The 144179-nt window shown below is 41.9% G+C and overlaps 5 protein-coding genes across 10 annotated transcripts in view; 2 read left to right on the top strand and 3 right to left on the bottom strand.

The window, feature by feature from the left end:
• Window positions 1-37499, bottom strand: part of LATS2 (large tumor suppressor kinase 2) — a 50510-nt gene extending 13011 nt beyond the window's left edge. The window contains exons 1-3 of one of the 3 annotated variants that reach the window (XM_054825489.1): window positions 37325-37499; window positions 32335-32912; window positions 581-713 (exon numbers count right to left, since the gene is read on the bottom strand). In XM_054825489.1, the coding sequence (XP_054681464.1) occupies window positions 581-713; window positions 32335-32673 (472 nt within the window). In that variant the 5' untranslated portion in view covers window positions 32674-32912; window positions 37325-37499. Of the gene's footprint in view, window positions 1-580; window positions 714-26303; window positions 26394-32334; window positions 32913-37324 lie in introns of those variants that run through there. The other 2 variants (XM_054825496.1, XM_054825504.1) reach the window with 2 other exon arrangements.
• Window positions 37500-63373: 25874 nt separating this feature from the next.
• On the top strand, window positions 63374-66823 carry SAP18 (Sin3A associated protein 18). The gene is made up of 4 exons (XM_054812649.1): window positions 63374-63494; window positions 63690-63799; window positions 65492-65614; window positions 66331-66823. Exons 1-4 carry the CDS (start codon window positions 63423-63425, stop codon window positions 66485-66487), a joined length of 462 nt encoding a protein of 153 aa, XP_054668624.1. The 5' UTR covers window positions 63374-63422; the 3' UTR covers window positions 66488-66823.
• Window positions 66824-76172: 9349 nt separating this feature from the next.
• SKA3 (spindle and kinetochore associated complex subunit 3) lies at window positions 76173-88781 on the bottom strand. Of its 3 annotated transcripts, none has more exons than XM_054812472.1 (9): window positions 88521-88781; window positions 87322-87386; window positions 86239-86404; window positions 84756-85176; window positions 81777-81871; window positions 80825-81009; window positions 80413-80625; window positions 80107-80225; window positions 76173-79235 (listed from the first exon to the last, which is right to left on the bottom strand). In XM_054812472.1, exons 1-9 carry the CDS (start codon window positions 88621-88623, stop codon window positions 79202-79204), a joined length of 1401 nt encoding a protein of 466 aa, XP_054668447.1. In that variant the 5' UTR covers window positions 88624-88781; the 3' UTR covers window positions 76173-79201. The 3 variants fall into 3 exon arrangements, with proteins under 3 accessions (XP_054668447.1, XP_054668466.1, XP_054668456.1); XM_054812491.1 differs by having other exon boundaries at window positions 80413-80622; XM_054812481.1 differs by having other exon boundaries at window positions 80825-81006.
• Window positions 88782-88970: 189 nt separating this feature from the next.
• Window positions 88971-90850, top strand: MRPL57 (mitochondrial ribosomal protein L57). 2 transcript variants are annotated; one of them, XM_054825529.1, is made up of 2 exons: window positions 88971-89066; window positions 90378-90850. In XM_054825529.1, the coding sequence occupies exon 2, from the start codon at window positions 90383-90385 to the stop codon at window positions 90692-90694; it is 312 nt and encodes a 103-aa protein (XP_054681504.1). In that variant the 5' UTR covers window positions 88971-89066; window positions 90378-90382; the 3' UTR covers window positions 90695-90850. The 2 variants fall into 2 exon arrangements, with proteins under 2 accessions (XP_054681504.1, XP_054681513.1); XM_054825538.1 differs by lacking the exon at window positions 88971-89066 and adding an exon at window positions 89078-89598.
• Window positions 90851-91621: 771 nt separating this feature from the next.
• On the bottom strand, window positions 91622-142416 carry ZDHHC20 (zinc finger DHHC-type palmitoyltransferase 20). Its single transcript, XM_054825516.1, has 13 exons — window positions 142178-142416; window positions 122072-122098; window positions 117626-117720; window positions 113940-114060; window positions 112531-112600; window positions 111336-111368; window positions 110377-110497; window positions 104033-104165; window positions 102318-102444; window positions 100973-101062; window positions 99711-99826; window positions 99232-99309; window positions 91622-97003 (listed from the first exon to the last, which is right to left on the bottom strand). Exons 1-12 carry the CDS (start codon window positions 142293-142295, stop codon window positions 99272-99274), a joined length of 1089 nt encoding a protein of 362 aa, XP_054681491.1. The 5' UTR covers window positions 142296-142416; the 3' UTR covers window positions 91622-97003; window positions 99232-99271.
• Between the last annotated feature and the right edge of the window lie 1763 nt (window positions 142417-144179).

Here is a 144179-nt window from a genome sequence, read left to right as displayed (position 1 = left end):
TCACAGATCAAAAGCATTCTGCAGTGCCCTAAGTGCTAATACCTGAATGGAAACAACTCTTACAAGGCCTTTTGTCAGCTGTGGTCTGATGTTTGCTGATGAGGTACATGCAGGGCCCAAATCCTCTCATTTGCTAATTCACATGAAACAGAGCTGAAGCAGCCTAGCAAGGATGAGTGGAAATGCTTCTGTTATCTGGGCTCAAGCTATTTCTGCAGTGTACTTACAAGGATGTTAACATGAATTAATTCCTGGGAAGTGAGCTATCTCACAACTCCATAGCAATTACTTACGTGCAAGATTTCACTTTGTGACAAACTCGAGATGACTGAGGTGATTTGCACTGAAGGATAAATAGCTTTATAAGAAGGGGGACTACGAACATGCTCTTGCAAAGCAGGTGAGTTGTGTTCAGCTTCCAGCCCAGCTCACTTCGCAGGGCCATGTTCACATCACTGTGTCCTTCAAGAGTACTACTGAATACTGCCAATCCACTAGTTCTCACCAGTAACGGCTGTACTTTAAAAAATAGCTTATTGCAAGAAAGAAGAACAGAATTTTTAAAAAAGTTCATGCTTACCTGGTGAGGTCTGCTTAATTACACGTACTATCTGTTCATTTCTAGGATCCAAGTAGCTCATCTTACTGATATACTCCAGAGCCGCTTCAATACTTCTGCTACCCGTCTGCTTCAGTGCTCGGACAGCCATCTCCTATATAAAGCAAACAAGAATTGAATCACATTGAGACAAAACCCAAGTACCATACTGCAGGCTAGAAAGCAGTAAGCATTCTTATATTTATAGAAATATTTTGTAAGTCACACCAGATCACAACTGCCTGAAGCCAAATGAACTCATACTTTGAAAACATTTGCATGGCTTATACAACTCAAAAATTAAAAGAAAATAAGAAAACAAACAACCTACCCAAACTCTGGCAATTAAAGAAGCATCAAATTGAAATGTGTACTTTAAGATTCCTTAAAATAAACTTTGAGTCAAATCTGGAAAAGGCAGCATAGTTTGACATAGGATGAAATAGAGCAAAGTATTTAGCTTTTGGTATTTAAGAGCATGTCTCTGTTAGTGTTACACCTGTACACAGTAAAAGTTTTAAGGTTTCACAGATGCCACAAGAAGCTAATTAGGCAGGGACTGATTTCTGCTGGGCAAATCCTGGCCCCACTAGAGTCAATGGGGAAGAAAGATTGCTGTTTCAGTACAGCTGGGATGTCATTCACTATCTGTTTGGAAAATGACTAGCACACCAAACTGCATTTCACATTGTTAGTCTTTTTTGTGGTATTTTATTGGGCACACATCCATCACTGAGAAGTTAATATGGGTGCCAGACACACAACCTGAAAACTGGAACTGGGGTAAATATGAATACTCTAGTTAAACTACTCCAACACAACCACGGTTAGCATCCCCTGGTCTACAGCCAGCAAGTCATATTCTTCTGGAGTTTGTTTATACATTTACTTATAGCTCAAGTATATAGAATACCTTTCAATAATAGCTCTAGCCTCTGGTTGCAAAGCAAAATTCACAAATCCTTGAAAGGCTGCATGGTCTTTTCTGAAATGATGGAGAGACTGAAATCCAGAGCTTTAATGCTGAATTCACATCGCTGAACTTCAGCCATCAAAAAGTTACTTAGTCGAAAGTAGTTGCTGAGAATCTTTCTATTATCACCTCCAAAAGGCAAATCATAAAATAGATGTAACAGGAGATAAACTGACCTTTGGTGACAGAAGATTAGAGGACTAATTTGGAGTCATAGCTCTCAGATGGCTAAAGTTGGATGAAATTAATGTCACCATCAAGGACTTGCGTGAAAATGTATCTTATTATCTTGCCACTGTAGTGCCATTTTTAGGGAAATTCTGTCATCACAATCTGCCCACCGAGCGCTGAATCAGATGGAGTTTGGTGCCTTCTTGGCTTGGCTTGGCTTACAGACTGCAGATGTGATGGCTGGGTTGGCACAAGCGCACTGCTCTCCCACAGGGCAGCTCTGTGCACTGGCTAGCAGTCAGGTAACCTCAACACGTACGCCCCTTTCCTGTATCATCTGGAGCAAAGAGCGACTTTGCTGGACTGAACTGCAAGTACATGTAACATACTAATTGTTTACTTAGCAAGGGAGGATCATCTCCAATGACACTAATTCACACTTAGCACAGAGCCACACGCTGGCACTTGGCATTTTGCTTCTCTTAGCTCAGTCCCCTCCTACTCCCCCAAAATGGCAGCATTTTCTCCATTACTCAGAGGTTCTGCTTGGGGAATAGCTATAGCAAGTTTTAATATTTTTCACACAATTTATGACTCATAATTCATAGAAAGGCAGTAGTTAGTTTCACATTTCCTATAGCTGAAGTATTTCACTGGCATCAACACATTACTAAGGGCAATTTTATATCAACAGAAAACTATTATGTATGAAGGAAAGAATTTCCCACAATGTTTTTTTCTTCTTCTGGATACATTTCTAAAGTATTAGCAAATTCGCATCCTAGTGCTCAGCATTCTCATCATCCAGGGACTCTGGGCTTTACAGCCCAGCTCCACAGGCCTGATAACACACTCTGCCCATTTACAGCAGCTGGATCTAGCCTTAGATCATAAGTCTTAAAGTTTCCTAAATCAAATGTGCTCAATATGCAAGACTGAAAGATCTTTGGGCTGGCTTGGATGTTGGGGCTTTTTAGTTTTGTCTGCAATAGAGTACAAAAGAATAAATGCTTTGAAAGCAATTATCTGAACGATTAACAGCCCGTATAATCCACTTCTCCCTCTCTTAGCTATGTTGGCTGTATACAATTCAGAGGGGCTAAAATAGATTAGTTTTTTAATCACCAGCATAGTAATATCATCTCTGAAAACAATCCCTTCCCCCTTATACTGTGGCACTACTTTCTCCTCTTTTGCCATTGCCTATGTCAGAAAAGCAGAGTAAACATGACACTGGTCTATTGGAAGCTGCATGTTCTACCTTCAGCAGATATGTTAGGGGATTCGTATTTAAACTTCAGTGGGAATAACGGGAGGGGAAAAGCCCAATACATTTCACTGTGGACTGCATGATAACCTAAGAGGGCCAGCAAGAGCTTGGGACCGACAGATGTGTCACTAGCAATCTCAGCCCTTTAAGCCCCCAGTGCAGCAGCAGCCCTGTGCTCCACCTCACCACCTCTCATCTTTCATTAGGTCAGCTCCCACCCTCCAAAGGGTTTGCTCATTACATACCCTGTTTGCTTAGCATTTACATTACTGCTGGAAAAAATGAAGTAAGTTGTTTCATGGTTCAAAAGAACACCTGTGATTCCCCTGTACACCATCCCATAGCTTTGGCCCTTTCTCCCATAGCTATCATGAGACACAAATAGCCCCAGTTTCTGATGCTGGTTCACAAAAGCCTTGCATCATCTCCAAGCAAACAGAGAGCGACCAATAAAAAATAAACATTCCACATACAAAAGGAAAGTGCTTCTCTCAGAGGCAGATCACATATAATCATAATTCTCCACCCAGGAGACAAATCCTTCTGGGGGCATGCAATACTGCAGGAGAGTGGAGGGCAACAAGAAGCTCCAGCACTGCTATAGCTGGCCTTTGGCCTCCTCTGCACTGGTTTTCCCATCGCCATCCTCCATGTCCACAGCGCTCTCCTCTCTGGCAGCCACCTGAAGATGGCTCCGCTCATTCTAGCATCTTTTCATTAGGGATGAGGGACAAGCTGATGCATGGCTGAGGTTCACAGAGGGTCTGCGCTGTGCCCAAGGTGGCTGCTGGCTAATAGGGCACAGCGGCCCTCTCCTTCCTATACACAACAGAGCAATGAGTTCTGCTGAGCAAGGGAGTGTGGCTGGGATGAGGGGGCGAAGGGCTGGCCTCCAGGAGCCTGCTGAAGGGTAAGCTGGCTCCCTGCTGGTGGCAGGGGCCAGAGCCTGGGCTGCATTTTCTGGAAATCAATATAAGGATTGATTAGAAATATGGTAAGAAGAGCAGAAGATAGATTAAGCAATGTCAGGAATTACACTTGTTAGAGAGCAGAGGCGTAAGTGAGAGGGAGGGTGTTTGTGAGAAGCAGCAAAATGGCTCAAGAAAGGGACAAATCAATGCCAAAATCTTGCAAACTGATACTGTAGACAGTAAAAGGGCTGAGGAAACAAGAGGACAGACACTGGACGAGGATAAAAGTGCACAGCTACACTGACACAGATAGAGCTGTCTTGATTTTACACCACTCTAAGGTAAGTATGTTTTAGAAAGAGAAGGGAAAAAAGATCAGAAATGAGACATGGCAAAAAAATCCGCTTGGAGCCGTATCCAATGCCAAAACATTCAAGTAGGCACAGGATCAAATCCAGCTCCCACTGAGGTCAACAAAGATTTCCATTAACTGCAAGGTACACTGCATCAGGCCCTCCACTTCGGATCGTTTCCTTTTCACCAGGCCAAACACTTTCAGCCATAGTACGGTTTGAGAAACATGGTCGCTGGCTGCATTCTGCTAACCCCACAGCCAGCTGTCAAGGCTGCAAGGAGAAACACAAGCCACTGGCAGCGCACACATAAACCGCAAGGGAACAGAGCAGTCCCGGCCCCAACTCATTCTTTGCATTCTGTGTATTCCCTTTGGAGGATTCAAACATCTCTCCATGCAGGGCTTTTATGCACCTTTTTACTTCCAGACATCACTAGCTGTTGGTGAAAAAATAAACCAGAAAAAGGTGAAAAGCTACAAGGGGAAAATGTACTTTTACAATTAACTCTAATGATTTTGCAATTAATGTTACAGCTGCAATACTAAAATGAGGTTTCAGTGGTCAGCTGTGGTTCTGGACAGATCAAATGGAAAACCAAAGTCAGACCATGAACCACGAAGCAGACTGAGGCAACTCTGCAGGTTCCCAAATTTGTGGGTTCATAGAGAAAAATAAGGAGAGGGGTGTTTCCCAGCTAGTTCCTACAGTGGGCTACCCAAACCAGACAGCTGCATGGTCAACATGCTCTCCGTTATTTCCCATCTCGTGCTGGTAGAAGGCAGCTTTCCAACAGATTTCAAGATTTTGCTAGAAGGAAGGCCACCTTTGAGCTCAGATGCTCAACAGGGAAAATCCTTGTTTGATGGTAAACAGATATTTGGATGTGTGCATATACAGACTTCATCTCACTCTGTGCTCCGCAGGCAATGTGAAAGGCTTTCCCCATTTTACCCTCCTGCCTGGCTGTACTCCACTAGCATTGGCAGAGGCTTGCGTTCTTGCTGTACTACAGGGTTGTCCAGCAACATTTTTCATTCAGAAAGCTCCTAGTTGCCAAGATGTATTTATCATCCAAGTGAAGATTGCACAAGAGGTTACAATAAGTTAAGACTTTTTCCCAAGAACATTGTGTCTGAAGGAGACAATAGGTCCTCCAAGATTTGGCAAGGGTAATTAATTGCTAACAACAACAAAAAAATTAATTACTTGCTTTCCATTCACAAAGAAGGATGGGTGACAGATGCAGGAAACAGATACAGGTTCCCTGAGGAAGGGAAAAAACTAAAGCTCATGCCAGAAGAGATGATCCAGAATTGATTACGAACCTTTCTGCGATAGCCCACCATTGTAGGAATTTTCATTCATGATTTTAAACATGCAAAACCTAAGAAATTCAGGAAACAATGTGTACAATATGCTCTGTCAGGATTGCTGCAGCCCCATGGAACAGGAAACCTTATTTTGTAATATTCTCAACCCATAATTATTCTCTGGTTGGATGCTTCATCCAATTTTGTAGTCTACTTTTGTTTTCCCTGTCTTCAGCTTGCTAACACCAGGGGCTACATTTTGCCCACAAATTCCCAAGCCTAACTATAGCCCTGATTAAAATATTCTAGCCACATAACTAAGAAACTATCCTGAGAATCATTAGTACTCTTCAGTTTTAGTGTATCAAAAAAGCAGGAGGAAATCAGCACTGGCAGAAACCTACTGAGTGCCCACTTGTTTGTCACAGGATCACTCAGTCCATTCATAAACCTCATAACCCATTCAGAAACTAACGGAGATCTACCCCACAGCTAGTTAAGAATTTTCTGGCCCCACCGCTCCTGTTATAAAGCTCCTCCAAAGCTCTACTGCTTTGGCAGTGATAAACTTCCCTCTTAATTTCAGCCTAAATTACGCAGGGTCAGTTTATTCGCTCTGCCTTTAGTTTCAATTGTCTTTTAACTTCAGCAGCTCTGCTGTTATGTACAGAGAGCAAGCCACCTTCATCCTAAGGGATGCTTGCAGCTTGGCCTCCTGGGCTAAACAAACCACATTGTTTTAGTTTTCTCTTGTAAAACAGGCTCTTCATTCTCTTTATTGCTGTAGTAGCTCATCTCTGTATCAAGAAAGATCAGACTGGGACACCGTTTTGATAAGAGCTGCACACGCTGTTCTTGATGATGTGCAAACAGTGGTGGAAAAGTTATCCTCGTGGTAAAGTCATTCCTTTCTTTTGTTGATTTCAGTGGAGGAAGTTTGAGTTTGGGGCTTTAATCCCAGCTTTTAGTCCTTGCTCGCAACATTTCTACCCTTTGTGTTCCTGAATTTATTTTTGGTTCTGGTAGCACTGTAGCCTTTAAGGTCATCCATTATTTTGGTCAGATGCTCCAGCCCTGCTTTGCACTGACTATGCATTCCACTTCACGCTGTCAGAGTGCTTTCCTTTTTTTTTTTTTTTTAAAATACTAGAGTTATTAATGGAAAAAAGTATGCAGAAGAGATACCCCATAGTACATGAAGTTGGGGCAGACAAAAAAAGAATATGGACAGGTAATGAAATTTAAGACTCACTAAGTTAAATCACATCAACATAGGAAAGAAAATAACTGGGTCTAAATTAGGAAGGGGGAATTACAGGTGAGAAACAACTTTAACCCGAAGGTTTTTATAAAACATTTTCAAGGGATATTTGAAGAACTAACAAAGGAGTATGCCCAAAAGATAAAAGGAGGATTTTGGAAATGATACAATGCCCTGGTAAACGTCCTACCAGAAGGAAAATAACTAAAAATAAAACTAACGTGATAATTTGCTGCTACGCCACCGTTCATTCTTCTTGCCTTCAAACTCTTTTAGTGTTGATTTAGACAAGGTAGGCACTTTTACTATTCTGTGTTTGTGCAGCATCCAGTACAATGGCATCCTGCTATTGTTGTATTTATGGCAGTATGACAACTTATTATTAAAGTGAGGTAATTAAGTCCAGCACAAAATATTCAGCTTGGAGTAGTAGGCAAAAAGATCTTGGAGGACTGAAGTGTCAATTCTTCTGGGTCCCAGGATAGAAACCCTGGTGGTGTTACCACCAGAAACCAACCCTGAAATAAGATTACCTTAATACTCTAAACTACAGGACATGGCACGCTTCCTACAGCTATGGAAGGAATGAAGTAAAATAAAACAAAAGTAACTAGAGATTGAGAAGCATCTTTTGATGATCAAGATTATAACTGTTCAAAATATTTCCAGTATTTTTTCAGATTTAAAACAGCTCTAGATGATAAAAAGCAAGGAAATGAACCAGACAAATGAAACCAACATTTGAAATTTTATCATGGTAATTTTTGCATTTTACTAGCCCTAGAGCAAATACAAAGTTCTATCAGAAGTATCACCAAAAAAAAAAAAAAATCAAAATAAAAGGGCCATCATGGCACTTCTCTACTGTTTTTTCCCAGTTGTTTTTCCTTAAGTTCATAACTTATGAAAGCTATTTAAGTTTTTCCAAGAGAAGAAAAAATACTCTATAAACTCAGCAGCAGGGTACTTCTAAAAAACAACCACTGTAACACCTTCACCAACTTGAAAAGGGCAAGAGAGAAAAAAAACAAGAGCTGAGAACAGTAACTGGAAATATGACATAGCTCCTTAGCAGGTGTCTCAAAAGGCACCAGTTACATCAAAATGCTTTTTCACACTATGCAATTTATATCAAGTAGCAGCATATAACTTGTTTTTTGTTGGGTACCCAACAAGTAGCTCCTTGTAAGACATACTGTGTTTGGCCATGGGTGTTTCACGGAGGACACCTGCCATTTTACACTACAGTCCTTGTGTTCCATGAGTTGTTCAAATATGGCTCTTTGCATGAAAAGGAGAGATACAAACTTCAGGCTAAAAGCCAATCCAAGGTCCTAAAGTTAAGACATTTGGAAATAAACCAAGCATGGCTGCTCAACATATTTCCAGATAAATGCTTGTAAAATGAAGGGAGTATTTATACCAAGGCATCTCCAGACAAAGAGCGTGTATGTAAACAGTTCAAGAAGCTCTGATGAACTATTCAAGAGATGCAATCTGTTTAAAGAAAAAACACACATGCACTGCAATGCTAGTTTTCAAATCCAATCAGAACATTTAATCAGACAGCTCCTGTTGATGTCCCAGAGAGTACCTGTGTGTACGTACAGACACGCATGTAGATATTACATAATGTGTGCATGTCTGTGTATGTGATTTTGTTGAAATTAATCTAATATCAAGTAAGCCTGTGAGCCCTTTGGAAGCAATGTATTGAAAAAGACATGACACCTTCTTTCATGAAGAAATCAGGCTCTTATTTGTGTCATCAATCAGACAAGACAAGCAATTTCATTACATATATTTATATATACATTTATTATAGCATTTCTGGAAGCACGTCAGGGACTCTGGAAAGGATTTGGAAAGGGAAGGCCTGCAGGAAGCTGGAAGAGGTTCTGTCCCAGGCAACAAACCTGCACTCTGCATGAAGCTCAAGTGTCATGAAAGAACAATTACAAACAGGCAAGAAAGAGAGGCCACGGCATTAACAACAATAATGGAAAGGGAGTGAAAATAGCCAAAAGCCATCATGAATACCACTTTTTTTTCCCCTTTCTGCTGGGAAGCAAGAACAGAACTGAGCTGTCCCAAGCAAGACACAGGCACGAGAGGAAGGGGAGCAGAGTGCAGAGCCCCATCACAGAGGCAAGCTGAATGGATAGCTGACAAAGAGCCTGTTTTCCCTGTCACTCCCAGCCTTGGAAAAAGCATATCTGTGGCTGAAGAGCTGGCAGTAGAATCCTAGTTTCCCTAGATATTTGGTGGAGAGAGCGACGCTGTTTGCACCCAAGATACGCCGTGACTTGCTGCCTACCTCAGAGGCTCTAACATCCCTTTCTGAATGCACCCACTCTTTCCCCCAACTTTTGAAGGAGCACAGGCTCCTGATTTACCAATCAAACTTGGCCAACAGTAATAGGCAGCAGTAATATCTCCCTGAGTACAGAAAGTCCCCATTCTGGAAAATGCACACTTTGCTTCAGGTCCCACATCAGAACAGAGGTGTAAGGAGTGAGCACACAGCATTCAGTTCTGAACACATGTAGTACTCCAGGACTATCTATATGCCAAAATTCACAGGCCAGGTTTGCATTAATGGTAAAATAAAGGAGAGGCAAAAGTGTGTATTTGTACATCTTCACTGCTCAACGTATCTCCTAGCTGCACAAAATCGTTTCTGCTGTGATGGCGCTCGAAGCCTTCTGCACTGCACTGAGCCCTACACAGACACAAGGGAAGAATCCCGTTCTAAAAAGGATTTCTAATTTAAAACAGAACAAACAATTGTATATACAGCCATAACTGTTCCTCATTACTCTCTAAGTCTGCTCATTGGAGAGCTATTTAAACTATTTAGAGTTCAGTCTAACGAAATGACCCATGGCGGATGCATCAACAGACAGAAAGTTGTACAAATCTCTCCTAATCTTTCCTCAGCAGTGGAGCAGAGGGAACTCAAATCAGGAGCACTCATGTGCGAATTCAGAAATCTTATACTGAGGCCAAATCATGTTATATAAACAGCTTTTATAAATCACTGCATTGCTAGGTTTATATTATAGAACAGCATGGAAGAGCTTTGCTTACTTCACACATGTGTGACTGCACATGCATACACATTCAAGGGCATACATAGCTCCTTTCCAAAGGTGCTATTTTACTTCCCCAAAATCCCCTCGCTTTGGTTACTGGAACAGGGAACTTCCCACCCTCTGGACACAGTCCATAGCAGGTTCAGCCTCGGCTCCAGTTCCCTCCTGTCCCTCTCGACTGGCAGCCACTGTGGTGACCTGTACTCTCACACAGTGCCTCAGCCATATGCCTTGCATTAACCAGTGAGGCTTAAGAGTTTCCCCTGTTCCTACAAGTCAAGCCAAGGCAAGCCATGGCACTATTCATCAACACTTTTAATAGTACAAAGGTAACATAACATCCTAGAGCTTTTGAACTCTAAAGAAAAGGACAGTTAGAAAACAAATTCAAGTATAAAAAATTTAGTTGTCCCAAACCAAGAAGCATCATCGTCATCTTGTAATGTTCACTGAAAACACCTTCCAGGTTCCTGTTCACATTTTCTAATAATTAGAGGTGTTACCAAACACACTATCCCCTTTCCATACCAAGCCCAACACCGGGCAAGCTCTAAGGCTTACAGCTGTAACTCAAAGAATGAGTCTCGCCCATGTGGTAGTCCAAATCAAATCCTTTCTACACAGCAGAGGAGTCCAAGCCAGTGAAGAACTTGTTACCAAGCCTCTGTATTTTGGTTCAAGTTTCTAAAGCAACACCTCCCATCTCCCTGTCTTCTACTTTCTTTATCCTAACAGTAAAGCAGTCAAGTTGATGCAGAGAGCAGTGAATCCTTTCAGCAGCAGCACTGAGTAGCAGGGTTTGCCAAAAGCTATTAGCAGACAATATCAGGTGTTACAGCCTTTAGGAGGAAGAGATGCATGGGGCAAGAATCTTCAAATAGTCACCATTTGGTTTGAAGCCTTCCTCTGGATTGGTATGACTTACATTCAGCATGCAATAATGGATCCAGACACTCAATTTAAAGACAGAATTCAGCTTGAAAAGACAAGAAGAACAGGAAGCATTTTCCTATCGCTTCTTCATAAGGTGTACTGAAATCCTTAGGAGAGCAGGAGAGGTGCTGTGCTTTTCACCAATGCCATCAGAAAGTTTTCCCACCCAAGACAATGGGCAGACTTCAGCCAGACTAATTCCTCCTTAGTCCACTTCTGCCCTTGTCTGACTCGGCCTAATGAAACATGCAAATTTGACCAATAGTGCTGACATTAATACCAATACAAGTATTAAAGGCCAATTTGAGAATACTAATAAACACTGCAGCACCCAGCAAAGAAGCAATACAAGTTCCTGAGGAAAAAATCTTAGCAAGTTGCCTTCGGGAATTTATCTATTCCACTGAAATCTCACAAACTCTCAACACACATAGAACATGGTAAAGAGCCTTGTACAGAAGGCATGTTCAAAATTGAGGTAGAATTGGACCCAACCTTGAGGGAAAGGTGCACCACACTGCAGAACAGCACTGTTGTGCTCCAGTACAGCTGCATTTCCAGTTGTGTACCAGGATCCTCATGCATGGAATCCAGCCATGAATAAAAAACGGCATCTGCTACTCTGTACTCTGGGGGTCCAAGTGAGTGTCCCTAAGCTCAAGGTGTGCAATCTTAAAAAATACCAAAACACAACCTACTCCAAACATAATGCATCTTAAATTACTAAATATATTTAGATGGCAGTTCCAGCAAAATCAACACCTTGCTGTATAAAGCCCAGCTGCCATTTAAAAAGCACTAAACTCTTAAGTATTCTCTTGGAATCAGGTTCTTTCTCTCACAGAATCCCAGAATGGCCTGGGTTGGAAGGGACCTTAAAGATCATCTAGTTCCAACCCCCCTGCCATGGGCAGGGACACCCTCCACTAGACCAGGTTGCCCAAAGCCCCATCCAACCTGGCCTTGAACACTTCCAGGGAGGGGGCATCCACAACTTCTCTGGGCAACCTGTTCCAGTGCCCCATCACCCTCACAGTAAAGAATTTCTTCCTAACATCTAATCTAAATCTACCTTGCTTCAGCTTAAGGCCATCACCCCTTCTCCTATCACTACATGCCCTTGTAAAAAGCGTCTCTCCAGCTTTTCTCAGGTGGGATGTTTTGTTGTCTTAGCATTTTACACTTATTAGTAACCAGGGCACATTTGCTGCAAGAGCAGCAGACCATCCCTTCTCTCCTTCAGACCTGCTTTTCACATAGCGAGCTGTCAGAATGATAGCATGACTCCTTCCTACTAGCGCCCACATCCTCCCCCCCTCCCTTTTTTCGAGACAGCAGTTTCTTACTCTATCAGGGCAAGTAAATCAAGCTGGATAGAATAGCAGTTCAGTCAAGGTTTCATGATGAGCTTGTTCCTCTTCATTAGCAGCAAGTGATGCGTTTGCTAATTTTATTGCTCACACGTTAGCCAAAAAAGCATTTTGCTGGCATTACATTTACAATAATGTTATTTGTGTATCAAAGCATTTCTTTTCAGTGGCCACAGAAACTAAGACGAGTGCTTCCCATTGCTCTTCCTTCTAATATAAGGATACATACATACTGAGTTATGTATAACAGATGATTTTTTACAAATATTCACAGAGCTTGCAAATGATTTCTTAGCCAAACTGGATACAAGGGACTTGTAAACTGGGTATTCAGATTCAGCAAGATGCATTATGAGGTTTGTTGTCCAGGAATAAAGCCCCAAAGCACAGGAAAGAATTGTGTCAAAGACTAGAAGAGCTTTTTGCACTGCCAAAGTCAGCTGTTCCCCAGAAAGTCACACAGTGCTGCAAATTTGCAATGCTTTAGTACTGTTTATTGCATTTCTCCATATCCAACTCTCCAAACTGGATTTTGCATCTATTCCTATTAACAGTGCCTCCGTCACTTTTACTGAGTACTGCCTACTTAAGGCATTACAAGTTTTCTTATACTTCATCAGATTTTAACATTTTAACATTTAACAGGATTCCTGTCCTTCCTTTTCTTGTAACTTTATATGTTTGGGGTTTTTTTCCCGGTTTTAAACCACTAGAATATTCAAGTGTTGTTTTAAAACCTCTTCTCCAAGGCAATAAAAATTAAAGGAAAGACAGTAAAATTAAGTCACCCATTCATATTCAAGGTCAAATACTAACATAATTTTTCAAACAAGGTTCAAGCATATTCCTGATATGGTGTTTAGAAGTTTAGGAGAGTTTTGTTCCCCTTAATTTTTCTTTTGGGAGTACTTTAATAGAACTATAAAACCTCCAGGATATCTGGCTGGAACACATTACCACTGAACCGTTCTCTCCTTTGAGGATTTATACAACAATGGGACCCCAACTGACATCAAGCAGTAATGCACAGTCAAAAAGAAAAAAATATATATATCTGAGAAATATAGCTCCATTGTGAGACAAATGAAGGCTACTTCTCTCTCAGCCTCACAGTCCAAAGCAGCATGTCTCACATGACTGAAGAAACATCTGGGTTTTATCTTCAGATTTCTAATATTTTTCAGTACAGACACATACACATGCAGAATGCAAGTGTGCTGGGCAAGACTACTTGGTATATTTATTGTTCAAAGAGTAGGAAGATGTAGTATTTTTACATACAATATTATTTTGTAAAAATTTGTTGGCATTTTTGAATTTCATGTATTAATTGTAATGCTGTCTTTTTTAAAATTCTCAAAAATACAAAAAAGGCATTCAGCTTTTAACATTTTAAAATCAATATGCTTAACCTTGTAATACAATATACTCAAACTCTGCAGCATTAGGGATCTCATTAGACATTTTCCAGAAGTCTCCATGCAGCACTTAGTTTCATTAATTCTATCAAATGCACATGTATAACTACAAGTCCAAAAATAAGAATTGCTAACCATCACTGACTGCCACTTAGTGATTTTTAAGATTACAAAAAATACCCCTTTGTATTAAACGCTTTATACAACTGCTAATCACTGCAGCTTTCTGTAGTTGCAAGATAAAACTCTCAACTCTACCAGTGCTAGAGTCAAAAAAGAAAAAAAGAAAGAAAAAAACCCAGCTGGATAAAATATCTTAAGGTCAGGCTTTTTACATGTAAAGCAGCCACAGTAAAATTATTCACATTCTTAGCACATAGCTGACCGGGACAAGATTCCACGGAGAGGCAAACAATTCCCCCAAGAAAGCAGCTGCATCTTCCTCAGCTCAGGAGCTACTAGTGGGAGGGAGAAATGCCCACCGGCATCCCCAAAACTGACCAAGAGCAGGAAGAAAAATGAAAGGCTGCTTCTGCTCCATGGTAATGCTTCACACAACCGCTCCTTTTCTGTGTTCAGTGAGAATAGAGAAGTGTAAAAATAAATAAATAAATAAATAATAAAGCCAGTTGGTAACACACACTTTGATCAATGTCCTTCAAGCAGGCACCCAAGTCTAGTTAAACATAGAAGAGATGGGGGGAAATATTAGATAATATTGAACAGAACACCTGAAAGGAATCCAGTCATCCCGCTTTGCTTTTGCTGCATAATTCTTTTCAGAACTATCTTTTGAAAGTATAAAACAATAACTTTCCAGGTTTCCACAACAACTCTCTTAAATTGTCCTTTTTTATCTGGTATTTCCTTAGCAGTACCTTCACTCAGTTCACCTCAGCGTTATTTCTGTTGGCTACTGGCCAAGTGGCACACTTTAATAGCCAAGACACACAGTACTGAAGAAGCATCTTTCTCACCACTCCATTTATGTGTAAAAGCTGTGATATGTATTTTAGGTTATTGTAAGAAAATAAATCCTCTTACAAGATCCTTCTCAATGCAATCCCCTTAACATTAGTGTATCCTCACGAACTTGCCATTAGCCATCAACAAAATCAGCCCCAGCAACGTGAAAAATGACCATACCACTACTTTCAGCATTCATAACTTAGCATTCACATATTATCTTCCAGCTGCAAGTGTGTCGGCAGAAAACTACTCCCACCTTGTCCCTGCTGCCTGGCACTGCTCCCCATGGCCAAGGTTATTATCTGCTTCCCTCTTGCCTGACCACACTGCAGTCTGCTTGCCACCAGAGACAGATGGGTTAGCACAGTCCTATGATTTAGCTGCTGAAGCTAACTCAGCTCATTTTGACCCAAGCGAGCTAGGGTTAACTCCAGCAGCAGCTCAGCTGGGGCAGTAAGACCTGGGTGAGAGGAGGGGTAAGAAGAGACAGCACTGAGCAGATGGCTGTCTCTGGAGCACAGCTGGAAGGAGAAGAGCACATGAGCACAGGCTGAGCTTTCTCTTGGCATTTCCTCTGACGGTGGTTGACAGCCAAGGCAGCTGTCACTGCTCTCAACTTCTCTGCTCCTTTCTGTGCCCCCTGCCATACCCCACAATTGTGCTCGTGTCCTTCCCACCATCCCCAAAAAGTTATTTTTAACCTGGATCAGTTCCCTGATCAGCCACTGCTCAGCTCTGTAAACACTGTGCTGGCACTGCTTGCGGGAATGAACCAGGGAGGAACAAGCGGGAAGATGGGCAGCTCTGGCAGCACCACTGAAAGCTGCCCTCCTGGAGCCCCAGCCTAGGAGTCTCCTCTCCTTCCTTCACACCAACCTACAAACTTCCCAGGTGAATGGAATATGCTTGTGATATCTCAGACCATAAGGTTTTTGGTTCCCCCCCCCCCCCCGCTGCCTTAAGAAAGTTTTTAATTGCAGTATTTTGTGTGTTGGTGTCATATTAGGTTTAACAAGCTAATCCCTCTCTTAGTTGTGCAGTTATCACCTAATATTTCAAGGCAACAACAGGACATTCTTCAGAAATACATTTGATCATCTTAAAAAGATACAGCCAAGGGGAAACAGTCTTACATGACAGGCTATAAATCAACATGTTAGACAAGTAATTTTAAACCACAGGAGGAAGAAAAAAAATCTCACTGTATCAAGCCAATAAAAACCCTGTAACAGTGACTCTAGAAAATACTGGACCTATTCCATAACAACTATATTTCTTAGGAAAATACAGTATTTTGAACTCTAAGTAAAGAAGTCTGAACTTGATTAGACTGAAACAAAGGAGAGGGAGGAAAGCAGAGGACATGATTCCCCTCATCCTTCCTCTACAGTTGAAGTATGAGGAGGAAGCTCGAGATGGCTCAAGTAGATAAAGAAATCGTTCCCTTGACCAAGTCACTCAGTGGGTGAATGATCCTCACCTCCCTCCTTCAATCATTTACTCCAACTCTTAGGACACCATTGTTTTCCAATGTTTTGGAAAACATTTGATAGCAGAACAAATGGCAATTGTTTTTCAGGCTTCATTACATTATTATTAATAATAATAATTATGACAGCATATGCTCAGTTGCATGAATAATACTCGGAGACTGCAACGTTTCTTCTGAGATCTTTAAGGGTGCAAAACATTAAGAAACCAACAAGAGACAAATAATCACTTTTCTTCCTTGAGGAAACATATTCTTAAAAGTGAGATCTACAGCAAAATCATGCTGTGCAAAATTCTTCTCGAATATTTCAGACGCAGAATGAAACCTGGTCTGTGCTTTGGCAGGATAACACTAGCAGTAACAAGCACAATGCTACATGGCATGGAAGGGAGGCTTCATAACACAGCATCCCAGAAAATAAGGCTCAAAAATGTGCACTAGTGCACTGGTGAACATCTCAGTTTCTGGATGAAGTAAAAAGAAAAAGAAGTTTCCATGCACCTGTTCTACAAAGCTGCCAAAGGTAAGGATATATGTCTGGTTAGGCAATCAAGTTCTAAGTTCCTAAATTTCCCCTACGAGAATTCGGTGGAGACAGTACTCCTACTGGTTTCTAACCTGCGTGCATGTTGCCAAGTACTGTTAAATAGATGTCAGTGCATCACACCACACTGCAGGTTCATGAGAAGATCTGTGCTCATATTCCTTGAGCATGCCAAGTCCAAAACAAAGCTAAGCCTCCATGGTAATGATACATGGAGACAGTCTCTGTATTTTGATGATCGAATTCAAGCTTTTCAGTATCTGTCACTACCTTTAGAGAGTAACCACAGAGGTCAATGACAAGCAAGCTTACAAGTATGTGTGTGTATATATACATGTATAGAAGTATGTGTGAAAATCTGAATTTAGGCATTTTTTTTTTCCACAACTGAAATTCACAGGATTTATGTTCCAGAACATGCAATATCTGAGATGTTGGAACTATATGAAGTACTCTTATGCAAAGAAACCAGTAATATAGCAGTTCCATATGCAGTCCATTACTTGAATTACTATGATAATTCTTGTATCTTAATTTTAATAGTTTTCAACTTCCAGCTTGGCTCAGCTAAGAATCTAGTTACTACCCTAACCTGTAATAATCTGACAGCCTACATCTTAAATAGGATCTATATCCTAAATGCAAATGAGCTTTCAATGAGTATTACAATGCTCCTATCCAAGCGATCTGCCAAGCAACTTCTGCATTCTTTCTAACCTGAAATATACAGGCTGGGACATCCCACCAGCTGACTACTCATTTACTCCTGCTCTGAACATCTACCCATGTTTTCAATACAACCTCAAGCTCTCCTCTTGAAAAGCATTAAATAAGCAGACAGTAAGAATGACAGAGATATCTATGTGAACAATAAAAACACTAAATATCATTATCCTTTTATCTCCTCTGTGTTGCAACCTTCCTACATCCCTACCCTAGAAACATCAATTCAGGTTGTAACATCTTCTGGGTAGAGGCCTCATTTTTCACAATGATGTTACACCATACAGCTTTTCTGCCATGCTAATGTAACCAGTGGCTTTGTGTTTGATTATAGCTGTAATAGAGCAATGCAAATGTGAAATCCAAGGTGAACAGTAAAACTCTTGTTAATGATTTACACTGGTAACATGATCCATACCATACCAAGCTTTTCCCAATTTCTAACGCACAGGTCATACACCAAAGATCCTGTTCCGCCAGGAAAGGTACTGTGTTTTCTTATAATGTCATTACCAATGCTTAGAAAACTCTGTGGACGCCAACATCATAATTTAGAGAAGAAAGAAGGAAAATACAGGTACACTTCAAATTACATGAATATCTTAACTGGTTATTAATTATCACATATAGCTGGATTTAAATCATCCATGTAATCTGAAATCCAAGCTACCAATATGAAATGGATTTGAACAGATTTCCATTTAAGGCCAAAATCTGTGCCAAAACCTAAGTCTAAGTAAATGGACTTAGCATGTGTGTGTACTGGTGGAACAGGAGGACTCTTTTACTGCTCAAAATAGGCAGCAAAACTCTGGTCTGATGAAATCAATAGGAATTTTACTGCTGATTTCAACAAGGACAGAATTTCAGCCAAAGAATCTTCATCTTCCAGCATGGTGGGGCTATATCCCATAGCCTCACTCTAGAAATGCACAGTCGATCTGCAATCCCAAACACACTACTCTTCCCGACCTTCCCATCTCACTACACTCTGCACAGCAGTGCTCAGAGAACAGAGCCAAGTTCTACCAGAAATTCAGATCATGCAGGCTCTTCACATTTTGTCTTCTGACCCAAGCATCCAAGGGACCCTCTGTTGTTGCAGGTGGGGTCTGAGGAAGGAGAACACTGTTACTCAGTAGCTGATGAAATGAAAAGGCCTCCCCACCCCCCCAAGCACTTCCTGCAATGCTCCATACACTAAAGTCATATACCACTACAAGCTGGATCGCAGCTCAGTGCATTCCACTGCACTTTGTCACGCTTCCCTGACCAATACTATGCCAAAAATGACTAGCTTTAACAGTTCTCTGGTGAATAAAAGAGCTTTTGCAACTGTGAAACAGAGCTGAGTTTTTAATTCATGTTAAATCTGCTTTTCTGTTCTGAAGGAACATTTTTAATGCTGCCTATAATTCCCCTTCTGTGCTTTTTTTCTTACTTCTGTAGTAACTTTTGTGAAGATAAAGGGAAAATTCAAGCTGACTAGCTTTTAAAAGCCTTAAAGAGACCTCTAAAATATGCCTGAAGGAAGTAAAAATATGAACTAGCAAAATATGAAGATGAAAAAGATCCACATCATGTTCATATAAATGTAGAAATACACGGAATGAGCCAGAAGACTCGCAAGATAGCTACCATAGAGAACAAAATCCAAAGTACAGCTGGACTATCTAAACAAGCATAGAGCAACATTACCCAAGATTTGCACATTTACTGTTTATTTACTCAGTACCCAACTGAGCACAATCTTGTGGAATAATACTGATTGCTCCTGCAAACATCCCTTCTACTCACTAAGTACTTGTAGTTATAGACTATGCCCTAAGAAACTTTCCTTTGTAATCTTTTATTCAAACCCATGCCTACAATTACCAAAAGAACATGATTATGAGAAAACTGTAAAACTAACATGAGTACTTTACTCTGTTAAGTGTTCATTATGTCAATGCTTGGCTCCCCTCCATAGCAGAATAATACCAGCATGTTGCACGTGCACCCAAAAAAGGGATGCCACTTCTCTCCAAGCCAGTTCGCTTTGCTCAACACATCAAGAACTGTTGCCGGTCGCAGCCCATTTTTGGGACAGAGGATTTCACTATCCAACCCCATCTCCAGGCTGACCTGGAAATATGCCTGCCCCAATTGCTACTCATGTATGGAAATAATAAAGCTATTTTTATATGAAAAGCAAATCCTTTATTTTCCCAAAAGCAAGAACAACCATTGCAACAAGCATAGAAGCCAGGCGTTTAAAATAGAGGAGGGTGTTACCTAAAAGTAAAAAAACCCAATTAAACCTTGTAAGCAGAGCATGTGGGCAGGATGAGGAGTTTAGCATGACTTTATACAGCAAGCACACAAAAAACACCAAAAAGAGGGAAGTGGAGAGGAGGAAAGCAAAGCAACCTGGAGCTTTTAAATTCAATAGGCTGGGAAGGCGGGGAAGACGCCTCTCCTCCCCTGCAGTGCCTGCCAGCTAGAGCAAGCAGCAGTCACCCATTGTGCAGGGCACTGCTGGGAACCCCACACTGCTTTCTGTGTTGTGCAGGGAGCAGTTCTGGGTCAGGCTGCTGTTTCTTCCACAGTGCAGAGCTGAAGAAAAGGACTTTCCTAATGCCTGAGCCCAAGCCCTCGCTGAACATGTGCTGGCTTCGATTGTGCAGGTGGCTTGGGAGCTGAGAGACCAAAACAGCACTTCAGTGTGTATGATTAGGATTTTCATCCTCAAAAGCTACATCCAATTTTCAAGGCAGACACTTAATTAGCGCTAATGTTCCTCCAGTTAAAACAACCAGTCTGCTACTAGTGGCTGAACTCAGCGCTATGAGCTCTGTGACTCAATTGCCCTCCTCCCCAAGTAAATGCCAAACATCATCCTCTCTGTTCACACATCCAGTGCCTGCTTTTTAGCAGGGGCTCCATCCTCGTTATGCTTCCCATGTGCCCTCATGATTGTCGGTTATCACTCTTCTGTCAGCATGTAAACCTCAGCAGTAATACCTCCTCTATCCATTAACTGCCATGATCTGCAGGTCAAAAAAAAAAAAAAAAAGAGCGGGGAAGTAAAAATTAGTTCAATTGAGCCTCTTCCCAGACTGGGAAACCACAAAACTACTATGTGAATGTAGCAAACCAAACCAGATCTATGGTCTAGTGGCAGCGTTTTCCCCAAATTCATGGGCTCAGAAGTTTGCGTGCAAGGAGGGTTGGTGGTGCCCTGCTAGTTTGACTCAGGGTTTTGTCTAGTGCTGGGCAATGGTCCTGTTTCAAGGTAACGGCAGAGAGGAAGAGAAGGAAGTTTTATGCGTAGCTGAAAATAAGACACCTGGCCTTGCCTAGATGCTGTGCTAATGCTACAGCTGGCTGTGGTACCAGCAGTAGACAGCGTCTACCACAGTAGACAGTGACAAGCTTGGGAGCACAAACCCTCCTCCACGAGGCAAGAGGAAGAAAATGGCTCTTTGCAAAGACCCAAGGAATCCTGTTAATCACGTAGTGCTGCTATTTGCCCAAAATAGCGTTCCTGGAGATACTGAACACATAGCAGGACGTTCTGACCTTCCCAGGAATCTGGGAGAAGGCAGCTCTGCCTCCAACATGGGAGCTCTGCCACAGACTATGCTGCAGCTCGGACTCTTCTTTGCCTCGCAAGAAGAGGTGTTCCAGGCTCAGGAGGCAACAGCTTCTCCCTGGCAGTAAATCTGAGCACCCTTTTCTGCGTTAAGTGTAGAGCAGGGCCTGCAACAGCAAGTTCTCAACCTCCAGCAGTTTGTAACACTTAGAAACCACAAGGAAGTTCCTGGAAAAGTGGCACTGATTTGTTATAGAAGGTTTTACAGCACCAAAGTAGTACTGAAAAATACTTTTTCTAGGTTACTTTCATGTGGCTAAAACCCCTGAAGGTTCACTTCTCAGTAAACAGAGAGATGGGGGGCAGGTGGAGGAACACCAACACAAATGAAAATTCTTGTGGCTTGCTTTTGAATTTGCTGGCACTTCCCAGTGAGGTCCTGCTTTTGTAGTACGGGGAGCTGGCAGAAACTGATGACTTTTGCCTGCTTATAAACTCCTTCTAGGCTCTAGGTCTTCAATTTGCACTGTTGAGCACTGCAGCAACATCATCTCTCCATCATTTGTGTAACTGCAACACCACAGATGCGTTTCACAGGTTCTTCATAACACACCTTCAAGAAAGCACTCAATGAACTTAGGGCTTGCATTAGAGAGCATAATTAAAAGTTTTTCAGAATGGGAGGGATAGCAAAGGTGCAAGAAATGATCACACAAAGCAAAAGGAAGTGAGTTTCCAGCATAGCGACTTCTGGAGCACTTGAAAGAAAAAGAGGAATTCCACCCTGCTCCAGCACACAGACAGCTGGTCGCTACCATGTCCGGGCAGCACACATCACACAGGCGATGAGGGGATCATCTAAAGGCACAATCAAGAAACTGTGCTGGACAATCAGAAAAGAAAAAAAAAAAGGCTCCAGCAAGGTGGAATGCATGTGTCTGGAGAAAGTTATTCAGCACTCATTTGGACGCAGGACAAAAACAGCCCAAAATTGGAGTGGATTTGTCTTGAAACAGAGATGTCTCTCATATGGCCACAATGTTTTATATTTTTAATTGGGACAGCCAGAGATTTTTTTGGTTTGTTTTTGTAAACAAGGATACTCTGCACATATTAATATTTCCAGGGTTCCAGTGACCTTAGTTAAATTAGGTTTTACACACCTTTACCAGGGTGACACCTAGCAGGAAGGTGGAATGAACACAGTGACCGTGGCAAAGCTGGAAGAAAAGCATTAATGGGACAGATGGCCAGTTTAAGCACAGACTATGGAGTCCTGACACTGAATGGAAGATGCAGACATTAAAATATATGGACCATGCTGTCAAATTCACATTACAGTTGCATTTATAATTCTTTAGGATGTCACATCAAATCTAAAAAATTAGGTTGAAGTCTATAGAAGAGTTTTCTTAATAGTTTGCAGTCATAAAAAAAATAATTAATTTAGGGTATTCAGAGGCACATGGAGAATAGCCTGTAGGAGGTGTTGAATATTAGTCACTCAACCCAACGGAAAAAAAAAATGCAATAGGACAACAGGTAAAGGAAGGTATAGACTTGAACAGCCTTGAAGATATTTAAGAGTTGATACAGTGGAAGAACAAAATGAACAGGGAAAGAGGGAAGCTGCAGAGCAGAAACGATGATCTCTGAGTCGGTACTGACAATGTCTTCTGCTTTGAAATAACCCACATCCAATGGATTCATAAATGGTGGATAAAATCCAAACCTAACCATATAGACTTATATAGGAGTAATTTTACACTGCAGTCAATTTCTTTGCAATACAAAAACTTAACTGTATTATCACCTAGGATCAGTAGTCTTCCTTCTAGCATTTTATGTATGTGAGGAGTAATACACTGCATCTTTGCATGCTTCAGCTGAAATGAGTAATTTACAAATCATGCATTAGGGTAACGAAGGATATAGAAAACAGTTGCAAAATGCTTGGTCATTCAAGCAATCTATGTTTAAATCTCAATGTTTTTCCATTTACATTGCATCTATATTTCTCTAAACGCATGGAAGACAACAGGTGTCACAGTAAGTGTTTCACATATGCGCACATACACTGGTAACAACTAAAGACAAAGCAGCACAGAACATAGTTATTTTCACAGGCTGTCCCTGCCATAGCTGTTACTTGATTCGCAAAGCTATGGGTACACAGCGTTCTTTGGCTTCAGCCTTTTGAAAATTAACTGACCTAGATATAATTTTTTTTAAAAGTATTTTCATATCCTCTCCTGTTCTCTTCATCCTTTGCCTCCCTGGAGAAATATTTTTAATTGCTTGGATTCAGTTAAAATGAAGAGCACAAGTTTCTCATCAGGAAAAATCCATCTCTTACACTGCAGGGAAGCAGAACACAGCCTCAAACATTAGAATCTTGTTTACTTAGACTGAAAAAGAAATCTTCAGCGCAGTACCAAATCCTATGGATTAAGTTCTTCACAAACAGCTGGTACCATGCAAACACTGCAGTTGTCATAATACATATACCCACACACGCATCTCTTCAGTGAAACCTATGTGTAAATTTGTATATGAGAAGTTTCTCGTGAACTGCCAGTGACAGTCCAGATAGCAGAAGACGACTATTAGAACAAAAGCAGTTTTGCTATGCTGCAACCATAGCTGGGTGACCCCATCAAGATCAGAGCTGACAGAACCACCTCAGCAGAAGCCACATGGTATCAGGGAAGACACATCAGCTGCCGAGTAACATGAAGCAGAAAATACTCCAGCAGCAACAGCATTTTGGGTGAGCAGCAGCAGACGTGTAGAGGCGGCAAACAGCAAGAGTTTGACTGGTTGACTTTCACTAGGCTTTTATTTAAAAAATTATCTTCTGAAGTTGGGAAATTGGGATCACTCTCAAGTCTGGACAATATGAACCTGCTGCTGCTGCTACGGGAGGATAACACCAGAGACCACAATGCCACAGCAACTTCAGCCTCTATCTTGGTAATAAGAAGCATTTTTAAATTTAATTTTACTTTTTTCAAAAAAGTTAGGGAATGATGAAAACCTAGAAATAAGGACCAGCATTTTCCACTCCAAGCAACACAAAAATGCTAGATCTAAGCTACACTCACAAGTACATTATGGACATAAGCAGAAAGAGTGAAAAAAGTGGAATGTATTTCACATGCTGTACACATGACTTATGTAAGGATAAGGTCCAAATTAACACAAACATCTGTAGCTTTAAGCAAACAGACAGGATGTCTGCCACTCCTAGAATTTACTAGTGCAAACTGCATTTGTTCCAGCAGTACTTGATTGTAAAATATCTACTCTAGAGTAGCTATATCCATACTGAGGCAGCTTGCAATCAAGCTAGAATTCTTTCTTAAGTCAAATAAAGGAAAACCGAAAACCTGGGCCTGCCCAGCTCTTAAGAGATATTTAAAAAAAAAAAAAAAGGTGGGGAATTAATGGACATAACAAATGAGAAAAACATCAGCTGCCATCACCAAGAAAACTCGACTTGAAGGTCCTTTCACGTCTCTCCTCGCCTATTTTAGACAGCATTGCATACATGCATTTGCAAGTCACAGAGACAGCCAGTACCCAAGGAACAAAGAATATATGTACTGGAACCTGATTTATGGTAGGTTGGGGGGACACACAGACAACACACATGGGACATGGACATTATATAGGAGTCACCACCACCACAAGCAGTGGCTGAGCAGGATTTGAACGCTGTGCCCAAGGGAACACCAACAAGCTGTGGTCTGCTCAAAAGTGACATGATCAACCTCACAACCAAAAAGCACTTCTGCTGCATTTTGTAGCACATAACTGTTCACCTTCAGAGCAACAGCAGTGTAATCCTCAGTCCCTACCTTCTGGGCACGATCATGCTGGTCACTGTTTCTCCTTCCAAGAGTGGTCTGATAAGAATTCAGCCAGTATCTTGAATATTTCCAGAAAACAGACACACAGTTGTAATACTACCATGCTTTCAGAAAATGCAGTCACAGTAACTTCATTCTGTCCTTGGGCAAATATGACAATATCTGGCAATAATATTTTATAAATAAAATGGACAAAAAAGTATTTTAGTTCCCTTCGGTTTACTGGATTATATTATGCAATTGAATGCCTGGCTACACTCTTGTAATTTAAATTACTATAAGCTCACATACCTGGTGACAGTATTTCTACACAGGGTACAGATGAAATTCCCCATTTTTTTTTTTATTTCCTGTTAACATAGCTGCAGCTCTGCTGATCAACTAATTTCAAAATGTCTGCAAAATAATTTATCCTAAGGGTACAGCACAAAAAAAAAAAAAAGAGTGAGGAAAAAGGATTGCTATTGTAAGCTACTCTGTATATTTGGCCATGCTTTAAGATAAAAAAATAAAGATCACTCCACACAAGCATGGCACATACCTGTACATCACATATGAAGTAGTCATGGACTTTTATTTGCATTCTTCTGGTTCAATCAGCAGCTTTAACATAAACTTTTATTTAGTTTAGCAACTATCAGAAAAGCATTCCTAGGCTGAATTAAATGAGTTCCAAATGCACATCTTGGATTACCTCTAAGGACTGTAGCATGCAAAAGCCTTACATCCAGTTCTTCTACTGAAATCTCCCTAAGTTTAAAAGTGTCATTCCATTTTTCTGAGAAAGAAAAAGAAAACAACCACAAACACAACCAAAAAAAATACTGAAAAATAGTGTCTCTCTGTGAGGGAGTGTATCAACATGAAATGACATTGGTTCCTCTCAGATACAAGCTGAAAAGAACAGCAGAGATTTAAGCTGAGAACAACAACAAAAAAAAAACAAACAAAAAAGCAAACAAAAAGCAAAAGGAACAGTTACACCCTACTACTATTGTGATATCAACTTCCTGTTATAATAACGGCAATCTTTACTTTTGGTCACAAGGGCTTTTCTTATTCAGAGACTGAAGTTAATGCTTATGCAGAATTTTTAGTGACTGTGATGATGCGATTTCCTTTTTTATTAAAAAATAAAATGCATAGCTCAACCTTCTGCTGGCAATTAAATTTTAATAAATACAATTTAAGTATCCAATGCAAGTTAATCCTGCACCCTGTTACAGCAATATATAGACTTTTATATTAACTCCCAAGCTTCTAGAATGATTATCTGACATGAGGAATAGGGAAGCATTAGTTTAACATAACTCAAGATTCACGCTTATCTGCAGTTGAAGTCTGGCATCCAATTCCTGGTCTGTCATTTCAAACATAATCCTACTACCAAGTTGCAATTTATTCTATAGTTTGCCAAAGAAGAAAGCAGACTAACAATAAAGGGCAGAGTTTAAAACACATACTGCAGTCTTGTTCAGTGCCATATTACTGCCCAGTTGCCAAGAAGCCACATCTCATCACGTGAAGGGGCATGCCAAGGAGTACTTCCACCACTGCAAAAAATGCAAGGGAAAAGACAAAATTCTTTTTCTCCCTTCTGCAGGACAAGAATATACTTTAAGCAACACTCACAGAAAACAAAGCCAAGAGCCCCTTCCTATATGTATTGCAGGAACTGCATCACAATGCAGAGGATTTAAGTATATTCACTAAGACTGTGTCATGAAGAAGTGACAGAAACATAGGAAGACTGGAAACAAGACAGAGGTGTCAGCAGGTATCAGCTGGTATCAGCTCAAGAGCAATCCTTGCCTCTTGCTTTCAGCCCCTGGAAAGCTATGACTGACTTTTTCTGAAGCAGCTAAAAACTGAAATGACTGAAGGGGCTAACTTCAGGCATATTGGTGGGAAAACACATTCCCTCACATGCTTTGATGGAATAACGCTGGACAACACTGGAAACTTCTCAGAAATGAGAAAAAGGTTGAAACCAAAAAGAGAGGTTAGAAAGAAAAAAGTATAGAAAAAAGGTTATGAAACAAGCTCTGAAAAAAAAAAAAACCAAAGAGGATACAGACTTAACAACTTACCTTCAAATGAGGGAGGCAAACGAACACACAAGAGACTGCTGGCCTGAATTATCAAATCTACTTTGGTTACTAAAATAAAATCCTTCCCCTCCATTCAGCAATGAGTGGCCTCATTTGAAGGCCTCTTTCTTCCTCTTTGTAACCCAGGAATACTTATTTCCTCCTGACCTGCAATATACCTTGTAATGACTCTTGCCACCTTTAACATATGTCTCACAGAATAACCTAGGCAATCTTACCACAGCTCATTCTTCAGTCATTTTTCATTAACAAAGCAATCTGCACCCAAAACACCCAAAAGATGACTAAGATGTTCATCCTGGAGGTTTTGGCAAATAGCTGGTCAAGCAGAACTCTTAACACAGGGAAAGTTTACTCAAGCAGAAGACAAAATTTTGTTACAGGATAGGCCAATGTGATGAAATTAATTCCCCTGTTTGCTCAGGGTTATTACAAAATTTGCTGCCCTTCACCTTGAAGGCAAACTGTCTTTTTAGACATGTCCTCTTAACAAATACATCGTAACAGATACTTTTAACTACAAGCAAAACTCCAGCCATGCATTGTCTGTTACCAAAACGAAACTTTGCATTGTATCTGCCTCCTCTCATTGCTCCAATGATACGATAAAAAGTCATACTGCTCAGTAAAACACTGCTAGATGGCACAGGGATTATATGTGAACAAGCATGACCTAAAACCCTATATAGAAAAGAAAAAAAAAAAGAATACTAAATCCTTGTGTAAAACCAAAAGGACTTTCTACCCAAGCTCTACCTGGCATAGTAGAATTTCCCTCACTTAAAGAAGTGCAAATATTTGTTCAAATTGAGAGAAATACCGTATTCCCCATTCTCAAAGTTTCCCAAAAGCAAGCGTTAGTTCCCAAATCAGGGTGGAATCTTTGCCAAATGGGTTAAATAGAAAGGATGCAATCCATGATGAAGAGATCAAAAGAATCCTGGAATGCAAGAAGGAGAATTTAAAAAAAAAAAACAAACCACCACCACCCCACTTCTACAAAGTGAATTCATGAACTCAGTGTAACACAGATGACAAGATGGTCAGCTTGATATTCTTAGATACATTACAGTACCCACAAACACCATTCCAGTTCCTTGAAAGACACTATAATTAGTGTTCAAAGGACAGATCTTACCCTTTGAAATGTTCTGATATTGGCACAGGTGGGGCATACATGGTTTATTACAGAGATATTTATAAAAGCCTCTGGAAAAAAATGAAGCATCAGGATTTCCCCGCTTCACATATTCACGTAGTTATTCAGTGTACAGTGCATGATGCATGTTACTGGAGGTACGTAGCCTGTAAAAAAAATCCTAAACCATAATTTTTTCTTAAAAACAGCTGCCCAAACTATGTCTAGAAATCTTCACCCAGAAAAGGCACCCTTGCTCAAAGAAAAGTTTGCTTACAAGGAGGGGGAAGGAGGAAAAAAAAAAAAGTGAAAAGTGTGTAACGTTCCACAGTTCATCTAGAACTGCTGCAGCCCACTCTAAATTACAATGTTAGTGGCTGTTTATGCTCTAAGGAAGTACAGTAAGTACAGTACAGCCCATTCAGGTTGCTGGAATGTCACTGATCTTATGCTCAATTGCATCTATTCATTAGAAAAATTCAATCCACAACAGCAGCTGCATTTACCACCACACCCCAAACGCCATCCAGTTGCCCCAGGTGATTCCAGCGGTTTACCAGCCCAAGGACAGACGCTCCATACTCTTGTCCCTCTGCAGTGACTGCAAGTTACACTTCCAAGCCCAAGGAGTTTTATTTACTAAAGAACAGTATATTAGCAGTGCTTTTGGCTTCAAGCTTTTGCAACAAAAAAGGTTCGGCCTTTTGCAGTCATGTTCTACAAGTTTCAAAACTGTTTATGCTGCACTAATTATTTTTGATTTAAACTTGCTAAATAATTACTGTTGAAAAGATGACTTAAGCAAACAACGGACAATTTATTCCATTTGAGAAGAACTATGACTAATTATATGTGTAATTTTGGTTTGTATCTCTTAAAAAAAAAAAAGTGTGTAATTCTGACTTCTTTCAGGTCAACAGCAAAGTCCCCATTAAGTTTTGGGGGCCAGATTTCACTACAAAATCCTAAGTTACACAATGACTGAAAAAAAATCGTTCTGAAAGAACGTGGGTCATTAAGCAGTACACTGGTAACTTCCTAATCAATTTAAAAAAAAAAAATAGTGTTTTCACATGTAACACCTATGACAACTAACTGAAAGACACAAGAATTTTGCATTTACTTCATGAATTACATGGCATTTTATATACTTGTTAAGTTTACCAACCAGCTTATAACCAATTTCCTGTCTGTGTGGGTCTTTCAGAGAGCAAGAATAAAATAATAAAATGTTATGATGTTTCCTATTTAATTAAACCCATTTCAATTTCATCTTAAAACTTAGAGTCACTTATGCAGAACAGGGAGCTACAAACCCTACCTTCATGTTACCTGGTAGGCAACATCTCTCGTAGTATGTAAAATGGTTGTTGTTAAAATCTAACCATGCTACAGATATGCTAGATGAGTGGAGCTAGTAAGAGTAATAAATAGAAGTATCCTTTCCCCAGCCTCTAAAATGTATACTCCTTTCCTCTTAATTGTCACTGCTCCCCTTCACCCTTCCAAAAATCCTTCTTGTGGCCCAATAAACAGACTGAAGAAGAATCCCTATCCTTGTGTGGTGTCCCCCGGAACAGATTATCCACAAGGTTAGGATTACTTTCCAGTGCTCCATCAAGAACACCAAAAAGCATCAGCCCAAACCCAGCTTGAAAATGGAGTTCACATAAGATCAAACTGAATAATGTTACAGCCATCTATTCATTCTTCACAACTTCCTACAATGCTCATGATTAGAGCTTCTTATGACAAGCAGCCAAATTCAGGACACTTGCAGACGTTAAACAACTGATTAGTGTACCATGTAGCAGGATCAGGAGGTGTAAGACTTTGTTGTCTACAGGCTGGCTGCAGGGGAAGTAGCTATTCATGGAATTAAATCCTTAACCTATGAACATTTGCTCCTGGCATTTTGGTGAGGGGGCTTCAATACCCATTTACCAACCTCACACTAGCATTGGGTCCAGGGGTAACTAAAATCAGCCCCAAAGAAACTGAAGCTGACTTCACTGCTCTGTTAAATCAGAGATCTGTTAGCTGCCTGGAGGACTACAGATGATGTCCACGCAGTAGGCATTTAAAGGCTTTGATTCACAAGCAGGAACAGGGTAGCTTGGGATGGCTGATTTACTACACATCATGCTCTGAAACAGTTCAGCATTTGATTCAAAATGCTCAGCACCAGGAAGAAAGGAAGACTCTAGAGGCAGTAATCAAGTCTGTCACCATACACCACGCCATCCCCAGGGCCAGATACCATTCACATCATCTCAAGAAGCTCCATTCATTCACAACCCTCCAGGACAGCCAACCTTCATATGGCCTGGACCCACATTAGGAAACCAAGCATTTTTAGCCACAAGACTCCAGTTTTGGAACCCCTATGTGGACTCTAGCCAAATGTGATTCTGCTTATGCTTAGGTTAAAATGCCAAACACACCTAAGGGATAGGGCAAATAATGCTGTCTCCAGGCAACAAGTCACAGCTAGGGAGAAAAGCTAAATGCGAGGGTGGAAGGATCATGGCCAGTGAGGTGAAAAAAACCAAACCCACAACCAAAAACGTGCAGACAAATTTAAGGAGGTAGAAAAAACATCCACACCAGAGTCAGAACTGGGCTCATTCTCAGTACTCTATAAGAAGTAATACCATTGTATGAACGTTGAAGTCAAAATAGCTAAAGATACTAAAAACTTTACATATATAGTGCATTACACTGCCTTTAATACCAAGACATTTTAACAGGTGCTCAGGTATTTTTGTTTTATATATTGGCTTAACATTTCTGTGCTGTAGTGTGCTCAAAGTACTTTCCAAGATTTCTGTCCAACAAGCCTGTTCTGTGTGTGAATTATTTGTCCATGAAACCTACCAAATGCACATTTCCAATCCAGAATCCAGCTGTGCTCATTTAACCTTGGCTCATACTCACAGGGAGTGTTCTCATCCTAAACAGCTAGGGAAATTTAGAGGGTAGAGTTCTAAAAAACACTGTGTTTTCATGGCATGCTTAAGATCAGCGAAAATCCTTGGTTCCTCCAGTTAAATAATTCAGTACAGCATCTTGGTTCACTAGACTAGAAACTGTTTAGTTGTACTGCAGCACTTCTCATTGGATCTGCAATCTACTCTAGCTCTGATTATCTCATATAGCATAAACTCTTTGGAATAGAAACAGCCCTAATTAACATCTATACAGCTCCAGAACAATGCAGACTGTTTGTAACGCCTGATGTTAGTTTTGTTATACAGATGCAGAATGTGGTCTAGGAGAGTCAAGAAACTCACACTCTGCCATGAGTGAATGGAGGTTAAGTTCTGAAATCAAGGAAATACCACTGAAAGCACTTCAGTTTTAAATTTCTCCAGTTTATATCAAGGACTATAAATGGAAATGTTTCAGCTTGTCAACAACTGCCATTCAATCACACAGGGAAAAACAGCTGTTTCCACAACAATCAGAATCAGAACCCAAAACAGCACTTCATTTCTAAAAAGCAAAACATTGAACTATTCCTGGACAGAGGTGAAACTCAATACTAACACTGGAAACACATGCAAGATGAATACAGCTCAACACAACAAGACCATGTTCTGCACCAGGTGAACGGTCTTTGAATTAAGAATACAGTTTAGCATCGACCTCAGAATGACAAAAGCAAGCGTCTCTGTGCCAAGTCCCTTATCTGAGACAGGGCTACCACCTCTTGACAGAAGCAGAGAAGATGAGGAAGAAAAGGTGTGCACCCAATGCTGCTTGAACATCCAGCCAGTTCCACCTGCTTCTGGCACACAGCAAGTGAGCTTCTTCAAAGACCATATACTGTCTCTGTGATTTCTTCTAGTTGCCTCTGACAGTGAGCCGAGCTTAGATGTGCTAGACAAAATTCCACCCTAATACAGCTAAGGCTTGTTCCAGTATTGAGAGGAAAAAAGAAGGAGGGGAAAAAAAAAACCCGAACACAAAAGTAAAAACCACAAGCTACACTGTTCAGTCTTATACATTGGAGAAATCATAAGACAATCCTAGAGGTCACCATGACCACCTTTAACATGAATTAACCCTACACTATGCAAGCCCATCTACTCTGCTAGTCATACATCAACATGACTGCCAGAAGAATTGGTGCATTTTGTCATCCAGCAAGCTTGATAACTTCCATCAAAATCCTTTCCTTAGTCCTGACTATAAACTTGTTTTCAAGGCAGTGACAATCCCCCCCTCCAAACTCATACGTACCTGATCACAACCTGCATTCACCAGTTCCTGGAGCATCTGCCTATTTACTTCAACAGTTGCTGTAGTGCTCGACTCATTAGCAAAAGGCAGCAAAGAATATCTAATTTCTCGCAGAGCTTTCTGATACGGTCCAAACTTGGGCGTTTGTCTCATCTGCTGCTGCCTTGCAGCATCCTTCCCTATTAAAATCTTAGGGTCCAGAGAAGTTTCACCGCCTGGTCCAATAGGTAGTCCCTGACCTGAAGATTTGGATGGTTGCTTTAAACCTTCTCGAATCTCTTGTAACCTTTGTCTGCTGTTTCCAGAATATGTCGTAGCAGGAAAAGTCTTTGGCCTCATTGTTAATCCAGTTTTCTCTGAGCATAAATACAGCTTTTTTCTTAGGGTTTTTTTTAAACTACTTTATTTTGAAACAGTGTTGCTTGATGGTATCAATTTCTTGTAAACATAATCCTTCAAAGAGAAAAAGGCAAAGTTCTCAAGAAATTTCTGCCAAAGTTTTACTTCAGCTCACAATCTTCATGTTTCCTACAGAAAATGAAATTCCTTGGAATCATCATTTTGCAGACTGACAGTGTCTGAAACAAAAGAAAATAGAAAGTACATGCAATTAAGTTGATATTGTAAATGCCTCTGAAGGGACAGCATGACAATTAATCACGTGAAAGTGAATCAGTTTAACCTATTAAGCTGTCACAGCTGGATTCCCTTTAATGATTTTCACTTTATCTGTTTTCAAGAATAGGATTCCAAAAGGCTTTCAACATAATCAATAATCCATTTTTCTTTAAAGTTTCATTTTCAAAATAAATGAAAATAAAACTCTTAAAAACTACAACATTTAAGAATTTTACAGTACCTGTGGCAAGTTTCCCACACAACACAGGACAAGCCTATCCTATTTCATAATTAGGGAAGAGTATGCTCATTAAATGTTTTTCCCCCCACTTAAGATTTCATTTGTTTTACACTAGCTGAGCTCAGTTTCAGAAGTTTATGAAAAAGATTTATAATGGAAATATTGATCACTCTAACCAGAGCAACTTCTGGTATTTCAATAACAAAGTGAATAACAGAAAGACAAGATATTTTGCCTTTCTACGTTAATATCTTAGCAAATCCTGAAGGTAAGAATTCTCCCCAGAACTGGAAGGAGGAGGAGGAAAAAAAAGTGGTGGTGGGGGGTACAGGACATTTCATTAGCTGTGCCTTATAGGGAAGAAAGGGGTAGACAGAGCTACTCAGTAACAGCAGAGGAAGCAGAACCAGCTCAGTTGGCATCCCAACACAGAAAAAAAGAGACTTGGAGAGAGATTTCTGTACCTCTTCTGACATACAGCAGAGAACAAGCATGTAGTGCAGCTGAGCTACTGTGCAACTTGCGATCTCTGTGCAGCATGAAGTTAAGGTAGGATTCTTGGTGTAACTAAGTCTTCATGGCATCACCATAATAGAAACATTAAATAATGGTACATTTGGAAGATGATTAAAAAGACAGCTTAATCAGAAATGTCATCTCACTATTGATGCTGCTTGCGCAAGTTTGCTTCTGCTGATGATACTAGCACTTGCAAAGTGACACCTGAATGGTGCTCAAACCTCTTTGTTCAGAAGGTCAGAATTTTGCTCGGTTGTTTTCAAATTGCAAATACAGAAGATGGTAACGCACTGTATGTTCCTCTCTGTCACTCAGAAGTTGATTGGATTTTTTTTTTAAAGGTGCTTCACTTCTGATCATAGCACATTTATCATTGGAAGAGGTTTCTCCAGAAAGTATTGTTCTTTATTTTCACATGCTCATACTAAAACTCAACTCATTGCAACAACTCTTCCTGTGATAGCTGTAGCATTTCCCAAGAAAAAAAACATTTCCATACATTTACCATCACTCCTCACTGCCAAGCAAACAGCTTACTACTGTGAAGGCCAAGAGAATCTGGATGCATCCACCTCTGAAGCCCATCACCACTTCCTCATCAGTAGAGTCCACTTCAAGCTTTCCTCTACAACCAAAGACTGAAATGTAACAGTGAAGTCAGACTCTAGACTCTTTTGTGATGGTTCACCAGTTTGAAATGCAGGAACACAGATTAATCACTTGAGATCTGGTCTACGTGTTATGTTCTTAGAATGCATGCCATATACTCCTCTAATGGGAAATTTCTGTACAGTCTAACATCAGTCCAGATCCACATCTTAGCTGAAAGGTGGTAGAGCTCTACACTGAAAGCTCTAGGATCAAACTACTTGAGAACACACAATGAAGGGCACTCACATCAGCCCCTTTTGCCTAGATATAAGTGCTCGGTTAACTAGAAGACACCTATAATGTATTTGAGGTCTTGAGCTCCTCCACTCAGTACTCTTTAAGGATATCCTGCAACCCTAACTCACATACAGGACCAAGAGACATAAATACCCACATGCACATTGGACAGGGTTTGCCACTTGTCTTAAGGGAAGTGCTAAAGCTGTTCATCTAGATTTTGATATTTCCACAAACAACAAATCAGCTATTAGTCAACAACAGATCAAGTTTTCATTGCTCTCAGTGAAGAAAAAAGCAACTGAAGAATCCCAGGAACAGATTTTTGTCTACTTAGAATATAGCAAAAGATAATACATAGACTTGTTAAAAAAACAAACAAACAAAACAATAGTATTGCAGCCTTTTTAGGATTACATCATAACTAGCTAGTGCTTAAAAGATACAGAGCAATTAATTGGTCTATAACTGTCTTTTCCTGACAGCAGCAGGCACCATATGGCTGGGTTTAGGAATCTGGGTTGTTCTTCCTTTTCAGTCCCTGTGCCAATCCTCAGGCTTGGGACACGCTGGAAAAGCTTGCAACCCCCCACCTTTTTGCAGCAAAGAACTGCTTTCCCGCTTACACACATGCTTCACATAAAGAACTTTTGTGACCTTTAGCCTTAAGCTCAAGTCTAATAATGCTGGGTCAAGCCAGCTGGCAACTTCCTTAGCTTACTTTTACAATACTGCTAAACCAGAAGGAAACATTGATCGTTTAGACAGTATGAATGAGAACAGCAACGACAGTAAGTACTGGAGCTTACTGCAAACGTGTTTCATATTTTGCAGAAGGGTTTTTTAACTAAATATGTAAGGTAAGCCAAGAAATTGGAACAATAAATATTACAGATGATTTACAAAGACAGACAAGCTGCCTGCTTTTTAAAATCTTCCTGTGATTTGCATTTTTAGCAAAAAATAAAAGGGCTGTAAGTTTTAAAAGATATGTAGCATGTCTAATTCTGTCTAAGCATTTCTGACTATATATCTGGATTTGGATAACTCAAAATCCTTCTAATCTGCACCTTGTCTACAGCAGGAATGTATCAATAGCCTTCATGCCATCACGAGAAATGATTTTTCAGAATTATTTCTGAGCTTCAAGTCATTCGAACTAAACAATCCTAAGGTTTTTCTTTTCTAAATTGTTATATGTTCTGCACTACTTAGAAGATATCCTGAAGATACGATATTTCAAATACATGCAGTATTAACTGCATCAAGTTAGAACAATTTTTCAATAACTGATTACATTTCTTCATTTGAGAAATACCAATAGCTGCTCTGGCAGCAACCAACCAACCACACTGAAATTATATGCTGATGTCTGTCGTCCCACCAGCACTAGCTATTCACTCTCCTGTTTCTTCATTCACCAACAGGCTGCATGTGCTAGTGGCTCTGTGGAGCTGGGACACAAGCAAGAAACTAAAGCTCAGCTGTATTTCAAGAGCTAAGTCCCAAACCCTGAGCCGGCGAACTGTTTCCTTGTGCAGGCACTGTAGTGATCACTGCAGAAAGGAGGAGTAAAGTTTTAAGAAACTGCTACAACTGCCTTCCCTCTCTCAATTTACAGGTATTACTTTGGTTTTTTTGGATCACAAATTCATGGAAGCAGGGACCATCCACTTTGTACTGGAAGTCTAAGACTGTCAGGGGCAAGGAGGAGGAGGGTTTCAGGAATTTCATTATTATACAAACTGTGCTCCCCTTTATAAGTGGGCACATGGTGAAAGTGAAAAGAACTGAAGTGAGGATTTTCCGCAAAATCATTCCTCCTCTCCTTCCTCCTGCTAACAAAACTGTCCAGAAGTAACTCTCTGCCCACGTCCCACTGCCAACCATAAACACTAACCCAATCCAGCGCTGTGGGAAACAGCTCACCTTCCCCATCCACAGCAGACCAGCAGTAATTGACCGCAGAGCCTGGACACTCCAAATAAGCCTTTTTTTTTTTTTTGCGTCATTTGCGCGAGTGCCTTTGCCGAGGAAGGGGGTATTTCAACATGCACACCACTCACGAGGCAGGAGAGAGGGTGGCGAAGTGCTGAATTTTGGCAGTGACCTTCAACTGACTGGCAACAGCAGGGCCCCCCCGCCGCCGCCAGATGGGACCCCAAGGGCTCCCCCCGGCCCTCGCCTCCAGGGACATCCCCCGGCGGGGTCTGGTCCAGGCTTGTCGCCTCCAACCCCCGTGCCTGCCGGGGGTACCGATGGGGAACGCGGGCGTCCCAACCTCTTCTTCCCCAGCACCAACCCCACTTCTTTCGCAGGCAGAAAGCTCCCAAAATAAACTCCGGCCATTTACTAGCAGCTTCGGCCTGCTGGGGCACCCCGCGGAGCCGGTCCCCACGGCTGGGGGGAGCCGAGCTGGGACAGAGGCCTCAGGCGAGCAGGACCCCCTCCCGCCAGGGCTGGGCTGTCACACGGGTGTCCGGAAAATGTCGGAGGGTGCGGGCAGAGTGCCGAGGCTGCCCCCGGGAGGGACACACACACACATGGGACGCTCACTCCCGCTTCAAGGACCGACCCGCCTTCGCACTCCCCCTCTTCTCCACACGACTTTCCCCTCAGGGCACGGCAGCTGAAGGCGGGGGGGGGGGGGGAGCGCTCGTACCCGAGATTGAGGGGAAACCACGGCGGCGCTCCCCCCCCCCCCCGGCCCCCCCTTTCTCTCACCTCCTCGGGGCGCCCAGCGCCGTCGCTCGCCTACCGGGGGCCGTCACAAAACGGCTCAACGGCGGCGGCGACCCCGACGACGCGACCCGGTCTCCATCTTTCCCCTTGGCCGTCCCGGGCGCCGAGTGCGGGGCGCAGTCGGGACATTCGCTACATTGTTGGCATTCCATTCGCGTCACGTGACCCGCGGCGCCCGCGTCATTCCACTCCCCCCCCACCCCCCGCCCCTCCCGGCGCATACCAGCGGGGGGAGGGGCTTCTAAGGCGGCAGGGCGGGAAGGGCCGTTAGGGGTTGTGGCACCCTGAGGGGAGGGCCTCCCCTTTGCCCTCCGGTCCCTTCAGGGTGCCCTTCCCTAGGTTTACGGGCAGCTTGTGATACTCTTCCCTCACAAAAACCACCCCACCTCCCAACAACTCCCCACACACACTGGGTTTTGGGGAGAGGGGTGGCTAAGGTGATGAGGGAATGGCATTGCCTCTGCTCACTGGACGGCCCAAACTCATTTAAAGTGTGAGTTTTGTGGTGATAATCTTTTATTATTATTCCTTACACACCCACACAAAATGGCAGGATTATCAATGCCTGTTTGGGCTTTTTGTTTGTTTGTTTCTGGATTAATTTTTTTTTGAGGGGGGTTACTTATTTTTCATGTATTTTATTGTGTCAAGGGGGCTATGAGGTGCCAGAGGAGGGCAGCCAGGGAGTTCACATCTGGATCAAAAATGCAGACCCAAGCTGCAAAGCATTTTTGGATGTAAAACTTGTGTTCGACCTCGTTATGGATGGAGCTGCCTGGATCTGAGCCTGTTTTTCCTGAAAGCAGTAATATTCTGATTTTTTACATTTCTATGGTCTTTAATAAAGACAATTATCAACAAGAAAGAATCTGCACACAAATATAGCAATGTTTGGATCTGGGAGGCTGGCTCTGACCCCTCAGCATGACAGATACACACATTAGCCATAACCAGGGAATACTAATCCAGAGTAAGAACAATAAGAAAGTAAGCTTTCCTATATATATATATATGCATATATCTAGATCATTAACACAGAAGAAGCCTGCAGTCCTGAAATAAAACTTCAAAATTCTTGAAATGCTGTTGCAAAGCTGGGGGGTGCTCATTGTAGAGGCGCTCCTTTCAGCAGGGAAATGTTTTCAAGGGTGTGCAGGGAAAATGTCAGTCCTGCAAACACTTAAGACACACGGTTATCTTTAATCATGCCACTAGTCCCAGTGTCTTCAACAGGACCAAGAGCACGTATAACGAGAAGTCTATGCATAACTGTCTTTCCAGGATGGAAGCTATATTTACAGCCTTTTCCAAGCCATGGGGACTATTTTTGTAAGTAATATTATTCATGGACAGTCCTATCTAAGGATATTTCTCTGAGCTTGTTTATCATACTTTTTTTTTTTTTTAAATGCCTTCCATACAAACTGTCAATAGTGCTTATAAATGATGCTGGTTTGGGAGGAGAAGTGACTGCCAATAGAGCACTACATTTCATGAGAAAAATGCAGCCTGGTGCACAGGAATTGTTGAGCGTCTCATCTGAGGGCAGCCAGTTACTGTATATAAATTACTGTCGGAATTTCAATAGTGTCATTGACTGGAATACAGTGCGAGGGGGAGAGGAAACCTCTGACTGGTGAGCTAAAGAAACCCATTAGGTTCAGAGCAGGTTCCAGCACTGGCAGAATATTGCAGGGTAATGTGGTTCATTTTGCAATCTTCAAATACCTGCAAAACTGAAGTAAATTTTAAATGCTATGACAGATGCAGCATGGCTTCATTTTCTGAATTACTGCTGTGCTTAACCGATGAAGCATAGCAACATGATTGCCCAAACCAGAGATTGCTCAATGGCTTGAGACCTTTTCCCAACAAAGTTCAGGCTGGTTTAAAGGAACAGCACCAAGATAAAAATTGCTTACTCTGTGCTAGTATGCTGTTTCGTAAGATTTGGTTGTCATCCACATTCTTAAATCTAGGTAAAACAGTTTTTTTCATTTATTTTTCTCCTTCAGGACTGTTTGTTTTCCTTTTGCATTCCAATCCATCTGGGAATGAAACTCAGCTGCACTATTTCATCTCCTAGTTCCAGCCAGCTGCACTGGCTGAATTTTATGCATTTGCCCAGAGCTGCTGGGTTTGAATTCCCACCAGCAGAGCAGCAGGTACAAGGGAGATGGGCTGCATCTGCTTTCTGGAAAGTACCTGTATTTGGCTGGTCCATCACAGATGAGGAGACTTGGACTATTTCTGCTTTTAGCCTTGAGAAACTCAAACCATTAGAAATCATGTTACTCGAAAATACAAAGGTTCAGGTGGGTTGTAGCATGATACAACAACTCAGTTAAAACGTGATTTGATCTCTGTAAGCTTTTGGAGATTACTGTGTATCAGTCAAGTCTTTCCTCCCAACTATCTTCTACATGGTAAGGTGTCTCCAGAAGGAAAGATGCTACATAAAAAGAATAATACAATTTGTCTGTACAAGCACATCCATTCACAGACTAGACCATGAGATAATAATCTACCATGAGTAAGGGTCAGTGTGTTTGTTTATGGCTCTGTTTCAGTGAGTGACTGCTGGAGCTGTGGTGATTTGTACAGCACTCACCTCCTGACTTGCCTGAGCAGCTATCTGCCCTGCTGTGTGGGACCATGGTTCCGCCATTTCACGTTCTTTCTCCTTCCACACACCTGAGGGAAGTGGGAGCTCTGTGCAGCTCCATCCCCTCACACCTAATGTTGTGAATTGCCTCGTCCCCTCCCCGTACTCTTCTTTCACCATTAGCTGGGCCACAGTGTGACTCTTTCCAAACTATTGTATTTGGAACCAATTACTGAATCGTGCTGCTAAAAATACTCCTAGCAACCAAATAATTGTGATGTGGGTGGATGAACTTTTTCTTTACACAGTACTGGTAGCCAATGAAAGCTTGAACCCATTCAGAAACTTGAAAAAGAAAGGTAAAGCAAGAATATCACCAGCAATGTCTAGTTCTTTGCTAGTCTTTTTTTTTTTTTTCAAAAAGAAGAGCATGCACACAAAATTATTATGAACATGTGAACATATGTGTGTATGAGCATACAGACACAAAGAATTTGCTGACACTGGCATCCTTTACTAGGACAACATGTCTAGAACAAACCACTGTGACACAAAATGAATGATGTGCAAGGGCAAAAGACTTAGGTAAACATCACTGAAATGTTCTTCGTTTAATATATTGATTTTGTTTGCAGAATGATGCTGGGGAATCATTCTTCCCAAATCACCAGTGCAAAATGAGTTAGAAACAGGAGTTCTGAGTCCTCCAGCACAGTACAGGCAACGCAACCTATATGTGAATATAATGTATATGTTTAACCGTAATGCAAAATTACGTTTGTGGCAGTCAAAGTTAGGCTCATTGCTTCAATAATTGAGTGGGTGAGAAAATAAACTCTAACCAGATTCTAACTATGGTTTAGATATGCTTTTTTTGGTCAAGACTACATCTATGAGATCTATCATGGCATTCTTTTGGGGCATCAAAGGCGCAGCGAACATAAGAGCTGGTACTTCAGAAATATATTTGATTTCAGCACAAAGTACGTAAATTAGGACAAAACTGACAGGGAAACTGCCTCAGCTTTGCAAATGAAACACGAGCCCAGGCTCATGTTAACTGGGTATGGCATTCTGGATGCTCAGACTGCCTTTATAGCCTTCACACAGAAGGTCCAAACCTCTGAATTTCACAAAGACCCCTGTTCCTATGTACTCTGCCCCCAGCCCCACACTTCATATCAATCATTGACTGCAGCCGGAGCCCAGGCAGCGCCTGAGAGGACTGCAGGAATGTCGTGACTTTGTGTGGAATTTCACCAGTGCGAGCCAGTTGTGCTCTCCATTTGGGAATGAATTGCCCAAATTTTCAAGTCTCTGCAATCACCTTGATGGCATCACTTTGTTCAGATGCAATGCAGATGGCTTTTGAACATCACACCCAACTGATTCCAAAATTTTAGGAAATGTTTTTAGGCATCCGTAGGCAGTGCCCTTCTGATCCTGGAGAAAATGAGAAGAGGGTAACGCAGGACACATGAAGCCCTGGCATCTGGTGAGGGCATCCAGCAACCATCAATCTGCCCTGTAATTATCTTTTCATCAAAGGCATGGCACAGTGGCTTTTAGCATCTCCCAGCATAACACTACCTCCACCACAGCTCTGCCCTCCCTGCCACAGACGCCCTGAATGATTCACCCTCCAGACAGAAAGAAAAGGTGTGGGAGGAACACGCATACATTCAAAGCCCTTGGCTTGGTGCAGAAAACGAGGGACCTGGAACTGGCGAGAACAAGGGTAGCTTCCCAAAATGTCTGTGTGGGGAGGAAAAAAAACTGAGGTAGCTGTGAGGAACCCCTACCCTGAGGGAACAAATGAGGCACTTTTCTTCTCCAGTACTCCAGAGAAGAAAACACAAATGAATTCCCAGAGCCTGAAGAAGAAAACACAAAGGAATTCCCAGAGCCCCTGGTAGGGAGGTGAGCGTTTGGGACTAGGAAACTCCTAGAGGAGTACAGGATGGAAAAGCAGCACCAGAGCACATGGGGAAGAATGAGCCATGTGCATAGCCTATGGAGACTGCAAACTGCCCCTGCCCCGCACACACACATACACATGCCAGTGCAAGGGCACTTTGCAATCATGAGAGACCATCCAAGGCTTCAGGAAGGTGATACTCTACAAAAACATTTTGTGTTCGTTTGGGAGAGGGGGTGGTAGCCAGGTCTGCTGAGCCAAAGATAGCATGAATCAGTCTTTCCCCATTCCCTGTTCCACTTTGGGACTGTAAGCAAACCATTTCACTTCTCCACCTCAGATTCCCCATCTGTAAGGAAAGAGGAATGATTCCCACGTCTTGGAAAGATTAAGAAATCTCTGGATGACTAGCTCCTTCTGTGAGCTATCATTATGTTAAATTGATGCCTCAAAGACCAGTGCCATCATTTAGCATTAATTTAAAAGAAAGCTATGTTCATTTCTCTGGTAATTTACTGTACCTATTTAGAAGGCCTAGCATTAAAGTCCTGGGTAGCTCTTCCCATGAGAAAATTATATGGTTTTTTTAAAGTATCTATCAAATTTGCATTTTGCTATTGATTAAAAACTGTTGGCTGCTAAGGAATTTATATTGTCATGTCACAATAAATAACATATATTTTGAAGTGAGTTGATCAAGGAAAGGATGTCTTTAATATGTTTCAACTGTTAACCTGAATTCAGTGTTTTGTTGTTTTCTGTTACCGACTTAGAGTGCAGGAGAAGAAATGTCCTATATTTCCTGTGATATATTTCATTTATGGAAAATCTGAAATCTGGAGAGCAGAAAAAATAGTGTCTCATTTCACTGAGAATATAAAAATAAGTTATTATGTCAATATAAAATGACACATGCTTTGTCCATTGAGTAGCTCATACATAGGGGAAATCTGAGATTTTTTTAGATAAGAACCTGGAAGAAGAGACAAAAATGACTCATGTGACAGAGACCGCAATCTACTCAAATGAAGCCCAAAATAGCAGTACCTACTAGACACCTCACAAGAGAAACCGGATAGATAATTGCCAACAGGGAGACGAAATGTCACACAGATGCAGCAGTCACAGCAGCGGGGATGCACACAACTCACATCCTCAGGGATAGTTAGGAACCCACTGGTCCATTTGGTTGCAAACCAGGCTGAGTCACAGGCATTTTACCACAATTACTCCTAACCCTTCTCAGAGTGAAAAACAAGACCATTTCAGAAAGCCTCAAGGTGTCCACATCTTAGAAACTCATCAAGATCCTTCTTGTCCTCAGAAAGGATGAGAAGGTATGGCTAGAGAGAGAAAATGTACTAACAAAGGATTTCAACAGCAACGCTGTCAGTCCAGTGTCCTTGGAAAATAAAACTAGACAGGCTATAACTATCTCAGCTTGCAAACATATAAATGGTTCTCTCCCAGCTAAAGGGTAGAACTGAGTCAAAAGTTAGCACTTTTAATGGGCTGCCTTATCAAAAGCAATCCAAGGAAAAACGATACTTCAGAAAAGGACAAGAAAGTGTCAGATTAGGTACAATTTGAACACATTTTGGGTTCCCAACATAATGTGTGGTTTGGGCTAGATATGGGACTCAGAGGAAACCATTCCTCTTCTGAGATGTTGGATCTGCCAGAGTCTGTAAAAGCAGGGAAGTGTAGTTGGAAGATTATAAAAAAAATAGTGACCATGGTAATGAGCTTTGGATCAGATCTTTCTTGGATCTTTCCCTGTAAGCCTTGTTATTATGACTAAACCAGCTCAAAAGGAAAGAAAAAATAACAGCAACAAATTTCAACTGATTAAATTCTGAGAGAAAACTGGACGTGGAACAGAGTAAAGGAAGGGATGGGATAGAAAAATGGGCACTGGCATGTGTTCAAAAGTACTATTAATGTCTATTCAAAGACAATTAAAATAATAGTCCAGATGGGCAAGGAAGTACAACCACGGATAAGAAAAAGACACATAGTGCAGAGGAAGAGAACTAGACAGATGGCAGATTGACATCAGTAATGCACAAGGAAAAAAGGGTGAGCCAATATAAAACATGGAAGTCAAACTGTAAGAGATTGAACTATGTGCATGCGTATATTCTAGATACACTGAATAAGACCACAGGGGAAACAGGGATAGATGTCAGCTATAGATAGAAGCAGCGAGCTTTTAAAAAAAAATATTTGTACCTCTGTTTTTAAAAAGTCTGCTTTTATATTAGAGTATGGGATGTAGGTGACAGAAGTGACCATAAATTAAAAGAAGAAACAGAAGTAAGACCATGCTAACACAAGGCAACCACACGTGTGGAACAAGAACATTCCAGACAAGCATGGGGCAAGTATCAATTAATCTTGCTATATGTGATGGTGCACTGGAAGGATGCAATTGCTCTCAAAAAAAAACGTATAAGGGACCACCTCTTCAGAGCAGAGATTACATCTCTACAGATAAGATGGACAGAGAAGCTGAACAGAGAAACATGGCTAGGCTGTGTGAATGTTCACTAGGAACACAGCAATTCGGCGGCAACGCCAGGACCAGAATCCTCATCTCCTGAATCATGATCAGCAATTAGATCATACTGTCAGTAAAAAAAAATTAAAAAATGTTGCAAAACATGCAGAGTCAGAGGGGATGTCCAATTTCTCAGTTCCAGGCTACAAGTCTTGCCCTCGGTAGCCTGCAGAAATTCAGATTCTTGCTGCTTCGCCTCTCTTTGACACACAGTAATTTTCCAGTGGTGCTGCAAGCCTATTGCTGTGTCTCATTTTCCTAAGTAAACTGGCTTTTCATGGTGCCTGTGCCAACTGAGCTGGCCTTATGTTGGCATACCTGCCACATCTGCAAGATGGTGTTGAGCAGCCGTGCAGTGCAGCGGGGCAAGGCAGCAGCTGCTGGCTCACAGCATCTCCTGAGCTCAGAGCACAGCGGGGTTGCAGCACTCTCCCGTTCAAGGTCTGCCCGCAGCAGTGGCCCGTTCTCAGAGCTCCTGCTGAGCCTGACACTCACCCACCACACTTCTGGCGCTGTAAGAGAGAGCCCGAGAGCTGAGCAGTTGTGCGGGGCAGGGCTCCAGGGGAAGCCTCCCCTGTTTGGATTGCCTGTGGGAAGGAAGTGGGATAACATACAACTTGGCAAAGCATCTCAAAGCAGCATAAGAAGCTCCAGTCAACAAGCCTCACATATTTTCTTGGAGGAGAGAAAAGATACTGTGTAGAGGAAAAACTACAGTCACACCTCTGTGTACTCTGGGAGCGGAGATCCTGTGTGCTTTGCACTTGTTTACATACCTTTATCAGCAAAGAAGGACACCAGAAAACTGAGAGAAGGTATTTACTATTGTCTATGAGGTGAGTGACTTGCATGAATAAAGTAACTTGGCCAGAATCCTGCAGATCAGTTGGTCTAATCACAAGCGGAATGGAAGGATGAGGGTAACTATTGCCTGGCCTTTGCAACAGAAACTGCAAATTGCATGTTGGGACTTGTCATCAACACGTCCATTTTAAAGATAAAGTTTTATGGAAGTCAGGTTCAGGATTACAGCCCCTAAAAAGTTGTTGGGGAAAAATTCTGAGACACCCCTGTGTAGGAGACTGTGAAAAATCCCCAACTGTCCACAATGCTCTACTAGAATATCATCACGGAATAATATAACATGAAAACAGCATCCAAACTGAAAGACTTTCCACTCTAAAAATGCTTCACCACCACATGTTCCCTTTTGATGACTATGATTATCACTGCGTGTCTCCTGGTCTTCCACACAGTCTTTCAGCCTACATCTATTTTGAACTTTCTTCCCACACCAGCCACTGCTTTTAGCTCACTTCAGGAATATACACTTGCTTGTCTAAAAAGCTCCACAACAGCAGTCCTAAACATACTTTCAATTTTTAGCTATTTTCTTTCAGCCTCTGCTGTACGTTACCTTTGCATACTGTGCTAGAGCTCATAAAATCTCAACTCCATGATTACAGAAAAAAGGCTCTGAACATCAGGGTAGCTTTTATTCATCACCAGTCACTAAAACTGCAGGTTGGATAGTACGTGATTTGCAATAATTAAAATACAGAATTTGGTTATAATGAGAAACACCATTCTGAGTCTGTAACTTAAGTGAGTAAAGTCTTCTATAGGTCTTGGAATGTGGTAAACCCATGAATGGAAATATTATTATACTGTAAATCAAAGTGAATAGAGACACAGAAGTCACACCAAATTGTTTTAAAGCGGCATCTCAGGACAGCATGAGAAACACCTCAAGTGATCCTTGCTTTTCTATCACCATGACTACAAATCTTCTCTGTGGCCTGGCCATTTCTTGCTTCAGGTACTGTAATTTATTTACAGTTACTCTCCACACTCCTTTGTACTCCCTTTAGCCTAACAAAATCAGTCTAATTGCTCTTCCCTCTATTTTCCACTTCTCATATAATCACATATGACCCCAAATGCTCTAACCGTCTGCAATACTGAACCATCGGTGTGTATGTAGCAAGAGGGCAGGCTCAGGCTATGTCATGAATTTCTATGCACACCAGATCTGTTTAGCCATCCCCTGTGTACATAGCGATATGGGTGTGCAAATTCAGAAGTTACTTTTTAAGAAGCCTTGTGCAACGTTCTGAAATGCAAGCAAAGACCGTGTTTGTGTGCAATGACTGTTTTCTTGGCCACTTGGAATTTCACAGTTACTGCTGCTCTTCACTTCGTGTCCATTTGAAACATCATGGTAAATCCTCATGGTGGCAAATGAGAGGAGGTGTGCGCACAGAGTAGGTGACACCAAAGGGCGGTACTGGTGTAGCAGGAGTTGTTGTCTGGTGGCCCCTGAAACACGGCACTGCTGATTGTTCCACTCTCCCCCCCAACGCACCAGATCATTTCTGCTTGCACCTGTCTAGTGGGGAAATGATTTTCTATTCTGTCCATGACTGTCCAATTGCATATCCCTGTGGGGTTTTTAATTTCTTCTCCTGAAGTCCTTGCTGCTATTAATATTCATTCTGCCTCAAATATTTTTTTTCAATATAAAAGTATCAGTTTTCTCCAAATGTGCCTTCAGTACTTCCTCTATTTTTTCTGAGTTTAGGGAGGGTTTTTCTCTTCTTTCATTTTATTTCATGTAACTGGTCTCTCATTAAAGGCCTAATCTGAAGCTTTTAGTTTCTGTCTCAGTATCTTCTTCTTCTTGAAGTGGCCCTTGCTTTTCTATCACCATGACTACAGCTCTTCTCTGTGCTCTGGCCATTACTTGCTTCAGCCCCTGCAATTCCCTGACAGCTACTCTTCAGGTTCTTCCGTACTCCCGTTAGCCTAACCAAAAGGTTGTTAATCTACATTCTTCTCCCTCACACTTGAAGAATACCATCTTGTTTCTTAATCTTGTCATTGGCTCCCTGTCTCCTCGCTCTTCAGAGCTTTTCTGTCCTTTTCCTGTTGTCCTCTCGCTTCCTGCATGCCTCCCCATGCTTTCCTGCCACAAAACCTCCTGTCACCTCCCAGCCTCTCTTCTGTAGCCTGCCTTTATTTTGGTAGCTGCATGAGTTGAAGTAGTATCAATTTTACAGGGAGGAGAACTTGTTCACAGATTCCTTGACTCCTAAAGGTCATCTCTGAGGTCCATGACAGATTAGAACAGAAACCCCAGCGTTTCTGAGTGGCATCCAGTCTTTCAGCCCCAGGACTCCCCCTCTCCAGATCTGTCCTTCAGACCTCCTGCCCTGGTGATTCTTGGTCTCTGCAAGATCCGTTTTTTCCCTCAAGACAATTGCCTCATGTTTTTTCTTGACCATGTTTGACTCTGAATTCTTTGGGAATGAGATTAGTGGTTTTGTATTTGCAGAGCACCCAGTTCACCTTTATAGTGCTGTATAAATACTTAACCCATTGTAATTATAGTAGCCAGTGGCTTAGACATGCTGTACTGTACTCGGGGAGGAAGCAGACAGATTTCTGTGCGTCATGCAGAGGAAAGCGACAGACTGTGTTTACTTGTTAATTAAAACATTTCAGTGACTTTAACTTGAGCAATATAAGACTGCCTTGGATAGCCTAAATGTGCCTCAATTAAGATTTCAGATAAGATCTCCTGCCAGAACTGAGACGATGCCCTGGCAACAGTGACAGTCAGGGCAAAGTGCTGGCTCAAAGCATGGAACTGAAAGCACGACCTGTCTGTCCCCTCACCTTCTGGAGCTCAAGGGACAAATATTCCCAGAAAGCTCTTTGTGTCTTAAAGGATGAAAAATCTCCATCGTTTTTCTGGATTTATTGTTGTAACAGGTTCAGAGACCCTTGGCCCTCCTTCCACTAAATTAGCACAGTATTGACTGGGGTAATGGTTGCTTCTGTCCTGAGCCAGAAGTGTTCCCATGGGGCCACAGTGTGTTAATCCCGTGTAGCACCCAACCGTCTCTTTGACTGTCTTTTTTTCATAATTGTGCAACTGGGTAAAGTACGGATCAGCCTTGGCCCACATCGTTACACCCAGCCTCACCAGAACCAGAGTCAGGGACTGAATATCAAGTACATTTATTACGGTTGTACTTTTATTTAATAATTTACCATGAAGGTGAAAAGTGCCAGAATGATCTATACTGACATCAGGTCTCTGGTCATCGCCTGTCCGTTTGGAGCTGGAGCAGGTTGCCCAGAGAGGCAGCGGAGCCCCCATCTGTGGAGATATGCAAAATCTGACTGGACACAGCCCTGGGCAACCTGCTTTAGCTGACCCTGCTCAAGCAGGGGTTTGCACTAGCTCACCTCAAGAGGTCCCTTCCAACCCCAGGTACGCTGTGGTTCTGTGAGCTGGGTCCTACCAGGTTTATATCACCTATGTCCATATGTTCCCCCCCAGGCAGCAAAGAGAAATCCTACATGGAATGCAAAGCCCTTTGTCTGAAATCAAATCAGGGTGGGGAGAGGAGGGCCCCTCTTCATCCTGTAATGAAAGTTCAGCTGGAGAATTGTTCTTTTCCTAACCTTATTCTCCTATTCACATTTTTCATGACTAACACTTGGGAACCCAGAGTACAACGGGCTGAATTTATTCATAGTCCAAGCATTATGAAAGCACCCTCTGAGGCAGTTTCCTCTCCCACTGCCACACCATTGAAGGCAGCCCTGACCTTCAGGGACCACCCTCTTCAGGAATGGAGGGTTATTCAGCCTGCATCCTGTTTGAGAACCACACGCCCCTCCTGAGCGGCTGGCTCACCGCTGGAGCGGGGGCCTGACCGTTTGTTTCACAGTGTTCCTGCTGCGGAGCAGCACTCCTGAACCGACCGGTTGTGAGAGTGTGACCCACTCTTCCTGGTGCTGGGCCAGAGCTCAGCTCCCTCTGGGTGTAGGCAGCTAAAGCAAGACTGATTCCACAAACCTACAGGCAGAGGTGTCAGCAGCTTGGCTGGCATCAGAAGGAAAACACACCCTTGGGGTATAGCCTTGCCCATCATTTAACCTCTGCTGAATCCATGTAGGAAGTAGCGATCTGGCTCCTGCTAATCCTTATTCAAGATAAGGCCTTTGAAGTCCACATACGCTGCAGGCAGGGTGAGCTTGGCATTTTTGCCAAGTTGGTGAAACGTTTTGACAGCAACTGCTTTCCTTTTCCCCAAAACAACTGGCTCTTGTTCTGCTTATTTTAATCCTCAAAAAACCTTTCACCGCATTTCCGTCTTGCTCTGCGTTACTATGACAGAACACCATTGCCACCACAATTTCTCTCATGTGTGAATACACAGACTCGTTGCATACAAATCTCCCTTTCCTCAGTGCCCAGCCCTCTTGGGTTGAGAGCAGTGTCTGTCGTGGTCCCAGTGAGAGGCTGGAGAAAGACTGAGCAGGTTGCAGAGCAGAGAACAGACTGTGCTTGCAATTCTTTGTGCCTGAGAGAGCCAAACCAGTCCCTCCTTGCAGGGAATCACAGGAATGTAAGGCTGGGAAGGATTTGCTTTAGGCTGTCCCTCTTCATTATGGTGGATTTTTGTCAAGTCTTAAAAACTACAGTGCAAAAGTTCCACACATTTCTCCTTGGCGGCTCGGTGCAGTGCTTCATGTTGCGTTGGAGGCTCTGACTGGAGGCTGCCCTGTGTCCAGATTTGCTAGGTGTTTTCTTTTTCTACCCAGAAAAAATTGCCTGCACAGATTTTTGAGGATTGTCTGTAGTGTAGCTTGGATAGGAAGGCTACACATGTGGAAAACCTGGACATATCCCCAGGACCTGTGCTGACCTATTGTACAATCTGTGAGCCGGAAACCAGACCAGGAAGCACTGATGTTATTCTATGGATGGGATGCAGTTGCTTGGTGAATACACAGTAAATTCACAGTGTCCCAAAAGTGTGGGATTTACTACATATAAGCAACATCTCTGATTACAGAATCAGAAAGGAAGAGCAGGATTTACTGTGTGGGCACTGCAGAACATGACAGAAGTAGGCAACACGCTGAAACTATGATCCGGAAGACACGCAACTGTGTGATGCCCAGGGTATTAGACTCTGACATTGCTGCAGTATCCTGGGTCCTGCTTTGACTTGCACTCATCTTTTGTGGCCTGGACCAGCCCTCCTGGGCCTGTACCTTCTCATTCTTCCCCAATTATTATTTTCCCTCCATATTAGGCTCACTTAGTGAACATATATTTCAGGGGGACACCCTGGATAGAAGCACTGCAGCCCTATGCTGGCTGCAGAGGGTGACACACACTTATCTTAAGCATCCTGCGATGCTGCTGCCCTGTGCAGCCTGCTGCAGTGCAGGGTGAAGAGTGGGGGAAAATTGAAAGGTACCAAGTGAGATACAGAGAAGGAACATGTAATTCTGGGAAGCAGTAGAATCATAGAATAGAAACCTACAATGGTTTGGGTTGGAAGGGACCTCAAAGACCATCTAGTTCCAATGCCCCTGCCATGGGCAGGGACACCCTCCACTAGACCAGGCTGTGCAAAGCCCCATCCAACCTGGTCTCCAGTACTTCCCTCCTTGTCTTCCACTGCTCCTCACAGTCATGCTTTTATACCGAGACACAGCTGTTTGCGTGAACCACGGGGTGACCTAGAGCCTGACCTAGAAAAGGGGAATTCCACACTAAATAATGTTTTGGGTTTTGCTTGGGTTGTTTTTACTTCAGCCAACAAGCAGTTGTGCTGGTCTGACTGAAGCTGCCATTTGACTGTCTCTCAGCAGAAGTGAGCAGCAGAGCCAATGTGCCTTACACTGGTGCTGAGCTGAAGGCCGCGGCCAAGGGGGCACAGGAGCAGCAGGGATGCCTGGCCAGCTTCATCGTTCCCTCTGCCATGTCCCCTTCCGTTGTCATCCTCTCCACTGCCACTTGGGTATGTCGCGCAGTGTTTGGTGAACCAGCCCGGGGAACCGATCCAGCTGAAAAACAATACACCAGAATAAAACCAAAAGGGACCATTTTCAGTGCCATCCCTTCCTCAGTGGGGTCCACTGCACAAGGGGAGAGGAGCAGCCAGGGGACAGCTTGGTTCACCCCGTGCTGCTGTCAAAGGAGACCCCCCCGGCCCTCAGCCTTTGTCGTGTGAAACCACAGCCGGAACATGGGCAGTTTCCTCATGCCTAAATTAACCATATTCTCATATTTTGTTTCTCAGCACAATCTTCCATTCTGAAGGGAAGGATGGTAATTTTTCTTTAAAATTCATATTGTTTTGTTAGCAAATAAACTCACGTTTGACACAACATCCGCCATGTCTGCCAGATCGGCAGGGTTTTCTTTCTTTTCTCTGGCTCTTTTCCTCTTTTTTTTTTTTTTTTTTTCCCCTTCCAGTATTCTCTTAATTTAGACTGGACCCTCCTGTAGCAGCAAGTCAGCGACTTGCTTTGGGCAAAACAATTTGTACACTAGATTTATTGTCTTCCTGCTTGGATGTCCATCTCATAATGTCTTCCGCATCCAAGCCCATCCAAGTTTCTTTCTCTCTTTTTTCCTCTTTACTTTGAGCTTAGTGTTTTGAAGGAAGTTGATCAAACTTGAGCATTCTCGTGAATTTGAGCTCGGTTGCCAAGAATGTAAGTGATTCATTCCCCTGTAAGGAAAAGTGCTGGCAATAAAACATTCCCCATTCCCCTTTTTCTACATGCAAAATACTGTTACTGCTCAAAACAAGCAAACCTTTTTACTCAGAACAAAGTGTTACGCTATTAATTGCACGACAACTAGAATTCTTAAAATACCTTTAAGCTCTATTCTTAGAAGAAGGCAATATTACCAGCAGAGGTCTTGAAAGCAATGAGGTGTAAATTACAAGCACTAGTAACACACAATGAAATGGTACCTTGCCTCATATCCTTCATATTGTTACCTTACCCTCAGCAGGACCAAACTCCAGCAGCTTTTCCTTTGTGCTTTTTTGTCGCTGATATTTTAAGAACCCTTCAGGGAAATGCAAAGTAATTTTGGGGGGAAACGTGTTATTTACCTGAATGAGGACAGCGCAGGAGCTGACCAATCTATTCAGTGGGGGTATTTTAATTGGCCAGTTTGTCCCCATTTGTCCCCTATGGCAGGACAGGCACGTTCCTCAGCGCCACGCAGCAAACTCCCCGGGGACCTGCCACAGCCACGATTCCCACGCTGTGCCTGTCTCTCCTCTCTTCTGCTATGCCGCTCCAGCAAGTGAAGGTTCTCACATGTCTGTCAAACAGGGAGCCTGGTGTTCTGCACACTCCTCCCCAAGAAGTCAGAGGGCTTGTTTATAGTTTGAAGTAAAAAAAAAAGGTTTGGGATTGAATATGCATTGTTACAGATGGGAAAGCAGGATTCATCTTTTCTGGAAGTCTTTCTTTAAAAGCTATGGTATTAGTAAAAGATTGCATTGCTGTTTGTCATAGCTTTGGCTTCGCTCCTGGCTGGGCCAGGAAACACCATGCACAAAGTACAATTTCCCACATTTGGGCAGTGTCCCCGTAGCCTTGCTCGTGCTCTGTCAGTGACAAACAAGTAGGACCAGCAACACTTGCACCTGACATTTTTGAAACCTGCCAAGGACCAGCTGCTTTCAGGTACCTTTTACCATCTGTTATCTCTGCCAGCTAGTCTCTGATAACGCCACTCACAACCCTCATCCTGATGGCCAGGACCATGGGACTGCAGTCCCAGCAAGAAAGCAGGACTGAAGAAACTGTAGTATCTCCCGCAGTTCAGCTGTCAGCATCCAGTGTGTGCAGAGCTACAGGAGCCGTACAACTCACACCCTGCAGAGAGCAGGAGGAGGATAAGCTTCAGTGCCCCCAGAAGCAGGTTCAAAGCCCATTCTCGGTGGCCTTCCACCGCTGACACCACCAAAAATTACCGATTTAAGAAAAAGCACTCAAAGAATGTGGGATGAAAAAGTGTTCATCCAAATCCAGCCATCCCTGAGCGCAAATGGAGCAAGACCTTCTCCATGAATGACCAAAGATTTCATCTGCCATCTAAACATAAAAACATGAAAAATGTGTAATGTCTCTGTACGCCAAATCATTTGCATCTGCTGGCCGTAGTTCAAAGAAGAACTACAAGCTATGTTAACACAAATACACAAATGTTCCCACTTCATTTGTGGCCCAAGATGGAGAAACGCTCATGTATCTCATTCTGACAAGTCTTCACGGTTTCTAATCAGAAGCCAATTAATAACTTCTGCAGTTTATCATTTCATCTTTGGTCTTTGCTAAAATCCTTTCTGAATCTCCTTCATGTTATTGGCTGAGGTTCCTTCCAACCCAGACCATTCTATGACTCTATGAAGCACGTTTGATCAGCAGCTCCATATCGGCTTGGGTGAAGCCAGACCCAGGTCTGAAACAAGTGATCAACAGCCAGACTGCTGTACTTCAGCGGCATTTTAAGATCTGACACATACATCGGAATTTGGACTTAAGAACGTAGCAATAACTGTGCCCTGTGTTCCTAATATTTCCCTTTTATATTTTCAAACCTCTGTGCTTAGCCAATTGTTTGTCTCTAACAGGCAGGGAATCTAATCTGTACCTCTAGTAACAGAATTTTTGCAATTCTTGTATTTGAGAGTTTCACCTCCTTTCATATAATGGTGTCTTCTTTTCTAGTATTTGTTTCATTGAAAAATCTGAGATTTCTTTTTAAAAAGTAACATTAAGTGATAATGGTCTTTTAAAAATCTGAACACCTGCATTAAATTGGTGATATTATCAGCTGATAATTATTATGCCTTTGCATTCCTCAAGCCCAAATAACACACCAGAGTGTATTTTATCTTGCTTCATATTGAACAAATCTAATCTAAGAGGTGTAGAAGAGCCATTTCTCTTGCTCTTCTATGCTGTGAAGTTTTATAGAAATGAATCTGAATTGTTCTTAACTTTGTAGCAGGGGTAACAAAGCATAAAGCTGACTGTGAAGTAGTGTCGATCTAAGGTCTTTTTTTTTTCCCCACTCCACTTCTTTTTAATTTCTTTCTTTCCTTCCTCTTTCTTCATTTGCAAGAATTCCCCCCCCAGCAATTCTGTGAGGCACTTATTTATTTTTTTGGAGTGCTGCACTTTCTTACACATCTTGTGAACACAAAAAAAAGCGCGTGGCTCACAGCAATCCTAAATGTCACAGTCTGTCACACTGTCACATGAAATGTCACGTCGCACAGCTTGTCATGTGAAAGCATCAGCTTATGGACAGATGTCATTTTCTGACTCCAGCTGAACCGCTGCAAGAGGATGCCCTTTAGCACCATCCTCTCTGGCCCACTGACGTGCCAGCACAGCGACTTGCGCGAACCCTTCCTTGCCCATTCCAGGCAAGAGCAACGAGATTATTACAAACAATTTAAGCATGAAGGCTTTGCTAACCCCTTTCATTGTAGTAAGTCTGTGGTGAGCTCATCGTGAGCAGCCCTGCCAAAGAGAGCTGACTGTGAGGGTAAGGGCAGCGCTTTGGTAAGGAGCAGAAGAACAGAAGAACAAGAGATGTAAAAGCAGTGACTTCTTCCCACTGGCACCCTGGCTGCAGTGTGCAGCACTGTCTGTGCCCTTATGATCGCTCATCCATAACCCCAACGTGCCTCCATTGCAGCAAGACTTCATAGATTTGCAACAAAATGGCCTTTAAATTTCCCCAGCACCTTTTGCCATGTGCAAAGCGGAATATAATACAGCTGACAACAACAGTCACCAGTACATACAGAGATTTTTCTTTCTTGGTCAAAGGAATAGGCGTGCACAAATTTTCTATCAACTTTCCTTTCAAAGCTATTGTGATCTGGGGAGCCAAAGTGATTCTGCCTTACATTATGCCTACAGGACATTCTGTTTTACTGGCACTATTCCCGCCACTATCGTTAAGATTATGTCAGTGTTTCCACTAAGCACGGTGTCTCTGAGGAGCTTATGGTAACCGAGCTGTCGGAATTCATTCTGGGCTCAAACTTCACATATTGTAAATTCCCAGTGATGGACATTTCCTTTCTTTAAAAAGCATCGAGTTAATTGATACTGCAATACATACGACAGAGCATTCAGAAAAAAATTGGGTTTTATATTGCACTATTCAAAATGTTGCAGGTAATTTATCTCAGCCAGAACATTTTGGTCATAAGTGGCCACTCAGGAAAAAAAAAAAAGAAAAAAAAAAAGTTACAGAATTGTGTTTTCTGACCTGCATGTTGAGCCACAAAAGATATTTCTGCCATGTAGCTGGGCTGTCTCGAGGTGCTGAGGCTTTGTTTTGTCCTTGAGAAGGCTTGCCACATGGAACTACTTAATTTGGAGGAAAGTTTTCCTCGACTCTATGATGATGCTTCTGGAGGCAGGACACATGTAATGGCTTACATGACATCAACCTTTGTTATGATGGATATGGCAGCACTCTCATAAACCTTCTGTGGGCTCTGTGAGCCTCAGAACAAAGCCAAATAAAACATGACTCCTGCTGTGGCTGACAAGAGGGGATTTATTTATCAACAGCTCTATTGTCATTAAAGAGTTGGTGTGAAATGCCACAGACATGGGAAGATTCTTTGTGCTAAGACCCATCATCCTGGGGCAGAAAACAGAGAAGCAAATATCTGTTCTGGGAGTGATGGATCCATCTTTATCCATCTCCTGTTTTCAATGGGAACTGTGTGTGCCACAGACTGGAAACTCCTAGTGATGTACGGCAAGCTGAAGAGAAGCTGTGTATAAAATAGATGTACTTCGGTATTCTTAGTGAGAGCTCTTGGAATTTTCTACTTTAGGAGAAAACGCTTGGTCTTTTAAGATTATTCTTCCATGGGAAGGGAAAAGAACAGATATTGGGAGGATACTGGAATAACCATCAACCTAATCTGTTAACGCTTATTCATGGAAATGTTCCCACCAAAGCATGAGCCGTATCTGAAGGAGATACTCATCCCCTTCTCAGACTTTTGTGTCATGTTCAAGGCTGGGATCACATTAATCCAGGAAGCAGCCAGGGAACGGATTTGTCTGCACAGGAAGTGTAAGAGACAATATTAAGCACACCTCTTTCCAGCCGATGATGTTGCGAGGGGACACGCTGGCTTTGCCATGCGGAGTGTTTGCAGGATACTGCCGTTGCCCTCGGAGCAGCCGGCGCAGAGACCTCACGTCAGGCAGCCTCCGTGTTCCCTGGGCAAACTGCTCAACCCGGGCCCGTTAGCGTGACAGGTGGCTGCAACACCCGCAACTGCGAAGCAAGCACCAGCGATGAAAGAAACCTTCTCACTGGGTTTCCCACTGCTGCTATCAGTGGTGGAGCTGTCCCAGTGAAGGAAAACGGGAAACAGAGCTCCAAGGGAGCGCAGGCAGGGGCCCATGCTGCCCACCTCACTGTTTGCAGTGAATTACAGGCTGACAAACTTCTGATGTTCGTTGTTCTCTCTATAAAACACATCTCATACGCAATTTTTAAAATTTCCACTTATTGCAATGACAACCCAGTTATTCCTTCCTTACAGCATACGAACGTTTCTGTACTGAGGTAATTTAATACAAACAGTAGGGGGGAAATCAAGAATCTATGGTAGAGTATTACCCAAGTTATAAAAGCAGTTTACTACTCTATTGTGTGTCTAAAATTTCTGGAACATTGTAGCAGATGTATTTTATAGAGAAATGACAACACATTTTAATGAAATCCAGGTTTAGATTCTGGCAACATTTCTTCCTTAATTTTATATTTTGTAACTGAGTCTACTACCCCACCAGGAAAAATCAATAGACTATTTAGTAGATCTCACCATCACACCTTCACGTGTATTTGTACAGAGAAGAAAATAACTCTCCATGACAAACCAGGACTTACTTTTTCTTTACTTGAAACTGAATTCTGTCTTCCTCTGCTGACAATTACAAATTCTAGTCTGTTCTGGTCTCTCCCAGGTGAAATTCAAGCAGACATTACAGTTTTTTGTTGGATTTCTCTTGCATAGCACATACTCTTTTGTTGATTTAGATTGCAAACAGTTTTGCACTGGGTTGGCCCGAAGTGCTGTGGAGCTGCTCTCCAGCTGCCTCCTCACATCACTCGGGGACGCGGGCAGGGTCCCATCCTGCATCCCTTATCAGTGCCCACCGCGGGCAGCAGCACCCTAAGGGAAAAAAACAAAGAGCCCCAGTGTTCCCAGTTCCCGTACCCATGCCCGCTGCAGAACACAGGAGCACTGCAGACATCCCGAATCCCTTGCACACCCACAGGCATCAGATGCAATTTAGCTGCCCGGTGTTACTTTGTCTCTGCTGACAAAATGCAGTTTTTAAAAAAGATTATAGTTCAGTGAAATATATTTGCTGTATGAGAACATTTCTGACACAGGAGTAACCATCTATGCCGAATTGCATTTCTTTCTCAAAGGTAGGTGGATGCTGCAGGTTTTCAGACAAACTGCTGGAGGTATTTAAAATGAACAAAAAATGATATAAATGTGAGTGATAACGCTCATCTGCCTAAAATATTATTCTTGGAAACATTTTTTCTAAAACTGGAAAAAAAAAAAGCATCCTGAGGATGCTCTTTCAGGAAACACCCGATGTGGAAAAGTTCCATCCGAATGGCAGAATTACACCATTTAGCAAGATCGCAAACAGCTATAAACAGGGCCTTACGCTGGCAGGTAGGCGGCAGCTTGTTAACAAGACACACCAGCGGCTCTGCCTTGCGTACGACGCCTGAGTCCTGCAGCGTGCGCAAGGCTGCGCAGGCTGACTGCTCCTACTGTCACTTTAACGGTTAAATAACAAGTTTGCAATATTGTATAATAGTAAATCATCTTCAAAGTGTTTTTATCAACTTGCGGTCCTTCTGATGACTTCAGAGAAAAAGAAGAAAACATACTTGGTTGGTGCAATCCCAAGCACAACTATGGGCTGGGTGGAGAAGGGATTGAGAGCAGCCCTGAGGAGAAGGACTTGGGGGTATTGATTGATGAGAAGCTCAACATGAGCCGGCAGTGTGCGCTCGCAGCCCAGAAAGCCAACCGTGTCCTGGGCTGCATCAAAAGAGGTGTGACCAGCAGGTCGAGGGAGGTGATCCTGCCCCTCTACTCCACTCTTGTGAGACCCCACCTGGAGTACTGTGTCCAGCTCTGGGGGCCCCAGTACAAGAGAGACATGGAGCTGTTGGAGAGAGTCCCGAGGAGGCCAAAGCTGATCAGAGGGCTGGAGCACCTCTCCTATGAGGACAGGCTGAGAGAGTTGGGGCTGTTCAGCCTGGAGAAGAGACGGCTTCAGGGAGATCTTACAGCAGCCTTCCAGTACTTAAAGGGGGCCTACAAGAAAGCTGGAGAGGGACTGTTTATCAGGGAGTGTAGGGATAGGACAAGGCATAATGGCTTTAAACTGAAGGAGGGTATATACAGATTAGATATAAGGAAGAAGTTCTAAACGATGAGGCACTGGAAGAGGTTGCCCAGAGAGGTTGTGGATGCCCCCTCCCTGACAGTGTTCAAGGCCAGGTTGGATGGGGCTTTGGGCAACCTGGTCTAGTGGAGGGTGTCCCTGCCCATGGCAGGGGGGTTGGAACTGGATGATCTTTAAGGTCCCTTCCAACCCAAACCATTCTATGATATGATTCTATGATTCTATATATGTAATCTATACACAAGTATAGATTCCTCCCAGGCAGTCAAGTCTTGGTGATCCTGAACTAGGATACTGCCTCGGGGTCTCCACATGCGTTACATATACAGTGACAGAATCATTCTATACATCGCAAACGAACTGCCGGCTCCTCCTAGTCTTTACCACACTGACTCATTCACCTGCTGGCTCACGTGCAACTTGAATAGGCCCACAGATGCCCAACAGTTACCGTGCATTTTATGAGCCCAAATCTCAATTCAAAATAGGATGAGGAACAAGAACTGAAGCTTAAATGAAAACAGTATAATTATCTAGCAGCACTGCAGGGTTCTTGAAATCTACGCTAACTTTGGTACAAAATACAGGGAATTAAAACACTGTAATGAAATCTACTGCACATGAAGCATTCAGAACATAAAACGGATCTGTGATGTTACCATGACACAAAATGTAGGAAATACCAGCAATCATATTTGCAAAGAAAATGCGACAGTGTCCTTACACCACCAGTTAAAGCCAGTTTGCAGTAGAAGCTCCATCAAATTTGAGACTTTGCTCACTTGGTTGATTGTAAAGATGTTTGAAAGGTGATTGTGCTGTTGCCAGAACAGGGTAATTGAACTTTCCACAATCAAGACAAAGACCAAATCCTCTATCAAACAATCTTTATGGGATACACATAAAATCATGCACAATTAAGCACTGCCCAGTCCCATATCCTCACAGCACCAACATGCCATCTCATTCATACCTCTCCTAGATGTCCCAATAAACAATTAAAAGTTCACTATTTAAATAACCACTTAAATAGGAATGTGCGTTAACAATTTTTAAAGTGGCTGTTCACACTTCTGACACCACTTGTCTCAGTTCTCTACAGGCATTTATATCGGAAAATGTTTGATTTTGGGTATCTCCTTTACAACAATGAAGGCTTGAGAGTTGCTTGTATACAGAGTCTTACTCTGCCCCACTACCGCAGTGAGGAGCTTTCATTTTCTCTATAGCATACACTCTATATACACATTCACACATATATACGTTGTTTGTACAGAACACAGTGTCCCTGACAAGCAGAGGGATCCTTCAGCCCCCAAAACCTAAGAAAAAGGGAAGGGAGGGTGAAGTCATCAACCGTTTCACTGCCACCGAAGGGACAGACCCTATTTCATTCCTATTCTCCCTCCCCGTCTCTAGCTGCTCCTGGGCACGCACTGCCACCGCTCATCTTGCACCAGGTCTTGCAATCACGGAATCAGTTTAGAAAGTGTCAAATCCAACAGACAGAAAACCAGCCCCCAGATGGATAGTTTTACCTTAAATTAGGGAATTTAACCTATTTTTGGAAGCATCTAGCAAGGGTCATGCCTGGCAGAAGGGAGGGAAAAACCCCTCACATGACTGAGAGTAAGGACAGGCAGCAGGGAGCTAAATCCCCCTCCTTTGGCAAGAGTGAGCTGTTAGACTAACTCGGGTACACGGGGGGACCTCAGCCTAAACTGGTGGGAATCCAGTTTACTGTGTCATGCCTTGTTTAACCACCCAGCACCGTCTCCAGTAAAACCTGCATCCCGCAGCCCAGGTTACAGATCGCTTAACTGCATTTTCATTTCCAAACAATTTCCAACTTTCTCTTCCAAATACGTAACATAAGAATCTAAGATTTTAGACTGAAAATAAATTGTGATTGTTAATGCAGTTCATGAATAATAAATTAAGTCATGCTTGAATTTACTTAAAACTCAAGCACACTAGGTCATTTTTCACATAAATAAAGCACTCAACGTTCTAGCACAAGGAACTACTTAGATTCGTAACAGAACTGTGCTTTATTTGTTACAGCTGTTCATTTATGATACCTGATCCTAGACATAAATTCCTTTGTTTTAGAAATGGTGGTTCACATACTGAGCCCAGAGTGTGCATTATCAGGGCAGATATAATTAATTTTAGCAGTGTAATAAATTGTATCATTGCCTGGGAAATCAAATCCTGCAAATGGCGGCAAGGCTGAGACATTCCCTTTGGTAATAAAATGATGATACACTATAACTTAATGTAGATTAAAAACTGTACGATACTATCCAGGCTACCACAAAAGGAAGTTAATAAAGCTGAGGGCAAACTCTGATAGGTTGTTGGTTCCTTTGTCTTGTATCAGGTGTGCCATAAATCAACACTTTAAACTAAATGCTATTGGTTATATTAGAGGTGAACTGCAAGAGCTTTTTTTTTTAATAGTATGGAATCGTAACTCTTTTTCTTCTTTATGATGTACACAGAAACCTCATAGGTGAATACATTTTTCTAATTTTTTTCTCCCCTACATATTTTTAAAATAATACATTGAAAAGATACATCTATGGTGTTTGGAAATGTGAAATCAAACCACCACCATCACCCTTACAGCACAAGTATTTCAACAGCTGTAATGCCTTACCAAGCATATGCTTTTTTCATGGAGCAGAATTTGTACTTATTCCTCTCTGAAACTACACTTACACTTGAGAAAGCAACCCAGCACAGATGTAATTTCACCCTGGATCTCCTTACTCAGAGAAGTACATTGCAGAACGGGGACCTGGAGACATAGCTTTGGTGGCACATAATTCTGCGCTGTACTTTGCTGCAAGCATCAACAAAAAACTGTACGAGCAGTAGAGGAACACTATAATAATACAGCATCAAATATAGCTTAATTGGATGGTTAAGGGATGGGAGCATCTGTCATACGAGGACAGGCTGAGAGAGCTGGGACTGTTCAGCCTCGAGAAAGATGGCTCCTCTCACATGTATCTGACAGAAGACAGAGCCAGGCTTCTCAGCGGTGCCCAGTGACGGGAGAAGAGGCAATGGGCACATAGCACATACTGAGATACCAGAAATTTAAATGTAAGAATAAACTTTTTTTTTTTCTAAACCTGTGAGGGTGACTGAGCACTGGAGCAGGTTGCCCAGAGAGGTCTCCATCCCTGGACATACTCAAAACCCACCCAGACCTGGCCCTGAGCAACTGGCCCCTGCAGATCCTGCTTTGAGCAGGGGTTTGGATGAGGCAGTCTCCTCCAGAGCTCCCTTCCAGCATCAGCAATTCTATCAGTCTCTTATTTTGCACATGCAAGGACATACATTTCTGCATCATTTTACAGAAGAATTTTTACTCTTGAAATGAGAAATAAATTCACAGGACTTGAGGAAATAATGTAAGTGTAAATTCTGTGAAAACAAACTATGAACAGCCTCTGATTCTAATATGAATAACAAACAACTCTCAACGTTTAAAAAGGTTACCACATCAGAAACACACATCTCTCTCCTACTTATTTTGTAGGACACAGCCACAGACTCAAATTTAACATAATACAAGATTTTATTCTTGGAAAAGCAAGACTATAAATGGAAAACATATACATTTGATGTTTCCTGAATGTAACATTAAGGGAAGCTAAATTCTAAATATGGTTTACCCCTAATTTATTTTAATCTATCACTAGTTACAGTGCTTGATTATATTATTTACATATGTAAGACATCTGTTTAAAACTGTCTCCGTGTAGAAAGAAGTGGCATTTTCCAAAAACCATGAGTATCAGCAGCTTATTTAAAGTTTTCCTAAGTATTATAAAACACAGGCAATGATTCAGAGAATATGCGAGCACCACACCGAGCAGCAGGAGAGAAGCCTAGGGCAGCACATCCTCCAACCCCTGCCACATCAGGGCCGAAGTGCGCAACACTCTGCTCGGATCGGCGACTCTAGCCCAGAGTTTACAGATTTGAGAAGGAATCACGTAAAGTCCTGCCTGGCAATTACCAACCCTCACGCTGCCCCGGAATAAGACAGCTGCCAGACCTGGCAGAGCCTGGGCTACAACACAGTCGCCGGAGCAGAGTCGGGCAGCCCGTGGCCGCCCTGCCCGGCCGCACCGGAGCACAGACTCCCGCGCTGCTCCCGCGGGTTGCCGCTCAGTGGCGAGGGCGGGCTGCGGGGCCAAGCCGCCACGACCCCGGGAACGACCCCCCCCCTCCCGCGGCCGGGAGGCTGAAGGCCGCTCCCGGGAAGCACCGACCACCTTTCCCCTCGGGCCCCGACGGTGTGTGTGGGGAAAGTACCGCAGCTGCAGCCCGCGGCGGTGGCCCACGGCCGCATCTTCTCTCCTCTTGAAGCCGCCCCCCCCTTGCCCTGCAGCCCTTGCCCAGCCCCGCTCCCAGGCTCCAGCCAGCGGTGCTCCGGAGGGCCGCTCCCGCCGAGGCTGCCCCACACCGCTCACGAGCTGGCCGCCCTGCGAACCGCCCAACCCCCGCCTGACTCCAGGCCTGCACGCGCCCGGCCCGGCCCCGCCCCGGCCGTCGCCGTCACCGCCACCTTCCCTCCTCTCGCGAGATCTGAGACGCCCGGCGGGACATCCGGGGTTGCCGGTTGTTTGTGCGGCGGGGGAAGATGGCGGTGGAGTCGCGCGTCACGCAGGAGGAGATTAAGAAGGAGCCGGAGAAGCCGATCGACCGGGAAAAGGTGTCGGGGGTGGTGTCGTGTGTCCTCTTACGCCGGTCCCGGGCGCGGCAGGGCGGGCACTGAGAGGGGAGGGAGGGTGGAAGGAAGGGTTATGGCGGCGCCGTGAGGTCTTGGGCCGGGCCGGGGGGGGGGGGGGGGGGTGGGGGGAAGGAGGTATCATGGCGAGTAGCCCCTCAAACCCACCTCGCCCCGCAGACGTGCCCGCTGCTGCTTCGTGTCTTCACCACCAACAACGGGCGGCACCACCGCATGGACGAGTTCTCCCGCGGCAATGTGCCCTCCAGCGAGCTGCAGATCTACACCTGGTGAGTGCGCGGCGGCTGCCCGGGCCCTCCGCCCGGCCCTCGGGCACTGTGGCGAGCGGCGTCCTGCGGAGGGGGTCGGAGCGGTGTCGGGGAGCCTGCCGGGCTTGAGCTGCTTGTCTGATACTCAGCTGCAGGGGGAGGTCGATAGGCCTTGTTTAAAGCAGGAAACGTGGGGAAGTTTTCATGGGGGCAGTTGTGTCCTCTGCTGTGGTGGCAGCTGCCACTGCGATACAGCGGTTCTGCCTGCAGCCACGGTAGCTTAGGCGTGACATCCACGGAGGCACAACTTCGAGTGCTGATTGCTGCGTACTGAAACTTACTGCGGTTGAATTGCCCAGTTACTGATGTGCATGATCAGAGGCTTGTGTTGTGGTGTGTCTGGGGTTATCACAACGGATCTATTCAACACAGAGGTTCTCCTCTGACTAATGCTTAAATTTTGTTCCAACAGCTCTGTTTTTTTAGTAGAAATAGTTGTCCTAGGAGGCTCTAAATGTTGTGTGAGTGGTGTGTTGGTTTTAACTCACAGCCTCTTGAGGGTGGAGTAACGTATTTGGTTTTGTCTGGTCAGGTAGCAGTGCTTTAACAAAGAGCTGCTTTTTACTGCTTTCAAATTTAGTTTGGAGAACTACTTTAGTCTGTGTTGCAAACACATTAGGTTTTGTTTATATTATTTTGAAGAATACTTTTGAAAGTGAATTATGCTACTTTTAAATCTTATTTTTCCTTCAAGGTGTCTGCTAGGGTTAGAACTTCTATGTTGTATGATTCAATAAATCCATTTTTGTGGCTAGCAAAGCACACAGTTCTAATTTACTTCTTAATGGGATTTATGGACTCAGTCCAGACTGCTGATGGTGTCTGAGCTGTTTGCCATCTGCAGAAGTCACAATGGGCATTGTCTGTCAACACACTGCTCCTTGGTTGCTTGGAGTGAGGTACAGTCTGTATAATTAGAGCAGCTTTGGTTGTGATGATCAAGCCCTTTTGTGCTTGAAATTCTAGAAATGAGCTTTAGCCCTGCTCTGGTTGAAGGCTGGGAAAAGGAGGAGTGCTGCCTGTTAGGGCAGAAATAGAAATCTTGATGGAAAACTATTCATGATTATTTTTTTCTTTTATTTCTACATTTTTCTCTTGTATTCAAGAAGCTATTTTAATATAGACACCAATTTAGATGAGGAAACAGTCATAGTGTTCATTGTATAAATTAATGCATTATTTTTAAAAAAAGAAAAGTTCTCTGCTGTTTAAATAGTAACTTTTGGGAGCCATGGAAAAGCAAATGTTGAAATGTACACAGAGGTGAAGAGACTTGTCTAATTATTGCAGTAAATAAGAAGCTGCTATAGCTAGAACCACGCTTGCACTAGACCATGTTGCCTCCAGTGTACAGTAAGTGGTGAATTCTCCCGGGTGTTTTAGTAACTAAAGCAACTTCTTGTTACTTAATCTGTAGACCAAAATGTGTTGTTTGGAACACCATGTAGTTGTGAAATTGATGGCACACTGTGCAGCTGAAACGTAAGATCATACTCATCTTCAGGTATTGACAGAAAGTACGCAAAGGCAAGGAAATGTATGGTTAAGTTGTAGCAATACATTGATTCCACCTTAAATGGGTTTGGGGAAGCTTTATTTTATTATTGTTGCTTTTGAGGACCTGAACTGCTTTGGTTTCTTTGTTTAATCTAGGATGGACGCAACTCTGAAAGAGCTGACCAGCTTAGTGAAAGAAGTCTACCCAGAAGCACGGAAGAAGGGCACTCACTTCAATTTTGCAATTGTTTTTACAGACCTCAAGAGGCCTGGATATAGGTAAATGGCATTTTCTCTCCGGGTTAATAGAAGGCTTCAGGCACTGGAACAGTGAATTATTTTTCATTAACACTGATTTTAAAGTTCAGAACCCACAAACCAAATTTATAAAGTTCTTGATAACAGACTACATGATAGCCAATGGAAACTAAATTTTGCTTGGTGGCCATTGTTGTGAATGTGTTCTGTTCCCAAGGCAATGAACCTGGGTGCTTGAAGGCTTTGGTGGCTGTAATGGCCACCAACCAGAACATGGACCTACAGCTTGAGATAAAGCTTTGTTCCTGGCGATAGGAGTGGTAGGTCTTGTCTCTGAGAATGTATTTGAGTTTTAGCAGTGATACCGTTGCAGGTATCAGCCTTCCAAAACTGAATGAGCTCCCCTTTGTCAGCAAGCAGTGGGTATGTCCTGCTCTGTAGTCTGCAGGGTCTTGTTCTGTGTCGGTATGAAAGGGGCAGGGGCTTCTCTTGAGTATTTAACATAGTACAGTAGGAGGTTCCCCCAGCCCTCTGCCTCATCAGAAGGGATTCAGTGTGGGTTTTTTGGTGCACCTGGTAGTGGAGAGAAAACACGCGGCATCTTGTGTATGTACGTAGCTAAATGCAGTGCAGAAGATGGCATAGTAAAGTGGTCATGAGCCGATACAGTTCCTGGTTTGGACATCTAGAGAGATTTGCCTCTGATAACTACCTTGCCTTTTCTCTCCTGTGTGCAGGGTGAAGGAGATCGGCAGTACCATGTCAGGCAGGAAGGGCACAGATGATTCCATGACATTGCAGTCTCAGAAATTCCAGATAGGAGACTACTTGGATATAGCAATTACTCCTCCGAATCGTGCACCGCCCCCCTCAAGCCGCATGAGACCGTACTAAACTGTTGCTTCTTTGTATGATTACATCTTCTGTTTATTCCTACTTGCTGTTCTAAAGCAGGCTTATTTTTTGCTTTTGTTGCTAAGCAAGAACACCTGAAGACAAAGCTAAGTGTCAGAAATGAAAGTTAACTTTTAAACCTTAACTTTTAGTTTATTTGTTTAGAAGAAACACTTACCTTTAGCAGTGCCATCATCCTATCCCTGATAGTTAGAGTTTGAACAGTAAGTCCCTGTGTCCAGTGTTTCAAGATTTCCATAAAATATGACCAGAAGGATTACAGGTGTTCTGTAGTTCTGTCTTGTTTGGAATAAAGATTGATGTTATTAATCTTTTTGATAGTGTGGTGGTGTTTGGATTTTTTTTTTAAGTGGATTTCTGCAGAGCAATTTGGAAGTTGACATTTAAGCAGAAGTTGAAATTGAAAGGAGGGCCAAAGCCTTTATCTGATAACTTCTGGGCTTGTTGAGTAGAGGTAGGAGGCCTCATGGGTTTCCTTGTACAGGAGGATTTCTGAAACCACTACTGGCTGCGTTTTGGAGATTGAGCATGTGAGGGGTGTGACGGAAGGCAGGCAAAGTTGGTGTTACAGTCCCCGCTGATGTAGATACGCCGACAGGGAAGGTCAGAGGTGAGGTGTGTAAGGCTGCTTGTCCTGCAGTGGGGGTGAGGGCAGACCACCATGCCTTCCAGGGCCTGCTCCGTCTTTTGTCAAGATGATGCCAACCCATGGATTGGGAGTGGCCTCAGTGACACCAGTATACCCCAGGATTCTGAGGAGCTGCTGGCCTTGCCAGAGGAAGATGTGGCTCGGCACACTTGCACATCATCCTTCCTTGAGTTCTGAAGGAACTAGGGTTGTCTTTAAAAATGGAAGGTATAAAGCTGTCTTTGAAGGTCTTGTTTTCCTTAGTGGTCTCCAACCTGGTTTGATTGCACCCCCCCATCAGTAAAAAATTTGAGTGTACGTCCCCAAGATTTGTTTATAAAGGATATAAATCTTACTAATATGTGTGTTTTAAAACTACACAAAAATAGAAATGAAGAAAGGTAAAATACTTAAATACATTTAAAAATATTTTTTTATTAATGGTACAAAAATATTTTCTTTGTGCACCCCACTTGTGTGTGTACTGCTTGGGAGAATGTCTGGTCTTTGGACTGTCTTGCATGCTCCCCTTTGGAGACCCGTCTCAGAAGAGGGGACTGTCTGCAGAGACCTGGCCAGAGGAAATCCAGCGTTTTCAGCTGGAGGGTGACTAAGGAGCAGAACTGTGCCCTATTAAAAACGCCATGGCAGGTGCTCCCAGGGCTGCTCTTGCCTGCGGTTGAGATGAGCAGAGGCGAGGCAGCAAGGCTGTGCTCTGGCAGTATGCGTGGGAGTCCTAACCCTGACCTCCAGGTTTGTGGCCAAGCGAACCCGTGGGGTGGAGGCAGCTGGCTCACACAACTAGAGCTGGTGGGCTGTTGGCCACAAACAATATGTTGTCAGCATACACTGACTAAGAGGAAAACACCTGATTGTGGCTTCCAGAACTCCAAGGAAGATGAATATTGTACCCTCCTTCCCTCAGTTATCTTCATCTAATGAACATACGGGCTGTTGGACCCTACGCTGACCAGTCTGAGCTGGGTAAATCTCACTCCTTAGCCCTCAGTAAGATGATGGCTCTTCACAAATATTTGCAGCTTGTTCTGAGCAGCAGTTTCTCAGTTTACTGTAACCCTTGGGTGTTGGGTCAAAGCCAAGGAGCAGTGAGAGGTATGAAGGGTCAAGGCTGTTCTGAGTTAAAAGTTACTGATGAAGCTGGAGGTTGGCGCGGGTGTGTAGTAGTCAGCTTCCAGAGTCTCCAGAGAAAGGAAGGGGTAGCTAAGGGGTCTCAGTTGTCCGTGGGGAAACTGGCAGGCTGGTCTGTGTGCTGGACACTACTCTGGGGAGCAGCTGATGTTGCCTGGTACTTTCCTAAGGGGCAGGAAAAAGAAGGGGAGACCCATCTGGCAAATCAGTGCAACCCTGGAGGATGGGGCTGAGGCTTCTCCTAGTTCTGTGCTTGCCAGTTTCTTCTGTCACTGCAGGGGGAGATCTTGAGACATGCAGATGCCTTTGGTCTTGCAGGCTCTGGCTGTCCTGGGCTGTGTCTGCCAGCTGACCCCGAACATCCAGCCAGTCCGGAGGGAGCCAGCGGCTCATTTTCTGTGTGTTGTGCCCCTGTGTGCTAAGAGAAAGGCAAGAGTAGGAGAAGTAGAAGCAGTAGCTGCCCCTTAGGGCCTTCACCTTCCTCACTTAAGGCCTTAGCTGGGCAGAGGCTCAGACTCAGATAAGTGTTCCTGTCTGCTGAGGACAAGGCGTGCCTTCTTTCATGAGCTGTGATTTATGTATTCTTTTTATCTTGGGAGTCCCTCGGTGCAGTATAGCCTGAGGGATTTTAGGTTCAGTTCTGCCCATGGTTTACCCTCTTCTGTTCCCCTTCTCTGGCTTCTAAGTTAGGGAGTCACAATTTCAGCCTTCATAAATGACCCTCCATTGCAGAATCACCTGCACCCGAGTACTTTTTCCCCTAAGACTGAAGAGGTTGAAAAGTGCTCCCCACCCTTTTTAAAGGATCAAGACAAGACAATACAAATGCTGCTTTATAAAGGACCGTGAGCCTGGAAGTGGCAATGGAGCTGGTCTAGTGTGGCCAGAGGTGGGAAGGGTGGGACGTTTTGCCAGGGTGAAGGCAGTCGCCTCTGGTCCGAGAGGGAGGCTCTCCACAATACTGCTGCCTTGAGGAGCCTGCGTGTTGTAACAGCTCGGTGACTTCTGTGTCACCAGGGCAGGTTTGGTCAGGCTTGGGACTCCTGCCATCTGCGTGCTGGGTCGTGGCCATCAGATCAGCCGTCTGGTTTTTGGCACCTTACAGACCTGGGCAGACAGAAGAGTGATGATCACTGCTAAACAGCCTGCTCTCCACAGGGCATCATCGATGCTGCAAAATGAGTGAGGTGAGTCCTTGCAGTAAGCAGTGTGTTATTACAGAATTGCACAGCCTCCCACCAAAGGCAAGGACAGACCTGCCATTAGAGGTACACAGGAATATGGGCATTTCCTTATTTTTGTGTCCTGGTTTTTGCTTTAATTGCATTTAAGGATAATTCTCAAAATTAAATGCAGTCAATATATAAGGCAGCAGCAGCAAGTGAGCCCATGTCTGTGACTCAGCTGCTCCAGGAGGTGGCTTGGCTTTGCTGCAGGAACGGGAGACATGGCCCAGTAAAGGCTTGTGCCCGTCTGGCCTGGGTCAGGTCTTCACACACTTCAGAGAAAAAGAGGAACACCCACTGGCTTTATATTTGGTGGCCCATGAAGCAAAATCACCAGGCAGTGAACATGCAGAACTGCCTTCAGTAGCAAATACTTCAGCTTGACCGCTTGGGTGTAGTGTTCACCTTCACCTGACTGCCATGGAAGTATAAACCCCAGGCTGGTGCGTCGCTGGTGGAGGAACAGGTATCGGGGTTAATTCTCTCCCTAGTTAAGAAGTGAGGACAAGGCTTTGTCAATAACCTGCGCTGCATCAGACACTCCTCGCTCTGGCACCATGTTCACTGTCTGACTGGAGCAGTTGTTGAGGCTTAAGTTTTGCTTTACAGCTCTGCTCAAAAGCAGAAACAGTCGTGATGCAGCAGGAAAACATTAAGCATTATCAGCAAGTTCTCACTCTTGCAATGGAAAGCATGGAAAAATGAGAAGGTCTCAGAAACCCTGTTGTGTCAGAGCAAATGAATGACAACAGCTACAGTTGTGTTCAAAGAACGGCTCTGTAACAGGACAGCTAAGATAACGACCTGCCAAACCCAAAGGGATCCAATTACCTGCTGCTCTTGTCTGAGCTTTTGAGTCTAGACATTACAGCAAATCAGCTGGGTTAAAAAAAAAAAAAACCCAACATAATTTCCTCCAACAGAACAGGACACTGAGGAATGTGAATTGTAAAACACTCGTGTTGTGTCATACACAGCAGGTGCTGTGCCTGGCCACAAAGACCTGTCAGTAATGAGGAGGAGGTGCCTGGCTGGCGTACCAGGGCAAAGCGCTGGAGACAAAAACCAGCTAAGGGCTGGGTTCAGATGGTGTTCAGGTCCCTCCTGGGGTATTTCCAGTCTCAGAGCTGACAGGGTGAAGTAGAGACATCCTGGCCCAAAAACTCACTTGACCTCTTCAACACGCAGTAAGAAAATCCAGTGAATGCTGCGACAGCTTTGAGGGCACCCCTGGGTGCTGGCTGAGGCATGAACTCCCCCCCTGCCGTGCTTTAGGCAAACATGAGGTAGCGTCTTCAGGCTTAAAGGGACTTGGGGGGCTTTAGCAGGGGCCTGAAAATGCACCTGGCCCAGCCAGCCCCAGTGTGTACGTATGATGTCATTTGAATCCAAGCATTCCTTTCCTTGAATCCTCAGTGCATGTTTGAGAGATGTAGCAGACCTGCCAGCACTCTGTTGCTGAACAAGAGACAGCAGTGAGTGTAGCTGACCCTTTTCCTTCTAGTCTTCTGCTGAGGTCCTCTAGCTGGACGCCATGACGCACATACCCCAGGTGTCATAGAAGAAGGGAGCACCCTGACAGCGGCTCTGGGCAGGGCAACTGAAGAGCAGCACCACGCACGCAGCAGTCTCCCACCAACACCCCTCGTTACCTGCGGCTCAGCCGGGGCTGTGCACTGCCCTGCAGCCTGGGGCCAGCGTGCCACACTGTGACTGCCTCTGGGCTGAGAACTGCAGTGGAGAGCAGGAGGCTTGTGCCTGAAAGGGAGAAGGGAAGCACATGCATACAAGAGTACTAATGGTTTGAAATATGGCCCTGTTGTCCCTTTATGGATATCAGCCCCACCAGCACCACATCACAATAGCCTGTGCAGCCAGGAACGAACCACACCACTCTGCACCTGTAGGGCCCTCATCCAAGGGTGAGGGTTGGGGCAGTAGCTGTGTCTAATTCCTGTATGACCACCCAAGCAGTTGTCCCTGGGAGGAGGAAGGAGTGATGGGGTGAGGAAGAGGAATTGCTTCAGCTGCCATGGAACAACAGCCTCAGGAAACCTTACCAAAGCAGCCAGCCAGGTTGATTCCCTGAGCAGCTTAACTTGCCAGTGAAGATGGATATCCTGGCTCCCAACCACCCCCCCACCCCCCCACCCCTTTCCCTTCTCTTGCCTCAACACCCATCGGTGCCTCCACAGGTGAGCAGTGATTTGGGTCAGAGCCCATGAAAAATTTAACCTTGGAAAACAACAATTAGTTCCTGGTGGTTGGGCAAGCAGGAATGGCTTCCCCTGCAGCCACAACTGTGGTGAGAAAACCAAGGAAAGGCAGGACCACGCAGCAAGGCCTTAGATTGGATTACAGCAATTGCATGAGCAATGATTAGGGAGCATAACCGCAGGGCTTTAAGCCTGGACTACATTATGTGAAAAATTATGAAAGTATTTGAACACCTTCCTGCTGGGTATTCTGCAAACTATCCTTTGCTTGGTCTCTTCCCAGGCGACATGCCCATATAGCACAGCATCTTCTGCCGTGGACCTTTTCCTCTGTCTGCACATTTGTGCTAATTTTTTTTTTTTTTAAAACTCTTCAACTTGAATTAGACAAGACAAGATCAAAGAAACTCAGACCTGGTCAGCGCCCTACCATGATGTCAACTGCCCCTATGTAAAAATGGCTATTACCCCAAGAACAGCATGAGGTTTCATGTTTAAGTAAGTTGATAGATAATAAATGATGTCTTCCTGGTAGAAAGTTGCATTCCTGTGGACTAATATCATAGAATATCCTGAGTTGGAAGGGACCCATAAGTATCATCGAGTCCAACTCCAGGCTCCACACAGGACCAGCCGAATCAGAGCATATGACTGAGAGCGTTATCAACATGCTTCTTGAACTCAGTCAAGCTCAGTGCTGTGACCACTTCCCTGGGGAGCCTGTTCCAGTGCCCGACCACCCTCTCGGTGAAGAACTTTTTCCTGATATCCAGCCTAAACCTAATTTTATTTTTACAGTCTCACCTGTATAACACACAGGTCTCTGTACTGGCCTGCCTGGTTATTTCTGACTTGATGGCAAAGATATTTATTGTGTCCACTAGATGCTTCCCCCCCCTCAGTCTAGCCTGTCCGAGAGTACGCAGTTGTGGAGTTCACTGGCTCAGAACTCTGCATTCCTGTAAACTATTTCTTTTTCCTCAATGCAGCAAAAAGAGAATTTAGTCCTAAACTGGCTGGGTGGATATCCAACCTAAATCTCCCGTCGCAGCTTCATGCCGTTCCCTCGGGTTCTATCACTGTTCACCAGAGGGAGGAGATCAGCGCCTGCCCCTTCACTCCCCCTTGTGAGGAAGTTGTAGGCCACGATGAGGCCTCCCCTCAGTCTCCTCTTCTCTAGGCTGAACAAACCAAGGGACTTCAGCCTCTCTTCATACGTCTTCCCCTCTAGACCCTTCACCATTTTTGTTGCCCTCCTTTGGACCCTCTCCAATAGTTTTATGTCCTTTTTGTACTGTGGCGCCCAAAACTGCACACAGTACGCGAGGTGAGGCTGCACCAGTGCAGAGTGGGACAATCACTTCCCTAGACCAGCTAGCAATGCCGTGCTTGATGCACCCCAGGATACAGTTGGCCTTCCTGGCAGCCTGGGCACACTCTTGACTCACGTTCAACTTGCTGTTGACCAAGACCCCCAAGTCCCTTTCAGCATGGCTGGCCTCCAGCGTCTCATCGCCCAGTCTGTATGTATAACCAGGGTTGCCCTTTCCCAGGTGCAGAATCCAGCACTTGCCCTTGTTAAACCTCATGCAGTTGGTGATTGCCCAGTTCTCCAATCTGCCCAGATCTCTCTGCGAGGCCTCTCCCCACTCAACAGAATCAACAGCTCCTCCCAATTTGGTGTCATCTGCAAACTTGCTCATGACACCTTCTAGTCCTACATCCAAGTCATTTAATGTTTTCATAAAGGGAACTGGCCCTAAAATTGAGCCCTGGGGAACCCCACTAGTGACTGGCTGCCAGCCTGATGTAACCCTGTTTACCATAACTCTTTGGGCCTGACCCATCAGCCAGTTGCTCACCCATCACACTATGTTTTTGTCAAACTGTATGCTGGACATTTTGTCCAGAAGGATACCGTGAGAGAGAGTATTGAAAGCTTTACTGAAATCTAAAAAAATGACATCAACTGGCTTGCCTTGGTCAACTGATGGGTGACCTTGTCATAAAAGGAAATGAAGTTTGTTAGACAGGCCCTTCCTCTCACGAACCCGTGTTGGGTGTGACCAATGACTGCGTTGTCCTTCAGGTGTTTTTCAATAACTCCCAGCATAATTTTCTCCATAATTTTACCAGGCACTGAAGTGAGACTGACAGGCCTGCAATTACTAGGGTCTTCTTTCTTGCCCTTCTTGAAGACTGGAACATTTGCCAGCTTCCAGTCAACTAGGACCTCTCCAGATTTCCAAGACCATTGAAAAATAATTGAGAGAGAGGTCTCACAATGACATCAGCCAGCTCTCTGAGCACCCTGGGATGAATCCCATCTGGCCCCATGGACTTGTATGCATCTAGGTGGAGCAGCAAGTCCCACACAATTTCAGCTGGGAGTTTATTGTTACCACAATCACGGTCCTCCAACTCAGGGCAACTGGGGTCCCAGAGCCTGTCATCAGTGTTGAAGACAGAGGCAAAGAAGGCATTAAACATCTCTGCTTTATCTATGTCCCTGTTAGTAAGGTGACCATTCTCGTTGAGTAACGAGCCAATATTCTCTCTGGTCCTCCTTTTGTTATTAACGTACTTAAAAAAGCCCTTTTTATTGTCACCCACAGTACTGGCCAGTTTCAACTCTAACTGAGCTTTGGTCACGCAAATTTTCTCCCTACAAAGGTGAGCAGCATCCCTGTAGTCCTCCCACGTTGCCTGACCCTGCTTCCAGCAGGCTTATACTCTTTTTTTCCACCTAAGCTCTAGAAGAAGATCCCTGTTCAGCCAAGCTGGCCTTCTGCCCCGCCTGCTTGACTTGTGGCATTTTGGAATCACCTGTTCCTGAGCTCTTAGGAGGTGGTCCTTAAAAAGTGACCAGCACTGATGGACCCCAATGCCTTCAAGAGCAGTTTCCCAGGGGACCTGACTGACTAGTTCCCTGAGCAGCCTGAAGTCTGCTCTCCTCATATCCAGGGTTGAAGTTTTGGTGGCAGTTTTCCTCCTATCGCCAAAGATTCTAAGTTCTACCACTCCACGGTCACTATGGCCAAGACGGCCACCAATCGCCACTTCCCCCAGACCTTCTCTGTTCACAAGTAACAGATCTAGGAGGGCACCTTTCCTCGTCGGCTCCTTTAATAGCCGTACCAGGAAGTTGTCATCAAGGTGTTTCAGGAAACTCCTGGACCTGCTGGTATCAGTCGTGTGGTGTTCCCAGCTGTCATCGGGCAAGTTGAAGTCCCCCATAAGGACAAGGGCAGTTGATTTAGAGGCCTCACTTAGTTCCTTAAAGGATGATTCATCGGTGGTGTTGTCCTGGCTGGGTGGTCTATAGCAGACTCCCATGACATCTCCCTTATTTGCTTGTCCCTTAATCCTTACCCAGAGGCTCTCAACCATGTCGCCACCGACTGACAGCTCCATACACTCCAGCCCCTCTGTTACATAGAGCACCACCCCCCCTCTTCTCTTCTGAAGAGCCTGTAACCATCCATCACAGCAGACCAGTCACAGGACTCTTCCCACCAGGTTTCACTTATGCCAATGACGTGTAGCACCGGGACTGAGCCAAGGCTTCTAGCTCTTCTTGCTTGTTCCTCATGCTGCGTGCACGTCCACATTCCTCATACATGTGATTCCATAGTGCGACCACTGGATGTTGTCACTGCTCCTTATAAATACCAAATCTCTGTATTACTGTCCCATAGGGAAACAAGGTTTTCCCAACATACAAGGCTACAGCTGTTGGTGGAGCACCTGCAACCACCACAAGTACTGGAACATCTGAATAATGACAACAGGGAACAAAGCAAATATCACATCTTACAGAAAATTTAAATAACCAAGGAAGCCTGCGCTCCAGTGATTTAAAAACCCTCAATAAAAGCACAATGGGAAGCACTAAAAGTGATGCTTGTCATTTGTCCATTTGACAACTATCTGGGAAGTTTCATTTCACTGCGAGATCTACATTTATTTGTATGTAACCGTAGGCAAAATATTTCCAAGATAAGAAAGCACCGATCACCTTAAGGGGCCTCCTAGGCAGAACAATGCAGACACTCCTTTGACAACAAATGGGATTACGGAGAGAAGCTTCTGTTAGCTGACACATTTGATATACTTAAAAAAAATGAAGAAAAAAGAAAAGATTAAGAACCACAGTAAGTGAAGGCAAACTAAAGGCTATGCTTTTTTAGTTGCTTCCCAGATGTTCCTAAATACCGCACTGCAATTTTGTGCTGGGTTCAGTCTTTCCTGAGTGCAGGTTACTGCTAGAAGATGAGATCCCATTCTCACCCTTCCCTTACATCTGATCTAGTGCTCACACAGGCAGAAGCTGAGTTTGAGATTACTGGTAGGGAGGAGAGACTAAAAGAGAAAAAAAATTAATTAGCCTTTCAGTGGCTCAACAAATGGAAGGAATCCGTCATAGAACTGCAGAGCCCCTAGATTCTGTGCAGGAGAATTGGTGCAACAGCCCCTAGTGGAAGCAGCCCCCAGTTAAACTAAATTAAGCACAACACAGAACTTGAGTCAATTTTGCCTATTTTCAGGTGAGACTGTCCCTCACAGAACTACTGCGTTTGCTCCTTCTTTAGCTACTGTTTCTCCAAACTGCACTTTTTAACAGGCCAACGCTGTTGTCAGATTCACCCCGCAACAAACCAACACGTAACTCTTGTTTTAAGCTCTTGTGCATTATTCCTACTCTGACACATTACAGTAGTTCAGTGCACAGCAGGATTAGCCTTTCTTCAGCAGCAATACTGGCCTAACTGGAGTTTTACCCTCCTCCAGCCCCATGGCTATGTCCTTGGTTGTCCCAATATTTGAACTGGTGCAGTTTTTCAGATGGCCACACAGCCTCCTGCAGGAGAGAACTGAGCTGAGCAGGTGAAAAAAAGACAAAACAAACCACAAAGTTTTCCTTCCCTGGCTTGTTTGGAACACAGATCAGCTTCCAACACTGCTTGTGCTTTCATTTCTGCCAACTTTTCCGTCCCCAACTCCCAATACTCAAACTACTGCTTAGGCCTTACTGATACCTAAAAGGCTTTCTAAAGTAAAGCACAACCAACTACAGCTAGTTTTTTGTTTGCTGCTCTGATTATATCCACCTCAGAGCAATGGCCCTGCTATAGAGAATGTAAGTACAAACAGCAATATTACTTGTATTATGGTAATACTGTAGGCAAGAAAACCAAAACTAACTAGTAAAACTTCATGTCTAGATTCCAAACTCTCATGCCAGCATCATGTCATAACAGCTTGAGCAGACCAGAAGATTTAAAGATTTCAATTTTCATCTTGAATATAATTTGTATCTCAAAATATTAATTGAATCCCTTGCATATTAGTTAATGAAATAGCTATGAAATGCAGCAGAAAACTGTTTAATAGGCAAGAAAAACGATGCAAGCAGCTTATGACGAGAACCCCAGCACTGCTAGGTACAACTCTACAGACCCTAAGGGAGGAAAGGACAGCGGAGTGCAGAGCTGTTCTCAAGTTTAGGGAAAAGACATTTATAAGCCCTTTGGGGAATTTCATTAGTTGAGGAGGGAAATACAGCAAGGTGTTGGGCAGTAGTGCTGCTTGTTCCATTTCATGTTAAACAGACTTCCAGGATATCTGGCTTGCTTCAGGGCAAGAAAGTAGCCTTGAAGTGCTGTGGAGGGAGAATGCAGGCTGTGAACCCCCTCCTGCTTAGTGCTGATAAATCTGTCTGGCTGAAAAGTTCTTGCTCTGCAGCAGACAACCGTACCTTTTTAAGACCATGAAAGTCCATGACTGGTATTCAGCCCTTTAAGTGGTTTGAGTCTGTGAAGATACTGAAAGCAGGTCTGGCCTTCACCCTCTGAAGCAGTTGGGTAGAACAAGTAAGTCAGCAGACGATCAGTTTTCCAAGCAGCCACCGAGCATCTGAGAGATTTATTTAGTATTCAAAAGTGTTGATCAAGCTCAAAGACTGACACATAATAATACATGCATATTTATAAACAGAACCTAGCACAGAGAAATGACAGTGCACTCAGGCCAGAACTAGTAGAAAATCAGCTTCTCCAGTTAATCTGATGTACGTTTATCCTGGAGAATGACTGCAACAGCAGGAAAAAGGCACCTTTACTTGCTAGGTTTTAGCCAGGACAAGTATAAGCAACTGCAGAAATACTTCAAGGCATTGCCGGATGTTTGCATATCCCTAGGACTCAAAAAAAAAAAAAGTGGAGCTCTGTTCAGAAAGTTCAGAAAAACATAAACTTCTCCCCATCTCCTGGGACAGTCTCTCCCTTCTCCTGTGTTGCATGCCTGCCCTTGTATAAATGACAGAATTTTAGCCATCGACATACAGCTGGTAAGAGCAGTCCTGGAGTCACTCAAGAGGAATAGCCGACATTGGAAACAGCAAACTGGCTCTAAACAAGGATATGTAGCTGGGATTTCTTGTGCAAAAGTAAAATCTCTGGTAGAAAAAAAATCCTAGTTACTATGACTGTCAGATAGCAAAAAACTGCCAAACAGCTCTGAGAACTGAACTCTGATCAGCTATTACAGGGAGAGATGTGCACATTTAGGAGGGACACCAACACTTACAGAATGCATGTTGCAGCAGTGCAGGAGACTAAGCAATTACCTACATGCCTGCCAGCAGATCTTTCAAGTAGTTAATATATATACATAACCAGTACCAATTGCACAATATATTTTCAAATCATCCATATTCGAGCTAGTCATCTTTTAGGGCTATAGAGGCTAGACTGTCAAAAGGAAAACAGATGGGTAGCACCTAATATAATGTCGATGTAAGGAAACTATAAGAAAGAAGCAGCAGCATAAGTCTGTCAGATAGGTAACAGAGAGCCTGATGCAGGAACATGTCTGGTATGTCTTAGTATTGCAGAAGTGACTAATAGCATATAAGTGCTTTAAACAGTAAAGCAGGAATTACTCTTCCAAGTAGGAAAAAACAAACAAACAAAACTTGTTTCTGTTGAAGACACTAAATACCGTTGAAGTACTACACTTTAAACTCAGCCCAGAAAAGATGTACAGCGTCACCAGAACAGCCAGAGATATCCCCTTTCTGGGGCAATATACTGGACTTGCCCTTTACTGCAGCCCAACTGCACTTCTCTACAGCGTACTGTAAACACAGGTGTACTCAGCAAACACGAGAATCAGGTGAAACAACTGAAGTGCTACCTCATACGTGACCCCAGTCCTCTGTGAAGCATATACGTATTTAAAACCCCTCAATATATTTTGCCAATAATGTGAATAAAAAAAAATAAGCAGAAGTTGTTAGTTCAAACAATTTTATCTGCATCATGGATAAATAATTTTTCTCCATTCAAAAAGCTTTTCCTTTGTATGGCTTTTTCTTCCCACCACTATTTTCTTTTGCTTTTTTGAGCTTGTTATGATTCAGTAATAAGATCCATGAATGTGAAACAGTCTCAACATGGTCTTCAGCTTGATTTCAGATGTTTGGCTTGAAAAATCCAGCATATCCTCTGCAAATATATCCAGAAGAGTTCATGACTTTATTATCTCAATCATATTTTGAATTAGCAGAAGACACAATCATTGAAAACTTTTTTTTTTATTATCGTGACAAGAAAATAAGAAGGTTCAGCTAAAGTAAGAGCTTTGCTCTGATTACTCAAATGGATTCCAAGTATATTAAAATACCTACTGTTATCAGTCTCATTCTGGGTTGCTGTGATTATTATTTGACTCCATACACATTCCTTGCACCTCTTACCTAAATATTCTGTGCTGACCCCAAGTTTAACAGATAGCCAACAAGTATAATACACATTACACTGAATCATGAATATCTACACTTGATCAAGCTGTCACAAAAGCTTCTTTCTATTCAAATCGATGGAGTTCTTTTTAAAGCTATTATTCCATTGTTCAAAGATTACTCATACTTGTTTTAGACTAATTTCTTCTCAGATATTGTTCGTAAGGTAGCTCTGCATTTCAAAGAACTTTGTATTTGCCAAAATGACCGTGAAATCGGTCGTGTCACTTTATATAGTTTTCTCCAATTCCTTAGTTTTATTGCCTAAATTTACTCAGAAGAAAGCATTCACTGGTGCTTTGATTGCAAAACATACATACAGATAAAACAGTAAAGCTCTACCTTCACTTATTTTTTTTTTCAAGTTGGGAGGATTCAGACCATCAGTTATAACATTTGTTCTTTACAAAAAGGCAGTCAGATACCATGCCAAAGAATGCTTAGTCACAGCAACGAGAGCTATTTTGGTAGCTGAAGAGCAGCAAGCAGCTGCAAGAATTTCTAAATGTGTTAAAGCATCTTCTTAGCTCCTCCAAATTAAATTACTTAACCAAATTTGTAAAATTTAATCATACCTGTTTTCTTTGTTGCAGTAATCAGTGAAATCACTTTCATATCTTGTAGTATTTCCTGCCTTGGTCTCCGTTTCCTTGGCTTTAGAAGAGTCTACTTTGTTATTATACTTGGACAGAATCTACAGGAAATATCAAAAGGGAATGAAAAGAATTATCTAAGAACTCAAAACAGGATTACAGTTTATACAGTTTTAATAAGTAGCAGAGAACTTTCTTTTTGAGGAACAAAATTTGACAGGATTAAGCCCTTTTAATTTTACTATTTTGATATTAAAACTACTTAGGAAAAAAAGTATATTAGCTAACCTGTAGAACATCATCTGGTATCCTTGTTATTTCTGGAGGTGGAGGAGTATTGAGTAACTGGTCATAGTGGTTTATTTTGGGAGGAGAAGGGTCTCCAAAATGTTTAAGATACTCATCAGAGCGCACAGCAAAAGGAACACTATCTTCTGTGTATTGTTTATCTGTTGTGTCTTTCTTTGTCACCGACTCAATCTTCCCCCCCGGCTTTACCTGCTGCAAAAGAGGTATTAAATGCCTTCAGTTAATTTGCTTATCTTGGGTAAAGTATTTATTAAACATTCTTACCAAATTTCCATTAGAAAGTTCTACAATGACATAAGAAAAAGTAGTATTGGAAAAGAATCCCAAACTGACATTTGAAAAACTGCTTAAGGTAAAAAATGTGAAAGTGTACTTAATTGCTATTTACTACCTTAGGTTCTGCTTTTAGCCATCTTGCTTCAAAATTTGGGAACTGTGGTGTTTCTGTATGACTGGGAAGAGGTAGTTCATTTGTCTCTGGTGACCTTGACAATACTGTATTATTTGCTCTGGAAGGGGTTTTCACATCAGGAGTACAGAACACAAGTATCATAGGAGAAACCATCCAATCAGCTGCTGAAATTAAGAGGAGGAGATAAAAATAGATACATACACACACACACGCATATAAAAATATTATCAGTTCCAGTGCCCCAGTTTAGTTTTCTAAGTCTATTAGCTTTTCATAGATCTGCATATTCTAAAACACCTGTATCGTTTTAGCTGGTATTTTTAGTATGAAGAACCATCCAAATTACAGATTTCCATAAAAGCAGCAAATGCAAAAGAGTAATAAATCTCGTGCCACTACTGAATATAACTGAAAAAGCCCAACTTAAATCAACATTGCTTTAGCTTCTCATATATTCAATTGTCACTATGTTTGTCCCAAGATCTTCACACATCTTAAACAAAAACATATTACATCTCTCAAAGTTTTAGCACTACTCATGAAAGCTCTAAGTTACTGTCTCATTAGCCTCTTTCAAAACATTTTATTTCCTATCTTTAAACAGATCTAACGGGTATTCTCAGAAAAAAAGACTAAGTTGGCAAAACAGTATTTTTATTTCGAATAAGGATAAGTTGCCGTTATAAAATGATGGATCCCTCTGCGTAATTCTAGATGGATGAGAAGAACAAGCAAAGATTTATACTGAGGTGAGAAACTTTCCCATAGAAGCCACCAACATGTCATTTTCTAGACATTGGTATTAATACAATGATTGGGCCTGAATTCACTATATCTAAAAAGAAACACATTTTAAAAATTAACCATGTGTTTACAATGCATTATGTAAAAAAATGCATATGTCTATCCATTTCACGTATTTTTAACTTACTGTTTTCAGCTGTCACTTTTGGCCTAGGAGTAACCATGATTTTCCTGGATGTCATTTCTGGTACATTCACTTCATGATCATCTTTTTTAACCAACCTGAAAACCAAACCTCTCAATTAGCTCTCAAGTAATACAAAGAAATCACAATTAAAGGAATACTGTCAACCTGATCACTTTTCTAGTATTTGTTCATGCAAGTCAAAAATTCGTTTCCTCAAAGATGATTTTTTTATAGCTTTCTCATCTATGATTCTACTGCAGCAATTTGTAGCATGCAAATTTTCAGTCCAATCCAAGGCATACCCCCCCCAAAAGGAGAGAAAAAAAGAAAAAAGAAAAAACACAAAGAAGTGCCATGGGTAGGATCAATTTTCTTTGGCCAAGATGATCAATTCCATGTTAGGGGTACAGCCTATTTTATTTGGAATTGCCTGTTGCCTACAAAATTCTAAATAACAAGAGGAAATCTTTTTGGCTCTTTACCTACTAACATTATTGTGAACACTAAAAGATTCTTAATTCAATTTTTAAGTTTGAATAAGATTACTTATGTTAATCACTAGCTGACTTCAGAGTGAAAAGCCAGTTAATATAAATTCCGCAAAACTAGAAACTGAAATTTTTAAAATTCTTTTTCATATCCAAGATATTCTAGTGGAAGAAGGGTGTAGGCAGTTAAGAAACAATAACACACAAAAAGGGGAAGCTTACCTAAACTCTGCACAAAAGTGTGGCTATCAGAAAATTCTTTTAAATGTTTAAAAGTTATCTTAACTATAAGAACCAGATATAGAGCTTCTCTACAAAAAGCCTAAGCTTTAAAAAAAATAATCCACTTGAGGCAGTATATTTTACTTAGATGAACACATGCCAAATTTTGAGTTAAAAAGTAATTTTTCAAGTAAGTTTTGCCTTAAAAGTATTATAGATACCTGAAACCATATGAATTTTAGTTTTTATTGTTATACTTGTTCTTCTCCATTGTAAACACTTTTCTTCACTTTTTTTTTTCTTTTCTTTCCTAATTACTTTTGGTTTCAATTTTGTAGTAGGTGCACTAAAGTACATTGTTCTTTTCACCTGCTTCAAAACTGAAAACCTGAAAAGCAAAGTTGGAGGGGTTGAGGTGTACTAAATATTTTTAAGAACTTTGAAGTGAATTTTTAAAGTGGTTTTCACACAATGCCCACCCCCTAGACAGATTTCAACAAAGTACAAGACCTGGCTGGCACAAGCAAGGGATATGAAAGGGCAGGGCTGTCTCCAAGACAGGCAGAATTATTTATGCGTCTTTGAACCTGGAAACTACAGGTATAAAGGCTACTTCTGTTGTACCAGTTTTTGCTTATCTGATCATCGGGGAAGAGATTCTGCCCATTATGCAGTGAAAAAATATCTTTATTAATTTTTTTTTTTTTAAATTTGCTGGCTTAGTGTTCTGTCCATTTAACATGCTGAACCTTCTCACTACGAGGTGAGATAAGTGCTTTTGGGAGGTAACAAGCTGTTTCATTGTTTCAGCCTTTCTGAGCAAACTACAAGCTAACTCTAACTTAATGATGCAAAATAAACATAAGCTGAAAGACAGTTAAACAACATTTTAACTCTAATGACTTAATGTGATTTTTTTGGGTGTAGGTATATATAAGCATCTCTAAGGGACCGTCCCATCATTTCACTAGAAGCCACAGAAATAGAATCTACATTTACAAATGTATCCATTTATAAATGACAGCCATAATTAAAGCTAAAGGTCACATTTAAAACAATTCTCATTAAATAGAAAAAGTAGTACAAACCCACAAAAAGTTATAGATATCAAAAGATCTTAAATTGTGCTATACGATGAAACTATTATTTGAGAGTGAACGATTTTTGAATTAATATCTTTCAGGATTCAGTAACAGTTTTCCTGTTATTACAATTCCAATACTATAAAGCTTATAGACATTATAGTATTTACATAACTATTCAAAAGGAGAGATCCCAAAACTATTTTAAAAGAAAATATATCTTTCCACTTTTACTTTTTCCCCCCAGTAATCTTAAATAAAAAGACACTAAAAATTTATCCATTGCAGTAAACTGGATCTTTGGGGGATAAAGTCACTGAAGAACATGGTTCTGAAAAACTTCACACCTGTGTCTATAGTGCAAGTATCAGGGATTAAAAAAGAAAAATGTTGAATGATTATTTCCACAACTTATTTTGAATATGATTTGTTTTTTGAACAATTTCTCTACCAAATATTTAGCTGCAGAACAGTGAGCTTTTTATACATATACTGTCAGCTTTTAAAATTGAACATGTTGCTAAAGCTAACTATAAAAACATGATCTAACTACCTTTACATTACCATAGAAATGCAGAAAAATACTTCTACTGCTAAAGTGTTCTACACCTCACTGCTGCAAATTCTTTAATTTTAATTAGAACAGAGAAAATCTGGAGATGTCTTTTCAACAGAAGACTGGAGCAAAAAGAACTAACTGTTTGTAAGGTGGGGGATAGATAATATAAGAGAGAATACACTCTTTCTACAATGAGGCATTTTACTGAATTATTTAGAAGTTTTTTCCGAGTCTATGTTCCTAAAGCTTTTGAAACCTTTAAATTGGCTATACAATATCTACTGCAGACAACATGTCCTCAAATCCAAGGTTAAGGAAAGCAAAGGATCACAGATACACTCTGCACATTCCCTTTGTGAACAGATTGCATATGGAAGACTCTTATCGCGGTGCAGTCAAGGGAAGGAGTGTATCAGAGATGTGTTTCAGGGCAGCGTTGGCAGTGCAAAGGGTACACGAGAAAACACGTAGATAGTTGAATAAAGACACAGGACTAACCAGCTGGTAGATAACATATCACCTGCTTGAAGAAAAAGAGAAGGGCAATAGCAGCAAGAAACTAGTACAGCAAAAAGAAACTACAGAAAATTCAGTAGAGAAACAATCTGAACTTAAGTAATTTACTCACTTCTTGCTTGTCTGAGCAGTTTTATGAATAAGTGACATCGTATAATCTTCATTCATACACATGGTATGTTCACTAATACCAAAGTGTTCAAGTTTTGGTGTTACACACTCATAATCATCCATCTTTAGCATGCATTTTGGTGTTTTGGGCAAAATACAGGGGGTCTCTGGTTTTAGTGGAGTCCTGTTCTTTGAATTTTCTTGGCATGCATGTGTCATTTGTCCTTTCGCTGCGCTCCAAGGCCTGGAGAAAGCATATTGTGAAAGACCAAAATCTGAAAGCTGGGGGTTACGCAGTGGGTCTTTGGGCACCAGTGGCTTCTCAGTACAAGCAGGAAGATGAGGTACATCATCTGATTTTTCTTCATCAGATTTATTCTGGACAGATACTGTTGAGTCACTGTTAACTACTTCTTCCTCTTCTGTTTGAGAAAAAGTGATAAAAAATTGTGAGAAGTTTCTGTTTTAAGAATTTATAAAGTAAATTTGGTCTCCCCTACCCCCCCTAATTCAAAATGTTTTATTTATTATTGTAAAAAATATATTCCTTCTTTCATTTTAAAACACTGAACCTGAAGCTACAACACATATCAAAAGCTCATGTCAGACTAAGCTATATTTATAATATAGCATCTGCATGATGTAAGAAGTGTGTGTGTGTGGGTATTTAAAATAATATAGCAGACGCATTGCCTTTTAATGATTATTTATTGGTATTATGTATTCAGATATACTTAGCTTAAAAATAAATTAACCTTGTAGCGTCTTCTTTAAAAGCAGAGTGAAGATAGGGAACAAGGCACTATAAAATCAGAGACCACGATTTTGTTTTGCATAATGACCGGATGACGCTCAGGAGAAGGTTAAGGTGTGCCCTGCCAAAACCTTCTTGAAGATTGATTTGGCCCTTGATACCGAACAGGGTTTGTTTGGTACAGGTGCATGTGCACTTTCTGACTGGATTAAGGATCTCCCCCTCCCAACAATCAAGCTACTGCTGCTTCATAGATTGCCACGTGTCACCTAATCCCCGTACATGCGTCTCTTGTCCCATTTGCACTATGGAGCATACTAGTTTAAGATTTTCTCTATAGCGATTTAAGTGAATTTGTATTCAAATGTGATCATTCCATTAATTTAGATGCATCTACAATAGTTTCTCATGCATGAGAAGCTGAAGCAGCATAATTCTCTGAGTTATGAAAACATGTTCTCTAGCATGTTTTCTGAATATAACTCTTACCTGAGAAAAAAAAATCACATACACTAACTTAGATCTCCTGGCATGCTTTTATGTTTTTGTATTTTGGTTTATTCTTATGGCACCAATCATAACAGAATCCTTTACCCTCTGAATATTATTATAAAGCAAATAACATAGATGTACTAGATCTCTTAATTAATAGAAATATACACACAGCTAAAGAGAAACATTTCAGAAAATTACATTTGCCTTCACATACTGTATTGCCACGAAATATTACCTGTAGCGTCTTTGACACGTGGTTTGTAGCCATATTTCTGGAACAGCTCTCTTATTTTTCCAAGATCTGCTGCATTTCTTTGCATCAGTATTTCACTTGCCTTCATAAAGTCATGAATTGCTTGTTTTTCCAAGCAACTTTTACCAAGACTGGTATTAACATCTTCCTTTGGGGGTCAAGGAGGGAAAAGGAAACATAGAAATATGGTTTTCAAATCACCACATGGTAGTTGTTTACACATGAAGTGTTTTGGGAATAAGTATTGAACTTCAATTCAGATGAGGATAAACAGGAAATTTAGGTCTTATCTATACCTGAAAACTAGGGTACAAAATATCAGGAATATATAGGACATGAGTGTACAAAAAACTTACAAAAGTTAAACTGAGATGACAGTTCACAGTATGATAAGTACTTACTGGTAACCGCTCAAACAAAAATATATGCTTTTACTCCATAAATATGTCAGATAACAGCAATTAGTTTGGACTCTTACTCCCTATGTACAAAGAATTAGCACAGAGCAGATGTTAACCTCAAGTTTATATCCTAGCTTACCTCTCAATTATTTCTACACTTGCTTATTTCTACAGCTTATTTCTCCTACTGCTATTAAAGAAATAAAAAACATTTGTAACAAGTTTAACTGAATGGCTGAAGGTACTAAAACTTCTGTGAAGATTTTTCTTTATTCTAAGCGCTAGTCATTGAACACAAACAAGCATACCTCTTCTCTAGGGAGCTGCTGCTCCTGAATCCTTCTCCCCTATACCTACACCTTGGCACAGCTACAACTTCCCCATTACCTTTGTCCCCTGCTGATCTGAGTGACAACAGTGATTGCAAACTAATAAACACAGCGCTAAATCTACTTTAAGTCACCCAAAAGTTTTTGCGCACTACCCTGACATCCACAGCCATTATGAGGACTTAGAGGTAAATGAATAAAAATAAGAGTCAGAACTGCTGACTAACAAAGTTGCATTGTGGCTTAGTGATCAAAATAGAACAATCATTTTATGTAACAACCACCCCCCTCACCCTGTCCCAATTTTTCAAGAAGCAAGCAAGTTAAGATGTTACCTTTAGAGTCCTGATTTCACAATGGAGGTCTTGTAAAACTCTTATTGGAGATTCATCTTCATAGTCTTTGATATGCACATTCACATAAGAGCGTTTGGAAAGAAAGAAGGGGCATTAGTATTTTCAGTACGCAAGTACGTTCTACATCAGAATGTAATCTCCTATATTAGAGATGTTGGAGTCATATGTTAGAGAAAGAGGGTCAAGATAGAAAAAACCAAAGGGAAACCAGTTCATATCGGGTACCCTGCACAGCATGAGACTGCAACTTGCACGGTATGTTAAGCTACACATAGAAACCGCACAGGCTTCCATTTTACTGTTACAGATAATACTGTAGAAAGTAATATATAGCAGATGTTGGTACAATAGGTAGGTTCCTGGTCTGTCGAGGATTATTTATGCTGAATTTCTATCCTTAAAGAGCTTGAACTTGAAATAATAAAAATTGAAAAAAAGTGATATAGACACCACTGAAAAACATACATCAACAAAAAGCTGAATTCTTCTGCCTTATTTGCAAGTGAGCAGATGTTAGCATTGTTTGCTCATACATGTAGTGATCATTACTTCTTTCACTAGAAATTAAGGTTAATGCAAATAGTGTAAGAGAGGACACCTGCTATATGACAAGACAGCACAGCGATAACTCCAATTAGATGCTTGAGCTGTCTGTGCAGAGAGAACAAACCCTGCAAATGCATTTTCCTGTCTCAATCTATGAAAAGACTAAAAGCAAGAATGTGATTCCCTGTTCGTTCCGTTTTTCCCCGTGATAAAAGCTCACCTACATACCCACGAAGGAGCTCAGAGAGACAATGATATGAGGGGGACCCTAAATAATACTCTGCCGAGCTACTCCCAGGCCCATCCTCGCAGCCACCAGCCCACCAAAGGCCCATCTCCGCATGCCCAGTGGGACACAATGGCAGGCGAGAACCCAAATCAAGGACTTAGGAGGAATAACCACCCCCCTCAGGCTGTGCGAGCAGAGCTATCGGCCCCGGGTATGACATCCATCACCACGGGTCATCGAGAGGAACTCTCCAGATCACCTTCCTCACTCGGGGTCTCGCTGCCTGGAGGTGGAACAGGACCCGCCAGCCCGACCCCCGTGCCGGGCTGCGGCCCTAGGAACGGGAGAGGCCTCGGCGGACTCGGCCGCCCCGGGAAGGGGATGATCCGAGGCCTGCGCTTACCTGTGTCCTCTCTGCGTAGGGCCCGCTCGAGCTGCCTGGCCTCCTTCTCCAGCGTGAGGGCTAGGGCGCGCAGCTTACCGAAGAAGTCCCTCGACACGTCCATCGCCCGCGGGGAAGGGGAGCGCCAGAGGGACAGCGCCAGCACCAGCCGGCGAAGGCCGCCCGAGCCCCGACTAGTCCCCGACCGCGTGAGCGGCCGTTAACGGCTGCCCTGGGGCTGGGGCTGCGCGCTGGGAGCAATTCTGAGGAGACGAGAGCCAAGGAGAGCCAAGGAGAGGAGAGCCAAGGAGAGCCAAGGAGAGCCAAGGAGAGGAGAGCCAAGGAGAGCAGAGCCAAGGAGAGGAGAGGAGAGCCGAGCCGCGCGCTGCCTGAGGAGGACGGTTACCGCCCGCCACCAGCTTCGAACCGCGGGCAGCGCGCGCTCCATTGGCGCCGCCAGGCCCCGCCCACCCGCCGAGAGCTCTCGCGAGACGTGCCTCGCGCCGCTGCTGTCTGCCGCCGCCATCTTGCTTCCCGCCGTGGGGGCTGGAGCCGCCACCGGAGTCGGTGAGTAAAGGCGGAGGGGAGGGGAGAGGCCCGTTAATTACAGGGCTCGGAGCGCTACAGTCGCTTCTCATAGTGCTGCTTCTCATAGTGCCGCTTCGCTCCGAGCGTGGGGTGTCTTTTGGCGGGTTTGCTGTCTTCTCGCTCGGGCTGATCTGGCCCTGAACTGGGAGATAACCCCGGTGGGGAACTGGCAGGGAACTGGCAGGGGATCCTTCTCCCCGGGCAGCAGGAGCGCTTCGCCGCGCGGGCCGAAACCTGCCTGGAGCTGTCGGGTGGCTCCTGTGGCACTGGAGAGCCCCAGTGGGCAGCTGTGCCGCGTCGGCCTCGGTCCGTGTCGACGCTGCAGCGGGCGCAGGCCTGAGGGCGAGCAGCCGGCGCTGCGGTGGAGACGAGCAGCTCTGTGCCCTGCCCTCCCCTGACGGGGGCGGAACGAGAGACTGAGGCAGCAGTGCCTTCGCGAAGCCCCACCGCTTCACTTCTAAACTGGATCAGAGAGTGGAACATCAGCATGCAGTTGCACCGTGGCAATGGGGTATGGTGGTGTGGCTTTTCTGAGCAGTAGGGCTGGTTTATGCCCGTTTCAAATCCTTGTCTTATTAGTTGATGAAGATACAGTATAATGAGAGACCTAGGAGTTAGGCATGTTTAGGACTAATGAAGAGGACGTGTGTAACATCTAAATGTTGCTTGGCCTTTCTTGCCTTTTTGTCACACCTGTGTGTTACATTGGCCACTGTATTTGTGCTATTTAATGCTAGTTGGTCTAATATAGGATATTGTTTTTCTCTACAAACCTGATTTCCCTTAGTTCAAAACCAAGATGATATAATTGTATTCTAGTAAGTTCATGGAGAGACTGTAGTTCAGAACTTAATACTGAGGAAAGGCCAGATCTAGATCTAGCAGGTGGACCTGGAAATACTCCCTGTTTTGACAATGCAGTTAGCTATTTGGAGAAGGAATTAATTAAGTGAATCATTTGTTTAATAGTATCTGAGACTGGTGGTTTTGGTTTTTTTCATAAATAATTTATGGAGGACATGCTTAAATCTCAACGTAAGGATAACTGAGTAAACTCTTTAGCTAAATAATGAGTTTCGTTTCCCTTTTCTGGTCTGAAGTTTCCAGTATGTCTTTGTGCTGTCTACTGTATGTAATGGTTGGTTGTGAGTATCAGGTTCTGAACTTCAGACTTCAAACCAGACAGCTAAAAGGCACTGGAGTGTGTGCACATTTTTCATTTTTCTTGTTAAATTTTTAATTTTTGTCCCTAATGTAACGAGCATTTTATATTTTTGTCTATATTTTAAGGCATAATGTTTTTAACAACAGTATTACTCCGAAAGAGAATTCCTGGAAAACAATGGATTGGAAAATACAGGCGACCAAGAGTGGTTACCCTTTCAATGAAGCAAGCGATGATCCGAAGGTTGGAAATTGAAGCAGAGAATGAATATTGGCTGAGTCGACCTTACCTGACACGGGAACAGGAGTACGGACATAACACAGAGGAGAGACGTGCAAAATGGGAAGCTTTCAAAAGCCTGGTGAAAGCCAAGTTCCCTGAGCATAGATATATCAGCGATGATTTAAACCACTTAAATGTGACGAAAAAGTGGACATCTTGAATAATATGGCCTATTTATATTTGGCATGCATTATGCGCTACTGTGGGGTCTGCCGTTCTACCTATTATGGTAGTTTTGTAATTCAATATAAGGGTAGATGACAAATGAGACTTTGGACAGTATACAAAACTTTACATTAAAAGTAGTCCTACAGAACAGTGTGTGTTTTCTTACTATTGTCTCTTTAGAAAAACAATTCTTTCTGTGGCTCTACCTAATCTACCTGCCTTTTGTTCTTCAGGGCTTTTGCATAAGAACAGCGTGCGTTACCAAGTGTGGTGATGATGATGATGTGAACTGGATTTCTAGATTCACTAATTTCCTTTTGAAAGCTAGAACACACCTGCCCTGTGGAAAGGGATTATCTGCTGGTACTGACCAGATGGCTCTTACTGGTCCCTCCCCCTTTGAAGGGACACTTCTGTATACATGAGTACATGAGACACAACTGACAATACTTACACAGTGCTCAATCAGGCATGTACCAACCAAGGTGAACTAGAATTACAGAGGTAGGTGTATGAGGCTGGAACTTGTGGAAGATTGCAATACATTCCAGGTTTTAACTTTCTGGAAAGAATTAATGAATTTAAATGCCAGTGTCATTGACATCTCAGCGTCAACTTGGGTGTTACTGCCCTCTCTTACAGAGATGATTTCTGATCTAAAAGGAACAGGGCTGATTCCTGCCCGAGTGGCAATCTGATTTCTAAGCCATGCTGTGTCCTGAAGGAATATAGTCAGCCACAAGTTAAGAGTTTTGTTATTTCTCCTCTCAAGACCAAGTGACTCGGAAGATGTGGCAAGTGTTATCTTGGGTTTGTTGCAGCTCAGTTGTAAAAACTGTGGAACAGTTATAAAATGTTTCCCAGGTAGGCAGTTCTCACTGATGTAACACAAACATGGTACAGCTAAGCAATTTTCAGATTCTTTCACGTACTTTTATTAAGTTGATGTTGCATTCACTGGTGAATTCAAGTGTCAAATCCATTCATATTTTACCACTTTGGAAAAGAGGCCTAAAATGGTACAACTTTTTTATTTAAACATGAATTATACTTCAGAGAAGTATGAACAGGTCTGAACACTGAGTTACAAAATCCTGAATGTACTTTTCAATGATTATAAATGGCTTAAGATAATAACATTTATGAAAAAGTATACATACGGGGAAATTGCACAATATAATTAAAACATGAAGGAACTTCCGGCAAAGTAATGTGATTTTTGTATTATTTAATTCATTTATAAAAGCCCATTTTAAAAAGTTACTTCAAGTATTAAACTATAAATGGCATCATGTTTTCTCTGTGCATAGGACTAGGCCTATCTGTAACATACAAAAAATACAATAAATGTGTCGTTATTACATAGATCTTTTACACTTCACCTCAGACTTAAATACAGCTCATTACAAGTGTAGGCAGCACAATTAAAAATAACTGGAAGTAGAACAGCTGGGACATTGTGATTAGTGCAAATGTTGATGACCCTTGCTTGCAGATACAAAAATAATTGCAGAGCTAACCCAGGGATGTTAAAAAGGGGGCAGGGAGAGGGGGACAGGCTCAACAGCAGGAACGCTGCCTCCTTCTGTAATATTTTTATGATTGTAAATTGCTGTTCAGAAAGATTTAAGTTTCTTGCAATAAAGCTGATAACAGGTTAAGGGACAGGAGAAATTAGAGAGGAACACGCTAAGCAATGTAAACAGAAGGGAAGCTGCCTGTCACCATTAATGCTTTGGTGCCGATAAAGGTGACCCTAATACTTCATCCCCAAGACATCTGCTTGACTGCTGAGCGTGTGCTCTCTGTTTCTTGGGGGAGGAAGTCGGAAGAAAGAAGGGCAAATGCCCCCAAAACAAAGCAAGCAATCCTGTAAACATTATCAGACTTTACTACCTCATGGAAACAAGATTCAAGTAATTGCTGCAGAAAACAAACAGCCAAACATCAGTTTTAATCAGCATTAAAACTAACTACAACTTGCAGCTTCATTACATTTCATGACAGTTATGTAATTAAGAAAAATGCATATAAAAAGCTATATATACAAAATAAATTGATAGAAATGAGTGTAGGAAATGTGTTCAGTATTATAACAAATCACTTGATATGCAGCTGCTCTTTGGTGCCATTTAGATAGAAGAGCCTCTGATGTTGCATACCTAGCTGGTTTTTAGGTACTGTGACAGACGTGTTCTTGATCTGCACTGACAGTTAAAGTAGCCACTACTTGGAGCCTCTGTAAACGTATACCTGAATCTCCCAATTATGTACAATCTTAATGGTGTTCTCAAAAAACATACACTATGAAGCTCAAAGGGGTTTTATTTATTTTTATTTTTTAATAAATATGGTCAGTCAGTGCTCCAGATCCAGGCAGATCTGGTTAATTGATGTCAGAGTCAATGCCTCTCTTGGTACATCTGCCAGACACTGACACTGCTGCAAACGCTGCTTTTTTTCCTCCTCTTGGGGCTCTGGTGAGCCACAACCGGACCCCACTTCAGGGAGTTCTTTGAGGGGGTATCGAATAGTATTGAACTTCATCAAAACCTCCAAAGCCCCAAAGAGGATTTCCAATTGAGAAGAGCCACACAACATCAAATGACGGAAAAACAGTACCTGAAAACTGCAGGCATTTAGCACTCAGGAGAACAGGCCCAGTTTCTAAGAACAGCATACCAAACGGAGCTTGGTACCTGCAAATTCCACACTCAAGGGGCAGCTTTAACAAAAACATTACTATAACTTCTACTCAAATCACTAAAAGTGCCCAAACTGCCTCTAAAATAACCCTCTGAATATTTCAAGTGGAAGTTTTTAATCAAAGGTTTATGATGTATCTAACTTGTGACACTGGAATCTCAGGGTAACGCTGTAGGAAGTGAGTTACGATGGAAACCTGCCCCTCTTCCTGCTCTCCTCCCATAATATGCCTTTGGAAGGAGCAGCAACGATGCGTATGTTATACAGTCTGTGAATAGATCATCGTAAGAAAAAAAGCAGGATTAACTGTAGTTTTAAGTATTTTCTATTTATGCATCTCCCTGCCTCATCTTCACAGGGACAGGTTTATCACCTTAAGACATTTCAGGAATCTCAAGGAAAAATCACACTGAAATCTTGCCCTACGTCACACTTCTGTCCTCACACATGGAGTTTAATGTCATTTTGTGTGCATGACTCATGTGTGGGTTTTGTTTTTAAAGAAAAAAAGCAGTAATAAGTACTAAAGCAGAGTTTCTAATTGCAGCCAATGTCAACTATCCTGCATTAACTACAATACTATTTACGGCTTGCAATAACAATAATTTGATGGATCTAAAAAGCTTAAGGGCTGTTATGTATGTAGGTATTTTCAAGACTTGCTGATACAGAGTAGGTTAAAGCACAAAACCAGCACGTACAATGTGACCCAGCACCCTAAGCAGTTATTTTCTCAGGCTCCATCTTCCTTCTGGCCAGGACAGGCAGGGCTGCTCTTCTCGCTGCAGTCACTGGACGTTTTCAGCTCTTCAGTGCATGGGCCAAAGGGACCCGCTTCCTGGAGCACCCCTACAGCCCCGTCTCTGCTGGCAGCCATACCCACCTGCTTGCGGCTCAACAGCCAAATAGCTGCTTGTCCTCACCAACTTTTTAATTCCTGGCTTGCTCCCTTGTTTTGCCAGTCCTACTCTTTAATCAGCACAGAGTGCCCTTGCTGCTGGCTAGAGACCTCTCAGGACAGGGCTGTGAAAGAGCAGAAGATGTCATCCTACCGCCTTTGATGCGATACCCCCTCCGCAGCTGGGGCCTGCCAGGAAAACTTGCCCCCCCCCCCCCATCCCTTTCACTGGTGGGCCCTTACAGTTCATCAATACAATTCCCTTAGAGAACTTAATCCCTTTCTACCAGTCTGGGGTTTCTTTTAGTAACCAGTTCTCGGGGCAGGGGGGAGTAGTTGAATAATTTTAATATGTTTCATGTTTGTCAAAGGGACTTGACAAAGACTTTTCAGTAATGCCTCCTTTTACAGCAACAGGAACTCTGGCCTCAAAAGTATCCTAAGCACACTGCTCTCCTCTTGTCCGAAACACAGGAAACTCTGGGACAAAATGTACCCATGATCTGCATAAACATGTCAGAAACATCAGCTCTTCATGAAAAGCCACAAAAATGTCCATCAGATATACCTATGGCTGAATCAGTGCTATTTACCACATTAGAGACATGGATTTTGCATACAGTTCTGCTAGACTATGACTGGGCATGTATATGTTATCTCAGCTGCACTGATGCAGTGAAAGTCAGATGACATCCTGGGCCCTCCATTACAGTTCCACCAGTATTTGGGGCTGCAAATTTTGGTATTGCATTTGCAGTCTTCTGTCTCTGATGTCTTCTCCAAGAAATTTTGCTAGTGCAGTACTGCTGAGAGCTTATATTCAGATGAACACTTCTCACTTGACATTTGAGAAGGAAAAAGCTAAACCTTTCAGATTAATGTCTAGCAAATGTTTTTCTAAGTTTTGAAATTAGCAAATGCAAAGTTTCTTGTACAAAGCTTGAAGAAACATTCTGCAACTTTTATAAAACATGCAAGTTTGGACCATTACTTCTGTCTCAAGAACATCCAACAGTGACCAAATCATATTCATAGGTTCTCAAAGCGTCCTTGTTCTAGAAGATTAATATTTAAGAAAAATTTATTCTTTCAAAAGACAAAAAAACCCCTTGTTTCAAACCTTACAGTATACTTGATACCTTAGTACCTCCATCATAAACATATTTGACTTGAGTAGCAGTCAGTCCAGGAGAGAAACTGAACAGGTTCTTATGGTCCAGACCATCAGTCTGTATGAAAAGGGCTCATGTCTATTAGTAATCAACATCAGCTGAACATCGGAAAAGTTACAGACAGGAAAACAGTATTTATCACTTTTCCAGGTGCAAAATTCCAATACCACCCACAGATGAGTTAGCAGTCTTCGTTATAGAGGAGTGAGGGGGAAAACCCCCATGTTGTTTGCAGTAGGTCTTGAGCTTAGGATGGACTTTATTCCTCACACAAAAAACACATTTTGCCTTTTGCGAACAGGTACATCACTGCAGAAAGCACTCAATCTTTAGCAATTGCAGCATCCATTTAACTGGACTTGAAAGTGGCAGACTAAAGCACACAATTTTTCAGTGTGTTAACACAGATGTATGATTCAGCACTAATTTTCTTGTAAGTACTTGATATTTGTTTAAATGGTACTTTAGAACCAATAAAAACTTCTGCCTTTATTAAAAAGATAAAACAAAAGCATAAAACAGTATTTATAAACCATTAAGAGTCTCACAGAATAAGCAGTACTCTTCCACTTCCATTTTCTAACAACACACAACTGCAATACTGTTTTTCTCGTGGGTACTTTACCATTTTGTTACTGCCTCATATAGAACACTGCAAACATTAACAGAAAATGTAACAATTGTTAAATTCTTTTTGGATTGGCTTTTCTTTGTATGCTGATAGACAAGCGTTGGAAAGTAATACTCCATGTTTTTTCAACTAAAAACTGAGTTTGCTTCTTTGAGCTCTGTTCTTGATATAGTTAAATAAATCAAGTTAAAATGATGAGGGGGCTCAATCCAATAGCAAAAAAAAGCAACACCCAAGTAAAAGGCTTTTACATTGTTGGCATTGCCTTGCTCCAAAGCACAGTGAGTAGAAGGAATCCTCAGTCCTGAAAGACTTGGAAAGCTATGATCAAGGGGTAGACTGGTTAATAGGAAGAGGGGAGAAGACATCATGCAGTCCCTTCCCCATCACCTGGTGTTTGAACTATGTATAGTCACACTTCAGATTCACTAGCCATGCTCTACGTTGAATTCCCCCTCCCCTTTTTTTTCTTTTTTCTTTTCCTTTTTTCTTTCTTTCTGTACCCTGAAGGCCTGCTATGCAAGTGACTTTTGCAGTGTCTAAGGTGTGAAGTTTGCCCGTGGGGAGGTAGGAGTCTCTGCAATCTACCCCCACCACTGCAGCATAACAGAAATGCATAGTTCCCACTCTGGGCCTTGTGCATCCAAGCAGGGCACTTCAGGATTTGGCCCTTTGGTAGCAGTATGTAATTCAGTGTTGCATAAATGCACATTAAGAATCTTAAGGCATCTGTCTTAACTTCCCTGCTCTGCAATAGTGCTTACAAGAATCCATTGTACTGTGCAGAAACTTGAACTTGTCTCTTCCTAAAAATGTTCATGTTCCATTTTCTACTGATCAACTTCTTCCAAACAAAATTAAGTAATATTCAAGCACAAAATATGTTGCAGTAACCTAATGAAACAAAAAAAGGTAATTAGTGGAATTATACCATTAGCTTTGAAAAACCCAGATCACAGTGCATTACAAGAATGCAGCTAGGTAACCTGTAATTTACAGGCTCCTGATTCAGGACAGCAGCTAAGGTAACTTCAACTCATAATTAGCCTTCTGGGAGGTGTAGGTTTTTTTGTTTTGTTTTTGTTTTAAACCTCTTATGTTTTAGAAGAACATCAGTCCATCACCACCGACCTGTGGCTAGAGTCTCTTGGATCCCTGATTGGCAAGAACTGCTCATTCATTTTGAATTAAATTGATAGATATGGGCACACAAATGGTATTTGCCTAGGTGAGGTTGGGGGACTGCTGGTGGGGGGATTGGCGTTCTTTTGCAAAACATGCTCTTTTCTCTAGAATAATCTGGGAATTTTACTTGTCAGCCATGACTTCAATTGCTTCTGTGGCACATTATAGGCATAAAATTGAAAAATCCGACTATCAGTCTGTCACAAGGTATACAAAAGTGCATGGAACAGATGTTGGATCTCACAGCTGTTGCATAGTTGCTTACAATTGCAGGGAGGCTGGAATTAACCACCTTGGCCTACAGAAACTGTGATCAAATCCAGCTGAACTCAGAACAGCTGAAACATTGTGCTACTGAGTTAACCATTATTTGAGAGAACAAATATGAAAATGCTTTTGTGTTGGGTGCAATTATGTACTATTTATTTATACAACTTCTACAACTACAGCAGTTTGGGCAAGTGTGACAAAGTACACAATCTTCCTTTATTAAATTTGGTCTGACTTTAGGAAGAGAGGGAGGATAGGAAGGAAATTCATCACAAACTATTACCAGTTAATTGTCTAGCTTAAGCCAGTCACTTATGCTCCCTCTCTAGGTCAGTGGAAAGGAAGATTAAGACCTTTCTATAATACCCTATCAAAGGCTGCTGCGATGAACTGGTCTCAGAAGATATCTATTCCTTTCTATGAAGAATAGAAAAGCCTTAGTAGCCTGTTTAGATCAGATTAGCTTTTATATAGCTAGACGATGAAAGAAGTCTCTTGCTTGGGACACTCATTTGCACATTTATATAAAGCATTAAGAAAAGTTGCAAAGGGAAAACTCACCATTGGTGGGTGTTCATGGTTGAGTAGGTTTTTCAGAAGTACCACTAACTAGTTGAATTTTGGTTTTGTATGAGTTTACACTGAGCAGTCTGACCAACATCAGTTTGAATATCACAACATCCCCCACAAAGACCTTTTAAACAGATTTTTTTTTGAAAACAAACCACCTCCACAAAACCCCATCAAAACAATGATTCTAGGTCAGAAAGCTTATTTAAAAAAAAAAAATAAGGCAAAACCCCAGTGATCCCAAAATTACCGAGCTCACAAAACTCAAATATTGTGTTTTCTTTCCAAAGAAAAAGGGAATTCCTTGCAAGTTTCATCTCCCAGTAAAAAAAAAAATAAATAACAAAATGCAAGGGGGGATGAATGACTCTGCCCATAGCATCTACGGTTGCTAGTTGTCCACATAAGATTTGTTTCTCTTCCAGACAGGAAAAATTAATGGAAGCTTATAAGCTCACCACAGTATGAAGTCAACATAAGAGAAGTCTAATTTAGTCACTGGAAATACACCAAGGGAAGTTTTCATATATGCAGCAGCACTCACTGTATTTCCTGAAGGCAAAGTGTGCGCCAAGCTCTTACATAAAAGATCACTGTCAATTCCAAGTGTGCTGACACAGTCTGTATGCAGACACCTATATTTACCTATTGACCTTCCTCCCTAAGAAGCACACACAGCTTCTTAAAGTATAAGAGCAGAGCACAGCCCACCAATATATGATTAAGAAAGATACAGTTAAGGAGCTGTTCCTTAAGAACAGTGCTTCCTCAAGACAGCACTTCATCTTGAAATCGCCTATTTATCAGACTGGATTCTTTTCCCTGGTCAGGTAACAAATCCAGCACTACCCACTTCAATCTAAATTACAGGATTAGTCTGACTCATCTCAGATCCAGGCCATGTTTCCTGCACTACAGCATTACTCCTTTTCTTGTCTTCTGGACAGCCATTCTGAGTTTTATTCAGACTTTTCTATTACTCATCCCACATCAGAGGACTCCTCTGCGTTCCATGACTAGTGACTTTTGACTTCAAGATGTCTATTTTAGCTTACTCATACATATACAGAAATGTCAATCAATTATGTTGGTCTTACCTGTTTCTCATTGAGATGGTTGGTTAGTAATAAGCTGAGATCAGCTTTCCAATGAAACTATAATATGCTTTTTTGCACCTAAAATGTGAGAGAATCTCAATTACGTGTTTTTGCAGATTTGCACAAAAAAGAACAAAGATTTCAAACCAGAAGGCACATTTATAGTACTGTGCCTATTTTAGAAAAAATACTTCCCTCCCCCCTAATCAAATGTCAAAAGATCCAAAAGCTCAGAACAGGAAGTAAGAAAGCAAGAATTATCTGCCCATTACCTTAGTGTAATAACTCAGTTTGGAGCAGAGCATGAGACAGAAGTTAGTCTTAGTTTATAAACATGCTGACTTGATTCTATGGAACAAATTTTCTTCTATTTGACTCCAACCAATTCCTAAGGACTTTTTAGGCCTAAAAAAAAATAATGGAAAACCCCACCACAAACAAAACCACAGAATTATCAGAAGTGTTATGGTGCAGGCTACCTGATTTAACATTTTCCTCTTCAGGGCCACCTTCCATCCACTGACTGTCACTGGCTAGCAATCGATTTTGTGATTCACTGAGTGGTCGAGTAGGAAAGGACTGATTTGCTCCAGAGCTGAAAAGTAAGCAAAGTCAACAAGAAGTCTGTAATAGCAGTACCTGCTTATTTCAGACACTTCTAGAGCAGTGAAGTTACTTCAGAGCAAAGCAAACAAAAAAAATCCCCCTACACTGCCAACTAAAAATGGCCACCTGCCCCCAACCCTAGTTTTCCTACAGGCTTGTTCCAGTCACCAGTCTAACCCCTTATCTGACGTAGGCCACTCACAGTTCTAAGGGAAAAAAACCCACAAATTGATAGGCAAGAAATGGCACGCTGAAAAAATGCTACTGCCACATAGTTAAAGAGAAAACCTAACAGTACTATCTGGAACAACCTAATGCCATCCCACCCCATCAGTAAATGTTAGTAAATGCTTCTGCTGAACGTCTTCCTAATGCAAAAGGATACTCTGCTGTTTGCACAAGGGTCCTGCTCTTGTGTAAATTCCACAGGTTATGTTGCACTGGAAGCAACTTCTCAGTCTTGCTTTTGAACCCCCCTAATGCCTGATAACTCAGGTTGACGACAACTTTCAGCTACAAATTCACCGAACTATACAGAAGACTTCTAAAAGAGCAAATGTAAACATCCCCAGGAGTTTCATATACTCCTGTGTCTTTGAATCTAAAGCAGGCTTCCTGAAAATACAAACCATGCAAATTTGGAGGGATAAAAAGTAATGATCAAAAACCCTTCCAGTGTTAAAACCCCGCAATAGCCACAGTGATCTACTACTCTTGTACATGGTGTCTCAGCATCCCTTGTTTAAGTGTGCTGGAGGAAGTGATACACAAATAATATATACACTTTGCCTTTCTATCATTAAAAAAAAATTTTTTTTTTTCCCATGGACCATTATTCAGTCTTCCCTAGGACTTTTTTGATTGTTGTTAAGAGCCAGTAAGGTCTCTTACTTTCTGTATTACTGTTTCCTTAGAGCCATATCCTCTGTTATAGGTCAAAACCAAGAAACAGCCTTTCTGCATGAAGCAGCACCATTTTTTAGTTCTGATCCATGCTATCCTTCTCTGAAGATTTACAAAACTCACTCTGAACATGACAAGAAATATAAAAAATTAAAAAGTAATTTTCAAACAGTTTTTTCTCCAGATGAAATACAAAACAGTACAAAATCGGTATCTTAAATGCTATAGTTACCTTTTGGCAGGTTCATTTTGGCTTGTGACAGTAAGTTGCTCTGGATCCATAATCACCAAACGAGTTGGAAAATTACACCCATCACCCAAACTAAATCAGAAACAAAGATTCAAATCACTGTTTGTAGTTGACTTAAATGAACTGAACCCATGCAAAAGGCAAACGCTACAGGCTCAAATCAATTACTTGAGTGCAGTGTTGAACTCCAGACTTGAGCAAGGCAGTCCTACCACTAAGCCAGATGATCAGTTAATTAAATCTTGGAGCTGAAATGGTTCCCACCCTATCACTCAGTATGGATTGCTGAGTACAACACTAGTCTATGTATTTCAGACACATCACTGTGTTTCTGTACACTGTAGCCCTAGTCTTTCCTGAAACCACCATGCACATGTAGTCAGACTATCTGGTATTTACAACCTCAGAAGCTGTAGCATAAACAATATTCTGGTGGCCATGCTTGCCCCTCTGCCCATTTTGAGGTTAACTAACCCTTCTTTTAAAGCAAGTTTAATCAGGATAAAATGTGGTGGCAAAACAGACTGATCCATCTACAATATAGCTTCTGTCTTTAATCACATGAAAAGTCATGGTAGTTGAACAAACAGCTGAGGCAACTTAAGATTGTTATTTCCTCTGCTGTTTGCTACCAGAGCTCAACTTCACAAATGGATTCACCAACATTTTAAACTGATACACAACCCCACAAAAGCTGTGTTGAAACACAGCTCCTACTTTGCTGACTTTTGGGAGTGGTGGGAGCGGGCAGCAGGCAAGTCTTGTTTCATCAAGCTTCCTGACGCTTGTCTGCAACTCCCCAATACTGGCTCAAGTTTTAAAACCAGTATTTTGCATCATATCAGAATTTTTTTTGCACTGCTGCTTATTTACATGCAATTTCTCAGGTGGCTTTCAGTACTGATACTGTCATCTACAGCAAAAGGAAAGCTGTCAAGTGGTTTCAGGGGTGAGAGGGGGTGTTTTTAAACTGATGTTGTTTCAATGCAGCTGAAGTTCAAGCATCTGGATCTCTAAATTGTGATTTCTGCTCTATATTCAGACGCTAATACTACCACGAAAAGGCATGCAATTTTTGAAATACACTTTTCAAAGTTTTCCAAACCTGTATTTAGAAGGCCCTTGTCAATGAGGCCCTTGCCTTTGAATGAAAACCCTGTGCAGTTTGCTCAATTTTCTCCTGCACATTTTCCCTACGCCCATATTCATCATGCAGGTTTTAGAAGTTGGCTTTTCAGTTGTGCTTTATTTTTTAAGAGAAGGGGAAGCAAGGGGAAAGTCACGGAATCAATTTATTCCCCAATTCATTCCCATTCAGATGGAATACCTGGTAAAGATAGGGAGTAGCCAATACTTCTTTTCATCTCCAAAAACCTCCCTCAGATTTTTGCTGCATCCAAGAGAAAAACCATTTTTATCAGGGCCATTTCGAAATGTGGGTGCACGGAATGTTTCTGTAAAAGAAAAACATTCAATATCTCTAAAGTGATAAGGAGTCAGGGAAGAAATATCAACAGACTCAAACTTGCCTATTGTGAAAACAGTGTCAGGCAAGCTGAGACAATCTTGATGTGCATTATGAAAAAAAAAGTGTCACCTCAAGTAATCAGAGAGCGTAAAAAATCACAGGGTTAATGACAAAAATAGAAATGAAAGTAAGAAAGTTCATGTAAGCAGAACAGTCATCTTTCTCTCTTTACATTTAACAGAAGGTCTGAGTCAGAGCTAAGTACCATCAGCATGCCAAAGATACCACATCCCTTATTCATTGATGGCTATCACTCACTCTGGCCCGTGAAGCCTTCTTTGAGCAGAAGGCTTCCTCGTCTAGAGGCAATTTACCATAAGAACTACTGGACCTAAACCCATACAGGATAGTTTATTCCACTTCTACTATGGTCTGAAGTTGAATTAAGCACATCCCGTGGTATCAGAGAAAGGTGAGATCTATTACATTAGAAACAGACACATCGCCAATGATAGTAAACCACCACCATTTTTCTAGTTAGTCTGGTTACACCCTTGGCCAAGAGCTGAGCAGACTCATTGCTCTCCCCATACCAACAAGTTGTCTTTTTACAATCATGATCGAGAAAGCAAAAAAAGTACTGACTGTGCTGACAATTATGACCACTGACTTTTGGGCAAAGAACATGGTAAAATTTTCTTCAAAGCTAAAAAAGAGACTGTGAATATTTCTTAGCTGTAGATATGTCAAAAGGACTCAAACAACTCTTCTGTTAAGCAATCAAAAAAATTCCTTTTCTTCCACCAAAATATTCTAGCAAGCTGAAAATTGTTTCACTTTCAATCAACCCATCTGAGGATAGAAATTTAACTCCCATTGAAAGGTGTAAGATCTTGATGTACTCAGTTGTGGAAATACCCACCACTCCCTGTTCCTCTCGACCCTGCAAAAAAACACTTTCAAAAATGCTGTAGCAAGAACTTTAGATATTTTAACTGAAGCATGTAACTTGTTTATGCTGGTCAATGCACTTTAAAACATTTAGGTGTAGAAATCAGGGGAATCTCTTTTACTATTTAGGAAACATGCATCCATGTTTCCATTTCTAACTTCCTAATAGTGAGGTCCATTTTATTTCACAGTATTTAAGAATACTTTTTTTGGATCTAGTTCAAAATGTAGTATGTTTATATACAGCAGAGCCTTCATCTTGGTTGGGCCCACCCAACTACTCAATGCATTAGAACAACAGGGTTATTGGCAAGTAGCAATTATATTACATACTTAACATTATATAAAAACACAACAAAAATGCACAGTGCCTCAGAGATCTCAAAAATACAAGCAAGATATTAACATCATTAGGAATCCACATGCTTGGCTCCAGCAGAGGACCCCTACATATGATACATTTTCCCATACGTTTCAGCTTTAACTACTTTCACCAGATATACTTATTGCACAACATTTAAGAAATTCTGTTTGTATGCGATGGCATATCCTGTAGGCTTTACATTTTCATCGACTTGTTGGTTTTCTGAACAAGGAACAGTTCCATATTCCAATTAACTGACCTATGGTTGATCTGTTTTTGCCAACTAGCCAGCAGTGGTAGCTGAAGAGTGACAGTATGCTGATGAAGAACATGGCTGCCACAAAGAAAAGGAATAGTACGTGGAATTTTGCATGTGTATCTGGCAATTCATTCTGGGGAGAAAGAGAGAAAGAGATCAATACTTTAACACTTTTCAACAACTAATGCAGTATTACCACTAAACATTTTCTGCCACACCCATTCTGCCATAGGTCTTTCACCTCACTTTTCACAAAGTAAAAAAAGCACAAGCCCAGCTTTCCTTCCATGTCACGTTAAACTGGTGTGTAACAGCATTTAAAGCTGATGGGTACCCCCTTCCATCTGAGTTTAGTAGCAGGAGTGCGTACGTTCATCTGTTTGATAGCACTGTGTATAATTGAGGGTTAGTTTTTAAATGCACAGTAGGGGACAAGAAAAAAATTCCTATACTAAAAAATGTTAACTGAGCAGCCCCAGCCAAAGAGACACAGGGAAAACATGTCCAAAATCACTTTATTTGAATGGAAAAAAATACAACAAAAACTTCCAAACCCTTTCCTGGTAAGGTAATAATACTGAACCTACTTCTGAACCGGTGTAAGGAATGTAAAAGGGAAATGGCTGTCATACTGTGTGTTTCCAAGACTAAACAACTCCTAGGCAAGACCTGGGACAGATCTTCAATTTCTGATGATCTCTAAGGTTCAGGCAACAACCAGCATGTACCTAGCAAAACCAGTTTGCCATGTCTGACCAGGCAGAAGTGATTCACCAGAAGATCTACATGAAAAACAACAATTTCAGTACAACCACCATATAAAAAACAACCTCCCACCCATATGGATAGTCACTTCCACCCCTAAGCCCAACTATTTTTAGGCTTGCACTTTGAAGAGGCCATTGGGATTTGTAACAATACTATTCCAGTTCTATATCCTCAAAATCACGGTACTTTTAAGTAGCTGACCTTTAAACAGCACTATGAAAGCAGAGAGGCTATTTTCGTGCAGCTGTTTAGTTAGCATTATTGCCATTACTTTTTCCATTAGCTCATTCAGTATGCCCGCTTATCTAAGGCTGATTTCTTTTTTTTAGACTAAAACATATTTCAATTAAGATCAAGTGCACATAGGTACATCTATATCCCTGTACACTGCCTATATTCATAGGCAACAGATTACAAGTTTCCTTCCTTCTGTGATGGTGTAAATAGCTACCATGAATGACTGGACTAGAAAAATTATAGTAGGAACAGTATTTAAATAATTACAGCAATACTGGATTTTACCTTTGGACAATTCTCTGCAGCTTTCCTGCGGCAAAGCTTTGCGCAAACAAAGACAATTTATTAAACACTAGTATTATGTTAAGAAGAAGTGTTTGAAAACAGCACAGGCTTTGTTAAAAAATAAATGGTTGGCGTGCACATGTGCTCTCGGACGTGCCGAGTTCCAACGCCCATCAGCAGTCTTAGCCCCCCGTTCTCCAAGAGAATGGAGGAGAGAGTACATAAGACCATACTACTAACTTCTAAGGCATGAAATTTTCTACCAAAGTACAGAAGTATCGCTATTCAGATTGCGGCTGGATCACTTTCAAGTGGTTCCTCAGCCTCAACAGCACGACTACACCAGGTACATTCTTTGCTAGTTGCTTCCATCACAAATAAGGTTTATGTAAATATTCTGTATGATGAAACCATTCATAAAGGTCTGAAAAGCTCAGAATACTCCAGAGGTATAAAGCAATGGTTTATAAATTACAAAATCTTTCTGACTTCAGAACATATTTATTACCATTAGATGTAGTTTCAGTCAAAACCATAAAAAAATAAATTGCCATTCTTTGCACAATCTTTGTTATTTAAAAAAAGAACCCATAACACATCAGTACAGTTTTCTTCTACACAACATCCTTTGATACTGAGATTTGTTTGTGGGATATATCTTTAGCATAACATCTGAAATTGAACCAGTGCTTAAGAAAATAAAGCAAGAAACAGGAAAGCTTAGTTTAAATTAGCTTTTAAATTCTGAACTTTATACCTAAAGAATGGTATTAGCCACCTTAGCTAAAATGCTAGCATTTAACGAATCTGTTGTAGGGCAAGATGTAGGGCTTTTAAGTTACATTAATCTGTGCAGAAAGCCTAGGGTGAGCCCAGGCTTTTACCTTGGAGTCAGGCAGATACATATAGCATTTCCAAAAATGCTGGCTACCATCAGATCATGCTAGAGTAAGCAAATGATTGCAGAGTCCAGCTCTCTGAACTGCCATTTAAGTTCAGTTTTCTTATTCACTCCTTTTTTATTTTTTTTTGGATGCAGTTTTGCTTAGACAATTTGTGCAACAGTCCCTCTTCTCCCTGCTGTAGGGATGTGTTGTGTTTTGTGATCCCTTGAAATCGATGCTAGCAAAATACATCCTCATATTGCTGCTTATTCCTAAGCTTCATGTTAAAGCTATGATGACTTTTCCTACCTCAGAAAACACTGCAGTGTTTCCCAGTTTCCTAATTAATTTTTGTAACTTCTATTTCTATGAGTCTCTTGGAATTGCATATTTAAACAAAATAGTTTTCTACAAAAAATTCTCAGGCCAGTTGATTTTGAAGCTCAAAGAGCAGTAGCAGCTTGGTCTTTGTGTTTTCTGTGGGCCAGAAAATCTAAGTTTCAGTTTCATCTTCTTGAAACATAACTCTATAACCTGGAGAAGGATTTTTTTGAATTATGCACAATGAATCTGCATGATCTCCAGGAAGCATTTGCCTCTTCTGACTACCCAGTTTCAGCCACTGCTTTTAAGTTATTGAATGACAGTTGCACAACTGAAACATCTTTCAAAAAAGGCCAGTTCCTTCCTGGAGAGAAGCATGCAGGCGTTGAGTGCGTATAACAGGTTTATTCACAGTTGTGTTCGAGCAGCAGTCCACATGCCACAGCATGTGAAAAGAGAGTGAAGCTTCAGAGAGGAGTTATTTAAAATCATTATGCTCAGCAGCAGCACAGAAGCAGAGACTTGCAGGTGAGAGCGCTGCAGAGTTTACGAAGGCAAGCAATTTGCACAATAAAATTTGAGCTACTTAGCACATGTAACGGACTGAAGCCAGTCACTATTCTGAAGAGTCCCCTGCAAACTCCTTCACAACCACAGAATTGTTTGAGCATATATCAGGTCACAAAAACCACAACAAAAAAAGTGCTGTCAGACCTTGACTCATTACTCATCTTTTAGTAGCCAGGTCCAGCTTAAATCCAGAAAAAACTCAGAAGATGTGGTGTATGTCCTTATGTGTATATACAAGAGGAATAAGTTCTAACTAAGGATCTGGCATTGTTCTTTTTTTTGGAGGATTTTTTAATTGTTGTCGTTAATACAACCAGTTTTGCAGAAGCATGTGCCATCTACCCGCAACACATATCACATCCTTGAATTAGCTATGCTCAGGATTGCCAAAATAATCTGGAAGACAACAAAAGACTGTGAAAACAGCTGGAAAATATACAGGTTTCAAGGGGGAGGGAGTGCAGCAAGAATGAGAGCACCACCATGCACTATGTAAACAAGGCATCAAGGACTGGGTGTTCAGCCAGTGCTGGTGTTTGTGTCAAATACATTTGGTTAAACGGAGGTTTTATCTGCTCATCTTTAACAACTTCCTAGGTACAAATAAATTTTCATAAGAAAAGTAGTTATGAGTATAAAGAATGGAGTCATTCATGTTCCCTTGATCTACAAAATAGATTTTAACATCTGCATCAGTGTGTGAGATGGTGGTAAACATTTAGTCACTGTGGCTGTTCCACCAGTGTAGGAACAGCATCAAGATCTTTCTTCAGCAGTTCTGCATAAAGCATGAAAGATGCTATGTAGAAGTCTTGCATGTACAAGTGGGAAACACAAAGACCTTCAACAGAAGAGGCAGGTAGGTGTGCGTGCCTCACAAGTATCTGGGTATGTGTGTTGTGTCTCTATGCAAGTATTATCAATAGTGCAAAACAATGGATTGCTAAAATTTGTGTAGTTAGCACATACACTTTTACCACCTCATTCCTACAAGTTCTGAAGTGACCAAGGCTACACTCCCCAAGAAGCAGTTCATCTTGCATCCCAACACTGGATATATACAGTAGATGGTTGCACACTTTCTCTGAAAAACATCTATGAGGAAGCAAAAAAAGAAACTCTACCTTCTGAAGGTATACTATAACATTTCTGATAGTCAAGCTTTGAGGTGTGCGGGCGAAAAACCTCTAGAGAGCCTTAACAGAAAGCATCAAAACAGTACTCTGATGCTACAGCAGACAAAGCTGAGCATTAGCAAAATACTGAAACAGTCTACAGACAGCGTGTGGCAGCCGTACTTCACTCTGATCTAGATACAGATGTAGAGAGAAGCTTCTAGGACTCTTCTGCAGTCAACAGCACTTGCCTAAAAGCTTACATACTACTAAAGTTTGCAAGTCTACATGTGATTATGGTGCTGCCACCTCTTTCTGGAAGTCTACTTTAATCAGGCTACTATAAGATCAAAGGAATTTTAGCTTTGTGGAATAAGTGATTTAACATAAGTGAGTCAGAGACATACTCTAATGATAAGATCATGGCATCACCAGATTCTGTCTTGGAAATAACTGGAAATAAAAGCAACAAGTGCAAGCACAGAACTACACTGTCTATTGCCACATTTCACAAGTAGCCCATTCTTGCAGGAATGATTTTAAATAACTAAATAATTTAAAAAAATTATCCCTCAAGTTTACTTCCTCTGCTCAAGGGTCCACTTCAATATTGTGTCCGATGGGCTTTGGAAGAGGCTTGCTGCAGATGTTGGTATTAAATGTTCATTGTGGTCAGATGTCCTGCAGACTTTTGTTGCACCAACACTTATGAAATGAGGTGACAAAGCAAATTCATTTTCTTTGCTCAAGCACTGACTGGTAAATATGTAAGAGCGCATCTACAGTTTCATTAGAAATTGCATACAAAGCACTGGAAAGCAGCCAGGCAGATGTTTGGGAGTGGCACATTCACAAATTAAAAATTTAACTATTTACAGTCAAGCAAGACTGAACGGCACAATCAGACCATTTCATTTGAAATATCTGTCAAGCCACAGCTATGACTGAAATACGTTTATGGCTTTCATCTCACACCATACTGACAGCTCAATTCCCACATAGTTCCTCGCTCTCCAGTGACAGGCCGCTATACAGAACTGATAGACTAAGAGAAACACAGTACTTTGGCAGATCAGACCCATAGGCTTAGATGAAAACAAACATACTTTTTGCACAATTTATCTTACCTGTCCAATGCCAGCTGTCTCAAAGTACAGCTGACATGGCAACATCTTTTTGCTCCAATAAAGATTATTTCTACAGCTACAGATAATGACCGCTTTTGCCAGCTGACAGCAACTACCATCTAAGAAAAATGTGCTGTTATTTACTTATAAAGATGTGATGGAGAGTGTTCCACTTACAGTGATTTTTTCCATGCTAGTTAATAGAAACCGATTAAGGGAATTCTGATGCTAGCTCTTCTGCCTAGAGACAAGAAGGCACAGTACAAGGTTTTGGAGATGAAAGGGAACACCACCAGAAGACACCGTGTTCAGCCTGGAATGTGACTGGAACAAAACTGATAGAAGGAATATAACACTGATGTACAAGGATGCTTGCCCTTCACATAAATGTTATTACATCGAGTAAGATGGATGTATGCGTATCGATCATTTGACAACTGATAATAGCTGCAAGGAAGATGTATATCATTAACACTGTACATATCTCAGCATTCTACCCATATCAGATTGATAAAGGCCACTAGTATGAAGTTCAGACAGTTCCTATGTAGGAACTCCAAAACAGAGCTTGGTCAGTTCCCAAGAATTAATCTGCCTTATCTGGTAGCAGATTATCCACAAACAAGTCTAGGAAGATACAAAATTGTTCTTTGTATTTCACATTTGTCAATATTTTTTTTTAATATATATATATATGTAATTGTTTGATATAGCCTGTTCTTTCTATATCTACATAGCTATATCCAATAGTCTCAAGAAAACCTGAGCTGTGCCACTCGATTTTGATGGAGCAGAGAAATTGCAGTGTCCTCATTGGAACTTCTTCCCCCAATTGCTCATCCTGGGCAGTGTAATACGTTTAATTTATTAATATTCGGAAGGTTCTCCTGCTTCAGTCACTTTGATTGCTGCTGTTAACGGTAATGAATTATGGAACAGAGTAAACGGTGAGTGACAACATGCTGATGCAGCCTCCAATAAAACATGCAAGATTAAACAAATGAACAACAACAAAAAAAAGCCTTAGAACTTACTGTCCAAAACTTTATGAAGTACTGCAAGACTGTAGCGGCAACAAACAGACAGTACAGTAAGGAATACATTAAAAACAGGAGGAAGAATTTGTAGTTAGAAAATCCCACACAATTATTCACCCTAGAAGGAGGGGAAAGAGAAAGAGGTTACTATGATATACGAAAAATAAAATAAAACAAAACCCAATACATTCAGCTTTTGCAGAACATAATGTGTATGATGTCAGTGGTATGCCCAAAACAGTCTGGCACTGGTGTTTCAGAAGCATTTTAAGCCACCATTTTGAGTGAAGTCTCTTTCCTCAGACCAAATGATCTGGGCCCCTCACATAACTTTTGCCCCCCACAAAGTTCTACAGGACAGGACATGAGCTGGCAAAGCGTATGATACATACAGTCTGTATAGGAAGCGTCTCACACACTATGAACTAATTGCAGTCATCACAGCAGATAATACGAGCCTCTCCATCGATTTCAGTGGATGTTGCTTTGGTTACAAAACCACCTTCAAGTCAACTACTGATAGCAGTATTTTTATAGTGACAACAGATAGTATTTTTACTGACTACCAGTGAATGCAAACTGCAGAAGAGTAACCGTCTGATTGGTCTTATCATCATCTAGAATCCAGAACTGATTTTCACAGCATGGTGGGTATCTCCTCTCCTAGTAACAATACCAAACTAAACGAAAGAAATGCCATTTCTTACAGGTCTCGTTAATGACAGGGTTTCTCTCTATAAGGAGAAACTGCGTGATTTGGGCTACCGGGCCTACAACTGTATGTTGCAACACACATTAGGAGCAAGATTTATTTTCACATATTAAAGTCTCCAGAAGTTCTGTGAAAATCAAGGTTTACTTCAAAGTTGCATTCTTGAAGCAGCTTCTAATTCATCATGTAGGATCTAGTTCATCATCATTATACTGATCTTTTGGTTTTGTTTTTATAAACTTACCATGGACAGTGGTGGTCCATTTTTAGTACGCATCTGAAAGAGATAATTTCCAGTAAGTTAAAGCAAAAATACATTTTCTTGCTAAGACATATACTATTAGCTTCTACAGGTTTGAGGGTTGGTTTTTTATTTTATTTTTTCTAGGAGTATTTTGCCCCACTGCATCTTTTTAAGTCCTTTTCAGTCATGCCAATTCTCTGTATAACAGCCATCCTTTCACCCAAAAGGACCAAGAGAGTTATGAAGACAGTCTCTTAAACTAACATGGGGAGCATTACTGAGCAACATGATGTAATAGTTCATTAAGCCACACTAGTTTTATGTGCGTATTGAAAGAAAACAACTCCAAAGGACCCTTCAGAGTTGTGTGGATAAGGTATGTTAGCCTGGCATTCACTTCAACTAAGACTACCTTAGGGCTATTTTTGCTACCTTGTTTTGTTTGCTCCTTGCTTGTTTGTTTTTTTAAAGCTAATTGAGGAAAAGAGCAGCACAGTGGGTAATTTGAATAGTCCACATGCCATTTTCATCCAGTTTTAATATAAAGACAGATACCAGCCATTTCAGACACACACTCACTGTATTTGCTAATAAATTTGATTTTAGCCAAAAGATGTGTGTTAAGATTCTTCAGTTAACTAGATTTTCTCAAGCTCAGCCCACTGAAGTCTCATGCAGCCTCAGTGCCTTTATAGACTTCTCTGATGATTCAGAATGAGACTCGAGAATAGCAGTGATGTCTTTGAAATGGTTAAGGCATGTAATTGCATTGTCAATCTTTGAGATAAAGATTTTTAGCATTATTGGTAGCACTCATCTGTTTCAAGGCTGCAAAAGCAAGATACAATAAAAGAGCTCTATAATAAGCATTTACTGGTGCTGGTATCTCAGACCTGCTTTTCCTTACTTTCAATCGCTGATTTTTTTTTTTTTTTTTAATATAAGCACTGTTTTACAAAGCTACAAGTAGGTTTCCTAAAAAGTTCTGCAACTTTGGACAATGGGGCTGCAATAATAATATTGCACCAACAGAAGGAACTTTGCTCTCTCATGAAATCCAGGTACTGAGGGTCTGAGAGAAGAACAAATAGTAAAACCTGCTGTTATGCAAGGACTGACACACCGAAGACATGAACACACTAAAGCGATGATCGCAGGAGAGAGAAAATCCATCATTGCAGATTCAGTAACTTACATGTCGCATGCAGAACAGTGGTGGCAGCGGTCAGGTTTGATTAGCTGGCATCGATCACAGTATCTGATTGCTGCATTCAAGTGGCAAGGGTGAAGTCATTAGAACTCATTGAATTTTACAAAGGTTTTCCCCCTTAACATGAACTGAGTCTTAGCTTCCTGCCCTCCCCTGCCACACTTGTTCTCACAGACCTTCATGTGCCTACTCTCAGATGATATGTAGTTTTGAGTTTTTAAGCAATGTAACATATGAAAGTATTTAAAACACTTTCATCTATTACTACTGTACTGAGTCCATTTCCATTTACTGTCTCCACAGTCTTCCCATCCTTCATCCCCTATCGTTTGCTTTCTTTCACCTCTGGGCAGGGTACTCAAGTACATTCTTTCAGCAAGCCAACTTGCTGCATTAGCTTTCTCCATCCTCTCCATCAAATAGTGATCTAGCAGACAGCTTAGTAAATTAGCTCTTCCTCATCTTTCCTGGATATTTTTATACAAGCCTTCAGGCTCTTCTCAATGGAAATAAGACACCAGCACAGGCAGTTTGAAAGGAGGAGGAAAGCCAACACCTACAGCTAAGCAGAACTGCTAAGAGCTGGCAAGAGTTTCCCAGACCACTCCAGGAACTTAAGACTGGGATTCCCTTAAAGGAAGGCTTGTATTCAAAAAAGCCAGGTGTGCTTAGACTTTGTTTGGAAAGTCACAGTAAACTTTGGTAACAGTTATTCTGAATAGTTTATGTTTTTGGAAAACTCAACAGTGTTCCTAGTTTCAAGAAAGAGAAACAGCTATATATACATATAACAGCTAGATTTTTTAAGAATATACATATGTATAAGACAGCAGTTTCACAGATCATTCATATTTAAGTTGCAATAAAAATGCCTATATGTATTAAAGGCAAATACAGAAATAGCCCATCACTAGCTTTGTACTGAATTACAGATGGGAATGAAACAACTTTATTCGTTCTTAAATTCTAGCCCTAAGTATGATGTTTCTCCTCCTGCTGAACTGATACAGCTCAGAAAAACAACTTTAAAGGGGGATATAAATGATCATAAAATTGAGTAAAAAGTTTAATTTTCTCTATTTCTAGCTGCATTAGCTATATTTCTTTGCTGTGTTTATTTTTATAGCCACAATTAGAGATAAATGTTGTCATTCATCTCTAGAAAAGGATTTGTTTTTTAATTCCAAATATTGGCTACATGTTGAGATCCCCAGACAAAGGACTCCAGTTTCTCTTGGGAGACAAAAATGCAACAAAACAGCCCAAACATATAACAAAACAAGGTCATGGCCTTTGCAATATGTGCTTAATAGATTGTTCGTTCAGTCAATCAAATGAATTTCACTGAATTAAACTAGCAGCTTCAGGAGCACAGAATTATCTTTATATCTCACCTCTCGATGCTGTTGTCGTATAGATAGGCAAGTCTTTAGCAGCTTTTCTCAAAATCTCCTGCTGGGATTCTGGTCTCTCTTCTTTTTCATACTGTTCTTTATCAGCTTTTGACAAGCAGAACTGGGAGGGAGAAAATGGAATGAAGGGAAGAGATTAATTATTACTTTGTGTTCTAGTCAAGCTCCAAGACCCTAAGTATCTTAATGCTATATCTTTGGATAGTCTCCACTCACTGACCCAAAAAACCTCACATAATGAAAAAAGAACGCTACAGGAATTACAGGAGATCCTTGAAACTTCATGATGGTCCTGGGCATATTTTAAAGAAAATAATCCTTACCTCTGTTCCATTATCTATGGCATTTTCCCTTCAACACAAAGGAAGCCAGAGGCTCAGGGGAGTTTTAAGAAGGCGCAACCTTTCCTTTAATTTCTGGTAAGTGCAAATCTAAGTGATCTGTCAACAAGAGGAAGGTGCAACAGTCCTTTGCTGCTACAGGGCACTAAAAGTTCTCTTATCCCGTTTCCTCTCTCTGACTTAGAGAGAGGTACAAACCAGAGGGGGGAAGAAAAAGGGGGAGGGTGGGGGGGCAGCTTCATGGCTTCAGCACAGAAGTTGAAAGAGTTTAACCGGAATTTTTACTTGGGAGTAGTCAGCACTAGTCTCAAAATCCATGAGCTGTATCAAAAGCAACTTCAGCAAAGCCTGTGTACAGTTTCAGAGAGACTTACAATTCTGAGTAAAGCATGAAGAGCATTTCTGTTGAAGCCTCACTGAAATTTAAAGCTTTGCCAGAAGAACCTGAAGAGCTTTTACTCAGTTGTGAAACAGTTGGTATCCACTGAAATTATGAGCTTTACCATTAAGCCCCACAAAACCCAGTGTGCTGACAAGCCCCTGCAGAGTAGGGGCTGAACTCACCATTTCCTTTGGTATTTTTCTGTTCTGAAGCACTTTTAGCATGGACTACAAGAGCCCTTTTTATGAGCACACATAGTTAAAGTATTCATGGTAGTGAGTGGAAAATGCTGTGTGTGCAGCTGGAACAAAAATTGGCTTAGTGTGGTTTAATATGACCATATTTTCCCTCCAATAACATGTATATGGTTAGTTCACATGGATTTTCCTCTCATCCTTTTTCCTCTTCTGGATTACAGTCAGTTGGCAAGCAACAATGAAGACTCCACTTACAGAAAGGAGGAAGCACTGAGACATTGCTGCAATTTCTCAGTGTTATTTCCTAACCCAGAATGCAAATAAGTTACCTCACATCTCACAGAATCTAGTTAAGTCTCCTCTCATGTATAGCATCTTCCCAGCTATTGAGCCTTCCCACCATAAGAGGGTGAAATGTGAAACATAATTCCTTTCTAAATAATCAGAAACTATGATCAATCTATGCGAAGGGTGAAATTAAAGTTTAACATCTCAGTCATCACCAAGAGTTTGACCTCATTTTTTAATATCCGTCTAAGCTTGATATTTACTCAAATATGAAAACCAGAGACGGTCACATCAAAAGTTTAAGACGGATATGAAGCATCATGCCAGCAAACAGCAGTGCAATATGCTTTCCTCCCTATTGCCCTTGTAAGTCTGCTAGGTGACCAAATGTCTGTCTCCGTGACCTGCAATCAGCCAGAATTTGACATGAAATACTATGTCTAGATGACATTTCTATGGCAAATCATTAATGCACAAAAAAGGAACTAAATCACAAGATTTAAAACCTTTTTAATTTGTCCAAGTAACATCCTAATATTACTCAAAAAATCTTGGATAGGATTTTGGTTTTCTGAATAGCTACATTTCGTTCTAATTTCAGAAATTAAGAGGGCCGTGAAACCACAGTCTCTTTGGACAATGGCAGGATACGTTCAAAGACATCAAAAGTTGTCTGTTACCACACAGCTAACAGAATTTCCAATGAGGTTCCAGCAGTTCTTATTGAAAACAGAAAGAGTCCCTTTGTTTCCTTCCTCTTTCTGGATCTTGTATAATGTTGATTGTTCTTTCTTATGACAAATGTACAGGGATTACACTAAGACAACAGCAGCTGCAGAATCTTTTTTTAGTTCAATAGTAAGATCACAGGATGCTATTTGTTTTGCAAGAATGGCTAATTTGAATGACTAAGCACATATACATTTACACTCTCATACAATGGGGAGATTCTGAAGTTAGGTTTTGTTTTTAAGTAAGTCCAGCATAAATTACTCACTGGTACGTGAACAGAAGGGACTTGCTCAGAGAGAGAAAAAGTGGTGGTGCGTTTTTTTGTTTGGGTTTTGTCTTTTTTTTGTGTGTGCATGTTTTTGTTTGTTGTTGTGTTGTGTTTTGTTTGTTTGGTTTTTTAAATCTTTTTTTTTCTTTTTAAAGCTAGCTATAGAAGAAAATTACATTAAATCTGATCTACCCCCACACTTGATATAGGAAATATTCATTACACACCATATGCCCAAACCATCCCTTTCACTCACTGAGTATGAAAAGCTTGCTACAACATTACTGTAACTACAGGATAAGTACTGTCAGAAGTTTTCTATCATTGAAGAATCCAAGCAGACAGTAAAAGTTACTAGGCATTAGCATTATAAAAAGCTCTAGTTCATACAGCTTTTCAAAACTTGGAATAACAAGGTTCCAACCACATTTTAATTAGCTAACCTGCTTAACTTTATAATTTTCCTGTAGAACCATCCCAGATAAAGCTGAAACAAATCACCCTGAAGACAAGTCCTTTTGAATTTTTAGGTTTAATTCAGTACTACTCTTTTTGCTTAGCTAAACAGCAGGATAGTCTTTAGCTTTTTTTACTTTATATTCTGCAGCTTTCTAAGATACAGATCTCTAAGCCATAATTAAGCACTGCAGAGCAGTGCTTGCTTTTCCTTAGAAGCACGGTATTAACTCTTTTCAAAAATGTTTAAGGTTGACATTAGCACTGAAAGTTGGTCTTGCTAAAAATAGAATAAAAATTCAACCCCCATAAAGCAACCAAACCCTCAAACAGTTTAGTCAATTTAAAAGCTTTATAAAACCAAGGAAGGGAAGTACTTTAAATTTGGTGCCAGTATTTAATCCTTACATACCCACACCTTTGAGAAAATAGAAAACAAGGTAATCCATCTCAAGCTTATTGCAATTAATATTGTTCTTTTTCAAAACAAAACTTGTTACAATCATCATTCATTCTTTTGCCATTATATAAAGCTCCTTTATGTATTTACTTCTTAATTGTCACTAAACCTTAACCCTTGACTTAGTAAGTGGTTCAGTCATCCAGGTTATGACTATACATTGCTTTACTACTTATTCTTACCCAAAGAAAGATCAAAACTGCCTAAAATGGAAATATAAAAAAAGTTGTCACTGTATTTGATTTATTGGTTTTAAAAATGCCAGGTTTCAAACAAGCTACTTCACAGCAAAGCACTGTACATAACTGACAAACTTGCGATGAATTAAACACACATTTCGTTTAAGGAAATGTCATAACACAAAGTATACAGTATTTTAAGAGTAATTTGATAATTTTCATTCATGATACACTGTCATGCTGTTCTATTTTAGATAATGAGAAGCAAAAGGTGAATCATGCAGTACTGCAAACAAGTTTCATCACTGAAAACAGTTCAGCTATTTATAAAAAAGGCACTGACATTTTTCTAACGTTATATTTACCTCAGTAGAGGGGGATGCAGGACATGTGAAAATTGTCTTCCAATAGGACCACACAAACATGACAAATGACAGATGAAAAACCACAAGGTAGACAACTGCAATAAAATAGAAATAATAGTTCAGTGAATATAGCCAAAAAGAACAAGAAATAAAATCCCTGATCTTTGATGAGGGCTAAACCACTACACTAAGCATCACCCAATAAAATTAAGCTGTATTAAACCCTCTTCCCTGGGTAGACTTAGCACTCTGGAAGTGCTCTTAAAAAAAAAAAATTAAAAAAAAATCACCAAATGGTTGCTATTCCTCAAGGAAATAATAAGCTTTTATGTATGAATTCAAACCAGACTTTGGAGGGAAAAAGCCAAACCCAAAAACCCCACAACAAACCAGAACTGAACTTTACCTGTGGCACGTGACTAACCTTTTCGGATAAAGATGATGCTACAATTCCCTTCTAGATTGAAGTATTTCATAACTGACCCACAAAATTCAATTTAATTTCTACTTCTAATAGAAACAGCACAGTATTGTGCCATTGTTGAAGGTAAACGTCATCAATGCCAGTAAAAGTTCTAAACCAAGGGTTTGCAGAGGACTGCATTCCAAGATGAGAGCTGTCTGTGAGTTAAAAATTGGGTATCTTCTTTCAAATCATCAGAGGAATATAATCTGGAAAAGTCCTGCTGTTATAGTCAGTGTCAACAAAATGCAGGTGGCTTTAGTAGGGAGCTCAATCAATTTACGAATGGGTCAATGTGATATGGTTGCCTTGAAGGCCGGAGACCCAGACTTTATGGCCCAGGAAGCTTCTTCCAATCTTGTTTCCTCTAATAGTTTCTTTTACCACTTGTGAAGAGGAAACAGATCAGTTGTGCCAGAACACCAAACCTTAGAAAATAAGTTATACTAAATATTTACAAGATCTTCACTTATATTCTCTTCAGCTACAGGAAGAAGGACACTTGACCTACTTTCCTGTGCACATAAAGAGAGTCCTTTAAGAAGCCATATGATATACTTCATGGATGGCAGAACAGGCTTGAAACTTTGGGAACTTCCAACAGCTCAGAAAATGCATGTGCACAGTCACAGAAGACATGGTCTTAATTTATCATCTTTCAGGATTTTCATTGCTTGTTGCAGTAACAAACCCAAACAAACCATATCTGAGCTTTCTTCAGAGAATTATGCTTTTTTACCTTAGCCTCTGATTCCAACTTCACAGACAGATTTGGCAAATTTTCAATTGTGGAGCTGACCGAAAATGCAAGAAGGCAAAACCTTTTTCTAAAGCCATCCTAAAATTGTCATCCTGATAAGAAAGAACTTGTGTATCACTGTACTAGGCACTGCATAATTAAAAATTGTCTGTTATTAAAAACATACTATACATATTCAAACATAATGTGGTTAAGCAATTCAACCATAAGAAAACTGTTTGGAAAAGAGGAGAAATGGACACAAAATTGTAGTGGAATCAGCTGCACAGATCAGAACTTTGGGGGAGAAGAGGGAGAGAGGAGTTGAATAGAAGGAAAGAGGAAATGCGATACAGGGAAGGCCAAGGCACAGCAGAACTAACTTACACAGTAAGCAGTTCTATTCTGTCCATAAAAATCACCCCTAGAATTCAAATTCTTTTGAAGGATTATTTTTAGGGCACACACAATACTTCAAACAGCAGAACCTCAAAGTCTTGTCACAGGCTGTAAATGCCCCAACAACACACAGAATAACAGACTACAAGGCTGGCTGCAGCAAGGGTGCATATCTGTGTTTGCGCTACCAGTATTTACTAGAAAAAGGCAGCTGTTAAAGTTCTCTTGCACTCTTGCAGTAACCAAGATCTTGCAATCTGTCACCATTAACAGCCAAGAGTCTGTCCTTAGCAGCCAAATTTGGGGCAACTCAAGGAAGAGCAAGGCTTTCACAGCTGTTCCAGCGATGGGCACCACCCAATCTAGAGGAGAAAGAACCTGGAATCAGCAGTCCATACTGGCCCCACACTGAATAAATTCTTGCTTCTTTTCCCACTCTTGTGCTGCCATTCCTACTGTGATTACAGTATCTGTCCTGTCAGTGCTCCCCAAGAAATGAGAGGGAGGGAAGATACCATTTTTGACTGCTTTACTTTGGCAGTGCATGTACCCACCGTTTTGGGTAGCAGTATCTCCTCTGCAGGCTACTCCCTGAAACATCTTGCATCAGTTTCCAGTACAAATATAAACAAGCCTCATTCCTACTCAGCTCATTTTCTTGTAATTACAAGCTAGATGGAAAATACGTCAAAAAGCTCAAACCCCAATAAGTGCCAGTTTAGCCAGACTCAGAGTCATGAGGAAGTCCTGGCTAAGCTAAGGGAATCCAGGATTCTTGGTGCCATGCTGTGACCAAGTCAAGTCACTTCTTTAAAGGCACTAATGCATACTAGACCATAATTTATGCCCTCGGGAGGACAATGTCTTACGACATGCTCTTGGCATCCCCCTGAAATATGCTAAGCCATCCTAAGATTTGCCCTTAACATCCTCTCTCTGAATCATCCTTAACACTACTTCCAAGACAGAGTCAGATTACAGAGAGGTAATAATATATAACAGAAGTATATTACATTGTTAAGAGAGATTCAGAGTTGACTTTATTCCCCCATCCTAATGGATGTAAATCTAGACAAGAATATGAAATTACAAAGAAAAAAATTAGCCTTAATGGGGTGAAGAAATCACCACTAATTTAATCAAAAGTTGCAATTAAGTACTGGAGTAAAAAGATTTGAACACGTACACTGAAATATGGAGCAAAATATATTTGCTGAGATGCACATTATTGATTTACATATCAATGTTACTGGTACTTCGGCCTTTTGACTCTTCTGATGTTATTTCCTGGCTATTGAGAGTTAGCTTATAAGAACTTTATAAAACTTATGATAGCTTTCATTTCAAATGAAAAAAAGACTTTACATCTCATTTTAAGATCAACCTCCACGGTAAAGATATTTATGCATGCAGGATGCCTGTGGCATGCTTTAAAATTGAAGGTGCAAAATGCGTGCACGTGACAGCTATTAAAAGCCTAACAGTCAGGTTCCAACAAGACTGTCAGTCTCATTAATTAATCAAGCATTTTTCTTCTCCGGTAGATTTAAGAGCACCTGCTTCAGTTGGACAGCCACTGCATTTGTATTAAAGCCAGAGATCTGACTATGCAACATCAACATCGTTGTTCTGCCAGACTTCCTTAACTGAGACATGGATCTTGCCTTTCTGGGAGAAACTAGAAAGTAATACTTATTCATATACAGGTCAACAGTAAAGCACAGCAGCAACCTGTAGAATTTTGTGAAGTCTAGGTGAAGCCCAGCTGTGCATTGTGATACAAAAATCCAGGGTAAGACACAGCTCCCATCTTGAACGTTTATTTTGGAGGTTTTTCCACTCTCACCTTTTCATTACAAGATTAAAGAGGACAGATTCCATGAAAATTCCTTCCTTTCACAGTGTTTTGGATGTTCCCCAACAGGAAGAAAACCGCTAGATTAGCTCCAGATTCTATGCTCTTTTGCAAAAATATTTGAGAGATGAGAGCCTCTTATCAGTGGTCTCACGCTCTGAAGACAACCCTCCATGTATACTCAAAATGCAATCTATGCTTAACCTACCACTCATGTTCCCCAATAAGCCAAAATGAACTCCCAAACAAATATCCCATCAATCATTTGTATTTCAATAAAATAAATAAATAAATCTGTATTTTGAACTTCTGGAATCAAATCATCCTTTAGACTACTTTTTGTTCACAATTAAAAGAAGTGGCACAGCAAGAATGTTGGAATTGTTTTGGTCAGTTGGTATCTCTGTAAGTACTACCCACTGTGGCATATACTTGCCAAAGCCAATATAAAGACTTAAGTAAAGTTTGTCAAAACAAGGCCTCAACCACTTGACCTGGAAATTTAAAATTATAATATGCAGCCATCTTTGAAACAGTTGGGTTTTGCACAGCCCTAACCAGTCATAAAGAATGGAGTTCTGAAGAATTTGGCAAGCTGTTTGGAAAATAGCAAGCAGTAGAACAACAATTCCTCCTCTTCCAGAAGTCTTCCAGGTCACAGGGTGTGTTCAGGAATAAAGAGAAAATGGACTTGTGGATCTGCTGCAGTTCCTTCTCTCTTCTCCCTTTTCTGTTCTTAGAAGGTACTCATTTAAAAATATTTGTAAACCTAAATCATAGTTGCATTACTCACAGGTCTTGTCATTATCCCAAGCTTGTGATACTAGAAGCTAAACAGACTCAACCTCACAATATTTACCTTGTTTCTTAGCATTAATCTACTCACTATACAGAGCTTACAAATAAAGCAGTACATTTAAATTCTGTATCTCTTAAGACTTGTGTGTAACAAAACTATTCATATCTTCAAAAAACAAACAAAAAAATTACCTTTTTCTGCAGTTGAAGAAATAGTAACTGGAAGAGAAAAAAAAAAGAGATATATGGTAAGTAAATCCATATTGAATCAGAAGTTTGGCTAGAAGTGAGATATATGAGATAGCTGACTTGTTCCAAAATGTACTTCAGGTGTTAGTAGAGCCTCCCTACCCGCCTCTGGAGTAAAACAGGAGTTAGTATTCCTCCTGCTAGCCCTTGAGGCTCGGTGAGTCAGGGGAAGAGCTGAAGAGATCCAGCTCCCTGCATTAACCAAGAGAGCACATTCCTTTTCACAGGCATTAATTAGATCATAATTTATGCATGTTCCCCTTCAGATATGCTCCTAGCAAAGTCTTCTGAGGCATGTCAACAACTAGGCCAACAGGTATACCATCAGAAAGCAGAAAATGAAATAAAATGAAGTTCTTACAGAAGTCCCTGTGAAACTGTTACAGGTAACCTACTTCCCTCTCATTTTTTTCCCACCACTTCTCTCTTCCTGTCACATGCTATTTTTGACTTTTCTCCCCTGACCTCAATTCCTCAGGCACAGTTAAAACCTCTCCACTTCCTTCTCTCCTATATCCTCATCTTCTTTTATCCCAAAGCAAATTCTATTGTTCAAATCTACCTTGTATACTGCCTGACTAGTAGTGCACCCTCCTGCCCTCAGGCTTTTCCAAAACCTTCACACTTCATTCATCAGTTCAGGTAAGATGCTGAACAGGGAAGTGCCATACTTATGGGGTCACTTTGTTCGTATTGCTCCCCTTGATGGATCTCTTCCTTAGACAATGAATTCCTGAAATTCAATGAGGAAAGGATCTTCTCCCAACTCTTCATCTTATACAGCAAATTTAAGCTTCTGGTCATTAGCACGAATAAAAGGTTAACAGAGCACATCCTGCCTACTGCAGTTCACCTCACTCCAGACTGTTTCCTCTCTCTCAGCTCTGAGATTTCTACAGCCATTACTCTGTGTGCCAGTTCAAAAGAGCTTCTTCCAGAAGCACGCTAGAGTCTTAAATCTGCAGGGCTTCAGTTTGCATTGCAGACTTCCTTCTGAAGGGTTACTTTGGTGACAGAGGTGGCATGTGTCTCACTTAACTGCAGATATCTATAGTAAAAGGGTCTGTAACTATATTATGTAACTGTGTCTCTTTTTATAGTCAACAAGAGACATAATGAGGTGATGTCTCAATGTATAGATGACCCGTTTTTGTTCAGATGTGGTTTTTTGGGTTTGTTTTGTTTTTTCTTTCCCTCCTCCCTTAAAATATCCACTCAGCACCCCCCATCTGCCCGTGGAAGCCTCTAAGAAGTTAATGGAAAAGGTTCTGGTTCCTTCCACCTAAAGAAGGAAATTACCATTTAGAACAGAACAAGGTTGGCTTCAAACTAAAGGATGTCAATCATAAAGAATAGCTTAATTTCATATTAGTTATGCATACTTGCACATCCTCCTCCTGTGTTTCTGTCTGAAACAGGGACACAATCCATACAGAAAAACAGCCTGAAGCACATGATTACCTGCAAAGTATGTATGTAAATAGAAGAACAGGTCCCGTTGTGTCATGATACAGTCTCAATACTACTCCACTGCATGCTACTGAAGTCGTATTATTTTTAAAGCAAATCCTATCAGTGTTTTTGCTTGAAATTTTACTAATGTTTTATTTCTCCAGTTAAAACTTTTTCAACAGCACCAGGAGAAGATAAAAATCATTAAAAATGTGAAAATTGAAACAAGCTTGCTGAGTAGGGTTGTTTGCTCAACTTCAAAAAAATACTAGAAATACTTTAGATTAAGCTTTGTCTTTCGCTCCTCATATATCTTAAGTAAACACCTTTGCACACAGCTGGACAAACATGTATTTCCCTAGACATGAAATATAAAAAAGTTGTTAATTATCCTCTAATGGGATGAGAGAACATCGTTATCTATAAAACTACAGGAATTTTTTTTTAAGTAATTCTGGTTAAAGCATTCCGTAATCTGTAGCCTCATTTCCGCTCTCAGTACAAAACAAAATTGTGAGCCAAATTTGATGTTTGAAAACTCAAAATAATGAAGTCTTTACACGCAGTAAAAAAAAAAAAGCTTAAGATTACATCACCTGTGAGACTTCATCAAAAAGATCCCTAAGTAAACTTCATAAAAATTAATTAAAGCTTCACAGCACCAGGAAGATAATTTTCTTTTTCGCATCTAGGTCCCTTTGGTCAGAATGGAGTTATTAGACTGTGCTGAAAAATTTTACTTTGACCAACTCCTGCAGTTTGAGGTAAAAGCCAACACTGAAACACTTGTAATTTTCATCCTGTCTTACCATCCTCAAATGAAATAAAAATAAAAGATGGCCAGTTCTCTTCTGCCTGAGAAGTCTGTGCAAGTTAAGTGTTTCTGTTTCTATCCCTTTCACTGTTGTTATCGTTAGGCAGATTAAATGAACAGCAATCCTACTACTTGTCCAAATTCACTCAGCAAATGGCAAATGAACAGTTTTACAGGCTCTTTATACTACAGAGTGAAGCCTTCCTTTAAATAAGTTAATATTTAATCTTTACATAAAACAGACCTGTAAGTATTTGCTAAGCTGGCAATGTAACAAGCAGCTTTATACTATCAAGAAATCAATTCTAGCTTTTGAACTCTGGTTCAGGAAAAACCCCCACAGAACAAGACATTACCATTGTGGCCCATCATGCCTGGCCTGTAGTTTAAGCGACAAACTTAGCTTTCTATTGCTTTTCTCCTCTGCTGCCTCTAACTACTTAGATCCTGCCATCGGCATCTGCTCAATTAATACCATTTTCACTTTAAATATTTCTAAAACATGGTTTCTTGCTTGGGGAAGTGGGATGGGGGAAAAAGCAGGATGCCTTTTTGCTTACTGATACTTTTTTGAACAAAATAAGCACTGCATATGATTTATATGTTAACCTCAGGATGAACAGCGCTATACACTAGATTAGATGCACAACTCAGTGCCTTCAGCTCTGCAGTCAACACAAACCTGTCCATATTTCAGAGACATAAGCATTGTAGAACACCTGTTCTTTTGAGGATTTTAAAATCCCCCTATCAGTCTATTGCTCAGCTACTAAAAGAAAAATAAGAGCAAAAATATTCTTAGGACTGGCTTCTGTAAGGCATTGATAACAAGTGAATATCGCAAAAATCTGTCTAGACGTGGGCAGGGATGGGCTGACGATAAGGGAGTGTCGACCAAGAACGGAACCTGCAGAGGCAGGATAACATCTCGTGAGCCCACTCCCCTACTCCTGAAACGTGCGAAGGCCATCTGTCTTCTGCGCACGTGTGCCTCTGAAAGATCATTGCTCACTTGGTCAGCTCCGAAGCAGGGGGACAGTGAGACCCCCAAGACCGCCATAACCCACCGATTCATTTCTAGAACATTTCTGAGCACATACTGTGCCTGCTCAGTGATGACAGACTCCTGCCTATGGGGTGGGCACATTTGTTTAAAAAAAGGGGAAACAAGTTTTTGGCACGCACCTGTGACCTAAGGACTACAACTACGAGCAGAGAACATCGCTGGATCCAAGGGTGGTGATATCTTTTCTCTTTTCCTCTATACCACTTTCATTGTCTCTAACTTCACTTTTGACACATTAGGGTAATAGCGATACAAGTTTGGCTAAGCCATTATCTTTCATAGTTCCGCTAAGTTTTAAGTATTGTTGTAACTTTTGCCAAGCCTCTATCTTTTGTAGCTCTGCTGAGTTTTAAGTAAATTTGTGATTTGTTTAAACCTCTAGAGTAATTGTTGTTATTCCCGATTACCGCGCAGAGAATTAAAAAGTTAACCTCACCCTAACCCACTGAGTGGGATGGGACAGCTTCTTAACATTAAGTTTCTGGTTTCTTGAGAAGACTTACAAAATTCTAGCAAGATATTGCTAGGGAAGGATAAAAATATGACTAGGCAGTGAAGTCTGCCATTTGTTTCATTGCAAAGAGCTCAGAAGGCAGCACTCGCATGCTCACACACAGAGTTTCCATGATGGCCTCATAATTTCAAAGGATTCAATGTCTCAGCGCTACAGCACCAAGCAAGTTGAACAAAGTGAACTAACCCTGTCTGAGTGCAGTTCAGAGCTTTACCCTGGCTACCTCACAGTTTCCAAAATCAGCCTGTGGTGGGTTGACCCAGGCTGGAGCCCAGGTGCCCACCAAAGCCGCCCTATCACTCTCCATCCTCAGCTGGACAGGGGAGAAAAAATATAACAAAAGGCTCGCGGGTCAAGATAAGGACAGGAAGAGATCACTCACCAATTACCGTCACGGGCAAAACAGACTCAACTTAGAAAAAAATAATCTAATTTATTGCCTAACAAAACAGAGTGGAGTAATGAGAAATAAAACCAAATCTTAAAACACTTCCCCCCCCACCCATCCCTTCTTCCCAGGCTCAACTTTATTCCCGAATTCTCTCCCTCCTCCCCTCCGAGTGGCACAGGGGGACGGGGAAAGGGGGTTGTGGTCAGTTCATCACACGTTGTCCCTGACGCTCCTTCCTCCTCAGGAGGAGGACTCCTCACACTCTTCCTCTGCTCCAGCGTGGGGTCCCTTCTCAAGGGAGACAGTCCTCCACAAACTCCTCCACTGTGAGTCCTTCCCATGGGCTACAGTCCTTCATGAACTGCTTCAACGTGGGTCCTCCACGGGGTCCAAGTCCTGCCAGCAAACCTGCTCCGGCGCGGGCTCCTCTCTCCATGGGGCCACAGGTCGTGCCAGGAGCCTGCTCCAGCACGGGCTTCCCACAATGTCACAGCCTCCTTTAGGTGTCTCCACCTGCTTTGGCATAGGGTCCTCCATGGACTGCAGGCGGAATCTCTGCTCCCCATCATCATCCATGGGCTGCAGGGGGACAGCCTGCCTCACCATGGTCTTCACTATGGGCTGCAGGGGAATTTCTGCTCCAGTGCCTGGAGCACCTCCTCTCCCTCCTTCTTCACTGACCTTAGTGTCTGCAAAGTTTCTCACATCTTCTCACTCTGGCTGCAAAAGCTGCTGCTGTGGTTTTTTTTGGTTTGTTTTTTTTTCTTCTTTTTTTTCTTCTTAACTCTGTTATCCCCGAGGTGCTACCACCATTGCTGATGGGCTCGGCCTTGGCCAGCGGTGGGTCCATCTTGGAGCCATCTGGCATTAGCTCTGCTGGACACGGGGGAAGCTTCCAGCAGCTTCTTGCAGGGGCCATCCCTGTGGCCCCCCTGCTACCAAAACCTTGCCATGCAAACCCAACACATGGTCCAACTAAGGAAGGAGCTGAGCAAAGCCTACCTGTGAAGAGAGGTAAACAGGCCTACATGGAACTTCATGCTGCTGCAGCTTGTCCAGGTACCAATACGCTCTGCTAGCCGGTCCTGCACCAGCTGGATTCAAATGTACTTTTATTAGGCTGGATTCAAATGTTCTTTTTAACTTGGTCAGCTTAGAGGACAAAAAGAAATTCCAGGTTTGACTTTGACAAAGGAAAAAGTTGTCTTAGTTTTGATTTAGACACCTAGCATCACCCCTGGCAGCAAAGACACTTTCTTCCTTCATGACCCCAGTTGTTCATTACACCTCTTTCTAGATACTCTTCCTTACATTGTTGTCTGTTATCTTTCATCTCACCTACGTCACAACAATGAAAGAGGCGGAAGCCTATAGATTATCACAGGAAACAATCCTGCAGACATAGGGACATCATTAGTTGTATAACAAATGAGACTGGGGGAAAAATGTCATTTGCTGGAAGCATTCTTCTTGGAGTACGGACTGACAGAGGTGCAAATTTCAGAAAGCTCTGGAGAATTTTTAAAGCTGCTTCAAGGAAACCTCCCAGAACATCTTGGAAGAACAAGTGTGTTTAGGGAACTAGTTTGCTTTCAGTTTCAGGCTTCTTTTCAGGATTTCTATGAAGCGTTCAAGCACCTTCCCAATCACTGCATAATAGGAAAAAACCCAATCTCTTTATTCTTAGGCAAAGAATGATCTGCCAAGACCTTGCAAGAGGCATGCTAAAAGAAGACACAGTCACCTTCAACCTTGGAAGAAAAAACCCCACCACTCTATAAAACCCCCACACAACATCTCCCTACTGCCCTAAGAGGCATATTCCAATTGAAGCCAGATATGCTCCTTGCAGAGCAAGAAATTCAACTGCAACTAATGTAGAATTATAGAAAAAGAAAAGAACTGATCTTGTTATGATGTGCTATGTTTATTTCCCCCGTCCCCTCCTACGATGGCTCCAAGCAGGAGTCATGCTTTGGGTATTACAGCCTTTCCATGAATCTCAAGAGTAACATTCACATTTTGGCTGACATTCATCATGGGTGGGAAGAAATCGTGATAAATGTATAATTGCATCCCTTCACCTTAAGTACAGCCTTAACTTTTCTCGGTTTTTAAGGAAAAGGGTTAAAATATAAATATACACATGCATACACACACATATATGTATTTCCAGAAGTTACCAGTACTAAAACTCAACAGAAACTCCCCACGGGCATTACCCTATCTGCAAAGGCAAGCACCACTGACATTTTCCCAAGTTTTTCATTTGTTCAGAGAATGGCATTTAATTGAATGTATAACTTAAATTCATGGTAACGTAATTTGCAAATGCAAGACCTTAATCACTCACAAGAAGATGGTAGAAACAGTACTTACTGACACAAGTGGGACAGACAATGAGTGAATTCCCTTTAGCAAATACTTATCTGACTTCTGTTACAGGGCACTGCCAGAGCATGAAGACCTTAGCACCTCTCCGCTGTTCTCTAAAAGCTGTAATTCTGTGACCTTTCCACACTGAGCTATTTCTTATTTCCTGACTGGCAGGCACCACTAGGTGCTTTCCTCCCTAAGCAGCAGGGAGTTGTTTTTAGACAAATGACTCAAGACGACTGAGTTGACAGCATCATGTAGCCAAAAGCCAACGCAGGAAGATGCTGCCAGGTCCCTGCCGAAAGGCTATGGGGGCCCAGGAATTGCACACGAGACTTGGCACCAGCTGGAACGAATGTCCTCTGCGTAAATTTGAGCCATATGAACCTAGAATTGTTTTATCTTCACATGGTGCTAGATTATTTTTTCACTCCAGATCTCCAGTCCTCCCAGACACAGGTTTCCCCCCAATGCACTGCTAAGTCATTCAGAAAGTAGTATTTTATAGAACAGTGAGGCAGGAGAGGTGGCTCTATAGGCCTTCATGCTGCACCGGCATGAAGAAGCACACATTGCCACACTGCATGCCCCAGCGGCAGCACTGCCTGGGGCTGGTCTGCAGCATGGGTGCACCATTGCCCAGGTCTAACACTGCTTGTCTCAGAAGCATGACCTACGGTGGACAAGTCTTGCTGCAGGGGTGTACGAAGTTACCCCTCTCAAGCACCTACCCGCTCTTCTATGGCGGGCAGATATAGCAAAAGCGAGCACTTGCCTTCCCAGACACTTCAGCTCAGATTTGAGCTACCAATGAAGGCAAATTTGATTAACTACAAACAGCAGGGAATTGCAGTGATTAAGGGTGAACAGCAATGAATGGCCTCTTGCTGTCCTGGGTTATGCACAGTCAGTCAGGACAGGGAAATGAAACCCCGCCAGAGCCACTGATGCCTTAAAGCAGTGCAGCCCTTTCCACAAGCACACAATCTGGAGCCCAAACTCCTCACGCACACTGTGCACAGCAACATCACTTGAGTGAGCTCCTTTGCTACTTCAAGTGATCACAAGATGATGCCTCCGAAGGCACTGCAGGGAGTGTGTGGGGGGAGAAATCTGGGGTGGGAGGAGAAAGGAAGAAGAAAATGCAGCAAAGAAAGAGACACCTTGCTGTAAGGGGGATGCTCTGTTGTTTACGGCCACCAAATTTTCTATGTTCATGATTGCTATGCCCATTGCTACAGGATTCAAAGAAACATTATCACAGGGACAGGTAAAATGCATTAATATTTCAAATAGGGCAGTTCAAGCTGCACTGCAGATCTTTTTTATTATTTGTTACCAGTGATTATTAAGATTTGTTGTATGGTTAAAACAATATTAACACAATTCTTTCACTATAGCAAGTATTATAGAGCAGCCAGAGGCTTGCTGCCCAGAAAACATTCTCTTGCCACAATAACAGAGGAGTTTTTTTATATAGCCAAGGTCTTTTCAGCCTCAATGCAGAGAGTATGCGCACAAATACAAACAGGGATATAGCAAAAACTAGCATAATCAATGCAAGATACTCCTTGGGTACTGAGTAACATTTAGCGATGAATTAAGCTGTAACAACTGAAAAGATTTCTGCTATATATTGTGGGAACAGTAAATTCAGTGCTACCACTTCCACAGCTCAAAAAAACAGCTACGAAGGCAGCTAACTTCTGGAACTCACAAAATCCTACAAATGACTCCTTATCTCTCTATTCCTGAAAGTTATACCAAAGGCCTCTTAATGGTCTTCTCACCAAGGGTGCCGGCACTTTTAAATTATTTCAAGAGTTACACTTGGTTAGCATGCAGGAGGACACGTTGCCAGGTCTTAACCTCGCAGTCCCACACTTGGGTCCACACCCAGAACCACAATGTATTAAGAAATTTATCAGCCCAAATAACTAAAGGCTTTTTCTTCATATAAAGTTAGCATTCAGCTGCAGCAACATACCAGGTTTGTTGTCCCTGAAAAGCCCTGTTCCCTGAGAAGCACTATTCACTTTCAATTTACCATGATTGCCCAAAGAAGCCTAATGTAACTTGATTTTCTTCAGCTATTTAATCACTGTTGCCACTACTCATTCTATTTGCATTTTGATGGATTTTAAACACTAGCATTAGTTCTATATGCTTTCCTCAGCTGCTTACTTGAATTACTGGACTTTGTTCATGCAGATCTTTCCCCAAAATTCTACTTTATTGTAACAATAACAGCTTTATCACCCAGTAGTTTGGAAGTGCCGTACATAAGTTGTTTCCAATATTGCCGTTAAGCCATCAAACACAGCTGAAAGAAACCCTGGTTTCTTCTTGAAAGACAAAGAGAGCTCTTACTTGCACAAGTCAGTGAGCTGTGCTCCCTCTGGCACACAGGGGAATGGGAAAAAATAGGATCGGCAGAAAGGCATGGAAACTCAGAAGCATCTGAGTGAGGCTAGCTTATGTCCACACCACTAATTAATTACATTTACATTGGAAGAAGAGGTATTTACACTCCAGCCGGCCAGATCATGCCCATAGTAACACTACACTCAAGTATCTGGATTTGTGAAAGGGCTTTTTGTGTCAGGAGTAACTCCAGTGGTTCTGTAGTTAAGACACTGTGAGGACACTTGCAAGAGACAGGAGACACAAACAGGGTAATTAGCTGGTGTTGACAGAGTGCTAGTATCACATGTTGTACAGAGTTGTCTTATACACGAGATTAGGTGTTCTGCAGGTAATACTAGAAACCATCAATATATTCAAAGTAAAAACCCAAACCAAACAAAAAACTCCACCCAACCAAAACCCAACAGCATTCCTATAACAGATTTTTTCAGGTGATTAAGGAGATATAATTTCTTTTCAAAAAAAGAACACTCTTCACTAATTCACGGTTGTAACTGCCAGTCAATACCCGCCTTGAATATTAAGGTCACTCAAAGCTGAGTGTCTTAATGGCTCAGGATGCTACTAGTAAATCCATTTACTTCTACTCTAGACACATGAAAAGAGCGTGACAATCTTTATTTAACTATTCCACACAGCTGAGAAGTATGACGGCAGGAGAGTAGAGGTGTCAGTTTGTGGAGAACAAAAATTCCAGACGCAGCTGCTGTGACCTGCAGACACGAACCATTGCCCGGTGGCGAGAACCATCAGCTGATGGTAGGGATTTGTTTTGTTAATCAGGCAGCCTTCTCTGCAGTTGGCTTCAGACTCTTCCAAGATCAGTTGTCTCCTTACTGACTGGCTCTGCTTGCAATGAGTGTTTACACAAATACTAAGATAAAATCTCATTGCAAAACTCTGTGTATAAAAATCTCCTTGTAAACGTCACTACAAAGTATTAGGCACTCTCTTTTCTGAGAGAAGAATTTTGCTGCTGCCAAGTTCATCGGTTGATGGGAGAAATCAAACTGCCCAGCAAGCTGTCCACCTCTCATGCATGAGGTCACTGGATTCCTCAAATGAAGTTTTAAGTTCAATTTTTTTTTTGTAGCATTGGTCAGGTTTGATTGGTATTTGCCACCTGAGATTAAATATGGAACTACATATGATGAGAAGAGCTAATTTTCTACCAGCAACACATTAACAACATAGTAGCCAGTAATGTAATTTACATGAACTCCCATCAAGATATTAGTAAGCCAAGCTTTTAAACAGAGCCCTATAACTAAGTTTTGTTTTGAAAAACATGTCATTTAACAACATGGGAAACTTTAATGGCGGGGAACTCATGTCTTCAACATACTGGACTTGTAAATATTAACAAATATGTAATACTTTATTATTTTTATTGTTAAATTGTTTTATTGTTAAATTGTTGTATTGTTAAAATATTTATGGAATAAGTAAAGGTTCAAAGACTTCTCATGGTGATTTAGAGAATCCGTTCATCAAGCTGGTTGATAACAAATGCTGCCATCTTTTGATGCTGGAGGCTTTGCTGCTTGCTCTTCTTGCAAAACAAAGTGTCACTCATTAAACCTTACTTGGACCGAAACATCTCAGGACAAACCTTGACTGTAGCAAAAGCTACTTCCTCTAGTTCTTTGCAAAAAGGAAGAAATAATCAGCAACTCCCCAGGAACATAACAAAAGAACCAGGTGCTGCAGAGTGGAAAAAACATCAGGGATAACAGGACAAAGTTTTGGCTAGAGGACAAGATCAGAAGGACATGTTTTTGTTGCATCAGGTCTCATTTAACTACCAGACCACATAGGAACATGAAAGAGTGACAGCACAAAGACTGTGTGAACCACTGCAAAGGGATTTTTGGATACTCCAGAGGATCTGTACTAAAACTGAGAAAGTACTTCAGAGTAAACAGAGAGGCAAGCATACAAAAGAGCATAGACAATCATCCATATAGCTCTCATACAGTAAATATTGCTTCCAGTCAATAAATAAAGAAAATCCTGAGAGATTACCTGCCTGCTGACAGTTCACCACATATTCTTGGAAAGCATTAACTCAGGACTCTGTAAAAAGGTCAGCTGAAATACTATAAATCCTAATACAATGCCTGCCAAGGTAAGGAACAGCGCTACCTACTACATCTCAGAAATGCATTAGGGTTCCCATGGCAAAGCACTGGATGTAACACAGTGGACTGGCAAACTGCATGGCAAGAAATGACTAGAGTTTGATGTATGCATGACACCTACTAAGAGAAGTAACTTTTGCTGACATCTTCCTAGGGTATCGCATTTCATAATACAGTTGCAAGAATATCTACATTAGCAGGTGAAGTACTGGAAAGTGGAACACTGGTGGGAAATCATGTTTATGAAGAACAAGAATTATTGCCACTGGTTTAACAAATAACTCAGGAACCACACAGTTATGGAAAGTTAGATCAGGAAAGCGATCACTTCTAAACATCTTCAACTAAGTGTGAGGTGACCCAAACCCTTAAACCTGATGCCTCCTGAGAAGCCACATGAAACATAAACCAGGATGGGATCAGGAGTGCCGCCACTTGCCTAAAACTCCAGAGAAGTTGTGCAGCAAGAGGAGAGCACTGTCACGCAGTAGGAAAGGAGACTATCATAAAACCAGGCAGCTGAGGCACGGCAGCACAGCTCCTGATGTTCTGTATGTGCCTAACAGCTCTCCCAGACTGTTGTTTCTGCTCACAGATCCCTGTTTCCACTCCTAACAGCTCCCTGGCAATAGGGTTTCCCAAGTGGCTCTGCAAGTGTGGGAAGACGGGAGAAACATAGGATCTTTAAAAGTTTGAGAACGTCAACAGAAAAAAGCTGCACAAAAGAAAGAAAATGACTGAATCTAGTGCTCAATGGTCTTTAAGCTTTCCTTTGTCTAAATTATGAATTATTAAAAGAGTTCAAGCCTAGCCTCTGCACCAGCTGCTGCTTTAGCTTTATCTCAGCAGGTATCTACCCTGCAACACAGCAAGTAAAATCTCCATATGCAATTACCAGGCTGAACTCAAGCTTTTTCTTATATATGCAATTATTAAAAAAGAAAAACCCACAAAAAAACCAACATGAAATTTAAGGAACAGTTGATAAAGCTGATAAAAATACGTACGCACACAAAAGATCCCCACAAAAATCCTATGCACAACTTGCATAATTTTCCATATACTATAAAAAAAAAGACCTGCATGTTACATAGGATTTTTAAAAACATAACAGAACCAAAGTTTTGCTCTGTTTTGGGCTCCTTTGCAATGCTTGGGTAACTCTGCATGTCACAAACCTATAGACGTGAAAGCCTTCAGGTACCATCAATCCCCACAATGTGGAAATACACTTCACTTCTCTTGGTTTTTTAATCCAAACTTGAGAAACCTAAAAGCAGTGACTACTTGTAAAGAAAAATGGTACAATAACAGGTTCTCTGCATTCACACTATGACAAGGCAGTAGCCGAGGCACTTAATGTAAGTTTTTAAGTCTACCACAGACAACTGCAAACCAGATTATAAAATAGCTGTTTAGGTTGCTTCAAACAAATCATGTCTGTTCCTCTCAAGGTTACTCAGATTTAATCTAAATTTTGTTTCATTCTCTCTGCAGTGGCAGCTTGCCTAATTACAGAAGAATTATTACTTCTATCTCTAAAATATTTTGCCCCAAATAGGCTAAAAAAACCCCAAAAACAAAAAACCAAAACAACAACAACAAACCCCAAAACCAAACAGCTAGCACTTCACAACAGATGCACAAGAATTCCCCACTCTACAGACAAATACATATCAGGACACACAATTGAAATATTACAAACTAAAAAACCCTGGATAAAACCCTCACTCGATCTCTTTTAAATCATATGATTAAAATGGTTCCGTGCTTCACATCTAAGACAATGCTGCACCATATATAGCATCAGAGAGAGCGCTGCAGAAACTGCAGAGGCAAAGGATGCTGTTCTTGTGATCCAGTTCTCTAAAAAATCTCATAAGACAGTAAGACAATTTTAATAGTCAAAAGAGAACATGAATAAGGAACAAATGAGCCATTTGATCTTTGGAAAAAAAGGAAAAGCAGATGCTTGACATGTTGCAAGGGAGGAACTTGATTTTTACCACAGATAAGAGAAAACAGTCAAAGGTTATGAAGCAGGCACTCCACTGAAGGCAGGGGGAGAAGCAGAAGAAGGGGAAAAGGGTTTTTTTCTTGACCCAGGAGAGGAAGAGTTAAGCACATCTCACAGATAGCAATTTAGTGACAGCAGGAGGTGGTAATATTGGGGAAGTGGCTAAAAGAGCAAATGTATTCACTGCAGTCTCATTATCCCTTTTATACCTGATTTACCTTGGTGAAGATTCAGCTCACACAGAAAAGTGGCCTGTAGTTACTTCTCAAACGTTTATATTAAATTTCATACATATTAATGAGAAAAAGAAAAAGAATACTCTTGTCTTGTTACAGGAAGAATATACACCAGAGAGGAGGGAGTTAACAAACGAGTTTAAAACTCCATAAAAGCTGTTTTGGGAAACTCAGGAACCTACAGTTTATAACACTTGTAAGGAAAGTACATGTTAAACCAGTTGTAGGAGACTGTCAAACAAAAAGAATTGGACAAGCACTGATGTACTGAATGGGTGAAAAATGAATCCCACAAACCTTCAGCATTTACAGGCACAATTTTAGACAGACAACTAGGATTTCTCCTACTCCCATTTTCCATCACAGGCAGTCTCAAGTTCCAAAAGTAAAAGCAGATACAGTGCCATGCAAGTGTTTCACATGCTGCAGGTGTATGAGAACTCAGCTCAGATACCCATCTTCGTAACACCGTACATTCTTTGATTATGGAAAGCAGGTCTACATTAACTCATGAAAACATGAGCTGCTAGAGAACAGTTTTAATTATTTACATTTCAATAGACAGCAGAACCTGAAGTTCACAATATGCAGACAGTCAATGACCTCAAAGTAATATCTACTGAAAACATACACTTGAAATTCTGGTCCTTTTACTCATAGTGTCTTATAGGAAAACTGGAGACTAGCAAGTGATGAAGTAATGTAAAACCCCTGATTAAAAGTGAAAGTGAATTTTTAGTTCACTGTTCTAACTCTAAAGGCATACAGAAAGCTCCTACTGTTGTTATCAAAGAAAAAATTGAGAAAAGTTATTTTTCATAATCTTAAGTACTCATACTATCCAAGTCCTTTCAAACCAAGAACAAAAGCTTTATAGTCCACATCTAAAAGGTGATCAGGAAGCACTGCAGCAATGAAAAACCACAGCTACAACAAAAGTGTAATACCACAAGCAGAGTTCCTAGTTCGGCTCAGATAATTGTGCTCAGGTCCCTGTTTTCCCTAAGCCCCTTCACTCCCCTACTCCAAAGCCAGCCTGCCCACAGACCAGTTTCAGCCAAGTTTAGTGGGAGACCTCCACTGAGCTTCTAAGTAGACGCCAGTAAGTTTCACCAAAGCTATTGCATGGGTAAAAGAGACAAGCCCACGCTCCCTGTTAGGAAACAGCTGCTCTGAGCTCAGGTGCTCATCTTCTGCTTACCCCCCAGCAAGCTAAGCAGCACCAAACTGGCCACCGCACCACGCTTTTTGACCAAATGGTAACTAGGGTTCAAGGAAAGATGCCAACTACTGCAGAGCTGTCAGGAATGGTTTAGCAGATACAGGGGAAAACTGATGACAGAAGGCTGGGGCGGGCACTGCAGATAGAGGGCTGGGAGGGAGAAGAGGGACGGAGTCCTTCCGCTGGCAGAAGAGCAGGAAGAACAGACAAGACAACTCCTCAAGAAACCAGGCTGACTAGTTCTGTTGTTCTTGGAACTTTTTTTTTCATTAGAGGACTGCCAAGAGAGCAGATTTCATGCCATATAAAGGGCACATGCCCACCCGTCCTTATAAACTAATATAACCAATACAGTGCAAAGCACCATATAAGAAGATAGATAATCTTTCTACTCAAGCTCAGTGTCTAGTTTTCCAATACATTTGTATCCAGTCTGAGCACCTCAACAGGAATTCTACTTATTTGTAACAACAGAAAAAGTTCTCATTTAAGATGATAATATGCATGCTTCAGCTGAGACACTACAACACAACTAAGTACATCCAAGATGGTTCAATTTCTTTATTTTGAAATTCATGAGAGGCACATAAACATATTTAACTGTTACTAATGATCCAACCTGTTTAATTTGCTGTTCCTTTTCTTCTCTTTTCCTACGGGAATGCTTATTGCATGCCTAACATGCAAATGTACTTTGGTGCTGATACTGTAGCTTTTTCTGTAGTTGGAAATCAGAAGTTACTGACACACTGCTGTTAACATCACCTTGCCATTGCTTGATAGCTACTGCATTAGAATTTTCAGTAGAGATTTCTTCTGGAAGAGGCAGATGGAATTACCTTCTCTCTGTTTATGCAACAGACTCTTCAAATGGGAGCATTACAACAGATAACCATGTGTTTCTCATGTGGACTGTGCTTTGGGGAAATCAGAGCTGTCTCCCTACTGACAAGAGCTATTGCAGTCTCCTGGAACAGTAAGGAGTTCAATTTGAACTATTAGCATGAAGTTATGTATTGTAAATTACAAACTGCTTTGTTTGCCAGGATTTTAGACACATTAGACATTACACTGTATTAAAAAAAGGAAACCTTTCTGCAAGTAGATGCTATGAAAAGAACACACAACTAGTTACTGCAGTAGCTTTCAAAATCACATTTTTCCATACGTTGCAGAGTTTGAGGTGTGAAAACACTCATACATTTACAAGACTAATTGAATCATAAAACAAGCCATTCTCCTTACTCAGTCCAGGAGAAGAGCCAGGACTGTGCTTTTCAGAACATATAGTTCTTGCTATAGAAGTAACCCCCCCCCCCCCCAAAAAAAATTAAGATCTTGTTCAGGTTAAAGTGAAACCAGACAATACACCTTAGTTATGAACTGCTGACAACTCAGCCAAAGTTAACTTCTTTCTCTTTTTCTCAGTGCAGACTGCACTACCAAATTCCACTAGTGTTTTAGCAAAAGGGTTGCCTACAGGAAACAGGCTGGCTTCACCCACCAACTCCTACTACATGTCAAAACAGTGCCTTCTGACCCTCCTCTAACCAGTCTGTATTACAGCCAATCACCTACAAAAACATTTGGGATAGGTAATAAGATGCAAGTCAGCCATAAGTGAAAACAAACCACAAGAGAAGAGCTCCACTTTTTCTGAGCTTCTGAGGGATGTGGTAAGCAGACACAATCAGTTCAATTCACTAACAGCATAATACAACCATTGTTTACAAAAGCAATATTAAAAGCAAAACATGCTTTGATAACAAGAACGAACACATGAAATGGTTTTAAACTAATGAAAAGTTACTTTACAACATCCCTTACATATTTCTAGGTGCACTTTCTTGTAAACAGAGCTCTGGGCAAATTATGTGTGAAAAGAAAAAATAATCTAGTAAGAAAGTGTTCATTCACATTTTTCTACTTCAAAACATTTAAAAAATATGAATGAGAGGTTGTCTCAAGTCTTTTGCAGTCCTTCAGTTACACATGTTCACAGATTTTTTTCTACTCTCCTGACATTCCCTCAACTTCTAAGGATTTGATGAGAAACGGCTGTTTTCATCTTTCCAATTAGCTTAATAGCTAATTTACCTGATCAATCACAACTACACAGCAACAGTGGTCTAAATAAGCCAGTGTTCACCAGCATACAACATCAATGCTTCAGAGAGATACAACAATGCTGGCTGTTTCCATGGGAGGAAAACAATAGACTAGCTCATGAATCGCCTTTCATCTTATCCACACCAGTACTCCTCAGTGTTCACAGCCAGTATGTAAGGAATATAATTTAGGGTTATGGAGGAGGCATAACCAAGTAAATACATACTAGCAGTGAATTACAGAGTAAGACTGAGTTCATCAGACACCAAGGGCAAGCCACTGAGCAACATGTGAGCACCCCAGCAGAGGAGGGTGGGGCAAGCAGCACAGAGAAGGAAAACTGAAAGGAAAAGGGTGATGTGATGAAAGAAGCAGCCCGAATTTTACTATGCCATCTTCTACTTTGATTATTACGAATATTTCATGATACTACATTAGGCTTGATTTCCCACTTGATCTACTAACTGAATACATATGTTTAACCTTGAATATATGAGCAGGGGCTACACAGAGAAAAAAACCCAACAGGAAGAAGAAATAGTTGGGGGAATAGAGGCCTTCTCTCTTCCTGTTTCCTTGTTAGCTTCACATCTTAACAATTACCCAATCTTTAAGAATAACTTTTGAGAAAACACTGGTGTCTGTGGGGTTTCAATATCTCTTTTACACTCAGTACTTGAAATTTTCTATTGTGTCTTTTCTAAAGCTTCCCTTCCTTCGTCTGTCTTTCCTTTACCCAGACACACATCAGCTGCATACTGTGCCCTTTGCCAAAGCCACAGAAGTGCAACAAGCCATAAGCCCTGCTTCTGTGCCCGCTGTGTGTGCCCATCTGCAGAGACCAGCGTCACCTCATTCATTAGCAGTGCGCTAAAGGCACATCCTTGCTCTTCTTCATAGTACACGGTGCAGTAGTTCTCAAACCAAAATAAACTTAAGGAGCACTGGGAGAAAGTAAACATACCTGCCAAGAAAAAAAGAAAATCCTGTATTTTGCTATAAATCCTCTCTATGCCAGTCTGAACTCAACTGCAGTATAAGAGAAAAGTACACAAAGGAAAAAAAACCCTCACCCAAAAACCCAAACACAAAACCCCTTTTGTCTCCCTCGATGAGATAACCTTTTATTAAGAGTGTAAACAAAATTCAACATGTTAAAAAAAAAACAAAACCAACCAACAAAACCCAAAATCCACAACAGAAAGAAACTCACATAAAAATAATATTCTTGGTCACCAAGTATGATTTAGACAGGTAATAACTGTAAAATTCAATGACAGCAATAAAAAAATCAGTAATTTACTTATTAAAAGACCACTTTTTCTTAATAGTCTGTATGTGCAGACATTAAGAATAAAGCTGATTTGTGAGCAAAAAGTGCCAGATGTCTAGAAACCAGATTTATAGATGAGAAAGTTCTCGCATAAACAGGAGCCAAGCCTTTCAATAATTTTCACAGAAATGAAACCCTAATGAACTCAGAAGTTCTCTCTGCAGCTTCTCCATGCCTGTGAGGGAGAAATTATTCACTAGCATCCAGCCCTGACCCACTCTGTATCAAGACACAGAGCTGGAACTTGGGAGGTCGAGGTTCTGTTCCCAATTCAGCCAGAGACCACCTGTACGACCCTGGGCAAGTCTCTTAATCTCTGGGTTTGTTCTCTGCTTAAGAGGAGAAACCCATAGCCCTCATCTGCCTTTTGTCATACTGGTCAGACTCTAATGGGTACAGAAAAGCTTCATGTTATACCTGTAAAATGTGAGTCTATTACCTTACACAGCCCCTCTTGGGACTACTGAAACAACTACCTGTGCCCCAGACCTCCAGTATTAAAGACTGTTTAAAATTTGGTTCCAAGTGTTTATATTTTAAGCACGATTTTCCCAGAAAACCAGTACTATTTACTCACACAGACATCTAAACCATAGCAATCTGGCAAGTTTTGCTGACATATTTGCAACTCTTTCATGTCAACATTTCACGTAATATCTCAGTAAGTGTTATTTTACAACTATATTTCTACTGTTTTAAGTCCAAATAACTTCTTCCCTGTGGTTTAAGTTCCAGTCCATATATGTAAAGATGACACAAAAGGCTGTGAAATACTATGCGCATTCAGAAAAGTTATACAAAACCAAAGTCCCGCAGGAAAAAACTAACTGATTATTTCTAATGGAAAGATGCCTTTTCAAGTTTGCCCAGATATAAAGTATGCACAAGCCTTTTATTTCTAGCTAGGGATATCAAAGCACATATTCTACACAAATAGAAGTAGTACAAGGACCTACAGATACCAGTAGACCTAGTACCTTCGTACTCTTGGGCTTTTTCTTCTTTTCATTTCAGCTTCCTCACTTAAACATGCCAAACACTCAGTTACACGTTCCTTAGTTTTCTACACTGCTTCCAAGTTTTACCAAGTCTGCTAAATACTGTGCATCACTGTGCCGCTCCATTTACCCTGCCTGGAGAAAGCCAACATCCTCCTGAAGACAGAAAAGGGTAAATATCATCCTGACCAACACCGTCTGCAAGTCAGATTTACATAACGCTGAGCCCTCGTCCAGAAAGCATTGACGCGGCCTGACAAAACCCCATAAGCCCTAAATCCTTTCCCCTGCCCACTTAAGCGGGATGTTTTCAGACTCATTACGCTTCAGTGACACTGGACTTCTTAATTAGAAGGGAGGGGAATGAATACACCCATAAGGTGGTCAAGGAGTTATTTGATACATCAGGAAGACGGACTAACAACGGAAAAACAGGGGAAACTTCTCACGGGAACACATGAGAGGCAGAGACCCCACGAGGGCTCCGGCAGCCCGCCTCTCCCCCTCCATGGGGTCTCTGCCCCTCACGGCTCCCTGCGGGCTCCCTGCCCCTTACCGCCTCCCTGAGGAGGCGCTCCCCAAACGAAGCGCACCGGACCCTACCCGCCTGGGCCTCCTCTCACCCGTCCCCGTCCCTCGCTTATGCACAGGCGACTCCGCGCCGGGTCCCCGCCGCCATGAGGCGCCTGAGGGCAGGCTCCCGCCGTCCTCGCCCGTAGCCCCGGGAGAGCGCCTGAGGCGGGGGACAACAGGTAAACCCAACGCCGGAGGGAGCGCCTGAGGGCGGGGGGAGTCTCCCCTCACCCGCCTGAAGGGAAGCCTGAGGCGGGCGAAGGGAAAGGAAACCCCGCTGGGGCGCAGGGGAGAAGAGGCCCCCGGAGGAGGCGGGTGGTGAGGGGTCCTCCCCGCCCAGCTGCAGCCCCCGGCGCCCGCGACCCTCCCCGTCCACTCACACACACACAGCTCCACCACGTAGGCGTAGTAGGACCAGGCCACGACCAGGGCGATGAAGGCCACGGGCACCCAAGCCAACACCCTCTGGCAACACTTGAAGACGTGGGACGGCGCCATCTTCCCTGCCGGGCCGCCGCAGGAGGCATCGGCGCCGGCGCTGCAACGAGCGGCGGCTGCAACTACGGCCGCCGCTGCGGAGCCGGCCCCGGGCGGGCGGGCGGGCAGGCCCGCCCTGGGCGGGCCGCAGTGGGCGGGAGAGGGGTGGCCCTGGCATTCAACCACCGCCTCCTTCCCGCGGGCTCCGAAACGCCTCGGCGTCCTGCCGCCCTCCGCCGCCCTGCACTGCCTCTTCCCGCCGCTCCTCGCCGTCCGCCGGGAGGGAGGCGAGCGGATCCCTCTCTCTCAAGAGGGGTCGGCCGTGGGGGTTTCACACTGCACCGGCGGGGCCGTTTCAGGGCGGGATCCGCCTTCAGCCATAAAAACCGGTCCTAAAGCTCAGCGTTTCTCTTTTGCAGTCCCGGACGGGCGGGCGGATCGGTGCCGGCCATTCTGGGCGCAAAGGCGCCGGGATGGGTCCGGGCAGCTATACCCGGGGCCCTGCCGGGCTGTTACCTCCTCCTGCTCACCAGGTCCGTGTACTTACAGGGCTCAAATGGCTTGCTGAATGCAGCAATGTTTATTTTAAAATAGCTTACTATATTGCTTTCTGAACTTCAGTGAATGCCTGGCAGCCGCAGGCAGCACCACGACCTTCCTGAAAGGCATCACCCACAGGCGCCGCTTTGCGGGGCCGATCCTCTTGAACGTGGACGTTTTTAACGCTTGAAAGTTTTAGCCTTACTATAGCATTACTATCGCCTGCGATCCCGGGGTTGGAACGGCCCGTGGCATGACAAAATCCCCATTTCTCTTCAAGATCAGCGGGTGCTTTTGCTGGGGGCACTTCCCCTGGTCTCGGGCGGCAGCGGGGCGGCCCCGGCGGCGGCTGCTCCCGCGGGGCTTTGGCGACACCTGGCGGCGGCGGAAGGGGCCGCCCGCGGCTGAGCCCGACCTGCCGGGCGGTGCCGGGAGCCCCGGCGGCGGGGAAGCTCTCCGGCCCCGGGAGTAGCTGAAAAGATAAAATCCATAGGGCGAGATGTAAGGCTTTAACGGTCCAGACTAGCGGCATGGGGAAAGGGCTGCCCCGAAAGGAGAAGGCTTGGAGAAGACAGCAAGGGGAGGTGGCTGGTGTGGGTGGGCAGAGCCTGGACTTTGGGACCACGGAGTCCTTTTGATTATGAAGAGGCTAAGTGGGTAGTAATGGCGATAGGATTGCTTTGGCAGAAGGCCTGGGCAATTATTGTGGCCTTGCCTGCTGATGAGATGATGGAAAAAATGCTAAGATGGGTGATCAGGAATTCAGAAGACCATGAGCCTCTAACAGCTAATAGAAAGGGGATGCTTTGGACAAATGCCCAAGTGACAGCAGCCTGTATGTGTGGGAACATGCGTGTGTGTGTTTGGGTATCAGAGCAGAGGAAGGAAGCAGTTACCTCTGATCTTGACACATTCAGAGTGACTGTGAAGCATGGAGATGTGTCCAGGGGCCACAGAAGAATGGAATGGAATGGAATGGAATGGAATGGAATGGAATGGAATAGAATAGAATAGAATAGAATAGAATAGAATAGAATAGAATAGAATAGAATAGAATAGAATAGAATATTTTGGTTGGAAGGGACCTACAATGATCATCTAAGTCCAACTGCTTGACCAATTCAGGTATGACCGAAAGTTAAATCATATTATTAAGGGCATTGTCCAAACACTGACAGGCTTGGGGCATCGACCACCTCTCTAGGAAGCCTGTTCCAGTGTTTGACCACCCTCTCAGTTAAGAAATGCTTCCTAATGCCCAGTCTGAACCTCTCCTGGTGCAGCTTTGAACCATTCCCATGTGTCCTGTCACTGGATCCCAGGGAGAAGAGCTCAGCACCTCCTTTTCTACTTCTCCTCCTCAGG

The sequence above is a fragment of the Grus americana genome, chromosome 1 (assembly GCF_028858705.1).
Source record: "Grus americana isolate bGruAme1 chromosome 1, bGruAme1.mat, whole genome shotgun sequence".
Lineage (NCBI taxonomy): Eukaryota > Metazoa > Chordata > Aves > Gruiformes > Gruidae > Grus > Grus americana.
The sequence above is the reverse complement of the archived record's forward strand: the minus strand, read 5'-3'. Positions and strand labels throughout refer to the sequence as shown.

Excerpts from the sequence above, each read along its gene's own strand:
- SAP18 (XM_054812649.1), top strand. The coding sequence starts at position 63,423 with ATGGCGGTGGAGTCGCGCGTCACGCAGGAGGAGATTAAGAAGGAGCCG. Across the intron at positions 63,495-63,689 it reads AGCCGATCGACCGGGAAAAG|ACGTGCCCGCTGCTGCTTCG; the intron begins GTGTCGGGGGTG and ends CTCGCCCCGCAG. Across the intron at positions 63,800-65,491 it reads GAGCTGCAGATCTACACCTG|GATGGACGCAACTCTGAAAG; the intron begins GTGAGTGCGCGG and ends TGTTTAATCTAG.
- SKA3 (XM_054812472.1), bottom strand. The coding sequence starts at position 88,623 with ATGGACGTGTCGAGGGACTTCTTCGGTAAGCTGCGCGCCCTAGCCCTC. Across the intron at positions 87,387-88,520 it reads CCTACGCAGAGAGGACACAG|ACTATGAAGATGAATCTCCA; the intron begins GTAAGCGCAGGC and ends TGCATATCAAAG. Across the intron at positions 80,626-80,824 it reads GGCTAAAAGCAGAACCTAAG|CAGGTAAAGCCGGGGGGGAA; the intron begins GTAGTAAATAGC and ends CCTCTTTTGCAG.
- ZDHHC20 (XM_054825516.1), bottom strand. The coding sequence starts at position 142,295 with ATGGCGCCGTCCCACGTCTTCAAGTGTTGCCAGAGGGTGTTGGCTTGG. Across the intron at positions 117,721-122,071 it reads TTCTTCAACTGCAGAAAAAG|TTGTCTACCTTGTGGTTTTT; the intron begins GTAATTTTTTTG and ends ATTTTATTGCAG. Across the intron at positions 99,310-99,710 it reads AGAGGAAAATGTTAAATCAG|GTGCAAAAAAGCATATTATA; the intron begins GTAGCCTGCACC and ends CTCACATTTTAG.
- MRPL57 (XM_054825529.1), top strand. The coding sequence starts at position 90,383 with ATGTTTTTAACAACAGTATTACTCCGAAAGAGAATTCCTGGAAAACAA.